At 37.5% G+C, this 125815-nt stretch overlaps 1 protein-coding gene across 1 annotated transcript; it reads right to left on the reverse strand.

The window, feature by feature from the left end:
- Positions 1-3588: 3588 nt before the first annotated feature.
- On the reverse strand, positions 3589-52816 carry MINDY3 (MINDY lysine 48 deubiquitinase 3). Its single transcript, XM_021551759.2, has 15 exons — positions 52669-52816; positions 46019-46098; positions 44836-44893; positions 44229-44402; positions 40655-40706; positions 38685-38799; positions 38180-38253; positions 37643-37722; positions 33023-33093; positions 30765-30845; positions 13775-13847; positions 12925-12997; positions 7875-7962; positions 4695-4766; positions 3589-3846 (listed from the first exon to the last, which is right to left on the reverse strand). Exons 1-15 carry the CDS (start codon positions 52763-52765, stop codon positions 3697-3699), a joined length of 1338 nt encoding a protein of 445 aa, XP_021407434.1. The 5' UTR covers positions 52766-52816; the 3' UTR covers positions 3589-3696.
- Between the last annotated feature and the right edge of the window lie 72999 nt (positions 52817-125815).

The raw sequence follows: 125815 nt of genomic DNA on the forward strand, positions 1-125815 counted from the left end.
GGAAATCTTATCTTTCCTTTCAATTGTTTCCTAGTTCTGTTTCTGTAGGCCAGAAGCCTTCTCCTGAACTGTAGTTGGAGCAACTACATAGACAGTTTTTCGTATTTATTATTGTGTTGCAAGAGGATAAAATGAGGATGTGACCATGCATTAAAAGATGTTCAGCATTCCTCTTTGAACCTTACCTTTATGAACATTGTCCAAGTTAAAAATCTTAGCAGAACTAATTCCTACATGAAAAGCATTAAGGCTAATTTTAGATTCAGCAGATTAAATCATCTATCAATCAAAGCATATAGTCTACAGAAAAATCAGTTTATTTTCAAGAATCCCATGGAAATACTGATTTTTCATTAGTTATAGGTATTAACCACACCAAATGAATATAAAAGGGAGTCTAATGAGCCAATCTACCATGCTGGTGAAAGCAGAGACTTTGTGAGACCCCAAAGGATGGGATGTTGCAGAGGAAGCTGTGGATGCAGTGTTCCATCCCATGGCACCTCTGGCTATCACCAGCAGCAGAGCTGCAGCACAGGGCTGGCACAGCTGCAGAAAGCTGAAGGTGCTCTCCAGAACATGCTGGATGTCGTGTGCTGAGCAGCCTTGCATGCAAGCAGGAGCATCCAGAGCAGGTGTCCACAGCCTGACTGTAGACACACATCTAGTTGGACAGCAACTAGAGAGAGGTTCTTGTTTCTGCTTGGGAACTGATGTGGGGACAGTGCCATTCTTCCTCACCCACAATGGATTTTGATTCCCACACTTGCCTGCTCCATCAAGGCCCATCTTGACCTTCTTTAACCTAAACTCATCCACACAAGAACTGAAAAGGTAAGAGAAAGCATACAGATGAGCCAGATAAGCATAAACTGTAACTGAAGGAACAGAACTTCAACAAAAGCATCCAAAAAACAAAATGCCCAGCATGTACTTAAGTGATTCACTGTTTTAAAGGGTCCTTTGCATGGATTCTAACAAGGATATTTACATTTGGATTTGTACTGGCTGCTTACCTTTAACAGTTCAGACTTCAACGAAGCAAATATGCATTTGTTAGCCTTCAGCCTTCAAATATAACTCGTCTGGGCTAATACGAAGCACTATAAGTAGTCCTTCCATTATTTACTTAGATAACTTATTTGAAGCAGACTGTAAACCTCAGTGTACTTTGAAGTGGAAATAATTTCTTTTACCATTTACCCAGCAGTTGACCCCTTTTTGATCCACCTCTTTTTTATGAAAGCGAATTTAGAGCAAAAGGACACCAACATGTATCTTTTATCTCAAAGGGTTTTGAGACATGAGAAGGAAAGGCCAGTTTTCCACATCCACTCTTCAACATCCTGGTAAGTGCACCATGTTGTCAGCTAGGATAGTAGTTGTCTCCCAGAAGATACTGACCTTTCCTTGGCAATTAAAATTGAACAACTCTGCAATATGTAAAAACCCCTAGATTATGAATCAAAATGTCATTTAATTGCATATTTAGCTCACATACTTTCTTACAGTTAGCATTATCAATTTGCTCTGGTTACTTACAGAATGCATTTAATCCCATAGAGTGCTCTGATTTTATTGACTAGACCTCAATTTGCAAACTGCAATATATATGTACACACATAGGCAGCACTTAGAGCAGAACAACCTGTAAATAGATTTCTAGACATTTTTCTGTGAAAGCAAATCAAGTGTAGCAAACATTAACGTCCTGCATGTTTTAAGCTTGCTGTCTAAATAACCACATTCTTCTAGGGGACAAAAAGTGAATTTCCATACAGGCAGAATCTCTCCCATTGTGCTCATCACAGAAGGAAGGGGAGAAGGGTTCACTTGGCTGAGGCTCTCGGATGAGCTGCCTAAATGCCACAAAGCACTGCTAGTTAGCCTCTCTAATCCAAAAATAAGTGAAGTAAACCAGAATCCAGGCCTCTAACAACTAGGCAGTATGAAGGATACAGGAATGAGGTTTTTATATCACACCATCATCAGTTAAATGTCTCTAGAGTACAGCAGAAGTTTTAATCCAGACTAATGCTTAAAGACAGATCTCACATCAGCTGGGCTTCTAATTTATTTTTTTCTGTGAGACAGAACATCAATTTTATGAGAGTGGGCTAGAAAAAAAGATGCATATTCTAACAGATCCAAGCTATGATTCAGTGCAAAATCTGGTGTGATACTCTAGTACAAGCCAAAGACAGATACCAGAATTCAAGAGAAAGAGCAAGAAAAATGAATTTTCCCCTTCCAAGGTGTCAGTGGAAATCTAAAGACATTTATCTTAAATGTGTAAAACCAGCTTAAAAAAACACCTATCAAGCCTGAGTATTTTTGAAAAGTAAAGTTCTATACTTGACAAGCAGATTCTCTTAATTTACCTATATTTTTCAGCAGTAATACCACTGTTGCACAAGTTTTTAATGTCAAGCCCACAGTGCAAGACTGAATACTTGTGTTCAAAGTAAAGTGAGTCCTAAGACAAATTAAAGAATCTTTTCAAATCATTGTTATCTGCAAACGATTTTTTTTCAGAAAAAGAAATCTAACCTAAAAATACTAATAATCTAATCTAAAAATACTCTTAATACTAAGACACTCTGCTGTCAGTCTGCAATAAGAAATGATCATGCTAATTCCAGAAGTTAGGAAATTAGCTTTTGGTGTGGGCTTTTTCTCCCCCAGGATGCATGCAACTTGAAAGCCGACATTTCTAAACCTGTGGTTCCTTTTCACCATCTGAGAGAAGCAGCAACCAAGTCCAAGTAAATCAAACTTTAAATAATATATGATTCAAGGAAAAGATTTTATTTTAGGGCTAAGAAGTTGATAATAAATAAAGGAATATAATAATGTAATAACAGATGTTCTCATGCACTTAACACATACAGTAATGCTGGCTTACACTGCTGTTTGGACAAATTAAGAAGAGGTATTTGGCAATATTGTAAGTTTTGAATAGTTTAAAGATTATAGAGCAAGAAATTCTGCTGTTTTTACATTTCTTTTATACAAATTCAAATAAATATTAATATATCTATTTTTCCTCAGATTTTCTGTTCACTTTTAACATGCCCAATAACTAAGCCACAGTAATATACAACTGCCAAGAAAGAGTATTTAAGAATTATACTTATTCCTAAAAATGTATCTTATTTATGTCACATTGTGCAAGCTCTTTAGGTAAAATTCATTTTAGGAAAAACTGCAGAAAATTTAAATTCATTAAAACATATCCAGTGCAAAGGCCAATCTAGTCCACACATTATGGTACTGTAATGTAAGCTAATATAATTTAAATAATAAAACATGCCTATATGATTCTGAGAAAGCTGAATATGTTTCATGTTTTAAAGATCTGACATCTAATATGCAGATTCTGCAATATCAGAATTTTTCAAATCTTCATGAGATGGCAAAATAATGGTAAGACTTTATAAGTAGGCTTTTTTTAGGATAACTCACATTAACAGTACTACAGTGGCCAAAAAAGACAAACTATTATAATAGAAATCAATCTGATTAAAAAATTAAATATTCCAATTAACACTGAAAAAGTGTTTGTAATCATTATTTACAATTCCTCAATGATACCAGTGTATAACTCCACAGAAAGTGTACCACTCCCCAGGCAATCCGCAACCCCGCATCCCCGCCGGAGGACGCGAGGGCCGGACGCTGCTCGTGGCCAGGGCGTCAGTTGAGGGAAGGAGAGCGGTCTGTGCTCCAGAGCAGTTCTATGTACGGCCACTTGGTCTGCAGGCAGCGCTTCACCGGGGTGTCGTCGGTCTGCAGCATCGGCTCTTCAAAGCCCATGACAACTGCTGTGCCTTCCACATACATGACCTGTCAAAGTAAACCCAACTCTGTCAGCCCGCTCAAGAATTGGGAGATGATTATTTTCACCAGGTCAGGAGAGGATTTGTTATGATACACATCAAATCTGTGAAGTTTTACGTACTCCCTTTTTTAATGAAATGAAAGTATGAAATTGAAAAACCCTCATCTTTGAATGCTTCTGCTTACATTTTGGGCTATTGAACTGCTGGAGATTTCACAGGCATAATTTTAAGGACTTAATTACAAGCTATTCCAAAGATTGAATAGGTATATTTTCTGAAAGAAGTCTTACTTAAGTCATTCTTGCTCCTTATGCCTCTTAATGCCTCACAATCTTTTACTCTGAATTCTCTTTCAGGAACTTAGAAACAGTCATATTGTGTCTGGTATACCCCTTTTTTCAAGAATGCTGAAAATGAAACAGGTCATCTTTGTTTCCTCAGTAAACGGCTCAAAAAAATACAGATTTTTTTGATGCAAGCATGAACTACTAAAAAAACTCAAAAAAATTCTAAAGAACATAATTTACACATAGAGTTACTTCTAGAAGTTGCACTTTGTGTGTGTTACATCTCCACTGTGCCTTACAGTTCAAATCCCCTTATGACAGGTATATGTGAGTAGTGCTCTTTTCAAAATGCAGTTTCAGAGAAGTGGTCTGGCAAAGCAATCCAGTACAGTAGCTCAAATACAATTAAGAACAAAGAAGTTTCCAATTCCAAATATATAATTTTGGAAGAAAATTATCAAAATAATAGCTTTATAAAAGATCTGTTTCAAGTCAGACTATTTTGCCTTTAACTTTATTCAGTTTTGCTTCATGACTGTTATTAGGGCTTAATTGTAAATCTTACCTTTTCATTATAATTAGATTGCTTCAGTCCATTGTAATGGTAAACAGTGAATGACTCTGAAACCCTGGAGTCCTAATAGAAAGAAACCAGTTAATTTCATGTGGCATCCAATGTGTCTCTTTACAACTAGACAGATGCATTCAATCAGCAAGACTTGAGAGGACTGTTAAAAAGTGCCATTTCTTTCAGGTGACAAAATCTTCATTTAACCTTTCTTATCAGAAATAAAAAACTAGATGTCAGTAAATTAATGAGGAATGCCCCCAAGAGCAAGTAATGATTTTCTGTGTTCTCCTGGACAATCTAAAGTACAACTTCAGCACTGAGTATGGAGCAGCCATCCTAATATTTACTGTGAGAAACCTTATGCAGTAGTCATATGCATGTTTATTTATGATGGTTTGGATGCCACAAAGTTTTTTACTAAGGACCAGATCCAATCTCTGGCCCTCCATCTGAGAGCTAAAAAGCTCCCATGCCTGTCTAAGTAAACTAATTTTGAAGACACTGGTTCTGCTGAGGTCCAACAGCAAAGCTACTGGCTCTTGGTGATCTTTACCATTCCAGGTGTTTAAATGCTGTAGTCCTAAGAGTACTGAAAGCTTTGGATTCACTGAACCAGGAAATACAAATCAGGTGTAGTATCAGCTCTCTCATGCCTACCGGACCAGGCTCCAAACAAAAGCTTATCCTTTTTTTGAGCACATGGAAGTAAAGGCTGGAATGAGAATAAATCTTCTCAGGTTACAGTACATCAATCAGATTACAAAAACCCTAACTCATTTTTCTACTCTTGAATGTTTCACAAATTCTATGGGTCCTTCACAGCCATCCAGGCTATTCAGTGGAGGGAAGGTAGTGATAAGGAAGTTAAGAGGTAACTCTGCTTACAGAAGTTGCTTCCCAGAGATAAATAAAATTAAGTCTTCCTGGGGAAGGAAAGAGGATACATTAATTATGATCACCCAGAAGGGAAAAAAATGGTGTTTCCCAGTTCCTGTGCCATGGAAGTTAAGGATTTTGTGCAGTTATTGTTTAAAAAACCAAACAAACATAACTGCCCTAAGTAGTAAGGAGTCGGGCTGAATAGCTTTGAATAATTTTTCTAAGCCAATAGCATTCAGAAGGAAAGCTGAGATACCTTTCTGCTTTTGAGGTGGAGTTGAGTACTTTTTAGGAGAATAAGAATAGGGGTTTGAATATTCTCAGCAAAGGAATCTAACCTGGATCTACTGAGCCCTAGCTAGATGTTCAAAGATTAGCATCAGCAATTCCAGCCATCACTGGTATCTGCTATTTCCTCACAGTATTTGAAAGAAAGACTTTCAAAGATACTCATCTTCATTTCTGCAGAATTTCACTTTCAGAAAGAATTCTTAGCACGGTGTCAGAATGGGTAAGGGCTACTGCTACCTGATCCACAGAGTACAGACAGATTGAAAAAAATGGATACTGGCAGGTTCCAGTCCAAAACATGCTGATTGCTCAAATAGCACCCATAAGGCAGTAACAGTTCCAATGTTTTTTACTGGAGCTAGTGAAGGTTTAGCAGGACACGAAAAACTGAGTGGTGGGGAATCACATGTAGCAGGGAATTAGCACTTGAGACAGGCATTGACTCAGGGGCACCAACTTTAACAGGAGGCAGAGTTCCTCCAGCAAGGTGACCAAGGCAGGGTTCTGCCCATGATTGCACTGTGGTTTGTTCTCCAGCTCCCCTTCTTCAGTCAATGACGCCCTTATGACAGACATGAGAGGCAGCAGTCCCACACAATGGCTCTTTTCTCCTCCACCTCCCTATGGCCCATGGTACTGGACAGTTTAGGCACAACCAATTATGGAGGATGTTCTTCGGCATTCTGAACTTAATTCTTCTGGGGCCTAAAATGAAGCAGTGGAGTCTTCCAGATTTACAAATTTAATATAATTGTAAGAAGTAAATTATTATTATTTATATATAATAATAAATATAAATATATATTTATATAAATATATATTTCCACTTCCATATAAACAAATGAAAGGAAGAAGAAACAGTTGGCAAAAATACAATGCAGATGTAATTCTAAAAGGCCAGAGAAAATGAAGACTAACTCCTTCTTCTCTTTCCTCCAGATGATGAAAGTCTCTGAATGATATATTCAGTCCCTACCATCTTTGGCAGTGCAATTCTAGTGTCTTCTGACTGACTAGAATGCTTCATAGTACAGAATGTTATAACCAGTGCCACACAATCCTAACAAAAAGAATCTCGCTGAAGGCATTTAAACTCATCAGTTTCATATTTCCTTGACTGTAGAAATTAACCCACATGGTTTCGGTGACACATTGAGCTAAAAAGCCTTTAAAAAAGTACTCCTCTCAGCCCTTGTCCTTCTCCCACCAGCCTATTCTTCTACCCCAGGTAAACCTACTCTTTTTTGTCAATACAAGCATGTGTATGGCCATGGAACAAGCTCCCACAACCTGCAAATAGAGCTCTTATCCAGACCAGCTCCCTGTTCTAGTTTACCACAAATCTGTTTAAAGAGGCTTCTGGTGTCAGGGAAGCAGTGTGACAGGAGGAAAATGTGATCCAAGGCAAAGGGGAAAGAGGACAGCAGTGCTAGGTTAACAGCTGCCTTGTGTAGTAGTGCAGTCTTAAAGAATATATAGAACAGACTGAGAGTTTGAAAGTAATTTTCCAATGCCCTAACTTCCACATATGTTAAATCTATCATGATTTTTTTGTTAAACTCTCAAAAATTTTACATTATCAAGAAATATATATATATAAATATTTTTAAATATGTTTGCAACCTTTTCCTGTTTGCAAGCAACCTTTTTAATATTGATAAAACCAGTATGGTCATTTATTTTCAGAAAAACCAAACTCAGATGAAGTTTCTGAGTAAGGAAACAATTCAATGTCACACTCAAAATGATTATATATTTCCTGAAGTTAAATTAAGAACAATAGAGTTTCCTTCCAGTGTAAAGTTGACAAAATCACGGACACGTTACAGAAAACAGAAATCTACCATTTGTGGTGAAATACAGAAGTTATGTGCTTATCAGCTGAGTTAAATGAATGCAATACTTATTAGAATTTACTCTTGTGATATTAATGGAAGTTTTTAATGAATCTCAAACCCGAACAGAACAGAGAATGCTCTGCAGCAATGACGCTATATTGATTACCTGCTCAGGGAAAAATTCTTGCAGAAAGGGACCCAGTAGTATGATGCCCAGTCCTTCTGGATCTAATTTGGTCTTCATGAGGTTTACACTAAGATAAAAACGTTGAATATAAAAGTATGAGTAAGACACTTTTATTCTTGCATGACTAAGTTATGCCGTGCTACCACAGTACTGACTGCCAAGTATAGCAATACTATTCTATTTTTAATCATAAGTGACAACTGCACCAGAATGGCATGCAAATTGCCAAAACATGGTTATTTTTGAGTAAAAGTAATCTGTTATTTTAAATTAAAGAAGTGATAATTCTGAAGGACCACCATATTTGGTAAAATAATTTGAAACCCATATAATCTAAATCCAGGTTTACAGCCCAAAAGGCATTTTGCTGTCTTGTAAGCATTCTTTAAAGATACAAAAACCAGTCATCTTTCAAATATAGCTCTATCACTGCCAAACAACCTGTTTTTAAACAGAGATTTGAATACCTTCCAAGATTTTCTAAGTACAATGAAATAAAATGAAATTTAACAGATACATTTCTTATTTACATCACGTACTTGGTATCAAAGAAGCCAAAACTAACAAACAATGGAAATACTAACAATACTAATCTGGAAGCCTCACTGCATGACTAGTCTAATTTCAGGTCACTGCAAACGAAAGTCAATCGTAAGACTATAATTCTATTTAAGCAATATATTTCTACAGGCAGCAGATTGCATCTATTTGCATCTACCTAGCCCTCTGCTTGAGTCACAAGCTGTACCGTGCACAAGAATGTCCTCACTGGGTCAAACCAACAGAGCCTCTTGCCCAGTATCCTGTTCCTGACACTGGCCAGTAGTGGATGCTTACAACAGAGAACAACAGGGCAAACACACATCCTTAGGTTACCCTCCCCATTTCCAGCAGTCTGCTGCTCAAAGATATCTTCAGTGACAGGCAGTATCTAAAACACAAAGATACATATTTTTCTTTCCATGCATGTGCCTAATTTGCTTTGAATCCATCTATATTTCTGTCTCTTAATAAACTCCACTCAAAAAATACAAATTAAACTATGGATTCTAGGAATAAGTGTCTTCTCTGTTTTGAACCTGTCACCTGATTCAGTTTGATGACGCCTCATTTTTGTATTTTGTAAAGCAACTAATAGTCATTCCTTATTTATTGTGTCAATGGTTTTCTATCTTTTCCAGGTCAAACAGTTCTAACCTAGCTTTTTCTTGCACTAATGGCATACTGTATCTTTAATTAGCCTTGTTGCCTTGTTGATAGCTTTCTATAATATACTTTTTCCAAGATGGAGTGAAACATCAGGCATTTATACAGTGACATAACTCCTAAGAGTCCTGCTCCATATGTCTGGCTATTACTATGAGTTTAAATCCTGAGATCTGTTTCCTGACCAGTAGTATCTACTTCACAGACCTACAATGTCTATGTGAAATCAGCATTGCTTTATCTCCTGAGCAACCAATCTACATTTACTTTGATACTTCCCTGTTTCCATATCTTCTACTAACTTCTGCTGCTCTCACACATTCTTTTTTTTAACATCTCAAACACATTTGTATCAGCAACAATCATACAAATCCCTACTTTCAAATCCTTGCTGGTAAAATAATAAAATTCACTGACTTAATACAAATTCTCGTAAAATTCCTCTAATTATCCCCCTCCATTAAGAAACAGTGACATTTTTATTCTTTGATCAATTATTTATCTACAAAAAATGTTCCTTCTTATTTCATGCTTACACATGAAACATTTACATGTGAATTTTCCCTAGACTGGCCTTCAAATCCTTTTCTAAGTCCTACTGTTTATTTGTCACCTTTCTCATTCCTATAGTCTTTGGTACCAGCACATTTCACAATGGCAGGTAACCTATAAGAGTTCAGCAATGTAATTCTGATGTTTCTTCAGGATTTTGCTTTTTCTTTTTACTTATTTTCACACTTCAGAATGTTAGTTACTCTCACAACCCATCAAAAGGCTTAAGTGCAGAACTAATCTGTAATCTTCTCTAGTGATGAGAACTGCTCCCTACCACCTTCCCTGGTGAATACGAAGTGCATATATGAATATGCACTTTTCTAATTGACTTTGAAAACTTTTAAAACATTGTGAATCATCTCTCAGAACTACAAACCTTTTGCAAGCCCCTTGGCATTGATGGGCTCAGAAGAATACTATCAGTTTTTGTTTTATAATTTTACTTATTAGTCTACAGACTTTCACTCTGCTTTATATTGTATTTACATTTACCATTCCATAAATCCAGATTCTTCCCACTTTTTTTAGTGTACACACTAAGTTTTCCTTTCAGAAAACACACTCTTATTTTCTCCTAGATGCCTCTTTTACTACTTAGGCCCTTAACCACCCCCAGGTCTCTTTTGCTGTGGGCTATGAGAATAAAGTGTAGTTTCCAAGGTCTTTTTGATTGTTGTACAGAAGCATTTTTCCTTTTGGCTACCACTTATGTTTCTTTATCTTTAAGTAACTTATTTTCTTGGTCTGAACATAGAACTAGCAGTAAGTTATTTGAAATCTTTTTGTTTCTCCCTCAATGCACAGAGGATGTATTATGCAAATCTAAAGAGAGTGGCTCTGTTAAGGTCCTTGGGAGAAGAATTTTAAAACTCCTAACTCTGAATGTGGTATCCTATAAACTAGGCTAATTTATTATTTTTTAAGAATCACTACTCAAGTGAAACCACGCCTGAGAATTTGCAAGATACTGGACTTCAATCCTTCTATTCCTCATTCTCACTCCTCTCAAAGTACAAAATTTTGGCTGTTTCAGGGGCTGTTTGAAACCTGCCCAAATTCTTGAAGTGCTGCAACAGAGTTGCAAAAACATTGTGTTTACAAACAGAACCATTACAGATAATTTTTACAATGAACTTAAAATTATTTAATAAAGTTAAAGCAAGGTATATACTCAGTAAAGAAATACAAGAGCTGTTTAAAAATACAGCACCACAAGTTTTTAAATATGGTCAGTGTGCAAAATTCAATCAGTTAAGCAGGAGGGTAGATTTAATAAACCTGGATTGTACTATGTTTCAACTCAGTTTTTTTCCTTCAGCAAATCATTGACACCTTTCAATGTTACTGGTACCAGAGCAGAGCTACTGAAAACGTGTGATTGTGCCTCAGTCTCCTCAGTGCAAAGTCTGGCACCTGAACTCAAAAGGTTACAAGTGTTGGGGTGATGGCCTTTGTACTGTTATTGCTGAGAAGTGTGTGGGGACAAAAGCCTCCACTTCTGGTCAAATAGATAGAGAGCATGAAATGTTTTAAGCAAGCTAAACCTACACTGGCAGATGTCCTCAAATCAGTGCCCTAAAGGGCATCAAATGGTTTCCAGGCAAAACAAATGAGACAGGTGTGTTCTCAGAAACATTTATTAATAGACTTGAAAATTTTACTAAAACCACATACAGTGGCATTCAGTACTGGCTAAGTCACCTTGCTAATTCATGCCTGCTCTATAGAGTTTTCCACTCTACAGTTCTAAAATTCTAATCAGGTCTGATATTTATACATTCTGAGATTGTGATAAACTTAAAGCCTTGGATTAGATAACCACAGATTTAAATATTACATTTGGAGGCAAGGCCTTTAATTTTACTTAAGAACAAGCAAACAAAAAGCAACCAAAAAAGCCTGTATGGAGTTTGAAATACATTATTTATACTTGTGTTCCACACTAAAAAGACACAACATCTAGAACCCAAACAGAGTAGGTTCCCAAGATAATAGTAATAGGCAATGTATTTATTTAAGAGGAGACGATTTACGACTGCATATTGCATAGTTTGATCATGGCTTGTCAATACAGCAGGTCTTTTGACTGGCCCTTAACATCAATTTATATTTTATGTGCAATGCACAGTAAAATAGGACAGGTCTATGCCACAAATGCCCTGAAAGAGAAACAGCCAAATGGAAAAAAAAACTGCATTAAGAAAGAGGATTTCTGCAGATTTATCTAGACAGTAGAACAAAAAGGCATAAGTTATCTTCTCAGACTATTAAAAATTGCTTTTTTTGCTTTCCCCCCCTTTTAAAAACAAAGTCTTATGCAAATTACACCATTTATTGTTATAATATGAATGTGAGCCTTTTGTCTTGTACTTTCTTTTTGTCTGGGTATCTCTTTATTTCAATTTTTACTCCTATCCTCCAGAGAACAACTAAGTGATAAACTACACTATAAGCATTTGAAAGGACAGAAAATAGGCTCAATTGCATTTCAGATGGCTCTGGTAAATAAACTCACAGTCTACACAGTCATTCCATTTTGACCCAACTAAACTAAGACCAAATGTTTACAAGAGAGCAGAAGCAACTTTTGGAGCAGTAAAAAAGTACAAGTGCTTGGCTCTCCTTTCTGGGTTAGTCACAAAATGTGGTAAGTTTTGACATCAAGGGTTAACTGCTGTCACTTAACATTAGTCTTATCTGTCCATATTAGAGCTAAAATATTTGAGTTTTAACTCCAACCCTGGGAATCAATGTGTTGTTTTGGAAAATAAATGGCAATTATAAACACTACTAGGTCCCGATTGCTGGTGGAAACAAAACTGTAACTGAAGCAGTTTCAGCTTCCAACTCAGCAGAAAGATCCAGTGGTAACCCAGACTTGCCTCTGAATACCTTAACAGTTTAGCTCTTCTGATGCACCATTTCACCTGCATTAATATAAAGAAATATAATCCTGATTATCCCCTCAGTATATAGTAGTAGTAGTAATGCAGTGGTTTGAGGGGTTTTTTTCCTTCTAATTATTACTAGCAAAGTTAGAGACAACTTAATTTTAATTCCTCCCCTTAAATTTAAAGCTTAACATTTGAAAATAACACTCTGTGCCCAGAATGTAAAGCAGGAAAAAAATCCAAACTAGGAAAAAACCCCAAAACCAACCCGAAATTATAATAGATATGTGGTAAATGAAATCAAGAAAAAAAGCCTTAAATGATAATTAATGTCATTAATTGATACTTCTGCAGTATTTAAATTTTATTATACTTACTATTCAGGATCTGAAACAAGGTCCAGAGCCTTCATGACATCTTCTAGAAGTGTGTCAGGTATAAACCCATTATCTGAAGAAGCAGCAAAGTTTCTTGTGAGAAAAAGAAACAAAATGCTTTCCAGAAAAAATTTCACTTAAAAATGCAAATACAACCTATCTTTAGCTGTAAAATTTGCAAGCAAATGTTTGGGTTCTAGAAGGAAAGGAGTTCTCAAATACTTCTCTGACACTTAAAAAAAGTGCAATACAGAAACTGGATTTATCACTCATATGCTTAGAAGCTTAATACTTGCTACAGAGTTCTCCACAATGTACCTTGGGATAATAACTATTCTGTTTTCCCCTTTTGATTAGTTAAAATAGTACTTGAATGGCAGATATCCCTCTGTTTTCCAAAACATAAGAAAATTTTCTGTGTATGCTGCATACATTCAAGAACAAAATCTCATGAAGAATGAATCATATCAGATCAGTTTTTAATGAAAATTTAATATAGGAGAAATAAATTTTATTTAAGCTTTATGTTAATTACAAAGAACACAACAAGGTTAAAAAACATCTCTTTTAAAAACTACTTCTATTGCACAAATTCCCTTACTGCAGAATTCTCAGATCATTTCTTTATAGAATTATGGAATGGTTTAGGTTAGAAGGGACCTTAAAGATCACGTAATTCCAATCTGCCTGCCGTGGGCAGGGAGACCTTCTAGTAGACCAGGGTGCTCAATGTCACTTGTAGGTTGACTCCTGTAGTGAACATTTCTTAAGGACTAGGCATTTCATTCCTCTCGTCATGAGTATATTTCTATTAAAAAAATCTCATTTCAGCACAAACTACAGCCCTTACCCTCAGGGTCATATGTCTGGAAAACTCTTCTTGCTTGTTCTGAAGGTGCTTCAGGAGCAACAAGGGCCATGTCCTATGGAGGTGAAAAAAAAAAAAAACAAAACACAAAGAAAATTTACAAAACATTCTTACTTCATACACAGATTACTAAGAAAATATTTAGCCATACTACACCCAGTTGGAACCTAAATTAAAGAAAATTTCAATACGACAGAAGAAAAGTTAAAGTAATTTGGCAATTTTGCTGATAGTGACATAAAACAATCAACATGTATGCTAAAGATTATTCCACAAACTTCTACACAAATTTTATGCAAGTCTTATCATGCAGATGTTGTGGCACAAAAGCTAATTGGAAGCTACAATTGCAATCACTTGTACTCAAGATCTCCAAGTGGGAAAGCGCATAGAATAAACTAATTTGGGAGGAGTCCCTTTGTCCTGCTCTTCTCTCCTGATGAGAACAACTTGAAAATTGCTTGTTTTATGTCCTGGAAATGGAAATGCTAGATTTTTATATTAATTCATTATCACAATAATGTAATTTTAAGAATCCATAAATATGACTTAATAGAAACCAATCCACTGTTAAATGAAAAATCTTCCACTGATTTTATAAATGAATGGTAACTAGAACATTTAAAGAAAACCAATATTTTGACAGTGTATCTTCATGTTTACATTTGTTCTAAAATACTTTAAAGTACTTTCAGATAGAAAGACTGTATTAGCTCAACAAAGCTGGTTTCAGGATGCCAAATAAAGTATTAAGTTGTGCAGTTGTTGAGCACATACCCTGTCATAATAACACTTATGTTATTATATAGGGCACATACATACACTATGAAATTTTGCAGTATGTGATGAACATTTAAATAATCTGGAATACAAAACATACTAAGGAGGAATACATTTCATTATCACAGTGTTTATTATAATAAATTGATGTAACTATTTCTCAGTTTAAAGCCAATGATGCCATAGCATATAAAGCTTATTAACAACAAGATGATTAGTGATTTCAGTATTCAGGATTTAACTCTGAAGAAGGGATATTTTAGTGGTAGTTTCTTATTTAAAAAATCAGCAGCTCACAAAGCCTATGTAACAAGGGAGAATGCTTAGAATTTTCAATGGCATGGAAGGATATAACCCAAAGTAACTTCCAATGGCATAAGCATATAATTTCAAATGTAAACCTCATAGTTCTACTTTGGTTTATGAATATGCAGTTCCTTCCATACAATCTTAATGTAATCCAAGAATAAAAACTACCATTTGCATTGTCCTCCCTACCCACAAATTACCTTCTTAATGTAGTACTTTCCACAGTTTCATGTGATGCAAAACAGATTCTTGAAAGAAAGTCTTCTGCAACTGCCAACAATTTTTTTCATAGTACAATTGAAAATAGTGTGTATTTCTGTTAGCATTTTAATTTTCCAGGTCCTTAGTTTTTCAGTTCATGTATGTAGAAATAGGAAGAACTTAGAGATGAAATCACTAAATGCATTAGTCTTACTGAAAATTCTCTCTTTTAAATGAACTTTCAAATATAGTAAAGCTTCCATATTGTTACACATTAACATTTTTTATTCACTAAATGTGACTACTAATGCTCTAAGCAAGTAACTTCAGATGGAAAGCTAGAAAAGCTGCCTTAGAGTAAGACAACCAAAAATATTTGTATGTAAAATAATTCTAACTTTTCACTGAGATTGTTGTAGTATAAAAATTTTAAAATGAAAGATCCTTTATATACAAATCCCACACAACCTCTCAACTTATCATGTCACTGACTTGCAATATGAAGATAACTTTAAAAAACTTTAATTAGTCTATGTATTTGTACTGGGGGGAAAAATACCATAGGTCCTTCATGCAATAAAGCTGAAAATGTGATAAACATCTAACAAAAACATATTTCAGCTGCCCAAGCTGATATTTCACCACATGTGCCAAAATAGATTCCCCACCCCAGCCTTATGAATTGTATTTTGATGTAACACATGCCGTGAAAGTTCCATATAAGGGAATCTCATAAACAGTTAATTACAATAATTATTTCCAATACTAAGTACAACATGTCCCAGAAATCATGTTTCACTCATTGGCTCTTGTGATACACAAACAAGCCATTTTATATTACTTTGAAAAGTTATTCTCATCGGTTGTACCAGTTATTTTAAGATCCCATGCTTAGCCTCAGAGGCAAAAAATATTCTTCGTAAGTTTTAATGAAAACATTCCCAAACTTTTCATTCTACAAATCCAAAGCAGAACATAATGGCTAAGCCACACTGAAATGCTGGCTATGAATTTTTTACAAAAAATCACATCCTGAAAGACCCATTGCACTGAAAAATGAAATATGCTTCCATATGAACTGCTTTATGGTTCTATACTATCACTACGGAGCGATATGTGGAGTAATTATATATTGTAATACTAACTTCTTAAAAATTTACCTAAAAACAATACAGAAACACTGTTTGTTTATCAATCTTTTAACTTGCTGTAACTTAACTGCATCTGGAGAACTGAAGTTTATTCAACCCAGTCTTGTATTACAGAGAAAAGTGTGTATTTCTCAATGCCATAATCAGTGGCTTTCAAGGCATCAACTTTTCCAAAATGGCTTCCTAAGAAAACAAGGTTGATGTGATCTCCGAAAGTGATTCCCATCTCTCTAGCTGACTTCTGAATCCATTTCCCAATTTAAATTTTACAGGACTCTCACAAGTGATTGTTGAAACTGGATGCCAGGCAGAGCATCTCAGCAAGGAATTGGTTCAAAAAGAAACTTGATTTTATGTATCAGCAAGGTTTCTTTGGAAATTGTATTTTTAAAGAGAAAAGACACCTCACACAATCCTACTGATGTACTATGTAACTGCATCATTGTACTTTGGACACACAGGTCTTTCACACATGACTAGAATGCATTTCAAATTGGATAGTGCCCTGAAATAAGAATGTCCAACTTCAGATCCTCCTGTGGTTGTAATCATTCATTTGCAATGAATCTCCACATTCACTCTACGTACCCCGGAGGACACAGATCATGTTCTTCTTCAAAAGATGAAGGAATCCTACTACCAAAGCCAGAACTAAAATGCTCTTTATAGCCTGAGATATAACAACTTGCTTAACTAAGAGAGAATAGAATTAATTGAATGCAGCTTTATTTGGGGGCAAGGAGTAGAAGTGCCATATGTATCACCACACATACAAATGAGTTTGTGTCCTAAAGGTATCAGATAGTTTTACTTGTAGGGACTGAACCAAAGTGTCAGTGAATCAGTAGGAGTCTGATTCTCCTCTAGTGCTTTGTACATCAGTGAAATGTCAATGTTGGTTCTTTTGTTCTTAGGTAGTGATAATGATCTTGTGAGCCATACAGACACATAGAGAACTTGTCTTCTTTTTCCATAATTTTTTCTCACCTCTGAAAAACCCTGCCAGTAGGACTTGGACTTGTAGGAAGTGAATTAAAAATTAAAATTCAACACAGACTGTTATCAGTTGGAGAGCAGAAAATGTATCATCACTATAGTAGCAAAAATAGGTTAAAAGATTTATAATGATATAAAAATCCAGTTGCTGAACTCTCATTAATATGAAGAAGGCTCAACAGAATTTAGGCATTGCTTGAAATTAAATAACAGCTTTTTGTGTAGGTTTTCCTAGGAGCTATTTATCAAACCAAGGAAAAGAGAGTCCTTAAGATCTAAAATGGGAGGCTGTTATTACTGTCATACAAAGAACTGAACAGTTACAGAAAGATCATAGATCTTTTCTCCTCTTAGGCATCAACTGAGGAAGCACTGAGACCACTGAGGTATAAAGTTACTGGTTCTAAAAATACCAACATAGCATCTACTGTCAATCTAGGCACACTATTGTGAAGTGTCTGTCTGGAAAGGGACAGTTAGAGAATTATGCCATAGTAACAAAGCAAGTCAAATCCTAGAGCACTTACCTGTAAGTCAGTCCTAAACCATTTGATGTTACTGGATATAAATTTAGTTTAAAAGACTATGAATCTGGCACTGAACAGAGAGATGGCAAATGAAGAGTAGTTGAAGACTTCAATTGTGTTCAGGGGCATCATCCACACCAGTTGTTTGCAGGGGGCAGTGCCCTGCACAGACTGCTTACCATTATTTTCTTGTGCTGGCCAATAGAATGTGCCATTGCTATGCAGCATCCTATCTTACATGAGAGAAGGCATTAAAAAATGCCAAACTACTGGAACATACCCCAACAATACTTGAAGGAGTATAAGGTTTTTCCCACTTGACAGATGTATATGGAAAAACTGAAGGAAATGTCCTGAACTTTTCTGTTGCTATAGAAGAGTTCTGTGGCCACAGCCATTTCCACTTCAGAATGGCAGGTGTCAAAGATCATATACTGTACCCTCCTAAGCCTTGAAGAGGGGCTGTGAGTCTATATGGGATTCAGAAAATGCCAGAATACTTTCATTGAATAAGAAGAGAAGAAAAAGACACAAAAGGAAGAACGCCACTCCCAAAGTAGCAGAATTCTTATCAGGGGTTAGAAAACAAAATACAGGCCTTGTAGTTTAGACCACGAAAAAACAACAGTTTATCTGAAAGTGTTCATCAAGGGATAGTGGGGGTGCTGGAAGAGGAACATTCATGATAAGCAATTTCCTGCAACAAGGTGGTTAAAAGGAAGCAAATTAGCTCTAGCTGTACATTGCCCTGCAAAAGTGAAATGACTGCATTTCATCTACAGTACCTGGAGTACCTTGCTGAGGACAGAAAAGAGTTTTCAACAGGAAAGAAAGAAAAGCTACATATGGAATACTTCAAACTCTTTTTCCCTTCACCCATAGTACCAGACAGAAAAGAGAGCCTACTTGATCCAAGGGTGGGGTGAGGCTGTGGAAGAAAAGTGAACACAAACCAAAGAAGAATTAGTAACAGAAATCTGAGGACCCTGTTAGCCTATTCAGCTGGAAAGCGGGGCTTTTAACATACACTCAAGCAAGTTATAAAAACCACAATATATCCTCCATTCCTTTGGGAAAGGATGATTTAATAACACAGCCAACAAAAAACGCCACAACATTGCAGTTTTTAAAAATAAGAGAAACTCAAAAGTACAGTGAATACCTATTTACAGTTACATTGCCACAGATGTTGGTAGTTTAGTTTAAAACATCACAAGAAGGCAACAATTCACTTGTTCATTCATTAAAAAATAAGAGCGTCTTCAACATGTTCCTTGCTTTCATGGACAGATCACAAGAGATGAAACCAATAAAGATTAGGTATATAGTATTTTTCTTATTCACTAAGTAACTAACTTGTTTTCCTCATCAACACAAAACAATTTGTTTTGAAAGTAAAAATTACTGGAATTATAGACCAAGAGTCATCAAATTAGAGCTTACTGGAATTCTTATCTAATAACTAAATTACATACTACTCTCCAGCCACAAGCTTAATCTGAAAGGGCAGCTTTTCAAATTATACTCACAGAGCTTTTTTTTTTTTTTGGAAGACAGAACACAATGCTATATAAACATGAAACTTTGTCCTTAAGAGGAATCAAGCTGAAAGTGGACAAATTCCATGTTTTATGACTTTCAAAACATCCACAATATAATTCATTCAGGATGAACTTTAGCTTCTCCTTCATGCTACCCTTTTGCTATGTAAAAAAATTAATACCTAGTATTAAATACTATTTCTACATCTAATACTATTTCAGCCTATAGACATGAGATGATTGCTATACAGCACAGTGGTATTAACATATTCCTAATTCTATTTGGGAATTACAATAAGGAGGCAGGACATAAACATGTTTGTCAGGAACATTTGATAGCAAAGTTTAAAGCCAGTGAAGATGTACTGCAGAAATTTAAATCTTCCTAACTATAGTTCTAACAATCCTGAAAGCTGCACTTAATGTTGGAAACCAGCCTACAGTATTCAGTTTCCCCCTAAACCATATAATTCTCTCTTGGGATGATGAAAACCCTGTCTGACTTGCTTCAATCCAGAATGATGAAATATTTTTTGAAAATAGACCAGATCAATTATTTTTTAACTCAAATATGCTGAGTGTTTCAAAAGGACAATTCTCAGCCTGATTCATAGTAATATTTTATGGCTTTTCCTGTAATGTACAAGCTCTGTGAAGTAATGAAGAAAAAAAGTATATTCATAATGGCATGTGATCCACTGTTATTTAGTATTCATAAGCAGTATTTCAGGAAATCTTTATATGCACATGTTGCTACATATACAGAGACTATACTAAATATTCACACATATCACAGCTTCATATATTATAAAAGCAGTATTGTCATTCATGTTCATCTTTGTAGAATATTATTTCAGGTAGATAATTCTAACAGTAGCAGAATAGAGCCATTAGCTTCTACAAAAAACTATCTTTTATTCTTTTATTAATACAAAACACTTTTTTTTTTCATTAAAGCTGTATTGTAGAGTAAATCCCATCTCACTTCACTCCAAGTGCATGAATTTTCTTAACTACACATAGGCAATGACTGAATATTTTCTCTAAATACACCTGAACTGCTTCAATATTTTCACATCACAGCCTCTGACAACTTTGGCACCCCTCTGTAACAGTTATTTTTAAAATACACATATAAGATATCCTAAACTATCAACTAATAGAAGAAAATGGCATTGGACTCCCCATAACACACAAAGAAAACAGATTTCATAAGCTTCTTATGCAAAACAAACCAAAAAAAGTACTTAAGTATCTAAATGAGGTTGCTACATGAGGTACCTATGAAGCTGAGTTTTAGAAACAAAAGAATATATTATACACATAGCTAATCACATGTAACTTATGTAGAAGGAGAAAGACAGAAAATGAAGGCAATGCTAAAGTATCACTAAATGTGCTTCACCTTTGCTGGGAGTTCAAAGGTCCCTCCTCCACAGACAATCCCTGTCTCTGCCTCTTCTCTGTATTTGCATCCTTCCACATTTAGACTTTCAATTCATTCATTTACACATCCTAACCTAAAAGTAGAGCTGCCTTACCAAAAGGGGTCAGAGATGTTATTTTTATTTGGTATGCAACAAAGCTGTTATCACAATGAAAGGAGTAAATAAAGGGATCGAAAACCTATTTTTTAACACTTAAAAAAAAAAAAAAAAAAGGTTAGAAATTGGTTGCTAAAGATCTTTGTGACTGTACTTGGATTAAATCCGATGCTGTATATGGATTCAACCTATGTTCTTGGGGATTCCACAGCTGTTACACGTATTAAGGTTTTGTGGATCAAACAACAGCTACAACCTAAACAGATTTCAAACAGGTTCCTGTAATTTATAAAATGACCCTAAGTCTCCTGATAGAGATTCTCTACAGAAGTTCAGCCTTGTTGCAGTATGGTTTGAGTTAGTCAGTTGGTTTTATTAATGTTAGTTATCCTTTATGCTCCCCCATTTGCCCCCTCACAGTTGGTTTGATCCAAGCTGTTTACCCCAAAAGTTCCCACCACTCTGCTCCCCAGTTATCTGTCAATCTTCTCACCTCTCCCTGTTTTCTCCTAATTTGGTTCCATTAATCTGAGTTTGTTTATACCCTTTTGGCTGTCAATCCTGTAACTACCCCCATTTTCTTCGAGAAAGTTCTGTATCAATCACTCCAGTTTAGCTTTTCTCTTTGTCCCCTGACCTTGTGCCCACCCCTGCTACATTATCAGAGGTTGTTGTGTCCCTCTCTGGTTTATCCCCATTGGGCAGACAGGTTTGCACCCCTGTCCGCCCACCCCCTATTCAAGCTGCTGTAATCTTTGATTTCTTTGGCATTTGTCACTGCACCACCCAGAGGGCCCCTTTCCTGCCCCACCTGGGGAAATAAAGGACTCTTTGGCCTCTCTCATCCCTTCCCCTCCTCTCAGCGTGTGGAGTTACCCGAGCTGCGCCCACGAGCAGCTCTGGCACCCTTGGGGCAGACGATTCTCCCTGAGGTGCCCACACATGTGGAGGCCACCCGGCCTCACACGGGCAGTGCTGCCCGGCCCATGGCAGCCTCCGCACAGCCGGTCACGTCACAAGTTTGCAAAAAGCGGAACTTGGCACAAAGTTTCAGAGCAGACAACAACAGTTACTATTTTAAAGCCTATTCTTATTACTAAAGCATATGTTGGCATGTTGGCAGTCTCATTTACTGTTTCTAGTTCCTGCATCTATCCCCGTAGGGTTTGGGAACATTGGAATAAAGCAAACTGAATAGAGAATAAAAAAATATGCAAGCCCCCACTTCCAAGGCTACATGGTGCCTTGCTCAGAAAGAACATCTGGTCTTCAGACATTCTGGAGAAAAAACATGCAAAGAGACAAATGGCCACAAAACAATTTTCCTGTTGTTTTGCTCAAGTACACTTCCCTTAAAAATATATTTAATAAGCATTCACTAACCATATTTAAAACTCTCAGTTTCCTAAGTTCTGTAATATATTAATGACTTCAGGACATTTTCTCAGGAAGAAAAATTGTAAGGGGAAGAATGATTCCTCGGATTGTATTTATAACAAGGGAACAAGGATTAACAGCCATTCATAGAGATTAATTTTCTCAAACAGAACACATGACAGGCAGTTAAACAGTTCATAAGCTGGAACTACCACTCTGTCACATGGTGAATATTACATTCGCAATTCTTAGTATTTCCAGTATCATTATCTGATATTAAAAATATGCAGTTAGTAGGCTACAATTAAAAGATAAAGTAAAAGGGAATGTGCTTTGTAAAGCAAAGAGTGGATGGTGTGAGCCTGGCACTATCAAGGTTTATAATTTCTACCTCTTACCTTAAAGGTACATGGGGTATGTGGAGAAGTTGTTAATTTTATTTGCCTTCTCTTCATTGTATTACTATTAACATGTTAAATTCCATATTTAGGAAGATGGTGGTTTAGCTTTTAGGGCTCTTATGAAAAATTTTGTGTGGAAATGACTCAAAATTTCCCTTTCAAAATTCAATTTCAGGAATGATTCCATGAAGATAACCCCTAATTAGGAATATACTATTTGCTGTCTTAAATTGGTTTATTTAATGACCTGCTCTGGTTTATAACCTTTGACAATCACACATATATGCAGTTGTTGAGGGGGAAAATAAAGTCAACTTTTTTCCCCTCTCAATGTGCTGAGGTTGCACCTTAGGACAAACAGCACCTTTTACCTCTGCCTTACCTCCACCATAAGTACAACATTGTGCCAAAGCACAATGTGGACACTGGAGCATAGCACTGCATTTACAGGATTTTAGGAAAGTATGCTCTACTGCTCTTAACTAACACTCTTCTTTTCATTCTTCACTTGATGCCAGATTAACTATTAAGAGAGCTATTGTCATCTTCTTAACTGTGTGTGTATTATGCTTTTCACTTGATTTGGAATTACAAATACCATTTTTAAGCAACCATTTCTTAAATATAGATTTGATTTTTAAATACTTCAACAATATTAAAAACTCAATTATATTTTAGCAATGAGCCAGTATGTCTATTAATCCAAATTTCATACCCAGAATTATTTACCCAGTATGTGATGACTCAGGCTCAATGTCTTTGCTGTTTTATCAAATATAACTAGAACCAACACTGCTTTCATATTTAAAAGGGATACAGAATGATACAAGTTCTCAGCCTTTGTTTCTATCCAGTACCTCTACCTTCAGGATTTGATAGTGACTTACAAACTATAAAACTGCATTTAGAAATGTCTTTGAGGTATTTGCTACTTGCAAACCACTCTGCATATACTACAGAAAGGAATGAAACAACTAAAATGTATTTCTTTAAAAATCAGTCTTTCCATTGGTAGGCTAATGTACATGCAAAACAGATGTTGCTCATAGCCTCCTCCTTCCAGAGATAGGAAGCTGCAATTCCTTCTAGAAGTTTTCCTATGAGGTAGGGCCGAATTTGTTACCTTCCAGCCCCCAATCTCAGTTTACATATGAAAATCATACATGCTAATAGGAGGAAAAGGAAAATGTACTCCTCAGGACAGCGCATCCTACAAAGGGGCAAGAAACAGCCCACCATTTTTATATTGCTCTGTGCATTTTCCACAACAGGTGCTTTACAGGTTTTCCACTAAACACATAGCTAGCTCATCTTCAGAGACAATGATAAAGTTATTGCCTAAATATTGTCTTAAGGAAATGACTGGCCATTAGTCTCAAGTATGTTCCCATGTATTTACTAACAACTTAGTGCTAATTTTAAAAATCGGACAAAAGTTTGTCGCTGTTTTGGCAGGATGGGAACAAAGGAACTCTAGTTCAGAAGGTTAGATGATGTGAACAACTACTACTTTATTTCAAATACATCACTCTTTTATAGAGAGCATTGTGCAGACAAATTTAATTGGTCTTAAAGTAAAAATTGGTGTGCAGTGAATGATGCACGGTGGCAGAACAAATCTATAAACAATGTAAACAACAAGAGATAGAGAATTATTTACAACTCTTTGTAACTCTTTCCCAGGGTCTAGACTGGAAGAAACTCTCCTTTCTCTGACTGAACTGAGAATATCCATAAAAGTTTTTTTCTTAACCAACTGAAATGCAAATGCAGCAAGCAGAGAGTAAAAAGAGCACACACACACACACTTTGAAGGAAACCAGGAAATTGTAAAAGTAAATTGATGGATTACCTCTAGAATCACTTTTCTTCCTAACTGTATTTAAAATAGACTTGAAATTATTAAGGAGACATCTTCCTAAAGATGTTTAATGTGATATTAATGGTTATTACTTAGGCATATTTTCTTTGTAAGTTTTCTGATTCAGAAGTGCTGCTACAATAGACTAAATTGAGAACTTAATTTGTGGGAAATTCCTTCCTCTTTGATTTGTGGATCTTGAGAAGATTGTCTTATTGCACTGATTTTATATCCTTTATTCTCTCATCCTTCCTTCGTTAATTTTAAAGTGTAACTCATGCAACAAGTGGTAGTGTTTTATTTCCAGTTTTTGTATCTAAGTGTTGCTGCATAGAACATTTCTATTGGAACTGCCAGAACTACTCCCCATACCCCATTTTGCAAGATTTTATCTAGGCATGGAAACATCATACCCAGAGTCAGTTCAAAGGCATTCTCTCAATCTACCGGAGCATAGAATAGTATCAAAAAATGTAAAATTTCAGAATAAATTCTCAGTAAGTATAGTAACTCAGAGGGGCTTTGCCTTCTCCAGTATTTCAAATTTTTTTTTTAGTAAAGTGGAGACCATCAAAATTATGAGCAGACAGAGAGATCTGCTATTTCCTAGCAGCTATCAGAACTGGCTGCTCATTCAAACAACGTGGGAAACAGGAAAATAAAATGAAACAAATATTTCTCTTGAGCAAGCTAAAAACTCTATGATGGCTACAGTTTCTCATAAAAGCCACCTCCACTTAAAACCAAAACCATATTTCTAATTAAATAAAAAACCAAACAACATCCCCCCCCCACAGCCCCCGCCAAAAAGAACAACCAACAACCAAGAAAATCCACAAAAAAAAAAAACCCAAACCACAGAGGCTTCATAAACGACAATGCTTCAGATTTTTTATCTTTAGGGAAGATAAAGCCACTGAGACTCTGGGTAAATTGATGTCATGAATTGGTTTCATTAGAAACAAATATGTCACCACACAGTGCTGCATCACATATAGAGTCTCTTTTACTAGAATGAAAAATTTAGACAAAATCTAGAAGTTACTTGATAAACACTGGTGTGAAAATCACTGACATGAGTGTAACAAGTATAAGTTCTCCCACAGAAAACCTTCCAAACAAACAATAAACAAACTGATCAGAAGCACTTGTTCACAAAAAGGACCACAAATTTGTAGTAGGAACTAATTAACCTGTAAATAAAATTGGAGTAGACTCAGAAATAGCAGAACAAGGTTTCATACTTATGCTCTGCGATATCACAAAGCTAGAGAAGGGTAGAACCTTTCAGAAGTATTTTATTTTGATATGTCCCTTGCCAACAATGAGATCTCAAAGCTGGCCTTTCTACTAGAAAACTAATTTCGGAATTGCTTATGAACTTATGAAATGTTGTGTTATTCAGAACAACTTAAATTCATTTAGCAATAGCATTTACACTACATATGTACACTACAAAACCAACCAGTAATTTCAATTCTTTTTGGGAGCCCACAGTTCCCACAGGAAACACCTTCCATCAACATTAATTTTAACAATGGTTCTCTTCCTGCAGAAAGGAGCTCTTAAAATAAAATAGGAATATCTGAAGAGTCAATGCTGTCAAAAACAGAACAGTATCTGCTTCCCTACTCTGAAACAGCACACAGAAAATGGGAATCCTATGTTAGCCTAGAAATTATTTCTGCTGTTGCCTCACACATCTGTATCTTTTCCATTTAGGTGTCCAGACTGTTCCAACAAAACCTCTTACTCCTGAAAACTACAGACCCTATATCCACATGTTCTGTAACCACTTTCTGAAGCAGAATCTTCAAAATGTGATTTTAATTTCTTCTCTGATGAAAGCATACTTTTTCAAAATTTGGTTACCTGTGTTTTCTGGTCATGGAAGTAAAAAACAAAAGGAAGTGCATAGATATTTTTCACTCCCTTCCTTAAGTAGAAGTGTTCTTGAGTTAAAGGATACACATAGGTTATTTTTGTATAAACCAATGCTGTTAACTCATACTAATAATGACTGAATTTTCACACGTGCATTTAGTTTCCTTTCACACCACTAACAATCTCTGTTGGTGTTCAGAGCTTAAATGCTGCACCAACTAACACTCCCCCTCGGCCCTGCTCTGGTAAACACCACTGACTCACATTTAGGCTCTCCTATAGCAGTGTCAGTGTTTCGTGAGGTGCCCCTCAGCTGAACTCTGATGAAAGAGATTGTTTAGGAAGAGAAGTCAATGTTCTTTCTTCTGAGAGACAACGCTATCAAGGATGCAGAAGAAAGGCCCTGAGAATGTGTAGAACAGGTTACAGTGATCAAAGTCAGAGAAATAAAAAAATGTAATCTGAAACCAATGTGGTTCCAGGAGTCCAGGACAGGACATTTTCCTTCAAAAGCAGTAATTCGTAACTTATTCAGATTTCTCAGACAGGCATTTTCTCTGCTTATCTGACTCTTCAAGTCCACAAATGCCACAATGCTGTAACTGAAAATGGATAGCCAATTATGTTGGGGGCTCTATGCACAAAGACATAGAAACAGGAAATTTTTTAAAGACCTACACAGCTGAATTACCCCACAGTTTCAATCACCTCAAGTCAGCAGACATACATTTATTCCATGCTGTCTTTTCACTTTCAGTGAGTCTGAATTCAAACTTCAACACAATGTGGATTTGCATGTCATGACAGAATTTAGAAAGCACCTATTAACCTACTGTTGTTCTTCCTATTGTTTGCATTGGAACATTTTCTTGCTGTATTTTGCATAACATTTCAACTCATTGGTACTCTTTTATACAGTGTCTGACCACATTTTGGCATTCCTAGAAGTTCTGAATTGTCTCAGCTTGCCATAACTTATTATGAGTATAATAAAAATAATTACAAAATGCCTGTATAACATTTCATCCAGAACATCACAGCCTTATTTAGAGCTGCCCCACTTCCTACTGTCTCTTATCTCTACAATGAAAGAAAAAAAAAATACAAAAAGACTGTAGTAATAAAGCTAATTTTTAGAAAACATTTACAATATCACATATTTGCCTTCACACTGTTTGACAGAACATGCAGGGAAACTCATTGTATCAGATAAAAGATTCCTTGTTTGCTTTTGTTGGATTGAAGCCATTTGAAAGGAAGAGTGGGGAGGGAGAGGCATAAATGATGGCTGTTTAGATTTAGTAGCCTATAATCTACATACTCACTTTTTTCAGGCAAAATCTACCTTGTTACAAATGGACAGTCCATGACCACTAAGAGTAATAGCCACACCTATTTTTTCAGAAAACATTAAATTTGGATTGCTGTGCATTAAGCAACTTTCTGACTTTATACACACAACAGTTGTGAAGAAAAATAATATGATGATACTATTTATGGTTCTTTGCTAGCAACATCCTCCCCCCACAATGATTCACAATTTTTTCCAACTCTATTACGACACACATAACTATCAGAGTTTCGAAGAACTATTTAGGTAATATAGATGTTCACATGTGCTTTCTGACTTCAGCATTTACCCATCTGCAGAACAAGCTGTAGTATTTTTGCTCAAGACAATTAGGTTTCATTTCACATATTTCCAGATTCTATTTTCTTTGCAAAAGATCTAAGTACAAAATAATTATTTGGCTGATGACAGGTTGGTTAAGTCCCAGACAACAAAACTACTGATATTGTCTTTAATAACATGTGCTTAAATCAAAACAATAAAGAAATAATTTGTTATTTCTTGGTATCTCCCAATCTCTGTACTAAAATAAGGTTAATAAAGGTTAATAACTCACTGGATATGTACAGAAATGCTATGACAATCAAGATGTGGAGATGAAGACCATGCACATAGAAGAAAACTTACTCTTTTAGTAAAAGAGAAACTGCTGACCCACTGTAGACTTGTCATAAAACTAGGAATTGACTCACCTGTCTCTGTCTACAGCTACTTCATGCAGCAGCAGTTATAAGAGAGCTTAAGCCCAATTACACACTTCAGCTAATTAATTTTCACTTTAAGCTATAAGTGTGACCTTCAGCCAAAGATACTGTGATGCATTTTGCATATTAAAATCCATTGAAAATATATAGAGTTTTAGAATGGCAGCTATGAACAGAATAATTTATTTTACAAAATGAAACATTTCTCATAGTCACAGCTAAAAGAATGGTCCACATTCAGGGCAGTGCAAATGTATTCCGGCAGACAATAGAAGTCTACAATATTTAAATCAAAATGTTCTGAGATAGAAGAGTGTGGTGGTTTATTGTTCATTCCACTGATAGCAGAAAAACATTTATCATTCATCTAATGTAAAAAATATGAGTCAAACATCTAAATACTAAAGAACAGCAGCCAGTTTTATTTCTTTATGTAGAGCAGTATGCAGAATATGAGTAAAACCTTTTGCATGTTAAACCACCATGCTCAAGGAAATGAAGATTCTGTTCTGTTCCCTTATTTTCCCATGCTAGTTGTCTATAGCAACAGTAGCCTAGGAAGATTGCTGTTTCCAGATTTCTAGACCAAATTACTCAGTTAATGACAAAACTGAATACCGTTCTGCTTAATAAAATAATTAATAATTGCCTAATATTATTCTATTTAAAAATAAGGCTTTATGCTCCTGTAAAATATATGCAGCTTGAAAGAATTAAAACTTGGGTTTTTTTAAAATTTAATCTTCACTGGTTTTAGCTCCACAGTTCATTTTTCTCTTTCCATTCTGAACATTTCCTTCTAATGTAATTAAACTCACCAAACTAGAAGCTACATCCTCAGTATCAAACACCATTTACACAACTACACATGCTACTTTAACAACTCGCTGATTAACCATTGACAACAAACTCAAGTTTCTCCCTGTAGTTTTTGACATGTAGCTTCAATTGATGCAATAACTGATTGTCAACACCATTTGTATTTTCACTGCAGCTGACATCTCTGCTCCAACCAACTGGAGACACCAGATATTGATACCCAGTTACTCTAAACCCAGGAAACAGCCTTCAGCATCCTAAAAGAAAGAGCATCAGAAGTGGATTTCTGTCGGGAAATGGCCTCTGTAGACACTGAACATTAGCTGTATTAACATTGTGACAGGAATGCTGGACTGGCATTAACAGAGCAATTATATCTATTTGCATCACACTGCTGTCTATATGGTACTGACTTTGATGATATCATTCAGAAAAACTGAGGATAAAATTTCAAGATTCCTTTACTAGGAAAGATTGGGGAGAGAGTAAAGCAGAAAACAAATACCCAAAGGTGAATAAGGACTTTTCTATTTCATGGAGTAAGGAAGAAAGAATATTTTCTGACATTAGGAATTAATTTGCAAAAAAAAAAAAAAAAAAAAAAAATCAATGTGTAAAACAGGCTTATTCATTTCAAGGATATTTTAAAATTTAAGTTTAAAGTTTAAAAATATACTACTACACAAACTTTCAATATATTGTGGAGGTCTGCTTCTCAGTAAGAAAAATCTAGGCATCTGTTCTGTCTTTCTAAAGATTAGGCAAAAGTTTTACTTAAAGAAATTCCACAGTTTGAGAATTTACACTTTTATCTTTATCATATATTCCAGTATTTATTTTCAAGATTTATAGTTAAAGTTTTAATTAACTTTTTAAGATATTAGGTACTGGGAAGTTAACTTCTAATATATACCAATAATTATACTAGTAGGGTACTATTCAAAGTTTCAGTAAAATTTTTAATCAGAAACAAGTGTTCTATAAAAATAAAATTTAAGGTAAACAACTTGCAATCTTCAACTAAAGAAACAGAAATTGTCTCCTTGGAAAATCTGGTCTAAGATTTTAAACTGAGAGTCCTCCCAAAAGCATTTTATGTTTCACGTGCTACAGTAGATATCTGACAGCATATATATATAAAGAATTATTGTAACAGTCCTGATATCTATTTTAAATCTAGAACAACCAACTACAGATTAAAAGTTGTGAAACTACTGTCAGGGAGATGAAACTACTACATAAATCTCTCTTACACTACAGAAATTTAAGACAGTACTTATCCCAAGCATGGTGCTCCAAAGCATAAACTACTCCCAGCCCAATAAATTAAGCTAAAACTGGAAGACTTCACACTGCAAGTTATAAAATATTGCTGAAGTATGGGAACAACTCTGCCTCCAAGGAAAGGCTTAATTAATAGTTATAGTGATTATGTTTTTACATTGAAGCCACATAAAAGTCACCTTGTAGCAAGAATTTATGTAGTGTTTATCTGCCTGAGGTTACCAAAACCATCTCTAACATACCTTGGCAAAGAAGACTGTGAGGTGTGTTTCACTGCCAAGTATCCAAATGGGAAATTTTGGAGATTTCAAATAGGAGCCAACCTAAAAAGGTACAGCAAAATGAGAAATACAAAGCAAACCCAGAAAGGTCATATAATTAGTCACCAAATTAATAAAAATTTAGTTAGTCAGTTTTCAGAACAGTTAGGACTTCACTGATATAAAATGTTTAATAAAAGCTTGCAGACAAGTACTATGCTTAACAATACTATAATCAGATGCTAATGAAAGGTAGAAGTTTACTTGATTTATTAACTGGTTTTGGATCAATTAATTCAGAATTGACATTTATTTAATAAATATTCAGCCAGTTGCAGTCAGTACACCAACATTCTGCCAACTACATTATTCTTTTTAACTCTGAGATAAACTAAAGGAATTTAATACAGAAAATAAGGACATCAAAGAACAACCTAAAAGGTTCAGGAATTAAAGAGTATTAATGCTGTTTCAATAGTAGAACAGCCAGGACCTGTGACCCCATAGGGGATACTGGATAAGCTCAGGGAGGACTGTTGCCCATGGGTGGGACCCCAGGCTGGAAGAGGTGAAGCACAAATTCCCTTGCAGCCCATAGAGGACCAGCATACAGACTGTACTAATTAATGGTACCAACTCCTCACTGCTGCAGCCAGGCTGGGAACAAGCAAAGGGGTTCATTGCAGCATTAGAATAGATAACCTGGCTTAAAAGGACCAAGAGTGGAGGTTGTAATGGATGTCTTCAATTTGCTGTAAGCCATGATTTGAGTTGCTGTTACAGGAATTACTGTAACAGGAACCACCTGAACCAATGGAGGAACAGTCTTACAAGAAGCAGATGCAGCACAGCAGCGACCTGACCGGACCTGGCTTTGGTGCTCAATGACTCCACACAGCACCACATCTCCTATCCCGAGTGACCACCAGAACAGATGGAGCCCAAAGCCATGGACTAAATAAACTCCAAGGACATTTCATGGACATTGTACAGACATTCAGCAGGGTGGTCAGACTAAGGGAATGACAGATATATTTTAGATCAAAGGGTGGAAAGGGAAGTGGTGGTTAATGAGGTTGTACTGACCAGTGTGGGACCTGAGCATGACATAAATGGTACGGAATAAGGGGTGGAATGTGCTGCTTTGGAATGGAATAGAGTTTATTTTCTTCAGAGTGTCTGGTATGGGGCTGTGTTCTGAATTCATGCTGAACTCAGGGTTGACAATATAGAGATGTTTTTGTTGTTGCTGAGCAGAGCTTACACGGATCCAAGGTTCTGCTTTTTTACAGCCACACTGCCAAGGGAGGCTGGGAGGAGACACAGCTGGGACAGGTGACCCAAAGTGACCAAAGGATATAAAGTGGGAGGGAAGAAGGAGGAATGGGAGGACATTTGGAGTGATGCCAAGTAACTGTTACACTTGATGGGGGTGTGTTATCCTGGACACAGCTGAATGCCTGCCTGTCCATCAAAATCCATAATTAATTTCTCGTTTTGCTTTGCCCGTGTATGTGGCTTTTGTTTTCCCTACTAAACTGCTTTTATCTCGACCCATGAGTTTTTCAGCTTGAACCCTTCTAATTCTCTCCCTGATCCTGCTGCTGGGGGAGCAAGTGAGCAAGTATGTGGGACTTGGAGTTAAACCGTAACAGTAAAGCACACAATTTCTCAAATAAAAACCAGAAATCAAGAAATTCTGTCACAATAGTAAGAAACAATATGGACTAAGGTGAACATCAGCAACTTTCAAATGTTCAGAGATAAATACATAAAATACCTTTTAAATTTTGAATATATTATATTTAGAATACAGTTGCTTAATATTAGTTTTATAATTTTTACTTACGGATATTTATTTTAAATGGAAAACAGTGAAAGCATAAATACAGATCAATAAAATTGCAACATAACAGCAAGCCATTTTGGGACTTCACAGTTTTCAAACCATCTACAAAACTTTAGCTAGAATTATTTCAGTAAAAACTTAAGCTTCTAACTAGCAATAGTCAAGTGATGCAATAAAGTTCTAATTTAAATAACATCAACCAACATATACACAGTAAGATGCATTTAAAAATTTTATATATTTGTCTTAATATATGAATTTGGACATTATTTGAAATAGTTTGAAAAATTTGTATTTGAATAGTACATAGTAAAGCTTTCAGTAATACTGTTAAAAAAGCCCACAACACCTTAATGAAACAAAATTTTAAATCATGTAGAAAACACCTTACCTTACAGTATCTCAGTGATTCCATCAATGTCAAAAAGCCTACTGTTGCCTGTTTGTGTATACCAAGAAGTTCTGTTCAAAAGAAAACAAGCAGTTGTAGTAACAATAGCAAATCATCAAGATAAAGTCAAAAATTGTAACTTCCCTCTCTATAAAACAAGATGTCTGTAAATAAGATCTCAATAAAATAAGAACATATAAGATTATAAAATAAGGTTTTAAGAGGTTCCTGTTGATAGTCTCTTAAAAACCTATTGGACTTTGTAGGAGTTACAAATTGTAAATTGTACTTAAAATTTACATCGCAATTATTCTTAGAAAAATCTAAGAAGAACAGCTATCTTCAAGAAGAGAAAATCCAATATACATGCTTAAATAAATGTTTTTTCCTCTTTTCCTCTTTTTTCTTAGAGTTCCTTGGCCATATTTATCTTAACCATTTCACATTCTGAATATTAAAACACAATTCTTGAAATAGTAATTTTTTAAGCAGAAAAACTAATCTGATTTTCAATACTGACTTCCATTTAAAGCGCTCAAACACACACAGCTGACAGAAATAGCTGAAATATTTATGTACTACTGATTGGAAGAGCACTTACAGAACCTTGAGGTCCTCTAATATAAATAAAGAGAAAGTACTTCAAAATTCAAGCTTTGAACCAAATTATAAAGATCTGGAAGAAGCTCTGGGCTTTTGTATACATCATCTAAGGAGTTCCAAGTACTGTCTGCTTAGAATAGCTCTGCTAGATCCCCAAACACTAACAGGAGCAGTACATACTTGAAGCACACACTGTGATCAATTTAGGAATATCTAGACTTCTTTTATTTTGTTGAGCACTGACTTCCATATTTGAAAGTTCCCTCTAAAACACTAATTCTCAACCATAATTTTTAACAGCAGTCATCTGTGTACAACAGCATAAAAATGACATCTTTATTCATGGGCTAAAGCCTCAGGACCATAGAAACCATTCTGAATTTAAAAGATTCCTGGATTTACAGAAGTGAACTCTGCAGCACCAGGCATGCTATACTCCCGTCACCAACTTCAAGTTTACCTCACTGAACTTTGCAACAGTGCAGAACAGTTATTCTAGTAATGGTTTAATTTTTCCCTTTACTATTAAGAAAAAGTCCCCATATATCCAATTCTGAAAATCAAAACCCAAAAAACTTACAAACATGAGCTTGTTCACTATCTTTGTGTCTGGAAGTACCCCTTCCTTAGAGCATGAGCAATACATATTAAAAGGCTCTCTGCAGTGTAGAATTCTTTGATCTGAAAGCTGGGCTTTCACAGATTACCTTCAAACTCACTTGGAATTAAAATATTCAGAGGTGCACAAATTATCCTCGGCAAAACTCCATTATCTCCCTGGCTAATAGCTGAGTGGCTATAAATTGCCATATGCTGAGACAATTCATCCTTTGAGCTGGGGGAAAGAGAGCTACAGCCCAATTAAAAAAAACTAGTGAAGAATCCTGCAAACTAGGGAGCAGCTAACATACAGAAATAACACATTTATATGTGCAATGAAGGAAACAAGTGGCAGAAGTAAGCAACAGTACATTAGAGAAATAATTTTATGCATCACATATTTCTTAAAACCAGTAACAAAAACCAATGTAAAGTTCTGTCTGCTAAACAAGGGCTTCAGATGTAGGAGCCAATACCTGGGCCCAGAACAACTAAGTCACATGTAAATAATATTTACTATTCAGAAAATTATTCAACATAATGCTATTAAGTATTAATACTTTGATTGAGATTAAGTACTTTGTTTCCCTGAGAGATAACTAGATGAGAACTCTGATAACTAGAGAGTGCTGTGATTCTGGCTACAACAGTAGCCACACAGTGTGATTATTCTGAATAGTTAGTAGTCAAGCTACACAGACTGTGTATTTGTGTAGGAAGCTCCTAGGTTAACTTCAGCTTGTAGTCCCTGATCTACCCATGCCTCCTTCAGAATTAGACAACAGAGAGGAGAGACACAAAAGCAAACACTATTCTCAGATGATTGACTAAGAAACAAAAGGAGACTAGCTGCACTAAATCAAAGTTTATTCTGTGAATAACCTCACCCCACAAAGAGAGAAGATGACTGGAACACATCTGATAACACCAAAGATCAACTAAGAAAATGAATATTTATGCCTCTTGTCACAAAGTTAGTTTCTCTTGCAAAGGACTCAAAGGACTTTTGCAAAGGACTCAAATTTCTGAACCCATTTCTGTTTCCATCCGCATCAGCACAGCGCCACCCAGCGGCCACAGCAGCCCCACAAATGCCTGGCACCGCCCGGGAAAAGCGGTTCCAGCCCTGGCTGCGTTCACAGGAACTGCTACAGCGCATGGAGGAACAGCCCTAAAAAAGCAGTAAAAATACCAACTACCTCCCCATATCTTCACAACGCGGATAGCTGTGGCAAGAGAAGAGATCAGAATAAGAAGAAAGGTTTAAAGGAGAACATGTAGATGGTCAAAGAAGAGATAACATTTCACTGGCATTTTTACCACCAGTAGCCAAGAACAATTCCACTTAGTAACTCGTACCCTATTTGGAAAAGATGCAATATTGTGAGAGCCAGTGCTCTGAGTACAATCTGCAAAGATATGGTAATTCCTCAAGTTTGGAATTCAGTCTGTTCTTTCATCACTGCTGAAATTACTGGCAGTGCCTTTAAAATGGCTTATAAATAATTTTAATTATTCAATAATTAAAAACTGCTTATCTAAATAGTTGAAAAAGAGGTAAAGTGACTTCAGATAACTTCTGAATAAAACAGTATTCAGTCCTTGTTATTTTGATACCTTCAAACCTTCTACATGAAAAGCTCATAAGCATTGTGGTTTTCATGTAGAAGCTGAAGATTTTACACACGAAGAAAAACAAAATCCAAGAGAAACACTCAAAGAAGATGACAAAAATAATTTCTATATAAAGGAAATGTGGTAATGTATCCAAAATTCAGCCTACCCTAAGAAGTTGTGAACAGTACCAACTGCTCTTTAGCTTTCTTTTTGATAGACTGTAACAAATATGGTTATAGACTTAAAACTGTGTATAAGCATGTTCTGGCTGCAATTATCCAATGGCTTCAAGAAAATGGAGGGCTCCCAATATAAAATCCAATTACTTGACTGGTCAGAAAAACTAACAGGACACATAATATCAGATCCTTAAGAACTACTAAAGATCATTTTCTGTTCCTCTGCTCTCCACAAAACGACAGACTCTATGGGAGTTCTTGTTCTAGGTTTTTAGGGCAGAACAGACTGAGAACCTAAATGTTGTCCAGTACTGTGTCCAAAGCAAGTTCAGCATTCTCAGAAAAGAAAAAAAATCCAACTTGGATAACTAAGAAATAAAGATAATCTGTAAGGCAAATGAGGGAATGAACTCACAGTTTTCAAAACCAATATACTGAATTGCGGAACAGCAACTTAGCCTAATGCAAAGGAAAGCTCCTCAAAAATTCAGATTGATTGATTAATCATAATCTAAAAATTGAGACTGATATATCATAATCAAAAAGAGAAAATTAAAAATACTGAAGAAAACATACAGATAAAACCCAGAAGGCTAATTGAAACACATTTCTATTAGAAACAGGGGGGATAAATGACAACAATGTCAAATAGAGGGAAGTTAAATAGAATATTCAAATGACATTCTGTAAGTCTGAAAGCACAGGCTACATGAAATCATAACCAAGTGCAGGTCTAAGATCTCTCAAGGGAGATTATATTACTTGTTCATCATCAAACCAGAGCATTTTGATTCAGGTCTTGCATGAACCTCATTTCAAGTAAATATTTTATGTGCTGACTTAGATGATGGAAAATCATTGTAAGAAACATGCTGATGAACCCGAGATTGATTTTGTAGCAGTTAAAGAGGAGATGTGAACAATTCAAACTGTTCCTGTTTTCATATAATCTCTATTTGTAAAATGAAACCCCAAAACCACAAAAGTCCTCTAATCATGAGCCTCCACTGAATCACTCCACTATGTTAATGTCTTCCTTGTATTGGGGAGCCCAAAACTGGACACACCACTCCATAGGTGGTCCCACAAGTGCCAGAGAGAGGGAAAGAACCACCATTTCTCTTCAGCTGCCGACCACCCTCCTACACAGCCCTTCTTTGCCAGAAGGACACTGAGCACAACTCACTGCCCACAGGGGCCTTGGGTCCTTTTCTACAAGGCTGCTTCCCAGCCAGCCAGTGCTGTTCCATGGGTATATTCCATCCTGGGTGTAGGACTCGGGTGCATCTCGGGACATTACTGTCAGTCCACTTCTCTAGTTTGATGTGGCTGTTTTGAATGGTGGCCTTGTCTTCAAACTTCCCAAATTATAGAGCTTGCACTCCCTTCCATCATCCAGGTCATCAGGTAATGTCTACGTTCAACTTGTAGCTGACAATCCTGTATTCACTGATACTAACATCAATTTTGTGCAGTATGCTTTATTTCCATTTGAAGTCTACTTAATTCAAAGGACAGTAAACAAGGAGACTAACAAAACAGAAATGGAATATATTCTAAATCTATAGGTCAGCATCTCAGAATATGTAAAAATAACAAGCATAAACTAGCACCAACTTACTCATTCCTGAGCATTCTCTGTCTCCATCCCACACATTAGAAACAGCATGTCCAGTCAACAGCAGATTAATCAAACTTTGGCTACACAACAGAAAGAAAATATGTGAGAAATAAGAAATGAAAAAGGATGTGAAATTTATTTCAAAAAAATGTGGTTTTCTGTAACAAAATAAAAAAAATTATTGGATTACCCAAGCAGACATTTTGTAACTATTTTCCATTAACTAGTGTGTATTTTAATTCAGGAATGCTAATTATCATCTCTTCTCTTTCAAACACGAACTTGATATAGAATGTAGGCCTGAATTTGACAATTATGCATCTGAAAATTCAACGAGAATAGAAGCATTTCCTCAGAACTGATGTACTAATAGGAGTTAGCAGTGAAATAGACACACCTTTCAGTGTTGCTTTTAGTTATTTTTAAGTTACAATTGAGTATCTCTTTCAATGTCAGTAACTTCCTAAAAGAATGATCAGTTACAGAAGACCAGAATTAGCCCAAAAATCTATTTTAAGTGGTACCAAACTTTTTTACCTTCCATGACCATAAACAGGATCTATCAATGGCTCAGTTGCATCTTCAATTTCATTTTTTATGTTTTCTATACCCTGTAGAAAAATTAGAAACAATTTTTCTGTCTTAAGGAATGAGCTGCAACATTTATACAACAGAATGCAACAGTGAAACATTGGGAGGCTGATGTTTTTACATGAACTGATAACAGGCTGCTTTCTCTTCAAAGGAAGATGTTTTCAAACATCCTGCAAAGAAGGATGTTTTCAAAATGTGTAAGTCTCCCAGATCAAAAGAGAAAACGACAAAACAGAACCCAGAAAAACCAAAGGACTAAGCCTTTCAAATTTTTAACCTGGAACTGTATGTAACATAGATGAAGATACCATTTCATCCATTTATCTGGACTTGACTTAGTTCATCAGTTTATTTATTCACCTTTTGCAGAAAAAGGGTTACATGATCAAACTTTCTCATAACAAAGAAATAAAACCCACCCAAAAAATACATCAAGCAACCCACAAACCTTTGTCAGTATTACAGAATACAGAAAGAGCAATACTCCAAATCTGTTTGTCCATGCTGAATATTGATCCCAAACTGCAGCCTTCAGTTCAGGGAAGCTTTTGAATGCTCGTTTGCTACAGACAAAAAACAATAACAAACAAACAACAGAAGAGAAGTATGTATTTAGATGAAGCAATAGAATAGTGTCACAAAGCACTACCAAGAATTACTAACACCTAACATGAAAATATCAAAGTAGAACAGCTCTGGTGTTATATACAGAACGATACAGCAGATCCTCTAGAGTTATGGTAACTGCCATCTGCAGATGATAAATAATTCTGGAGCAAAATGCAAAAATGAACTATTTTTATATGCAAACACTAACCATAAAGTTACATATACAAGGGAAAGAGCTGAGTGGCTTGCACCACTACTATAATTCCATAAAACACTGTTACTGAAATTGCAAATAGACTATGTCACCAAAATAACATTTACATTATACAGTGTTCTGAATGACATTCAGCTCATAAACAATGGAGAAATAAACCTTCTGCTTAACCAGGTAAGACAACCTTTCAGGCTTTTGAAGCAATTATTTTATTTCCCATAGGAATTTGACTTTGTTAAGACACTAGCTCTGGAAAAAGCAAATAGTTCAAAACATTGAACAGCGGTACATTGACATTGGGGATACTATCTTATTGCATAATATGGTGACTGCCTGAATGATAAGGTAACACCATGTGATCATATGTTTAAAAAGGAAAAAAACTGAAATAAAAACTGAGGAAGGGAAGAAATTCATCAATATCCCAGTGAAACAACACACTTGCAAATCCTTGGGTAGTTAGAGTTAAATATTACATTTCAGAACACAAACATTAGTTTGAGTAATTCAAACTAGACAATAATCTTAGCTTATCTTACACAAACAGTACATTATTTTCTTTCTGATTTATTGCACACTTTTAGTAAGCTTTGTTTAAAAAAGAAACAAAGATCTACAAATATGTATCCATAGATGGGTTTACTCTGGCTAATACTCTATGTCTAAACATCCTTTCGTCATCAGTAGAGTACCTACAGCATACAAGGTATGCAAGGAAAAGCCAGTTCTGAAATACATCTCATGACTAAAGGCAAATGCCAAAGTATTGATTCCCAGTGAGAATGACAGAAAAAAATTTATTCAGTACCACAAGTCCAAAGACTGAAGGGAAGAGCAGGAGAGGAGGAGAAAGGGTGGGAAATTAGTGTTTTGATCAGCTAAGTTTATAAAAATTTTATATTCTCCTCTTTCTTATTTCCTTATATGACAATAGGTTTAAAAATTAAACTATAATTACCACTGATAAAATGAACTGTGGTTATTTCAGTTGTAATTAGCAACATTTTCCATCTTAGATGTTTTTTGGAATTCTGCTGCTCTTTATTTACTGTTTGGGGATTGATTTGTATAATATTTACCCAACTGTTCACTGTGAAGATAAAAGGCTAACTAGAACTGTGAGCTCTGGATTTAGACCCCCAAAAAAGAACAGTGTTTAAAGTAAGAAACAAAAATCAGTCTTGTATATGAAACATTTTAAAAAAATATTTATTATGATATCTCAAATCAGGAAAAAGTACTGATGACATTATATAATTATTGAAGATTATCATCTTTAACTTAAATGGTAATCTTGATTGGACTCCCAGAACTCTGTTTTCATAAACTTGAAATGCATAAACCATCTAGCCAATTTATCACATTCCATTGCTCCAGTTTTATTTTAAATTCTAATACTTATGCTCAAAATTAAATTCCATTTAAAATGGCAAAAATGCAAAGAAAAAACACAAAATCCTCAAACCAGAAATTGAAATCTAGGTTTAACCTGATGAGTAATACATAAGAAGTTCCTCACCATACCCTTTCCAGGCCTGTGAATATAAATACAACTTCAAAATATTGTATTTTAAATGTTCCAACATATTACTTACTGAATTAATGCATGAAATCGCTCAAAGCCAAGCTCTTCGACAGCCAAGGCAGCTATACACAAGAGACACTTTTCAGCACTACACATGGCAAAAAAATGACACAAGATACACACAGCAAGCTAGAATACTTTCAAGCTCTAATTATATTTTTAATCCTCTCCTGACATTTAAATTTAAATGATTAGTATAAACTAATTTACTGCAACATTAAGATTCCACCACACAAATTAGTAAGAACATTTCTATTTGGACTAATCAATTTATTAAAAGCACAAAGCCACTGGCGTGTTGGAAATATTTGTCATATACTGAGCTGTTGATTTTGTACAAAATGTGGCTGTCACAAAGTCACCAAGCATATGCATACTATAGATATAATTTTGGAGGTCAACAAGAAGTACCATTTCCTAGAAAAGCAAGCATGATTATTTGGATCATTTTATCAGTGTAGGTAAGCTGTATTTTTTCTTTGAATATATACCTCGGTTACCGAAATTTAGTTTGGTTTTTTCCCCTTTAATGGTTATTTATTACAAATGAAAAAAGAATTATTCTAAACAGCATTACACATTCTGTTTTTAAATAAGTTCCCGTTGTTTTCTTTCAATAATGGATAAACAGCCTTTCAAATCAGTGTGTGTCCAGGACATAAAAAAAATACAGCATTAGTGTCTTCCCAAGTTCAACACAGGCTTTATACCTTTCCTTTACCTTTCTGCTAGTAAAGCAGTACACAAAACAGACAGATCTGCTTTCTGATTGATACTACCTGATGCTGAATATTTAAACAATGTTTGATCACCAAGCTACAGAATGTGGCTGCATACAATCCAGTTAAGATCTGAAGCCATTAGGGCTAGTACCACTGATCAATTCTTCCCACCAGAATTCTCCAAAAGGCATTTTATGTCTATTCTGATCGCATTTCGAAAGATGTACTTAATTTGCCCTATATGCAAATAGAACTGATTCTTAAGCAACAGAATACTTTCATTTTCTACTTAAGAAATACAGCAGCAGCCTTAAAAATTTTAGTTTTTGTCATTTGAATAACTATAAGGAATTGCTTAAATTACCAAGAGTAAAATAGGACTTAAAATAATGTATTTTTAAGACATTTTAATAAAATATGAAACAACGAATCTAAATTGCAGAAAATGCTGCAAAAACTAACCTTGCTTGAAGAACACATGTTTTTGTAAGCAGAAGGTTAGAGGGACTAACTCATATAAAGCAATCTTTGAACCTGGGAACTTGCACTACTAATGCCAACACATGGCCAACAATTGACTTCTATACACCACAAAAGCAGATGAAAAATACTATTGCATTCAGTAAGTGTGCTCGAATCCACCTTTTGTTCACAGAGCAGGATGATAGGCAGTTTCATTCTGTTACTAAAGAACAGAGTGAAATGCTAAGATAATTACTATTTGAAATAAAGGGAAATAAGTAGAAATTCTAAAGAGAAGTAGAGCCATACATATCCCAAACAATGCTAAATAAAGACAGTGCTTAGTGGAACGAAAAAGAACAAACAGCAAGAGAATGTGAGATGCATGAGAAATACAATTGTTTAGAAATTCTTTAAAATGATACTGTATCATGCTGTGTCTAAGCATATTTCATTACTTTGTTATAAACATACCCCATATTCAATTCTCAAACACCTGCCATATGGAACTGTATCTGCAATACTCCTTGCTCACCCAACTCATCTCTTAAGTCCTATCAACTATGACAATGCCAGTTTCTATTTTTATTGAGTGCAGCAGCCAAGCAAGAAATAAATGCGATAGCAGCTACACAACTTTACATTACTCACAGTATCTTCTCCTCAACATCTCTGTCCCATCCCTAACCAGGTTAAGATGTTTTACAGGTAAATAGCAGGACAGAGGAAGGGAAAAAAAGCCCAAACCTAAAACAGATCTTAAATCAGTAAGTGTACAGTATTGCACACAGAAGCCAAAATGCCGTACATAGGAGAGGTGCACTCAGTGTCTAGCAGGGAATATGGACTAGAAACAATGAAAGAAATGAACATTGCCCATGACACAAGCAGGCTGTGGAAATATATCCTGGCCTTCCTTGAGCACATTCCATGTTATTAAGGACAAGTCAGGCAGAACTTGAAGACTTGCACAGAAATGTGAAAAAATGAAAAATGTAGTTATGTAATAGAATGGATTAGTTCATAAGTGTCAGGGTTGAGAGTAATTATTAACTTGAGTGTATGTTTAAAAAACATTGTTGAACAGTTTCTACAGTTAAAAGTCCTTTGGAATCAAGCAATACATTAATTAATAAGATCCTGTAGATAACTAGTCTCTGCTTCACTTCATCTAGAAAACAAACTTCCTATCACTGGCAAGACAACTAAAAAAAGGAAAAAAAGAAATTTCAGAGTTACAGCTGCCTTATCTTGCAAAGGATAAAACAAAAAAGTTGCAGATAAAACTTCCTGTTATAATACTTTTTCTTACTTTATAATACTTATTCTTTAAAAAATGCTCACCTTGGAGCTCTTATGGACAGACTGTCTGTTTTTTCAATTAAATATAATTTTAATTATTATTGTTTGAGCCATCTCAAGCACAGGGAGTACTTGCTAGATAGAAGCAGATGAAGATGACTTTGAAAGAGCTCCAGGCACAACAAATTGCTATAACTAGCTGCACACATATAAATTCTATTTGTCCAATTCTTATTTTGTAGTTATGCCACAAACTGATGAATAACATATTCCTTCCACCAAAGGATAGCACCTCTATATGTTCTCATGTGAAGAGATTTTCATACTTCTTAAGGCACAAATTGTGAACAAAAACTAAAAGAAAAAGCAGCTTATCTTTCAACACATTAGATCTTTCCTGTTCAAAGATTAATAAATACATCTCTCTGATCACATGTGAACAGACAAAATTCCCATGTCACTGACTCTGTAGTAGTTAGATATGACTGGATGCCTCATCTTAGTGCAACAGATGCTGTCTCCTGGATCCTTAATGTCAGTAACTCATGAAGAAGTGAAGACATTTGCAAAAAGTAGGTAACTGAAGAACTCCAAACTTCCAAACTACAAAAAAAATATGGTAATTTACCAGAAGGTGATTTAAATTGTTTGGTACTGCACAGACAAATGGAAAAAGGCTACTTCTCCATAACAGAGGATCCAGAATAATTTAGAATAAATAAAGCATTGGAGAATTTTATACAAAATTCTTCTGAAGTCATAAATGACAAGAATTCTTCCAGTGTTAAGAAGCATGTAGATGTTTCAAAATTAAAGATGCATCAGGTCCCAGTAAATTACAAAATAAAATTGAAGATTATGGAAATTGCTGAAATTCTAAAGAAACATATGTGTTAGAACTCCAGTGACAAGGCATCACATTGCTTTCAGCAAAAAGGATGAATGCCTCTAATTACAACAGACAAAAATCTGTCTTTTGCTAATGGAATCACAAAGGCAAACCCCCCACCTGTGAATTAATAAAACAGCAGTGGTCCTTCAAAAACCATGTAATACTTCATTAAGTAATGGGTAATTTAGCACAGAAATGCATCTTACAAGGTTGCTCCTCTTGATGACTAGATTCTGCAGGACTTTCAGAAATACTAGCAGTTTCTTCCGTTGTTTTTCCTCTTATCCATGTTGCCAGACAGTATGACTCAGAATTATCAGAGCAAGCCATTTCCAAAATATCACATAATGTATGACAGAGAAGGTTCTTCTGCTCCTCTTCTGAAAGATCAGAAACCTACATGAGTCTGATTGCTGAGAACCATTGTCATTCATATATAAGCTACTAGTATCTGTTTTATACATGAATGCGATCTAAATAATTATTACTTTTATCTCATTAATTACTAATGTTAATTGCTCTTCAACTATACTGGACCAAAGATTATAAGGCTATCTTTAGAAAAATGTGATTTTACAGGATTTGTAATCCATTCCCTTTCTTAATAAAGGATTTCAATTAAATACTTCTAGAACACAGAAGTATTAAGGACCAGCACAGACCTCAAAAATAGGAGTTCTGAAGCACATAGAATACATATAATATGGACAAACACAAAGTGTGACATATTTTAAGTTTTTTCAACTAATGCATGTTTTACAAATAAAGAAAATGGAAAAAAAAACGAGGGGGGGAAAAAAAGTGTCTGAGTACCTGGACAGTCTCTCCAAGAAGACTTTTCACTGGTAAAAAGCCTCTTCAAAAGGAATGCCTTTGTTACCAAAGAATAAAATATTATTAAAATACAACAAATACAATAAAATAAAAACACTACCTTTTGCATTATGTCACAAGCACCAAAGCATTTTTGCATGTTTTTAAAAGACTTTCAAGCTGCTTACCATTCAGAACAAGACTCTGTGCCTGCCCTGTTTACTGACTTTTCCCTGTCAAACCAGCTACAAAGGTGGCCTCGTAACTACCACTGAGTTTTAACCTTAAGTACACCTCAAATGCACATAGTGCATATTGGCATATGCACCTCCAAACTCACAGGACTGCAGGAATGGAGGCACAAATGTTTTTCAGTATAACTGACCAGTGTTACAAGACATCTCTAGTCACTAACTTTAGTAGATAACAAGCCCACCTCCTTTAACTATTTCAAATAATAACCAGCAGATCAGGTTAAAGAAATCCTACGCATCTCCACATCTCCTATGCTTTGTTTTATCATCAATGCTAACATAATGCTGCAATTAAAAAAAAGCAAAACAAAAAACTCCAAGACACAGAGAAGGAACAATGAAAAAAGAAACTTAATGAAGCAGAGTCTTGCTATATCAGGTATTTTTAGCACCTCAGAAACAGCTGGTTCAGATTTCACCGCTTTCCTGACACATTCACCCTGTTCTCCCATTACAGATATTTTTTTAAAACAGATTTTTTTTAGCAAACATTGTTAGATGTGAAAATAAACTACTTCAAATATTTCTAATACAAAATTACAAAAAAAAAAAAAAAAAATCAGACACTGTGACACATACATTACCCTTAAAGGCAGGGAATTCAAGAGATATGAAAGGATTAGGATTAAATTTGTATCTGATCTTTTCCTTCTCCCTTTTACAATGCATTCCTGATTTTGAAGTTACTTCTGCTTGGATCAGCCTGCTGCATTTCCTCAAACAAATGTCCTTCTGCAAATTTATAGTTTAAAATCAGCCCATGCTCATCCCTGCCTTTTTACAGATGTTTTGTCTCCTCCACACTTTAATTAGGAAATCAAAATACAACTGACCTGCAATTTTTTCATTTTTATTTCAGCTACAAATATATAAAGAACAAATTTTGGGCTCACTGATTTTAAACGATTCCCACAATAAAGGCATCTTACCTGCACAGGTGCTATCACTGCACAAGGGCCACCTTCAAATTGCTCTAATGCAGTTGATTCAGAGTCACTAAAAACAAATCCTGTCAAATGAAAAGATTTTATTTAATTAAATATGTAAACAACTATGTATATTCCTTTCCTAACAGACATGACACCTGATTTATTTACCTTTAAAAATCAGGTTTTTGTTTCCTTGATAATGTAACTGCATATGGTTAAACTATCTGAAGCAAAAAAGTCATGAATACAGATGAAAGGGCAGACATTAATTATTTATATCTTCAATTAAATCATGACCACAAAGGTCCAAGAGTTAGAGTTTTAAACAAAAGAAGTTTTTAACTTAAACCATGGTTTTTATTTTATGATAGTTTATTTCTTATCAATAAATATAAATTGGTCTATTATTTTGTCTACATCTGTAATAAAAATACATCTTGGAACCTTCACTGAACATACAAAATACACTTCTATTCCTGATGAATGGCACAGTCTGCCTCCCACTGATCTCATTTTTGACCTATCAGCACATCCTATTAAGATTGAAATATGCTGAGTGGCTTAAATATTCACTTGCAATCCCTGCATCAAACCTCTTAATGGTGTTCTTTCACAGAATATACACTACATTCACTGAGATGCAACATCACCTATTTCCCCCCTTCAGCTTTAATGCTTTGTATTAATTATTTGCATTTAGAATTATATTACAGTCACATAATAAAGCAAATACTGGAGCAATTGCAGCAAAATTGTTTCATTACCACCTTGCCCTTAAACTTGTCTTTAAGATAGGTGATTGTTATCTTTCATTTCTCATTGATAAATGCACATGCAATTACCTTGATGAAGCTGACACACAGCAACTTAGAGTGAGTGGTGTTTTGCATTATCCTTTTAAGTAATGATAAGATTGTGCCAAAGTCATTCTAGTTCACAGTAATCTAGAAACCATGCAACTGTAGTCAGCAAGTAACCAGCAAACACAAGCAAGTGGGGGCAGGCAGAAAGGGGATACACATGCATCTTATCATGGACTGACAGCATCAGTCTCAGCAGAAAGTTCCATGCTACTCTCCCACAAATTCTCCTCTGCCCAATTCTGCAGGATTACATTCTGCCACAACAAAAGCACTCTAAGCCCTGGATGTGAATTTGAACTGAGGAAATGCATCCCCCCACACTACAGCATGGCAAGTACATCATCCCAAGCAGCAAGAGATAGGACAAGTGCACATTTTGTACATACTTCATCACAGAATAGTAGTTGTTCCACAGCAATGTGAATTTTTATTTTTTTAAAGGATCAGGGTAGACATGGGGTTTCTGCTGTATCTGACCAAAGGCCCCAGGTTATTTTTAACCACATGTGCAAACATACATTACAAAGATGTATTTTATATCCAAAACCTAGGTGCCTATGTCAAGCCGACATACTTAGATCTGGCATCACCTGATGTGGCAATGAAGCTCCATTAATTCCTACTTGAAGCAAAGTTTGCATTAATGCCATTTCACTGCCCTGTTAACATGCCCTACTAAGAAATATTCAATCCCTTTAACTTTCTGAATTGGTTTGTGCAGGCTTGGAATATTAAAAGGTAAGTCCTCCTCTGCTTTGAAGCGTTACTGCATGCCATCTAAGCACACGTCAACAAAAGAGCTTTTTTAGTTTTTTTAATGATTTGTTTCTGCAGGAAAACAACATACTTGGTTGTGGTACCACTAAACCACACTTAAGAAATCTTGAATTTGCTTCACATTCTTCAGGCTTCTTATAGAAGGCATGAACTGTCTCAGTTTAACCCTGCCCTGTTTTTCAAAATTGCTTCCTAAAAACAAAAAACATCAAGTGATCCACCAGAATGAATACAAATATGAAACAGACAATGTAAAGTCGGTATCACACAGAATTTCACAGAATACAACCACAGGCAAAACACATATAAAATACCCAAGGAAAGACTTCTTATTACTTAAATGCTGCTTAATGCTTAATAAATATTAAGATTCTAAAAGCTGTTAAGCAAGACAATGGGCTTCAGGCAGTATGGTCTTGCTCTTTTAAAAAAGTTTTACCTGAGCTGACTTCCAATTCTGTAGAATTTCAGAAATCAGCAGTCCAAACTCCAGCTGAGTTCAAGTCTACCTCAGCCTTAAACCACACCTGCTTACCTTTTTAACCCTCTAAAACAGTCACATTTTGGGCAATCTCTGTAAACACTCATCAAACCCACATCCTTCCTTCCGATCCTTAAGAATGACCTGGCCACCCTTTAAGCTACTAAGATGAGCATCTTTGATCCAGAGTAACTTCTGCTTACTCTCTCTCAGCTTTTCATATCTATCATACAGCTCTTTTCACTCAAAGAAAAAAAAAAAAAAGGTGTAACACAGCCAAAATATTGTTTTAAAATTAATTTCCTTGTCTTTTATCCATGAGTATAATTAGAAACATTTCCCTACAAGAAACATAAAATAATGTCATTACCATATATCTTCCGTGTCATCTCTAACCCTATTAAACACTGCATTGACCCAATTTTTTCAACATCGCTACTGCTCTGCTGCTTTAACCTTTTGGGGCAGCGTGGCAGGGAGATGAAGTGGATCTAAGTTCCTGTTGGTGGCCAGTGCATTGCCCAATATTTTGAGCAATGACACTGAGAAATTAGTTTGTCCACTATAATCACACAACACAAAGTTTTATTCTCCTTATTTCCCCATTTTGCATTTATGAATGTCCATATTTCTTTCTTGCATCTACTTCTTAGCTCTTCTATGTACAGTTTACCAAAATTAGTGTATGACTTACTTAACCACTGTTGTCCTTCATCTAATATACCACATCACAGCCCAAAGTACTACAAAACCCATTCAATCTTCTATTATGACTACTACACTGCCTTCTTGCATCTTTTTATTACTAGCCTATTTCTAAAAAATATTTTTTTTTCCATGAAAGGCACCATAGATGTAACTGTCATTTCACAAAGGATGCTGTGTCTCTTCAGTATTTTCACTCTGTACAAAACTCAGTTCTACCTGACTGAAGAGACAAGGGAATTAGCAAAGAGCACGCAACACTAACAGGCGATCCTTGCTGATCCAGTCTAGCTATAAAGACGCTGCACTATCCACCTTTTGTCCTAGAATCACAGAATATGTTGAGTTGGAAGGGAACCACATGGATCATCAAGTCCAACCCCTGTTCCTGTACATGACACCCTAAGAGTCGTACCATGTGCCTGAGAGTCCTCCTGTCCAAACGCACCTGAACTCTGCCAGGCTTGGTGCTAAAACCACTTACGTGGGAAGCCCGTTCCAGTGCTCAACCACCTTCTGGTTTTTCAAACCTTTTCCTGATACCAACCTAAACCTCCTCTGACTCAGTTTCATGCTGTTTTCTCAAGTCCTGTCAGTGGTCACAAGAGTGAAGAGATCAGTACCTGCCCCTTCACTTCCCCTTGTGTGGATGTTGAAGACCATGAGGAGGTCTCCCCTCAGTCTCCTCCAAGCTGAACGAACCAAGTGACTTCAGCCACCTCTCACCATGGAAGTGCATTTCTTTTTCTCTTTTGGGATACAAAAACTGCCTGACAGAAACACTAGAACAACACATTATTACCCAGGCATGAGGTTTACAATGTACCTTAATGTTTCATTATTTCTCTAGCACTGGGAATAGAATGATACCCATTTTGCTGGTGGCTTTGGGTTTTCCACGCGTATCATTACAGTAAAATGAAACTTCTGAAATTTTCTGTGGGGAGAAAAAACCTCAACAAACAAAAACCATTTTCCTGCCCACATAAAGAAAGGAGGATTTACTATAGCAATACCACAACAAAACTCCACTGAGCAGATTGTGGCTAAAGAGACAAAAGTCCTGTAAGGGATTGAGGAATGTATACAAACTACCTGGTAGGCTACCAGGAAGCCACAAGAGAATCCAAACAAAATGGACCTTTTTACACTGTATCTATATACACAAACTGTACTTCCCACTATGCTTTTGCGGTTAAATGCTTCTTGGAGAAGACCAATCCATATCTTTCTTTCCAAGAACCAGGGAGAACACAGCTTACGTAATTCTGAAAGGATGCTGTGCCCAAGCCTGCCAGACACTTATATTGGACAGACATAATGTCTCATGTCTTGGGGATGATCTGAAGAGCAGTTCTATACATGAAATTTGTGCCTTGGATCAATGGAGAAATTTACTCCTAACATAGGTATGTTCCTTTAGGGTTCAGTCATCTTCTCAGCTCCCTCCCAAGTCTTCACATCTATGCCAGGAAACACCAAAGAGCAGACTGAGGCTTTGGACTACATTCCTGTGTCTGCTTTCAGGATTCTAGTAAATGGAATCCACAAGGTTCAAACTCACACAAAAACCCTCACAACAACTTTACAGCCATACCTTTGTTAGGTCTGGAATAAAACAAATATATTTAAAGTTGCCAATGCAGAAACCTGAGGGAATTACTGCTACTAACTTCCAACAAACACCCACGTGAGCTGGAGTCAGTTCTGTATCTGCTTGCAAATCAGCCTGTCTTCAAACGAGTATGATGGTCAATGAGCCTGGTGCATAACAGAATGCACCGTCTTCACTGAGAAACTAACAGCTATCAGTCTTACCTTCCCCAACACCCTCCCTACTGCCTACTTTTCTTCCCAAATGAAAATCATACCTCTCAGCTTCCAAAGGGTTTGAGAAAGGATCAGATGATGTTCAGCAAGTATCCAAAATAAATGCCAGTGCTGGCACTACAATCGAAAGAAATAAAAACAAACAAAAAAATCCAACCCCGAATTAGTTGTTTGATGCCTTCAGCACTTTTTATGTGGAACAGAGTCTATCTTTTAGACTTTCAAGTTTTCGGAAATAATAAAGCTTTATATATTCGTTTGTGTGTTTTTTCTTTTAAATCCTGATGAGTCAGTGTTGATGGGCCTCCTTTGCAGCAAGTAAATGCTGCAGAACTTTTTCAACAAGATAGAAACTGAAAGCTGGGTGAAAGTATTATGCAGCGACACAAGGTAAGTGATTGGAACTGACTGTTTTGATTCTCAGTACAAGACCTCCAATCAGTCTAACTTAATGCCACAGGGGTTTGCTACACAAAATTGATTATACTGAGAGGGATACAGAGAAGGTAACAGATACACTACATATTCTAGTCACAGGACTTTCCCTAAAGACAGATTGGAAATAGCTCCATTGCAGAAGCCACCAAGAACTCCAGAGACCTTTTCCATTAAGTCTTCACTCAATCACAAGTACAGCGCATTATAACACACATTTTAACAAATTTTGAAATTGCTGAAATTTCTCATAAAACTATCTTTAAACCTTCAAATGTGGTAATCCAACATTACCAGTTAAATAATTAAGCCTTTAAACACCAATTCCTCTTTTCTGACTTTGCCGACACCTTATACTGAAACCGCAACATTACCAAAACTTAAAGAGATATTACAGAAAGTAATTACATATCAATAAACAATTTTATTAGGAAAAGCAATGGCTTTGCTGTGCCTGCTTAAATTCTAGATCTTCGGAGGAATTTGGCTTTTTTTTCCTAAATATTTATCACTGAGTTATCTGAAGACAGATAAACCTAGGGAAAAAAATATGAGTCTGGTAATATACTATGTCCAGTAGTGAGGAGCAGCTATGTAGCTCCCAAATCTACTGAAACGATACAGATGACAACAACCTTGTTAAAAAAATAAAAAGGAACAGAGGGCACTAAGAAACTTCTGTTTCAAACAACTTTAACCAAAGACCTGGATATATTTCTTTTTTATCTATAAATTCCACTATACACTATTTCACCTACAAATTTTCTCCAGGAATCAATAATTTTATCATGAACATGAATCATTACTGCAATTCCTCCAAACCCACAGTCAGTTATAGAAAAGGCTATTATTCCCTTCTTTCAGCCAGGACAGGCACACAGACTGATTCCTTGCATGTAATTCTTATAGGCAAGCATTGCAACTGCACTTTTAAGGATCACCAACAAGTTTCCATCAAGAAGAAATGATGCATTGGATACACAACTCAGATGCAGAAAAAACCACCTTACAAATACGACACGTTCCCGCGTTACTAGTGCTTTACCTCTCGACATGTCCTAATACTGGCATGCACCTGCTTCCACATGGTCAAATAAGCAGTTCAAAAATCAAATTTGTCTCTGTCCCAAGTTCGGCCCCGCTTTACTGTGACTCATATGTTCATCACGAAAAAACCAAAACCAAAGCACAACTTATGTTCGTTTCCACAAGCTACGTAAAATCACGGCATTAGACGTTGTTGTTATATTTAAGAAATTCAGACCCTTCTCTAGGCAATTTTAAGCTCCTGTGGAGATGTGTGAGTAAAGACGATTATGCTGCAAAAAACCACAATAATTATTTAGCAAGGGAAGCTGCTGCATCATTTTCCCGCGTGGGCCAGCGCCGAGGTGCCGCTGGCACAGGCGCAGGAGCAGCGCCCGTGGCACGGCGCCCCTCAGCGCTCGGACCCGCGGCGCGGGGGCGGCGCGGGGCGCTGCGGGCGGGCGCTGCGGGCGTGCCGCGGCGGGCGGGCAGCGGGGCGGGAAGGGCCGGCGGGGCACGGCGCACGCAGGTACCTTGCGCCCAGCGGCAGAAGATGGTGTCGGCCAGCCCGCGGGGCCCGGCCTTCTTGCCCCACACCAGGTGGACGAGCTCCTGGCCCGCCTCGGACATGGCGGGGCGGCGGCGGCCCCGGCGCCGGGCGGGCGCGGCGGCTCCGGCGGTTCCGGCGGCCCCTGCGCAGAGAGGCGGGGCGGGGCCGCGCGGGCGGGGCGGGGCCGCGCGGGCGGGGCGGGGCCGCGCAGAGAGGCGGGGCGGGGCCGCGCGGGCGGGGCGGGGCCGCGCGGGCGGGGCGGGGCCGAGCTGAGCCGGGCCGGGCCGGGGCGGGGCGGGCCGGGCCGGGGCGGGGCGGGGCGGGCCGGGGCGGGCCGGGGCGGGCCGGGCCGGGGCGGCTCTTCCGCTCCCCCAGCAGGCCCTGGTGCTTCCGCGGGCCGGGGTCGTGTGGGGCTGGTCGGTGCTGTGACAGGTCCGGGACGGAGCTGTTCCCTTAGGGAGCAGCCTTTCGACCTGAACGTTCCCGAGATGAAGCTGTTTTGTAGTCGCACTTGGAATTTTTCCTGCCGTGCGCAGCCTAAATGGAGCTGCGGTGTTTTGCCTACTTTCTTAATTGCTGTATCGATAAGGTTGGAAGGGAGCTCTGGAGATGGAGAATCATAGAACCATCGATGTTGGAAGAGACCTTTACGAGCATCATGTGCAACCATCACCCAGCAGTGCCACCGTAACCCCTAAACCACATCGCTGAGCGCCAGATCCTGTTAAACACTTCGGGCATGCTGGCTGCACCACCTCCCTGGGCAGCCTATTCCAATGCCTGACCATCGTAATGCTGAAAAAGGTTTTTCTAATAATCTAATCTGAATCTCCCTTTTGACAGTCAAATCTCCACATCAGCTTGTCCAAGCCTTTTCTAAGGCGAATCACCTGTGACAGGAAAGTTTCCAGGTGGGATTTGAATGTCTTTGGAGAAAGGCTTCATGACCTCCCTGGGTAGTCTGTGCCAGTGCACTGCCGCCCCCAATGTAAAAAAAAATTGTACTTTATGTTGAGGTGGAACTTTGTGTATTTTAGTTTATGGCTGCTGCTCATCTTGTTGCTGGGCACCGGTGAAAAGAGCCTGGCACCACCCTCTTGGCATTCACCTTTGAGGTATTTATCTGCATTGATAAAATTCCCTTTCAGTCTTCTCTAGACTGAATATGCCCAGTTCCAGCAATCCCTGCTTGTACAAGAGATGGTGCAGTCCATTAATCATTTGCTTGGCCCACCACTGGACCCTCTCCAGTAGTTGCTTGTTTTTCATCATACACTTAAGTGCTTTTATAAAGATTGAGCACATATTGAGGCTATTACATGTACAATCATTCTCAATTAAATATGAAAATAACCAATATCAAGCATGCTTCTGAGTTTTCTGACATGTCATACCACAAATTGATCAGAAGATGGGGTGGTTGTACTTCTGATTTTTAAATGTTTTCAAGTATATGCACAGTTAAGCATTTTCTGAATAATTACTGACAAGTCATCAGTTTCCTTCAATACCAATAATCAGAATGGATTCTGGGAATAAATAATGCAATTATAATGGATACTTTTTGATTTTTAGCATGAAGAAAGAACTTCAAACAATGACAAGGAATTTAATTAGAATTAAAGGCATAATGACAACAAAATTAAGTTCTGTATGTACTATAGCAAAGGTCATCATGTTGCTAGGTTTTGTGTCTTTCAAATCAATAGTGCAGTAAAAAAGCAAATTTTGATATACCAGATAGATACGCCAGACTTGAAATTGTAAACATCTCATGAGCAGGAGGAAAATACCAAAGTGCATTTATTTTAAAGTGTGTTGTTTCATATACATGTGAAGTATTTCAGAAAAGTAATTGTCAAAATGGTGCCATGGTGCAAGTCTAAGTCAGCTCAACAAATTTCAGACTATATCCATTAACAGGAAGGTTTTACAAGGCAGAGGAAAGAAGTGCAAGTTTTAGGCCAGCTTTTCAAGTTCCTGGGCTTGTTGTAGGGAAGAAAATTTATATTGTCATGGATGCTCAGGGTGCAATCCAAAAAACAATTCAGTAGAGAGAGGGAAGAAGGCACTGTAAAACAAGGATACTGAACCTGCAATGGGTTGATGGCGACTGCTGTATGCAAGAGAAATTGTATAGCATCACCCAGAAGCACCAAAAGGCTGGAAAAGCTCCTCCTCCACTTCCATCTCTGGTGTCATGGATCATTGACGCTGTTGAGGCAGATCAGGAATGAACAGACTCTGCTCAGAAGGCTGCTGAGAATAGAATTCCAATTTATTTCAAAATGCATTGCTCTATATACAGAGCCTCGTCCAGGCTAATTCCATTGGTCCTGAAGTGAAAACAACCAACACCATTGGTGCAGAGTGCATGACACACAGTGATAGAACTTAACTATAAACAATGTGAACAACAAGGAGATAAAAGGTTATTTACATTCTTCTCCAACTCTTTCCCAGGCTTCTGCCTGGCTAGAAATTCTCAGTTTCTCTCTTTGAATCTGAGACCGACAGATCATCACTTCAAGAAAAAACATTTTGTGTGTCTACAGAAGAGCAATGAAGCTGGTGAAGGGTTCAGAGAGTGAGTCATGAAGAGTGGCTGAGGGAGCTGAGATTGTTTAGCCTGGAGAAGGGGAGGCTCCGGATGGGCCTTGTCACTCTCTGTAGCTACCTGAAAGCAGGTTGTAGCCAGGTGAGGGGTGGGCTCTTCTCCCAGGCAACCAGCAACAGGATGAGAGGACATAGTCTCAAGCTGCACCAGGATTGGTTCAGGTTTGACACCAGGAAGAATTTTTTATGGAGAAGATCATCAAGCATTGGAGTGGACTGCTCAGGGAGGTGGTGGAGTCACCATCCCTAAAGCTGTTCAAGGAACGGCTGGCTGCACGTGTCACTCAGTGCCATGGTCTAGTTGACAAGGTGGCGATCTTGAAGGACTTGATGGGCTTGATCTGGAAGGTCTTTTCCAGCTTAAATGACTCTGACTCTGTGGTGATTGTGGAAATGAAGCTAATGAGCATGCCCTTTGATTTCATAGGAACACACAGGTATTCACAGTGAAACTTTCCCACATGTAAGGAAAAGCTGAGTCGCAATCTGGAGAGTTGTGAGCCAGAAGAGATTCCACAGTTTACTGTGATCTAAATTAAAGTGCAACAAATTTACTTTGTCACCATGGAGTGGAAGAATGCTGATAAGCATTCTTCAAATCTGTATTACAGACCTGCAGGTGACCTAGCAGCTCATATCTCCTGTAACATTACAACATAAAATTAAATATATATTTCCAACCTGAGTTAGAATGACAAATTGCCACATTTTGGTGCAGCAGCAGTATTTTGTGACTGGTTTGCAGCTAATGCCTTGTGTTGTGTAAAAATGCTCTTACCAGCAACTGATGTGAAATGTGATGTTGCTAATTTGATCTGTATAATTTGGTATGAGAAAACACATTTTCAGAGTTACTCACAATACTGGCAAAAGCAAAGACAATAATGAGAGACACAAGATGTTAAGTGATTTCACCCATCTTGATTTGGTTGGCATACAGAACATGGAATTCAAAATAGACAAATAAAAATTAATTCTTCTAGGAACAAGGGTGCAATTCTGGGGATATGTGCCAACTGGAACAATCTGTCATGCTGGTTAGGAAAAGCATTGGGAAATTATTTCAGAAATACTATGAAGCATCACTGAAATCATTAGCCTCACTAATAAAAATGGTAAAAAAACTATATATCAACTGTGGCAAACAACACTATGAGCAAATGAGACTCTGGATGTCATCAGTTTTTTATAAGTGTTGGGTATTCATAAGATAATGATGTGTTGCATATGTCTATCAAAGATTTGGACAAGAAGCTTTAATGTGAATTTGTGTAGATAGCTGAGTTTCAGTTAATGAGCAGGAAACTAAAAAGGATGATTAGAAGAAAATACAAGATCAGTCGTACAATAGCACATTGACAGCTATGCTAGATTTCAGAAATAAATGTAGGTGAATTGAAGTCAGAACTCTTAACAAAGAGAGTGCAAATCTGCATACTACCACTTCAAAATAGTATTTTAGAAAATTATGAAACTGGTACTTAAATCCTTTTTCTGTGGACTCTGGGATTTAAAAACTCGTCTATGAAGTCAGGGCTTAGTGGAAGATAAACAGCATCTTTATCTGCATTTTGGGTCTTTTAAGTCCTTCAAGTATTTAGAGGTGTGAAAACAGAGAAAGACTGAAAATTACTGCTCTGCAGCATTGTTTAGTTATATTATGAATAATATGTATCGATTTTACACTGCTTTTTCAAATAGTTTCTCTTAATGCAGTGGGTTTTTTTTCCTTTTTTTAATGTTGGACTGCCATCTTGTGGTTGGTTTGGTGACTTAAGGGGCACCTTTTTTTCTTTGCGCAGTGCAGCTGATTATCTTTGCAGGCTAGTGTGGTGGGTTTAGGGTTTTAGGAAAACATAGCAGATACTGTTCTCTCCCTTCTAATCTCTAATCCAAACTCAGATTAGTTTGATTCTATTGGTTGCAGTATGTTACATTTTAGAACAGCTCTCCACTAGACAGAAGGAGTAGGTAAAGAACATAAACGTATAGTCTCCAAGTAGGCAGTCCCATTTGGTTTACTTAATATATTTTTAAGAATTATATCTCGTCATGAAACTTTTTATTGAGAATTTATGGGTTTACTGCTATGAACTGTTGACAGACAGCAGTACAAGTGACAGACATTGTAGATTTTTTGCCAGACATAACTCAGTAAAGTTCATCTACACTGAGATAGTTTTGCCTTACTTGTCTTTAAAAAAGCTGGCTTGGGTGATAGGAAAAACAAATCTATTAATTAATAGCAGGCTACTTAGTCCATACAGATCCATAGGGAATTGCAATGGTCTTGTATTACTAAATTGTTCTGAGGAGGTAAAAATGCATATTAAATATTTCTACAGTTCCCTCTTCTGTTTACTCCCTTCTTTTAATTACCTCACCCTGTGCTTCTGGCCTCTCAACCCAACAAAACAAAAATCAGTCTATCAATCAGAGCTGTATAGAAAAAATGTTACTAAGAAGTTGAAACTTTTGGTAGGCTAGAAAATGTTGTTGAACCAAATCACAGAAAAGTTTAGCTGTCTACCTGTTGGGGTTGGATGCCTGCTTCCTACTGGTGTGAATCTATCTGGACTTTGTTATAGTACAATATGAAGTGCTATATGACTATTTGCTTTCAGGGTGATCACTGAGGAGAAATTTTAATATCAGAAGTCATGCTCAAAACTCCATTTGTGCACATTTGTGATTGAGGAATGATGAATGTCACCAGCTTACAAAATGCTGATTACTCCATCCCTTGTTGGAGAGGCAAGTTTTGGAGTGTAGCTGACATTGATTTTTCCAACTGTTTCTTCTTACTGAAGGGGTTAAGGTAATTGTATTAGCAGTAATGGCAAAGTGGTGATGGGAAGAGAGGCTGATCCCTGTTTTGTGCTGAGGTCAGAAAATGGGACAATATATGGAAGAGACAAGAACATGGTCATGCTTATCTGCCCAGTGTACCCATCCTAAATTGGGGTAGCTTAATAGGGCGTTTTGTCTGGCAAAGGAAAAGGTCCTACAATCTAGAGCAGATTAAGGTGCTTTTTGCCAGGAGAAAGACTGGGAGGAAAATTGGGACCCAAAATTTAAGTTCTTCAAGTGTCAGGAGACATCTTATGGCCCTGACACTTTCATGGTCCCCTTTGTCTCTCCTTAGACCTCTTTGTTTTGAGAAGAGGGTAAAACTTTCATTTTGACCTATGTATTAGAACCAAATTCTCTGAGAAGATAAGAGTCCAAGTCTAAGAACAGAAGGCTCTCATGTCTCTTATTTCCTCTTTTGAAATGATTAATTAGTGTTAGGTGGAAAAATTTCCTAGTTTACTGGCTCCTGCTGAAATTACAGAAGAGAGCAAAAGGGCAATTTCATAGTAGGCATCTGCCCTCAGAATCTGTTGATGAGACTAAACAAGCCAGTGATTGTCCTGTGCATGTGAATGCTTGGGATTGTCATCTTTGTGGAATGGGAAGGCATTTCAGAAGAATCACAACTTTCTTTGATAGCAAGGTAAAAAAGAATTATTTCTTGTGTATATATAATATATTATTTCTTATATATATAACATATATATAAATAGTGTCTTAATGCTATAGACAATAGATTACTTTTGGGTGAGCTGTTTAAAACTGATGGAGCTAAAACTCCATCATTTTCAGTAACACCAATGAGTGAATATCCTTGTACTCCTAGGATAACCTACATCAGATCATAACCATTCTACTCACTGTTGCATTTAATTTAGGATTCATAAGTGTATGGAAGAAGAAAATGGATTATTTCAAAAACAGTCATTCATTTTTTGCAAGTTACAATGGCAATTTTCATGTTGTTTAAAGACAAGAGTCATCTTTTCCCTCCCAAAGCATCCTGAGGTTCTCTATTATTTTCAGATAAAATGATCTTATGGAGACTGGTAAAGTTAAACATCCATTATCTTTACATGGTCAACTTAGTGTGTAGCTCTCAGCACATGCTTTGGATTATGGGCTTCCAATTTTTGTGAAAAAAAGAGAAAAAAATGACATTGTAATTGGCAAGGAAAAAAGTAGGTAATTATTAAGACTATTAGTAGTATAATTAAATTAAGGATGTCAAGTTCCAGCACAATGATACTAATACTATATCTCTGGCATTATTAGTTAGAAGTGGCTCAGGTAAGCTTAAAGCCCAATTATGCAGTAGGCTAATAACTTGCTGTGCAGTCAGTATCCTCTGGTTAATTGCAGAGTTTGCCTGGCAGTGACAATGCACAAAAGGGAAGATAAAAGGCATTTAGATTCATCAAATTTAGTAATGTGAACTGCATTTCAAACAAAAAAGTTATTTGGTACAAAGCACTGGATTTTTGATTTCAGAAAAAGTTGAATTGAAACAAATTAATTGCACTGGAATGTTAAAATAATTAAATATACATTATTTAGTCAAAATCAAAACAGGAAAGTTCCAGTCCTCTAAAAGGAATGGTTTCCAGCAGAAGATGCCATCAACGTGTTTAGACTAGCTTTACTTTTTAACTTGGAAAGTTGGTTTGACTGGGGAAGTTTTGTTTTCAAGCAGTTGATGTGTTGGGAGAATGCAGAATGAAGAAGTGGTTCAGAGGTAGGAGGTTTACAGGTTTTCTGTTTCAAAGTCCTCTTTTTTAAAACTCTGACACACTGGTCCTCACCTCCCCTTCATCTACAATACTTCTGTTTAATAATGCTTGCTTTTTTCATTAATTTTCCATCCTAAACCATTGTTTTGTCTCTTAAGTATTAATCTAAATGTTACTGCTTTTTTTATTCTTGCAGCAATCTATTCCTTCCTATATGATATTATGTCCTTATTTGTGATGAAAAATCATGATTTCATCTCTTTTCACAGAGGCAGCTGAAAATCCCATCTGCTTTCATACTGATACTCTTTGTGCAAGAATCTGTAAGTTCTTTGGGCCTGTGACAGTGCAACCTTAAAAAGTATCACATACTTAAGACATTTTAAGAATACATAAGGAGGAATGCAAGGATCAAATTAAAAAGGAGCACCCATATTAGGAACACTGATATATGTCTAGAGGAGATGTTGGGCAGTACTGAGAAAAGCACCCATCAAATGAGAAAATTCAGGGAAAGGGGTTTTAAGAGTAACTTCATTATTGAGTTGAGATGGTCTTTTCTTTCATCAAAAGATGAATTCCTACTTTCTCTTCATAAAATGTTATCATCACACTAAATAAAAATAAAACATAGGATTTTATACATAATTATATTTATATATAGCTTATTTTATAGATTGTACTTGTGTGCATCATGCACTCAAGCTCGACCTTTGGAAGAATGCAACCAGTGTTTGCTTTGGATCATTGAAATTAACTGGCTTTCCACACTTGAATGAAAATTCTTTGCCCGGTAGAGGGTGTAGTAGTTCTTAGAATAGCTAGAGTACTGCTACTTAGCTTAACTAAATTCGGTGAAAAAAAAAATTCTCAGCACATTCGTGTGGGTAAGAAATTAAGGGTCAGGGACTTTTGCTGATTTATAGCAGCTGAACATCTGCTTTGGAATACACAAAGTGAAGGATTCAAATTTACAGTTTCCCACAACAACCATGACTTGTCTCTGTTTTACATACTGTTGGCATTTTTACTGACAATTTTTGTTCTTGAGCATATAAACCGTGTTAGTATTTGGGTTGTTGGGGTTTTTTTTCTTTTAAATTTCTCCCCAAACAAAATTATGCTTATATTTTTGTTTTCTTCCCATTCTTTTATTTTTAAAAAAACCAGAAGAATAAATACTAGTAAAATCTAATAACCTTTCTCCTGTCATTCTAAGCAGCAATTGATAGACATCAAAGCTTCAAGAGAAGATTGTGATCTCGAACTTTCTAGATCAATTAGGAACATATTCTCAATACCACATTTCTCTTTCACTTAAAACTGTGTAGATGAATCGGAGCATTTCCTCAACACTACATTTGATAATACACTACAAGTTAACACCATATATTCCTCAAATAAAATACTTGGAATGATTCATATGCCCTACAGAGTATAACTGCAAGTATTATAACTGTTACATTTTATTTTAATTTTGCCAATAGATGGAAATAAACAAGTTTTCTTGTTTTGTACAAATTCAGTTTTCTTTGGGTTTTGTGAAACTAACAATTCCAGAAAGTCCTGAGCTTATTAAGAGATGCTTTTTTCTTCTTTTTTTGCTTCCCTCCTGCCTCTTCAAAATATACTAAGTAGCTTTGGGTATTACATATTCTTAGAAACCTGAAAATTAATGCTAAAAAGAAATCAGCTCATTCAGCACAACAGTGGGACTGCTGCTGCTAACACTGCTTTAAGAAAAATAATCAGCACATAAATTTAAAGTATTATGGCAACTCTCATCTTAAGATGCCTGGCTGTGGAAAACAGAGGAGACAGTCTGATATTCAAGCATCTTGTCACAGTCACTAGAAATGGTTGAAGTTTAAATACTTGTTATTAAATGTATGAAACTGGTAGTGTCAGAGCCTGTTCTGCAATTTGACATATGGTACATCCTTGCATAGTGTTTTACAAAACTTAACATTACATGAAGTGCATATGGATGGGTTTCAAAAGCCATTTGCCTCTCCTGTTGCCTCACTAATTTATTTTTGCTTTAAAAAACTTCATAAGCAGTCAGCATTAGTATATTTTCAGCATCATCACCTATGTACAGTGAAATCCTAGTGCAGCTCTCCTCTTTTTATGATAGCTTCATTTTGTAGCAGTGCAACTAAAAGCAAAACTGAGGAGCTCATCAAGAGATGTGAATGTAAGTCAGTGCTATGATGACTCACACAACGACAGAGAAACGTTTTTGGCTTGGAAAATTTTTCATATGACATTGAAAAGAAAAAACCATGTGTGGCTTAGCATGGCAAAATTTTTAACAAGCTTTGTGTATTTTAGTGACGAAATCTGTTAATTTCAGGCAATGAGTGAGAAGGACATATACTCTATAAATATTGCACTTACGAGCTTCCAGTGTTGATGCGTTTGCATGAGAACTTGCTACAACTGACAGAGAAAATGAAAATCCCAACTCCTTTTTGAATTTTAGAGGGCATCATGCTTACAATGAGCACAAACCTTGGGGAAAGAGAAGTTTCCCAACAAAATTTCAGAAGAAAATGCAAGGCCAGCAGACAACAAACTGGTTTTGGCTTCCCAGATTTCTGAATTTTTATTCTCAAGTTTGCACCAGTCAGAAACAGTTGCCGTGGAGCTGCTTCTTATGTACTCTGGCCAGCTCTCATCTCTGATAAGCTTTCTTTACCTATATATCCTCTGCACCATGTGCTCTGGGAGGATCATCTGCCTTCTATTCTGTGATGACATTACCAGCTAAGCCGTTAAGAGTGATGGATGTTGTATTGCAAGTCTTTTAAGAATGTACATAGTGCTCCTACAGCCAAACCGGTGAGCTGAATAAATAGATGGTATGATGGGTAGAAAACTAGCTCAGCCATTGAACTCTAATGTAGTGATTACCAGTACAAAGCTCACCTGGCAGCAAAGTATGAGTTGCTTGCCTCAGGGATTGATTCCACCCATACTTGTTCTCAGTAACAGCTTGGATGACTGATCAAGTGCATCCTGCACTGGTTTGCAGATATATGAATTAGGAAGGACGTTCAATACATTGGGGTGCAGCACTGCTGTTTAAAGGAACTTTGTCAGGCTCCAGAAATGGGCTATCAAGGACCTCAGGAAAATTACCAAAGGAGAATACAGAGTGCCAGGATAGAATAAACCCATGGAACAGCTCAGGCCAGTGCTGGCTGGTTGATAAGCAGCTTGACAGAAAAGGACCTAAGGCCCCTGTGGGCAGTGAGTTGCACTCAGTCACCAGTGAGCTGGCTAAGATGGGCATCTGCATCATGGGCTGTGCTAGGAAGAAAGTAGCCAGCAGCTGAAGAGAAATAGTGGTTCTTTCCCCTCATCGAGCACTTGTGGGACCACATCTCTAGTGCCGTGTCCAGTTTTGGGCTCCCCAACACAGAAAAGAGATATTGACATAATGGAGCAAGTGCATCAGAGAGCCATTTTCACATCTGGGGACTCCAGCATATGATGTACAAGGAGAGATGTGTTTTTTCTGTCCTAAGTAGAGAAGGCTAATCCTCTATATGCCTCCCTCGACAGGAGAGTGTTGAAAAGACAGAGCTAGACTCTTCTCAGAGCAGGACAGTGGGAGGACAAGAGCCTGTGACCAGAAGTTAGAACACTGGAACATTTGAAACCCATCCCAGTGCAAGGGGAAAACCTTTGCCTTGAGTGGTCAAATGCTGCAACAGATTGCTTGTATAGGTTGTGGAATCTCCACTCAAGCAGACTAGCCACTTTAACTAGCCACTGCCTTCAGCATTAGGATCTGAATAGACTTACACTGAGTAGGGTGTTGTGTTTTCCTGTGGTTCCTTCCAACTACTTCTATCTAAGGTAGTCATTGTAGGAGGGTGGATTGTAAGATAATAGAGATAGTGCTGAAGGCAATCTCACCCCTGAGGAGCTGCAGCTGAACTAATTACCAAAGAGTAGAAACAGCCTTGCCCTTAACTGGTCACAGTGTCCAATAAGGATGGGTGGTATAAAAGAGTGGATTAGCTGGTTAGGAGGAGAGTTGGAGTCAGCTGGCTGTGCTGTGAGGAGTAAGGGTCAGGTGGTTGTGCAAGGGACAGTAAGGGCTGGTATCTGCTAGGGACAGGCAGGAGTCAGTCGGCCATGTGGAAGAAAGAGGAAAGGAGTCAGTGGAGCTGTCCATGAGAACTCGCAGAGAGAAGGTGTGAAAGTTTTACAGCAGGGTGATGAACTGATGGTGACAGTCAGTTCCCATCCACTGTCAACTGGTGCCAAGCACTGATGCTGACAAGTCATTGAATGCACATGGACTGATGCCAGTAAGAGAGGTTTTTCTCTCTTCAATCATAGTTTTGAAGTGACAGGTACAGGTCAGTAGTGTTTTGTTTTGCAGGGGAATATATAAAAATGAAGCAACTAAAATGAAAGAAAAAGAAATCAGTTGTGAATTTTCATTTGTATAGTGTGTTGCTTGAATCTTAGAAGTGCATGAATAGTATTGTATGTATTGCACTTTCTCTATCATTTGATAACTTGTCTCACAAGAACATCATAGTAATTGCGGTCACCAGCTATTTGCCTACACCAATGAATCCAGCTAAAACCTAGACTTTTTGCTTTTCCTGGTCTGTTTTCTTTTTTCCTGTAGTTTCTGATTTCCAGGCTAATTGTGATGATGATGTGTATTCCTTCTGCTGAGAGAAGTTTATTAGTAATTTTGAAGCCTTGTCTTCAATGGAGAGGTGAAGTAATTTTATTGTAGCAACCGCATACAGAGTTAGTATAAATTGTATACTGAGTGCTTTGATTAACAGCTTAGCAGTTTCCTACTTGAAGTGTCTTGGTGCTTTTCCACTATGTTACTAGCTAGAAAATTAACAGGCTTTGACATTTTCTCCACTGACAGTCCAATATTTGAAAGCCTAAAAGAGAAATGCTTGCATGTAGGCTAGTAACTAGTTACAGGATCATCTTTGTTCTCTCAGGCTAATACTCCAGAGAGGAAAAGCACCAAGACAAAACCATTGTGCAATGTATGCTCAGTTCTAAAGTCAGTTCAGATAGCTTGGCTGTTGTACATTGATAATGAATCTGTTTCTGGCCTTTCTTGGTTTTCTCTCTTGTAATACTTCTCCCCCCCCCAAGTCATGTATTTTGAGTATAAAATAATATCCAGAAATAAATGGTAGCTATACAGACATTATAGTCTCACTATGGGATTAAATACACAGGCAGTTCTGGGTGAAGTTGTATAAATCATAGCAGTGTGCTCCATCAACTTCCATTTTTATACCCATAAGATGAGGCATTAAGAACAGTTTTTACCTTGTAAAATGAAGAAAGAGAAACAATAAGAATTTATTGCAGCCCATAAACAAAAGAAAAAAAAGGGAATAGAATTTAAGCAATAATGTGCTAACTCAAAACAATCCAGAGAATAATATTATGTGTATATATAAATGAATTCAGTGTAATAAATAACATGGAAAGAACATTGTAAATCATAAGACCTAGTTTAGTTTGCAGTTTGTTTTATGTACTATCAATCAGGCCTTATAGGAAACTATAGAGCATAATTTTACAGTGCACTCCTTTAAACTGGGTTTGTGTATGTGAAGATGGTGAAATAATAATGTACCAAATGTTTTCCATGTTACCAAGTGTTATAGCAACCTTGCCGTTTGCCTAGAGATCCTGCTAGAGATGAATCTTTTGCTCTCTTTGAACTTCTTAATAGGCATAGTCTGCAGTATTTGATTTCTCTTCTTGACTCTTAAGTTTTAGTATGTCAAAATTAATATTTTAGATTACTGAATAGAATTAGGAGTCAATGCAAAAATTTGTTATTGATTTGTTGGAAATTAGGTCAGGTGTCTCCTGCAGTATGCTTTTGAAGTATTTTAAAAATAAAACTGAAAATAAATTTCAAAAGTATTTTCAATAAACACTAACACTTTTGCCAGTGAGGCTTTTGGAAGCATGAAAAATATATAATCCTTTTATATATAACTGTACATGGTAAAGAAATACAGTAATGCTGAATTATGTGGTCAGAATCTTGAGTCCAAGGAAGTCCAAACTTGGATGGGTTTTCAAGAAATTGTTTGGAAGTGTTGCCATTTTTCTGTGCTTACCTATGACTTTTCAACAAAGCTGTGTTATAAAGCATCTTTCCAGAACCAAGCAGAACAGAACAGGGGAAGCTATTTAAAATTAGGTCTCAGATATCCATGTTTTGTAACAATCCCACCAATACTGGTAGTAGTTCCCTAGATTATAGTGTAAATGATATAAAATGATATAAATTATATAAAATTATATAGAAATTGTGGTTAGGGTCATGTTGGAAATATTTTGATGTTGATTGCCAAGTGCATCATAAAAGTCAGATTTAATACCTGGCCATTGTTCTGTTAGTATGAAACCTGGCACAAATGCTGGTGCCAGACCTTCAACCTTGTGTCAGCTTAAGAGTCTGGCAGAGATTTGCCAGATGGTCTTCCAGCCATTCACCTGGAACACTGAAGGTAATAGTCTATTTGGTCTTCTGAAATATAAATCCCATTCTCTGTATCTCAGTATGGATTCCCAGTATTGAATGTGGTCTTCATCTATAGAGATTTTCAGTACAAATATTTGCTCAGAATCATGAACAGTTGAAAAATGGGAGAGAGATCTGTTTCATTTTACTTCTAAAGCTAACTGAGAAGCTTTACCAAAATAAGTAATATTTAGCTCCAGTTAGCATGTTTATAAACTTCTCTAAGCCATATTGTTATGGTGGGCCTAAAAGGAAAAGCTTAAAGATCAGTGACCCAAAAAAAGACAATCACCCCGGAAGTGGTTAATAAATGCCAATATCTGTTTTCAAGCTGGAGAAAACAATAAGCTACACTACATTAGATTCTTACATATTTGTATCATGTATGTTTCTAATGCAAAAATGGATAAAGAGTATAAGGTTCACTGTGAAATACAATACTCATTAAATCTCATTTTTCCAAGTTCCTTACTAGGTGTTAGAGAAGCAGTTATGTAACTGTGAAATGGAGACATCTATATTAAAAGGTGAATTGTTCCCAGAAGAACTGCTCCAGTGTGGGTCCCTTCCACAAGGTGTAGTCCTTCAGGAACAGGCTGCTGCTATGTTGGTCCTCCATGGGGTCAAAAGTCCTGCCAGCACACCTGCTCCAGTGTGGGCTCCTGCCTTCACAGGGCCACCGGTCCTGTTAGGAGCCTGCTCCAGTGTGGTCTTCCCAAAGGGTGACAGACTCCTTTGGGCATCCACCTGCTCTGCTGGGAGGTCCAGCGTGGGCTGCAGGTGGATCTCTGCTTCACCAAAGGGTTGAGCACAGACTGCAGGGGCACAGCTGCCTCACCATGGTCTGCACCATGGGCTGCAGGGGGATCTCTGCTCCAGCACCTGGAGCACCTCCTCCTGCCGCTCACTGACCTTGGTGTCTGCAGAGTTGTTCTTCATACATAGTTTTCATTCATCTCTTCTGGCTGCTGTTGTTTTGCAGCAGTTTTTTCCCCCCTTTTAAGTCTGTTATCTCAGAGGTGTTGCTGCTGTTACTGTAATCCCCTTCATACCCAAAGCCTTGTCACACAAACCCAATACAAATAGTTATGTCAATGTATTCTGTAAGTGCTTTAAAATGTATTATTTGTTCCAGAGGTTTTTTTTTTTGGACAGGGTGGATCTGAGATCTTAAAAGTAATGGATTTTGAAGAGTATTGTGAAAATTTGTATTTGGATAGCTAATATTCATGTCATTGAGGACAAAACTACTTGTATGAGTCAGTACATGTGGAGCCAATATATGTGCTGAAACAGCTGGTTAATCACCATATGTGTGATACCAGACAGCTATTTCACATTTTGCCCAGACAAAAAGCTGGGATAAAAGCAGGAGCTGTGGCAGCAACCTCTGTTGTAGTGTGTAATATACAGAATTAGAAAATTTTAGGAGAAAAGGGTTCATTAGCTCTGTTGTTAATGAAAAAATATTTATTTTGTATAATCCTTGCTATATTTCAAAGTAAAATATTTATTATGACAGTTGAAAATATTGATAGAAACAGAATAATAAATTAATTCCTTGCTTTTTAACTAATTTTGACTAATAGATTTTATTGATACATATGTTTTTGTTGTGAAAAACTTTCTAAAAATACAATGCTTTTGAGGGGATTGTCTGTTTCAGAAAGACTTTTAATAAAATAGAAAGACAGTTTATTTACATATCATATGGTATCTTCCTTATGTAAGTCACATATGCTTTCTAAAAGGGGACAGTACTGCTCTAGAAAAACTAGATTTTCTTTCTAATCACTGCAAACAATGAAACTTCAAACATTACTATAATTCTTTCTGTTTTGTGGAAGGATTATTTTAACAGAAACTTTTAAAATCAATGTGTACATGATTTAGTTCTGTCACTTGCAGTGCTATAAACCATGTTATGCTATATTCTAGATCTTTGGCAAATGTACAGTTTGCAGAATGTATTTGTCTAGAATGAAGTTAAAAGATGGAAAATTAGTGCAATTTGTTGATAAAATTTCCTAGTATTAAAAAATGATCAAAAAAGATTAAGATGTTCTGATGTTATTCAAGTGATTAAGTAATTTACACTGCAGAGATCCACTTCCAAACTTAAGCCCTCAAACAAACCCATTGTTTTGCAACACTGGGAGAGTACATACAGATCCTGGCTTTGTTCTATTTTGATGAAATGTGTCATTGATAAAAGAGAGTTCAAGCTTCCCTAAAGCAATTAAAATGTTCTTGCCTCAGGTGGTAAATAAAAGCACATGATAGAACTAAAGCATACTGGGAGAGTGGTAATCAGTACAGTAGTTCAGTATTGAACAATATTGAACACTGTAACAATAACACATAATAAATCATTTTGAAAGGTACATTGGATATATTTTTTTCAAGGACAAATAAAGTATATTCACAAGGATCAAAAGGACACTTTAGTTATTTTTATACTTTATTTTAGAAATTATTGACAGTTTTTTTTAAGTAGCTTTAGCTTGCTTGACTGCAAAATGTTTCTGAGGATACTTTTGGGTATTGGTCCGATAGATGTAAATAAGTTTATTGAAAGCTTTTTTTCTTGATAAGATCATGTGGCTGTAATGTTTCATTTTTAAGAGCTCTGTCCTGATTTTTGTACATTAAATACCTTGATCTCATATGTGTGAATTGTGTTCAACCCAGTTATATCATTCAAGCCAATGTGTTGTTGCTGTTCCATCTTTACCTTTATAGAACTGAATCACTGAAAGAAACACTTATCTATTACAATTTTTTTTTGTCCATTCATAAGAATGTCACTGTGCAAGTAAAAGCAGTGCTATACAGTGTTTCTATTAAGAAAGAAGATAGAATAGGTAAGACTCCTCTTTCCTATTGGAAAATTTCCCTTTGGTCTGAAGGAATTTGACTGTTTTTTACTATCAAGAGTTTACTGTAAAATGCCAGGCTGTCCAGATCAAAATACAACTGGGATGCTGAGGGTAAATTCTGCAGGATGCCAGATTAGCTAAAAATGAAGTTGACAGAGTTACTTTATTGTGTCAGGATAGCCAGAGATCCTGAGGGAAGTGTCTTTGGTTTGGGTTAAGCTCTCAGTGAGCAGCTTCCTCATCAAAAGGCAACACAGATGCCACAAGTGGAAGTGCAAGTGAGTTTGATTAGTTTTTCCTACTGCATATCAAAGCTAAGAGCAAATTTTCTCTCCTCAAAGAACAGTCAAGGACAGTAAATAACCTGGAGGAGGTGAGTTTGAAGACATTCTTGTTGTAGCACTTTAGTGTTTGGGATACCTGCTGCTAGTATGCATTAGTTAACCTCTCAAGATAAATATTTGCCTTCATAGAAAGAAAAGAGCAGCAACAAATGTATAATACATATAGTCTGTAACTTTAAAATGTGCAGGAAAATACCCTTATTTTTTTACTTTTCTTTTTTTTTTTTTTTTTTTTTTTAAGTGTCACTTCTCAGAAACCTAAAAAGGGAAAAAAGTTTTGGTAGTCTTTGAATTTTATTAATAACTGTAGGAGACAAGCCTTGTCCCAGAGATTTTACCAGAAAATTGCTACATCATGCAAAATATGGCAAAAGACAACAAATATGATAGACCCAAAAACCAGTAAAGGGAGAAAAATTTTGCTTGAAGCTAAAAGACTTAAATCTATCATATCTGTATTTTTAGCATAAGCCATGCTGCCTTCTGTATTTTTTTTTCTTTTTACATCTGTTTTGTCTATAGAAAATATAAAAGGTGATAAAGTGGTAAAAGAGAATGCCCAAATGACATAAATTAGAGGTCTTTTTTCATCATAGTTATTCTTCAGTGCTCCAATTTCATTCTAAAGAAACTGCATGCCATCAAAGTCATTACTACCTTTCTGTGTCTATTTCAGACATTTAAGATTACTAAGGGATTTCTTGTATGGGTTCCATATTTTTTTCAGACTTCAAGCAGGTTTTTTTCTAGATCATCCTGGAAGACTGTCCTTTATATCCTTTAGCTATTTATGCCCATTCTTTGTAACTTCATGCAATGTTTGATTTCTTAGACCACAACTGGTGGCCACATGTACAGTGTATTCCTGTGGGTCCTCTCCAATTAAGTGTAAAGAAAAGATGGTGCTGTGTTCAGAGCAGTTACACAAATGTGCAGTCCTGAAAAGACATAAAGCCTACACAAATTTATTTTACTGTACTTAGTGTACTGTATTTAATGTACCTTTCTTTCAGTAGCACTCTCAGCTTCTCTGTTGCCACTGTTCACTTTAAGCCATTTTATCTGTCATGTGCCTCCCCCACTGTTATGCCAATGGGTCCAGTAATGGGTTCCCACTGGCAAGCCAGATCAGGAAACTAATAAGGGCTGCAGGTTTAATTTTTTTTTAGGTTATTTTTGGGGTATCACCTATCTCTATAGCACCAGCAGGTAATTTGCTATTTTAAATGCAGTTCAGGTCTTCCATGAACTATTTTACACAAAGTGGTTCTTTTCAGCTCATTCCAGCTCTATTTTGTTTACTAAAAACTGAAACGGTAAACAACACAAACCTTAAAATACAAATACCAAATACAGGTACATATTAAAAATATTTAATTATTGTGATTTCTTTCTGTGCTTTGCAGTATAGCTATTCTTCTTTAGGGTGGTGATCTTAATTGTGCTGTGTTTTCCATTTTTAGTTGTTCCTAGTAATGCTCTCAGAAAACTGAAGAAATATTGCTGCTTCTTACTCTAATATATACACTTGAGAAAACACCAAAAGGGCATGTTTTTAAGCACTCCAGGCTAACTGAGCATTGACGCAGCTAGTTTAGCCATCCCACATTCTCACTGATTTTGCATCAAAAGGTAGGAAACAGAAAGTCAGTTGCAAAGTGGTATTAAAATCACACCCTAGTGAGTATACTCTGAGCAGATATGAAACACCTAACCAGAGTTCACTCTCTCCAGAGCTCGTTGTTTCTCAGAGGGCCATCCTATGTAGCTAAGCTGCAGATTCTTCCTCTTTAATCATGTTCTGCAATTGCTTCATTATTTTGTTGTACATAGAATCATAGAAAAGTTTTGGTTGGGAGTGATTGTTAAGAGGCATCTAGTCCACATCCCCTTCAATGTGAAGTGACATCTTTGGCTAAATCATTTTGCTCAGAGCTCTGTCCAACCTGACTTTTGATTTCCAGGAATATGGCATCTACCACCTCTCTGGTCATCAGGTACTGGCATTTTTCCACCTTCATTGTGAAAAACTTACTCTTTGTATGTAGTCTGTATCTACCCCCTTCTAGTTTAAAACCATTACCTCATGTCCAATTGGAAGGGCCTCTAAAATGTTTTTCTCCGTCTTTTTTTATAAGTTCCCCTTTAGAAGACTGCTCTAAGATCTCCCTAGAGTCTTCTTTTCTCCAGCATGAATAATCCCAATTTTCTTAGTCTGTCTTCATAGCTGACTTGCTCCAGCCCTCGGATCATTTCTGTGGCCTTACTCTGGACCTGCTTCAGCACATCCATGTCCTTTCTGTGCTGAGTGCCCCAGAGCTGGATGTTGCACTCTGGGTGAGGTCTCACCAGATTGGGGTAGAGAGGCTGAATCACCTTCCTCAACCTTCTATCTGCAGTGCTTGTGATGCAACCCAAGATACAATTGGTTTTCTGGACTGCAAGGGCACATTGCCAGGTTATGTCCAGCCTCTCATCCACCAGCACCCCCAAATCCTTCTTGTCAAGGCTGCTCTTAATTCTTTCATCTCCCACTGTGCATTGAGATTGGAGGTTGTCCTGACCCAGGTGCAGCACCTTGTACTTCATTATGGTGAGGTTTGCACAGACCTGCTTCCTGAGCTTGTCTAGGTCCCTCTGGATGGCCTCCTGTTCTTCAGGTGTGTCAGCTGCACACAGCCTGATGTCACCTGCAAATTTTTTGAGGGTGCACTTGATCCCACTGTCTGCGCCATTGACAAAGATATAAAACACTATTTGTTTACTTGATTCATATGTTTTACAGAGCAGGATGCTGTTCTGTTTTGCAGGATTTGGTATGCCAAAGTTCTGAGATGGGAACACTTCTATCTTCCTGTTTCCAGTCTCTTTTAGTATTTGTCAAATCTGTAGCAGCTTTAGAGCTGCTGAGTCCCTTTGTGGATTTGACTTCTGAAGAAATATATTTCTTCATAAATATAAATAATTATATAATTATAATATTATCTATTTATATATTATAATTTATATATAATTATATTTTATTTATGTATTTTACATTTTTATGCTTAATGGAGAATGTAAAATTACCATGACGTTTCACATAGGAATCCCTTTGCAATCATCTTTACCATATTTTTACTGATATCTATATATAAGTCTAGATGTCTCTTTGTATGTTCTTCATTGCATTATGTGACTTTTATGCTGCTGACATCTTCACTCCCCCTTTTGCTCTCCATTCTGCTGCTGCTTTTTGTTTTGCTCTGACCAGGCCCACTTATCTCCTGCCTGGATTGCTTATGTGGCGTGTAAGTGAAGATGATGTGTGAAACTACTGGAAACAACACTCCTATATATTTTTTGTCGACTTGAGTAATTGGTCAATGAGATATTTCTTCTAGGAAAAGCTGTTGAAGGAGTTAGGTGTCTTGGTATCATCCTCTTTATTTACAAAGAATGCTCAAAATGACAGGAATTATTAGCCTCTTTCAGGTAGCACTTGGCATAACACTTGCAGGGCTTTTTTTAGGGCTACAATCTCAGTGCTGTTCTGTGCATATTGTTGATTTATTGAGTCTTTCTCTTCATGACTTTGAATTGTACAAAATGGTATTCTGTGAAAATCCCCCTGCCTGCACAATTGGTGTGCCTTTGTTTGGCTGTCATACCTGCTTGCTCCTACATTGATTCATCTATTGCTTCCCATTATGTTGTTCCATGGAGAAGTTCAATGGCATGTTACAACTCACTTTGTCTGCCTGCTAAGGAAGCACCCAAGTGACCAAAGAATGGACAATGATCTAAGTACATAGCACACAGTGAGGTTCCTGGTTGGTGTCATGGGTTTGAATGTTTTAGAGTAAGCTAATTTTAACTGATATATCTGGTAAAAAAAAAAAAAAAATATAGAGTGCTATGGTTGGAGAAAAGAGGAAATAATGGACAAATTATGCAAAATTAGTAGAATAATGTCATTTTTAAGTAAAAGGTAAGGAGAATAAATTAAAGGAAGTCCTATGCCCCTTGGGGATCATAGTGGATATTAGTCCAGGCCTACTAAATGGAGGGACTGAGACACTTAAGGGGTTAAGTGACCTGAAAAACTCTCACAGATGTAAGTTTGTAAGTAGAACATCAAGTTCCTTGTTCCTTCTTCATTCAGCTGAAAGGGAAATGGGTGTAAAATGAAGTTTATACAATTACTCAGCTAATAAATTAATTATTATATCATGCTAGTTTCAGACTTCATAATATGAGCTTTTTTTTTGAGCATTTTGATGCAACTTGCCTCTGCCATCTCCTCTTTTAATTTTGCCATTGCTGTTTAGTTATGAATTATGTTTTCCAACAATTTGCCATGAAAGTGTCCTTAAAAGCCTGAGCTTGCTGCATTGCAAAGTGGAAGGGACTTTATCTTCTTAAGCAATGTTAGTGTCATACCAAAATAAGTATGTCATCTGGGAAAACCTAGCTCCTCAAATGTTATTTCATGGAGTCTTTGTCTCTCAAGTCATACTTAGCTGAGAGCAATATTTTGAAAAGCCTGCTTGCATAGAGCCTGAAGTCCCTGCATTTTATTCCAGAGCTTTTATTCTGAGATTTTTCTACCTCCTTTTAATTTTTTTTCCCCATAGAGCAGTGTTACTTATGAGGTGGAGGGGAATGAAAAGAAAAGTATTAAATATTATTAGAATGTTTTCTTCATCCACTTTTAATTTTTTAGTTCCATGTTCACTAAACCCAAGTAACAATAGGAGTATCCCCCTGGCTTTAGTCAGTGATTTTGGATCTAAAACAACAGATGCTGACATAAGCACAGCTCTTTTTGTCCTCTATAGGAAGCTATGATAATGATCTTAGTTCTGGACTCAACTATTGTATACAAGCACAAGATGTGCAATAGCTTGAACAAAAACAGAGACAGCAAAAAAACAAGTAGAAGAAATGGGGAAAACATGGCTATGCCTTTGCCCAAATTAACAGAAATAGACACTTATTTTTTTCTATTTACCAGGAATTTCAGGAGTATTGAATACCATGAGGTTTTAAGAACAAAGAAAATTAATGTGATCATTTGATATGTTTGGTAATAGCAGTAATACAGAACTATGCTGTTTCCAATTAACAGTGGAGCAGTATAGAAATATATTTCATTAATACACAGGTAAAAGGAGTTTACCACTAATCAGAATGAATTGCTGCATTCAACAAAGAGCTGCTACAGGTCTTTAAATTGCTTTTGCCTTGCTGCATGGATACAGCTGAACATAGTTTAATACATTTTTTACATGATGTAATTTTGTCTAGCTCATACAATGTCAGGGCAATAATAATGATATTCCAATATTAATGCAAGCACAAGATATACATATTGATGAATAATGGTCATATGTTTTTGGATCTCCTTGCCAAGTCATATTAAAATGACAAATAATTGCCATTGCTTCAGAGAAATGGTACAGGCTCTGTAGTCAAAAAGCACATTAGGGACCCACAGCGTCCATTTGTTATCCTTTGTCAGGAAAACATGGTTCTTTAATGAAAGTGAATGAAAGGACACTGATTGAGGACAGTGACACTAAACCTCTTTCTCAATAGGAGCCATGACATGAGTATTAATAAGCAGATTTAAAGGTTAAGACTCAGCTTTGAAACTCTGAAAGCACAGTAGAATCTGAAATAACTCACCTCTTGTAATATAGGGAAAATCACAGTGTAAAATGCATTGTATAAGCCTTCTAGCCACAGGAGGATAGGGCAAGTGAAAATTGGTTCCCAGACAATTCAGGCAAATGCCATTTAAAATCTCAACCCAAATATATTTTTGTTAAAGTTTTGCTTTTAATTCTGTCTTGATAAATGATTCTTTTCCTTTTCATTATCCCATCCCTCTTTGCTCCCAGTACTATAAAAATGCTAACAAAATCAACCTGGGCATTTTCTGAGCACTGGTGAGAGCAGCTGAGAAAGCAAGGGCATAGAGACACAGCCCAAGTATGAAACACCTAGAGCAATGCATTTAGTAAGAAACCAACATGTATGTTACTTGGAAGAATGAAGAAATAGCTGTATAAAAAATAGATTTTTGAATGCATAATACATTATGGTGATCACTTATGAATTACTGAGAACCCAGAGGAGCCAGTCAGGGTCATAGAAGTCTAAAACAGTTACTCCTTGATCTTGCTGAGCTCTGTAGATGTGTGTGGTGTCACTCTGGAGTTGGTGGTGCATGCAAGTGAGCAATACAGATGTGTGTGTCTCTCGTGGATAATGGGTGGAGCTGCTGTATCTGCATTGATAAGATTTTTCCTCTGAACCTCTGTACGATCTGCACAAACTCTGTATGAACACAACCTCTGACCACCGACCGATCTATGTTCTTTGCCGATCTATGTTCTTTTTTTAGTCCCACCTTTCTGTGGACAGAAAATATCTTCTGTATATAACACAGGAATTGAATGGGTTTAGTGTTAGAGGAAAAATACTATAATACTAAAATACAAGGTTTGCCATGAACAAAGTTGGGCAAAAAGTGCCAAGGTTAGACGTATTTGAATGCAGAGACTGGTTCTGTTCATCACAGAGATGAAGTGAGCTGGAATATTTACAGTTAGATTTCAGACTATTCAAAAAATGTTAGGTGTTACAGTGAGCTCATGGGCACTCTATTTCCCCTTCCCCGGGACCCTGTGACTCTGATCAAGATATCCCTGGATCCCTCCTTCCTGCCCCAATGGGGTTGGCAGAGAGCCACGGAAGCCCACCTGTCCAAAGTCTATACAGACCCCTGACATTTCCTGTTCGTTCTCTTTTGCCCCACTCTCCACATGGACACCACAGAATAAAGAGAGCTGAACCAAGTAGTTCGGGGTAAGAGCCTCTTTTGGAAATCTTTGCCATCTCCTGATATTCCTTCCCCCACAGCCTGCTTACTTCTGAGCTAGCCTAGGATATTTTGGGGGGCTGTACAGGGGGGGAACATCAGTTAGGTGACTCTGAATGACTAACTTTTAAAAATCTGACAAAATGGCAAGCCATGGCACAAACTGAAGACACGTATTCAAATTCAGATTTATATGTGTATAAGAGCACGCAGTAAAACCAGATAAGTATTTTTAGGTGAAGCTAATAATGTTGTTGACCAAATCTACACCAGAAAATTAAGAGGGCCTGAGACTATTTTCTGATGAAGATGAAAGGCAATTAATAATATAGACATGGGTTATGCCAGGCTGTTGGCCTCTTCAGAGGTTGCCTCTATGCACGCTGCTGATTGAGACTCTTTGCCAGCTTGCAGAAGTCCTAAGTGGTGCTTAGGAGTTGGCTGAGGCAGCTAGCTGAAAAAGGGGGAAATTATACCAACTTTTCTAATAATTGCATGGTGGAGGAGTTTTATTGTTCACTGGTGCTTTTTTGTTTAATGGTATGTGTGTAGGAAACAATCTTATTTCTTCAGTAAGCAATCATTGAATCAATACAAATTGATGTTTGATATTCAATGTAGGGGAACAACAGAGATTTTAAGGATGAAATGGCTGCAGAAAATAATCAAAAGGATATTGTAATTTTTATAACTAACTATAAAGAAAACTTAAAAGTAATGTGCATTGGCCTGGTTAATGGAGAGCAGTAGAAACATTTTCTGTTAAAAGAGGGGTCACAATCTTTTGCAAATAACAGGAAAAAAGGAGTACACATGAGCATGCTGGTGAAATGATGGAAATTCTCAGCTCATTTCTTGGTATTCCCCTGCTTTGCATGTATCTTGGACCTCACCATTAATTCCTTCCTGTATGTAGCCATCCAAACCTGTTTAAGCAAACCCAGTACTTCTCATATATCATCCATATCCAAAGAGTGTCCTTGGTCTGGCATTTCTCTGGCATACTCAATTTCCATTTTATTTTGGGCACCCTAATTTGAAAGCCAAAAGAGAACACAGACAACACAGGGACAACACAGACAACACAGGGGCCCCAGATCATGTGCTGTGCAATTTAGACACAGATGATGCTCACTAGAAAAGGACTGCATGTCCCAAGCAGTGTGGCAGGAGGCATTTGGCATCGATTGTGGCTATCACCTCTGCTGTTGCCTGTAGAAGGTGCTTTAAACAATGTGGACACAGTCTTACTTGGCCAAAGGATGACTGATGCTGGTTGGATGCAGGACTGTAAAAAACAAACAGGATATATCAGGTGAAATGTTTCTAAGAGAGAATGAAACACAAATGCCATTTTATAAGTCCTTAGTGAGATTTCATCAGGAGTACTGATCAAATTCTGCTCACTTATATGAAATAAAGCTGAGATCAAATTGAAACAATCACAAATAAAAGTTTCCTGGGTGATCAAAGAGACAGAGATTACAGCAGAGTTTTATTAGTCTTGCAAAAAATTAAGATGGAAGAGGATATGATTCTTCTAATCACATCAGGAAGGGGGATGAAAGGAATTGAGAATTGCTTAAACTCAAGGACATTGTTGACTCAAATGAGCACAGGTGTGTAAACGTGAATAAATAAATTTAGGCTAAAATATAAAGAAATGCAACCTTTAAGAGAGAGAATTTGTGAAAATACTGTGTGTGTGTGTGTTGTGGTTTAACCCTAGCCAGCAGCCAAGCCCCATGTAGACACTGTCTCTTGCCCACTAATGAGTCTGGGGAGAAAATCAAAAGAGTAAAAGCAGGTAAACTTGTGGGTTGAGGTAAAGACAGTTTAATAGGGAAAGTAAAAGCTTTGCATGCAAACAAAACAAAACAAGGATTTAATTTGGTGCTTCTCATGGGCAGGCAAATGTTCAGCCATCCCCAGTAAAGCAGGGCCCCATCACGTGGGGAAGACAAACACCATCACTCCAAATATCCTCCCATTCCTCCTTCTTCCCTGTGTTCTGTATACTGAGCATGACACCATATGGTCTGGAATATCCCTTGGGTCACTTTGGGTCACCTGTCCCATCTGTGTCTCCTCCCATGCACTCCCAGCTCCATTGCCTTTGTGGTAGTACCAAAAGCAGGAAAGGCCTTGGCCCTGTGTAAGCTCTGCTCAGCAACAATAAAAACATCTCTATATTATCAACCCCGTGCTCAGCACAAATCCAAAACACAACCCTGTACAAGTCACTGTGGAGAAAATTAACTCTACCCCAGCTGAAACCATCACAGTGAGCTGTGGACACAAGACACCTGGATTTTCAGATGGAGGCTGATGAATGTAGGAAAGGAATTATGTGACTGATGGTCCAGAGATTACGCATGACTATTTATTTTATGTATCTCAAATACTGTAGAAATATTGTTCATAGAAAGCATTCTAGTATTATAGTTTCTTAGTTGCTCTTTTAACATGTAAGAATTGAAGTAATTTTCATTCTTGAAATTCTTTATTATACTTACATTGAACAAAATATCTATTTGATTTCCATCTCTAGCTGTATCAAGTAGATGATAAACTACAGATACTGGTGCCTTAACTGAGAAATTAGATGCATACACTCAGAAATGCTTCAGTAATGTATGTGTGCATTGTATGATTTCATAGAAATACTGTATCACACAATTTGAGTTTTGCAATTTGAACTTTGAAAATTTATATGTGATATGTGGGTTGTTTGAATGTAGTATCTGCTGCTTGAAGTTTTTTAAGGTTATTCTTTTGTTTTGCTTCATTTCTGATCTGCAGTGAGGCTTGCTCCTGCAATGACAGGAGGGACAAATTGTTCATAGATCTTGTGTGCCATTCCTAATACAGTATATTTTCGGTACTGTAGTTCTCATGTGTGGTGTTAGAAGTAGTTGAATGAAGAGACAGAACGTCAATATCTTGGTAAATAATAGACTTATTTTTCTTGCTGATAGTCTGATCTTTCTGGAGCTCCCTCCCAGAGTCCCAGGTCCTAACCAGACTGGTCTCCACAATCTAGTAATAGACTTTTGTTGTGACGAGCTATGTTTTTAATTTTGAAGAAATTTAAAAAAATCAAAGTGGAGGATCTGGTGCTGATTATATTGCATTGAAATTCATGGCAAAACACTTCTAATATTTTCTTATGCTATGATAGTGTATGCTTTTTCAAATTTCCTTTAAGAAACAAAGGTTTTCTTTAGAGCTGCGAGATAAACTCATTCAATAGTGAATTCAATTCAGTTTTCAAATAGACAATAGCAGACTCCACAGACATTCGCAATACTGGTTTTATATCAGTTATATGTACAGAAATAATACACATGCAAAATTTCTATTTAAATGTGTTCCTAAATCCAATGTTGTAAGAAAAAGTCTCAAAAGTTACCGTCATTGAAAAGAATTAGATAGAAATGCATTCATGATTCACTTTTCATACTGGAGGTATAAAGAACATTCTTTTCCATAGTTAGGCAGGTAGTGTTTAACAAGACCAATAGTTTCCCTTTGTCCTTATGGCGCTCCATGTAGCCAGTGCCTGCTATTATATTTATCCTAAATAGCAGCCCCACTTGTCGTAGTTCTGTTCAGACATTTATTATTCACAGCTTATCAGAGTGGGAGTTGAAGACAGATTGCTGTCTTTACATTTTCCTGGACGTTAAGCAAAAAATACTTCCTAGTGTAACACAGAGTCCCACTGTAGGAGATGCCATCACCTTGTATGGCATGGGTCCTGTAACCAGACAGCCCTTGGTGCTTCACTGCAGCTTGGGGAGTTCTCTGGCAGCTGGAGGTAGGTAACAGCATATGAATACCCATATACTATCACTTTGGATAGCATGTCCTGTGGTGACTGTACCATTTTGTTGCCCTAGAAATGCATTAATAAATAAAGCTATGGGCAGAGGCTGTCCTTGAAAACACTGCTAGCTTCCATTGAATTTTGTGGGTGGGCAGTGCTTTGGCCCCAGGAAACCATCTTCATGAGCTTTATAACAAATTACTAATGTGTCTTCAGCAGAGCTGTGCTACTCCTGCAGCAGAGAGCTAATGAACCTTTCTGTGTGATTAGAGGTGGAAAGTTTGTAAATAACAAATAATATTTCCAAAAATTATTTGCCCAATGTTATTTTACTGTCTTAACTTTTGCACTAACTGGACAGTCTGGTTTAAAATTCATATAAAGGTATTTTTTAATGAAAAAACCTACAAATCATAACCAAGACTCAATAAATTTAAATATAAAATATGAATAATTTTCTTATCAGATTAATCATCTATATTTTTTAAATACAATTTTGTTACAGCTTTGTTTACTGGAGAAACATGGTTTAACAGCTCTCAAGCACTGCTCAGTTTCTCAGAGATATTAAAGTATCCAAATGGGCCTTGAAATGTTGGGAATATGTGCCTTTGTTTAAACATGGAAAGAACTGAACAGACAATTTTGCCTATGTTTGCCTCCATCCTATGTTTGCCTCCATCTTGCTGTGTGCTGAGTCTACTTACATGGGTAAGGTAAAGCCTGTACCTAGATTATATTCTTGCCTGCATCAGGATCAGAATCTAGAAGTTTTACATGAAGTCAAATGCTTTCTGTCTCTGATCTTGTTCCTACCTAAGATATGTTTTTACCTTTGATTTCCGGAGGAGTAGAATCGAATGCAAATATTTGACTCTGCTTTGAACTAATTTTCAAGGCAGTGTAGTAATGTAGAAAGCGTAAAAACTTTTTACAAAAAGCATTAATTCAATTTCATAACTGCAACAAACACAGTGGGTTTTTGTGTAGATTTTAAGTGGATGGAGAAGTCAACAACTATCTCAGCTTGGCAATGAAAAGAGAATCCCTTGAAACTGTCTATAGAACTTGCTCCCTTGCATAGCCTTTACTCCAAGTTGGAGGATGCTCTCAACGGGAAGATAATGAAGGTGCTGGCTAGGCTAGATGGAGATGAATAATTAAAGAAGCTTGTAAATTATGTTGCCATCAATTGCTGGAGGATATGATCTTGCTGCAAAGGAACTGGCTCTCATATGTCTGAGGCATTTTTCAGAAGATATTAAGAATTAATATTAGATGCATAATTACTTTTCTTGAAGGTGTATTAGTACATTAGAGGTAGAATATTCAATAATATCTATTATCCCACATTACCTATACTTTGAGCAGTTGTATCACTGCTTATATTTCTGCATCTCTAGTGAATATTTTTCTAGAATAAATGTATTTTAGAAAATGGTAGATTGTCGTTCTCAACATGCAGCATGTTTTTTGTTTCTTTTTTCTCTTTTATATTTTATTCTCTTTACGTATTTTCTTTCCTCCTTTAATTTAATGGGAACGATACACAGAAGGCAGGCAGATAAATGTACTGAAACCTTGTTAGCATTTAATCTCTTTATAGATAAATGCAAATATTTCTGTCAGTTATACTGGAGCTCTGTCCAACAGTCATCTGAGGAACTTATTCATCCATTTTTCACAATGTGTCCAGTATTATCAGTTGCTGAAGATTGTGATCCAGAATATTCATTCCTGATGAAAATAATAGAATTAGGCCACAGGGCTTCAGAAAATTGCTTTCATATTCAAGCAGTGCTACACATATACAGACACCTTGTTGATGATTTTCCTGCCCTGAAGAAAATATATTGCTGCTGCCACAAGCCTGCCTTTTGGCACTTTGTCACTTACAAGTGATGAAAAAATTGCAACAAAGAGACTTCTTTTTAATCTCGTAGGTCATCGTTTGTTCTCTGGACAGTCCTCCCTTTGTCCTCTCATTTATTCTAGATATGGTGGAAAAATTCTTTTAGTTGCCTCTAAACGTATCTTAAAAATACAAAACCCAAAAAGTCAGCCTCAATGTACCCTGAAATTTGTAATATGACGACTTCTTTCTTCATGTTTCTCATTTAGATCAAAAGTTCTGTGTGCATCCTATCTATATTTTTCTTGGACAGCTGAATTGCAGGCAGGCTTTTTGAGTTATAAATTGACATCAAACTATAAACCTTTTGAGAGGCATTTAATTCCTTTAATTCTGTGATATCCCAGAATCATGTGGTAATTGTATTATTGAAATTATATCCATTTGTTACTGCTAAACATTTAAACTTTCCTTTTTTTAAATTCAGTTATTTGGCCCAGCAATTCAAAGTTGCAGGAATGTGGTGATGGGTAGAAAGAAAGAAAAAAGTGAACAAATCCATGTATACATTGAATATTTTGAAGATAAGCTTTCATACCATTAGCACAAACAATTAATCTGGCTATATTTTTTCCTACATTTTCTATACTTTCTAGGATATTTTTTCTTATCTTTGTCAGCTTCTTCTTCAGCTTCATACCAGAATGAAACCCCAAACCTCTCTGTGACATATGCAGCATTTTGTCTCCTGTCTACATTCTCTTTCAGTTTGAATCTCCTCCTGTTGGAGATATGGAGATTTCCATATTTCCTGTTGGAGATATGGAAAGAGTAAAAAGAAGCTTAAAATCTCCTGAGAACAGCAGCAGAAGAAGGTACCCCTGGAGTGTGCCAAGAAGAGGCTGTGGAGGTATCACAGCTTGAAGAATGTGTCCAAAGGAAATACAGAAATGCAAAGCTTGCTGATATGAGTAAAACCTCCAGAAGCCTAAGACTTTCACAGTTCCTTTCAAAGCCAAGCATTAAGAAATACAGAAATGGCCACTTAGGTGCCTAAATAACCATTAAAGGCCAAACCCCCTGTAAGTGTTCAGGCAAAACAAGACTCATCACTCCAGATGAAGGGATTCCTGTGTTTGAACTAATCACTACTGCAGATAATGAACAGATTACCCATTTACATGGATTTAAGACTATGAGTAGAAATATCCTGGGACTCTGGCCTGTGTCACTTTCCCTTATCTCAAAAAAATCATTGCATGTTCACCAGTATAAAGGGGCAAAAGCAGAAATAGCCACAATGAGCATTCTTGATTCTTTGTGGAATTCTTCACAGTGTGGACTTAAGGATAATGAACCACCATTTTCTAATTAAATTATACTGCTTGACAACCTGCACAACAAGTAAAGATAAAAGGCTAAATATCCAAGGTCAGAAAATTATTTTTCACTGAGTAAAGTGCCCTTTTGGATTTACTAATTATTAGCTTTCATTTTTATATTTGCCTTCTTAATTTTATTTTTTAGTAGATATTTGAACTTCAAATACAAAATGCAGTTCCTCAAAAAAAGGTGTAAATGTTGTTCTAAGTATTTTCTCAGTATGATATTGTATTGTAAATAATTGTGCAAGTGATGGGACATCACTCTTAAAGTTTCTCTCAAACTCTTCTATTACATGTCACCTCTTCCTGATTTTATCCTGACAACATAAGATTTTGCATGGTTACCATGAAAATGTATGTGTTTCCATGTTAAGAATGAATTGCATTAAATAAGGCAAGGAAGGCAATTTCCTCAATGCAGAGTATAATATGGAAAAAAACAAGCCAAAACAAAATGATGAAAAGCATGAGTGGTTTTAAGTCTCTGTTGGAATTTTCTAAAAATTTTAGGAGGCCTTTGAAGTATTATTTCATTTCACAGCAACCACTGGTAGTTTCTGAACTGATATTCTAAAGCTGTGTTTATACCAGGAACTGAATTCTGTAGTCAGATGCAAGCTGAGTAATTTTGTAATAATGAGGGGGTTTTGTAATAAAATTAGCCAGACTCTTGCTGTGCTTATCCAGGGCTGCCCATTTGCCCCTGGCACACTCAGCAGCATGGCTTCATGCCTGTGCTCTGGTCTTCAGCCCTGGCTACCCTGTCTCACACAAACTTGCTGTGCCAAAAAGGGACAATGCACAGCAGCTGATCCTGAGTCAATTGCTGCCTTACAATTGAACACTGAATTAATGTGTAGCTCAGTTTAAAAATTCCTGGTTGAGACTCATTGCAGCCAAATGCAGGAGGAGTTGTGCTGAACCAGCATAGGTGGCTGGAGCTGAGGCTTCATCTTACCCTGCACCAGGTACAAGACATATCTGTCTCCTGGTGATATAGCTAGGTTAAATGTGAGCATACTGTGTGAATGGTAAAGGGTGTAGCACAGACAGGAATGTTAATGTAATCGTGCAAAAAATTTCCCCAGGTTTATCAAACACTTTTTTAAATCACCACATAGTTCAGGATTTAACAATCATTCTGCCAGCTCTGGCATTTTGCCTGTATATAGCTGTTAATGTTTTCTTCAGTTTTATTTATTTCTTCAACAATCCTCTAGTATTTAATCAGCTCTATTTTTTTTTCCTTTAGTGAAGCAGAGCTTCTCTATTACAATCCTGAATCTCCACACTCAGATCCTTGTGGTAACCCTGGCAACCCTGCTGGCACGGTGGGCTACAGCTCCAGCACCTCTGACTGGGCAAAGTGGAATCCTTTCCCCCAGCCCTGCAGGCTAAGCTGGAGTGTCACCACTGCTGACATGTCACCCTCTCTTATGGTGGTGACTGCAAAAAGGTGACATGGCTTACTTCTTCATCATAAAAGGTGGTAGGGCTGAGCCTAAATATGCTTTTCAGATTTTGTAATTATTGCTCACACTGGAAACTATAGGACAAGATTTCTAAATTCTTTTTAAATTCTTTAATTGAGCAAACAGTTCTGTGTTTGCTACAGACAATTTTTTTTAAAAGGAAGGAATTTTCTCTCCTGTTCTATAGATTCCACAAGCACTCACTCTGTTAGCATAATCCATAACCTATTAACATAATCTATATTACATTCTCTGGTATCATCTATTAAATTATACATCCATAGGACATGTGAAATTAGTATGCATTCAGATCATCCAAATCCTTACTGTTTTTCTTTAGATATTTCCCAAGAATACTTGTTCCCATTTCCTACATGTATACTTGAAAAACTTTAGGAAGGAAATTTTGAACTGATAGGCTTAAAATATGGGCTGTTGCTCACTTGAGAGATATTGAGAGTTGCTGTGGCTTCCTTTCAATGGGAGCAGGTTAAAACTTGCATGGTTAAAGCATGGTTAAAACTTGTTCAAACTGAGCTATTGTAAATTTTTAAATCATAAATTCTGTCTGCAGTCCTCTGGTTCAGGCAATCTTGCTAAGTGTTCCATATGTTCTCTCCAATAGCTTTCTGTTTTATAGGTTCCTTCAGTTTTGTTGCTTTTCAGGGTCCTAACTTTAGTGTGTTCATGTTTTAGAGAGGTGATATAATAGCCTTTCTTATTTAGATCTGGTATTTCTTGGAAAATTTTCTTCTATAAGTTTACAAAACAACTGAACATTCAGAAGAATAAATGTAGCTTATAGAATATTGTAAACTTTTGAAACATTTCACTTTATGTATGTTAGTGTCTTGGTTTGCTCTTCATTAAAATCCCAAGAGTTGAAAGTTTGCTTTTAGTTTTAGTCTTCAAAATTCACAATATTAGATACATTGATTTATTGATACTAGTTTAACCAAATCAGGTATTGAGGCTTTCTGCAACAATTGAATTGAAATTGATTTATGACAAAAGATTAATGGGTAATTTCTTCTTGATCCATTGTTGTGTGTGGGAAAAGGCTGAAGACATAGACTAACTGTTCAAATTTTTTCCTTGTATAAGCCTAGGACAAAACTGGAATGAGCAAGGGGCAAGAAAGATTAGACTCAAGGTTATAGTTTGAATTAGGGTTGAGAGTGGGACTGAGGCTTGGGTTGATAGTGTTACACCTTAATCCTCTGACACCTTGTCCATGTGGGTTTAAGATCTTTGTGAATGCTGCTGGTTTAGCAGTATCTGTAGCGTTGTGGATAGGGTTCTAAGTTTGTTAAAATTTGCTTAATGTTTGGATTCTACTTATCTTCTACAGTGAGAATGAGGGCTGGGGCACACAAGGTCCTACAATTTATGTGCCTGTTGAGGGTGGGGTTTTGCCATAATGCTAAAGGTGGGGTTGGTTATGGGTTAGTTATGGAAAATCATTGGAGCTAGAGTTAGTTTGGGCATGTGGAATATGCAAATAATAGAATCATAGAGTCACAGAATCATAGAATGGTTTGGGAGAGGAGGGACCTTAAAGATCATCTAGTTCCAGCACCCCTGCCATGAGTAAGAATGCCCATGACCAGAGCTCCATCCAGCCTGTCCTTGAACACTTCCAGGGATGGGGCACCCACAGCTTCTCAGGGCAACCTCTTCCAGTGTTTCACCACCCTCTGAATAAGGGATTTCTTCCTAATACGTAAATCTATCTTAAAATGGTTCCCTTTTGTTCTGTTATTACCTCTTCATGTAAGTCTGGCAATCTTCCTTATTCTTGTAGATTTTTTACAATTTATCATTAATTCATTCTGTACCAAGTGTCAGCAGGCTGCATTTCAAGCTGCCTGTACTCCAGGCCCACTAGGGACTATGCCACCAATGTCTTTGAAGGGTCCCTCCAGGAAGGTCTGCAGAGGAGACCCAGGCACGAATCCCTTCTCAAATTTAGGGTTAGGCACAATGCTGAAAAGACAGTGGATGGCTCATGGCTCTATTGGACCACATGAAGGCTAGTCTGACTGAGGCGTGGTATGGATTCTGTCTTTCCACAAAAGAGCACTTGAGTTTAGTGTTAAGTGTTAGATAAGTGGCTTGATGCTCTTAATGATATTCATACTGCACACAGACCTAGTTGAGGACATACAAGAAAATTGCAAAATGGTTTTTAGTCCATTATATTCTGTGATATGTAGCAGAGGCCAAGTGGAGTTAGATCACAGGCAGGCAGAGGACCACCACATGTTGATTTTATTGCGCAGTACCTGAAGGTCCTCATTTTAATAAATAAATAAATAAATAAATAAATAAACACTCTTTTCCAACTATGAAAATGACCGATGGAAAATTGATTGCTAGCTCAGACAGTTTCACTGACTAGGCCGGGGATTTGGCAAGGTACAGAAATAAACCAAGCACTTCAGGCACTGCTCTTTCTAATATGTTTTTGCCGGCCTTTGTCATATTGTTAACAATAATCCTTAACAGTTGTTTGACACCGTTCCCCTGGCCAAAATCAAACATAACTGGTTTCCCATTTCACATCAATTGCTAGCCTGTTTTTCAGGTGTTAAATTTCATACAGTAATAATAAGAAAAAAGTTCCTGGTGTCTATGGCACTAATCAGACTTCATCTTTAAAGCTAATAGAAGCAAAGAATAAAAAAAAAATACTTCTTGCTCTGGCCCAGTCTCCTGTTTCTGTGTCCTCTTTCTTCCAAGATCATGTAGCAAAAGTAATAATTTATCTACATTTTGTAAATCTAATCAGAACCCTTACTAGCGCTAACCATTATTGAGACATAGTTAATGTGAACAGAAATTGTTCCCAAACTGTAATTGATTTGAGCATCAAGCTGTATAAATTAGCATGTTTCTGTGACCATGACCTAAAATCAGTCCTAACCCTGAACTTAAAAACAGTCTGGGACACCTCATGTACAAACTGTTTGTTTTCCTCCAAGTGTCAGTGTTTCTCCTAGTTCTGTGAATCTTGAAGGAGCAATTCAGCTTCTTCTTTTGTAATCACACCTCCAAACTCAAGATTAATTGTAGCAATTTTACCTTTGCTGTTAAAGTACAATGCAGATCAAAGCAGTCTCTGCAACTTTAATAAACTCTCAGGCACTAACTGTCATGCTTTAGTCATAGTTCTTTTAAAATTCATGTTGTTTTTTTCTATGTTTTATTCACTTCTAGTGCATAATAAGAAACTATAATAGGGCTTTGCTTCACATTATTAAGGAGCACACATTTGATCTTAGGTGATGTAACATATAGTAGGACAATAGCTTACCTAGCAACAACAGTAAGATTGCAGATAAATGTAGTTAGGGAATGTCTAAACTGTAAAATGTCTCACAGTTAGAAACCCTTAGAAAAAAAACTTTGACAGGGTAAAACATAAATAAATAAAAACAAAATGTTATTAACATTCTACTATTATGAAATTCATGATGATGGCACCCAGTAATATTTGTATTGCACTATCATGTTTATAATGAAGAGACCTGTCTTTGTGAACCATTGAGCTAACAATTAGTGGATATGTGACTGCAGTGGGATGTGTGTGGCTGTAGTCAGCTCTGCACTCCTTAGTAGTTTAGCCAAAAAGACAAATACAGCACAAGGCAGAACAGTCAATCTTTCATTAGATATCTTAAGAAAAGAATCACATAATTGAGAGTAATATAGAAAAAATTGGTCTAGACCAGTTTGTGCTTCATTGCTCCAGTGTGTTTGATTTCCTTGCCAGGCTTTATAGCATGAGCTTTGTTCCAGGGTAAGCAATTTAAGCCTGACTCAATGTGCATTTTTCCTACTGTTTCTTTTGCCTTGGATGTTTAGCTGTTTGGAAACATTCAACTCTCACTGTTTCAGTAGGAGCATAGGAAAGTTCAGCTGACAGTACTACCTGTGTAAAATTGTAGCATTACTGATTCTTACCACAGATCCAGTTTCTCTGACAAAGATGACAATCACTCCATCTTCAATCATTGGAGTATCAGGACACTTTAGTATTAAGAGAGAAATTCCCTGCAGTATTCTATTTACAGATAATTTGTCTTCTTAATAGTCTCTTGAAAAATTGATGACAAAATTTGGTAACAGATTGTCATGCAGGGCATAATATACAATTTGTAGCTTGCAAGTTTTCACACACATCAAAATAGGGAGATCCATTATACTGGTACACCACTAGGTCTTTCAAAACAGCAGTGCAAAACACACTGTACCAGATATATCTCTTTTTTGGTTGTAAAAACCCTCAGCACAGTCAGCCATGGAAAAAAATGGCAGAACTCTTAGATCTTGTGTGTATCAATGCGTAGGGAGTTCGTCATGAGGTGATACTTTTAGAACACAAACTGTGATATACAGTCATTGCTTTGAAATGTTAGAGAATAAGTTGGGAAGAAAAGTATAAATATCCACTGTCTTGAGGTGCCAGAAGGCATGAAAAATTACCACCCGATAAATCTTGTTGGGTTAAAAAATGAGTTCCTGGCACCTCTAGGACTGAGTACACAGGATTACCTGATTTATGGGAGTTATGAAGTTACATGGTGCCACTTCAGAAGCCCAAGGCAGGGAGCTGTTCAGGTGGAAGTATAAATAGTGATTATACTTGATTTTCAATACTGAGGTAGAAAGGAAGAAAAAGTTCCAGCAAGCCTCAATTACTCTTTGAGATCTTGTTGTGGAGATTATCTTCCTACCAGATACAACAGCATTAGGGCAGCTTCCAGCATCACATCAGAGTGGTCCTTCGCTGAAAAAGGAGAACTAGCCAAAAGCCAAATGTTTAATGGGGATGTGGATTTTCATGCAGACAACTAGGGGAAGTTTCTTCTTCTGCAAGAATGGGATGTTTGGATCCTCACATAAGAGCAAGCAAATTCTCCAAATGCACAGTTGGGCAGCTGAACAAGGGAATAATTAGCTTTTAGATTTTGGGTGTGGGTACATGGGACTGTTAGAGAACTATTTCAGATTTGACCAAATCCTGCTTGTATTACACTTGAAAGTAGTTATGGTATCTGATTAATGGAATAGTATGAAAATGATAGTCAGTGCAAGTAACTTGATTATCAAAATGACAGTGTCCAAAAGGTGAGCACTTTTCTTATTTCTTTTTTGGGATTTTTGGGACTGTTTTCCCACTTTCTTCATATTATTAAAACACCAGTAGCATGAAGTAGCAAGTAGATTATCTTGGAGATTATCTAGGTGTAGGTGCTCATGCCTTGAGGCAGGGAATGGAGTGGAGGGTCTCTGAAATTATTGTTTTCAGTGCTTAGAAGAGTACTGGAAGTACAGCTTGATTCTGCTGAATCTGTCAGTCTCTTTTCAAAACAGACTTGCCTGGTATATCACTGATTGAGAGGAAAACTAAGTAAGGATTCAGGCTTATTTACCAGGAAGAAACAACATGATAGCCTGCTTGAACTTAGGAACTCGGGTTGTAGGAGATGTTGTGTGCCTTAACTCTAATGGGAATGCTGGAAACTATTCAGTAAGAAGAACACAATCAGTTCTGTTTAGATTCCTAACTTTAGAAAATAAAACTTGTTCTTTTCCTTTTTACAGAACTGAAATACTTTGAGAGCCTTTGAGAGACTGGAAATGTGAATAATTTATGCAAAGCTATTGATAATAGCTCTATTTCAAGTTCTTTCTCATCAGTAAGAACTTACAGGTTCAATTCCTCTAAAACTCCAGTTCTTTCTCAGACATAAATTGCAGGTGCCATAATTTCCCTCAAAACATTTTATCTTTCCTTCTATATTTTTCTTCCTCCTATCAGCAGATTTGCTTTCTTTCCCGCTTTCTTTCCTTTTCAATAAAAATATTTCTCTTACTTCAGAGAACAATAATAGAAATAAAGAAATTGTTACTCCAAATAGAAAAAGCTAGGTATGAAGCTTTTTCATGATAATCTTTCTGTAAAAACTTGAAATTGAGAAGTCTACCATGTGTTAGCATGGGCCAGTTATTTCTAAACTTCCCAGATAACAGAAATTTTAACTTTGCAAGATAATTTTTTTAGGCCATCAACAGCATTTTCTATCAATTTCTGCCTTACTGGAATATGCTGAGTGGGTGCACAAGTCCTGCATGCTGGGCAAGAACACACCCACACCACCCCCTCTCCTAGCTGGGTGCATGGCCTCACACTGGCTGGTGCTGCTGCCACCACCAAGGACTTCCCTACAATAGTCCTCTCCGTGGTGGGGCATCAGCTTGCCAAGAAATATAAGAATAAATAGTTCTTGAGAAATGAGGGCGCTTCCACTGCTGTTAACTGTGCTAAACGTAGATTAATGAAGTGAGCTCTGGTTTGTAAAGAGCTGGACAGGCTGAGACTGATCAGAAGCCATAGGTCAGATGCAGAAATGTTTTCACTTTTCTTTCTAAACCCCTAAACTGAGTCCACATTTAGAAGGAAACCTTGTTTCAACTCTCCATTGGCAGAATAACTTGTGATTTTTTTAATCTGTTAGATGTCCACATAAGAGATCACAACCAGGAAAAATCTGGGCTATGAATATAAAATTCTACTTTTTGCTGAAGAACTATTTGGGGCCAGAATGATTCTCTGGCAGAACTCCCATTCATGCAGGCTGCATTTAAAGAATGTGAATATGAAGACATCACAGAAAAAAAAAGAAAATTGAAGTGAATATTGTAGTTACAAAATGAAAAGTGTATTTTATTTATGATTTTTTTCACTGTGTTTTCACATACAATTTTGTTCTAAAAAATTCTGGCTTATCCTGTCTTAGTATACACTTAGGTGCATTTACTGGTTAGCTGTAACGTGTTTTTTTAAACCAAGCTAAAGAATTAATTTTTCCTACTAAATAGGATTAAATTTTCCTTTCAAAAGGACTTAATTTACTTTACTTCTTGAAAACACACTGTGGGAACCATGCCTCAGTCAAAACACAGCTTCATGAAAAATGAAAAACTCCTTTTAGTCCTGTAATTTTATGATAAAATTTAGTACTAAACTTTATTAAGCAATGTTCTACTTTTATAATGTAATACAGTAACATTTTAGAAGTGTGCTCTACTTCTAGAAGTGGTTAAGAAATCTACTTATGCATCTGATAAGTAATTCTGGCAGGTAAGAGCCAAAGTGCTGCTCTTTCTATGTGCACCTATGTATAATTGTGCAGTGGACTTTCACAGGAACAACACAGCGTTATTGAAGATTTGTCTTGAAAGATTTATTTTATTTTGTTAAAACAAGTCATTAGATTTATCTCTTTCAGTATCGTAGGTCTTCATTGAGTCAAATAAACCATATTTTGTTTACCGCCTTGGAAAGATATAAATGCTAAATACTCTTTAACTTTATTTTATGGGAGTGAATATTATATTCCTCTTTCCAGTGACCTTTTATTGCCTGGTGAATAAAAAAATAATTTATCAGACAGAAATAACAGCCAGAGGAAGGTGGGATTTATGAGTATGCCAACTCCACTAAAACCAAAGTATAAACATAGTAGTCTTATAATAAAAATGGTGAATTATCTAGTGCTCTGGTCTCAGAACTTTAAAATAACTTTTCTCAGAAAATTAGAGTTTTACTTATGTCATCATGGCAGAAGCAAAGAAGTGCAGGCTCTGGGGTTTTTTCTCCTTTTTTAAAAATTACTTTAATCCTTTTGAATCTAAGAAAAAAATAGATATTCTATTTGTAAGGAATTTGAATATGAAAGAATTTTCTTTCCAGTCTATAATACATCATTATATATATGAGCTGCAGACCATTTCTAAATTCTGGACACAGCAGATTTTTAAATTATTCCAACAGTGTTAAATATCCTGTTACTGCAAATATAAAGTCTATAAAAAGTAAAAAAAGTCTAGAACTTCTCAAAATGAGGCAAAAATCAAATTTCCATGCTGGAATCTGTTTACAGGGTATCTGTTTTTGAAACACGGTCTGCTTTATGAACAAAAATGGAAACTTTTTATTCCAGAGATCCACTCTCCGAACTTAGTTTCATACTACCCAGAAATATTATTGAGGTGAAATCATGCTGAATTCCTTGCTGAAATCCAGACAGGCTAGTTCTTCTACACTTTAAAAATCACTTAATCTTCTCAAAATATATGGTTACTCTAGCTCAGTAATCTCACTTTGCATTTTAACTCCATACCCATTTATAGTTTAAATCTGTTTTTTCTTTGATTTGAAGTTCTCACTGAAGTTTTGCACACAGACAGGTCAGACACACAGGTATAAAGCTCATTTTGTAATGTCAAGTCTTCACTCTTTTCTTAAATGAAAGACTCTCACAAATATTAGTTTCATTATTTTTAAAGTCATATGATGCTGCATCTGCATTAACAAATTAGCAAAACCACTTGGCATTAACGTCAGGGATTGGAAACAATTTGTTTTCCCAGTTTAGTTACATTTTGCACTTTGATTCTCTTTCCTGCTGGTATTTAGTAGCTTCCAATTCTCTATTCCCCTACCATCCTTTGGAGAGGAAGAAGAGAGGGAGAAGGAAGAAAGGTGGGGGGCAGCAAGGAATCCCTTTGCAAGATGCAGCACATCCCCCTGTCACAGGTTACGGATGGAATGTGAGGGGAGAAAGGAACCCATGCAAATTTGAGGAAAAGGAAGGGTTTCTGTGGACTCAGGAGAGTAACAGAGAGTAGAGTAGGGTCTGGCTACACTAGATCAGGGCAGGAAGCAGTGGTCAAGTCCTCTGTTAGATGGGGTTCAGGATGAACTGCTCTATAAAGATGAGATGGCTGCTTCCTCCCAGGAAGTGAAAGGTTGAAAGGGAAGCTCATAGCAAAGCACTCTGCACCTTGCACATTCCCTGTCACATTTCACTCTCCAGGTTCCCGTCTGTCTCCTGTGCAAGCTTTTGGGATGGAACAAAAGGATATTGCATGCCAGTATGATGAGTCAGGTGAGGGCTTTTACTTTTTTTTCCTAAGGTTTTTAGTTTATATTGATTTCATTCTTTAAATGTTGTTTCTTAATTCATGTTTCAGATAGTTTTCCATATTACCATCAAAGTAATCCTTACTGATAAAATTTCACACTTGCATGCATTTCCTAAGCAACATGTTCCTCTGTAAAAAAAAAAAAAAAAAAAAAAATTAACTCATTCTTAGTTGTCTGCAGTCTGGAGAGAGTCTTCATCCATAACTGATTGAGGAAATCAGCCAGCAGGGTTGCTGGAGTGGGTGATCCTCATTCCCTCATAATTTCAAGGGAGCTTGGAGGTGCTCCTACTGCTGTCTCCTCGGTGGAAGACTGAAGGGAAAGAGCAGCTTTGCATATTACATCTCCCCAAACCAGGCACATGCACCTCTGAGCACTACGCAGAATTTGCTAGCTTTTCAGCTGCACAAAATAACCTGAAGTGAATAATGATTTGTCTTTTTGTTCATAAAATGAAAGTGCATTCTACTGCCCTAAGATTTCATAGATTTTTATGCTAAATTAGTAAAAAAATAAATTGTGGAGAAAATGTCCATTTTGCACCTGTAATAGAATTTTCCTGCAACCACAGCAGCTTTGTCTGTTCCATGTAGGTGACAGGCTGACAAATGGAAAGATTATTTCTGTTCCTTCTTTCATTTGAGAGTCATAAATCTGAAAAATTTGGAATAGATTTTTTTCATGCATCTTAGAAGATTTTGTAGGGAGATCCAAGATGGCAGTGAGGGCACCGTTCCAGAATATAAATTAAGATTTGTACTGGTACCACAAGCAGTCACTCAACATGATTTGACAGTATCTTTGTCAAATCAATATACAATGCTTTGTTGAACTAGTGGAGTAAGTGGATATGTCTGATAAAATAAACGTTGTGCTGTCCATGCCATTGACATGAATGCTTATTTAATAAGATAATTTTGATTCAAAGTCAATTTTCATATTTATACCATTGCAAATCCTGCAGAAGCAGTTGTGTCAGTCATGTGTATGATCTCGTATTCCTTAGAGATGCAGATCTGCTCAGCTTTGTCTTGATGTTTGTGCTACTGTATCGATAGCAAATACTGTGATAATTTATATTCACCCTGCATAGGCAGACATGAAGCTTTATTCTTTCTCAGTGGTGATACAAAGATCAAGCAAAGTGGATGTTGAGTTATTGGTCAGCTCAGGACCTCTTTGTCACAAGACATTTCACTCTGTACTGGTCTAGAGCCAGCTGATTTGGGGGCAGTAATTACACTGTGAACCTACTCTTCCACAGGAGAGAGTAGGTTTTTTGTTTTTGATACTGCAGTTCCAACAGAAAATTTTCATCAAACACAGAGCTACTATATTTTAAGAAAAATATAGATCCTTCAGATCTTACAGATTCACATATCTGTGTCAATTCAACTGCAGTGGATTAAGTTGCATTTCTGCTTGTGAACAGCTAGAGCCAGGGGAAATGTCACCCTTGGCCACAACCATACAGTCATCAGGGGACATTGGTGTCAGTAGAAATAGATCTCTTACATCAATGACATGATTAGATTGCAAAATCCTTACTCAACCTGAAATGACATACCACATATTTAATTTTATTTATCTGTTCTGTTTGCATCCTAAACCAATTTTTAATGACAAACCTTTGCATTCATTCTATTTTTTTCTTCTTTTTATTCCTATACATATATACAAGCACAGGTACTCTTTTGTCAATTGATATATGCAGATTATATAATCCGAGGGCACTTTACTATAACCTTTCATTGCATGAAAGGATATATTACAATGAGAATTCATTATTTTCTGATTACTCCAAGAAAGTACTTTTATTCATGGTGTAAAAATGAAAGCCTAGTGGTAGCAAGTTCTGTTTTTTAACTGTGTGCTGACTTATTCATCACTATAAACCTTTCTTATTTCTGGTAGTGTAAGAGATACTAGTTGCTGCCTGAGTATGAGTGACTCAAATATTTTTTGTACGGAATTTTTTTAATGAACAGTTAAAATTTTTTTAGTAGATGCAACAGGAGTGATATATCTTTCTCACAGTTACTGCTTCTACAGAGCCAGGCATGTCCTTTTCTGCCTCAAATATTCTGAAACCTTTACCTTTCCTTCTTTTCATCTTCACAGGCAACAAAAATTGCCTTTTATGAGGGATCTGTATAAAGACTGACCCCTCATGTCTGAAGCTTTGAGCAGGATTCAGGATTTGTGCTTAAGTTTTGCACAGAGAGCAAGCCACAATGTGTTTGAAAATATAAAACTATAAAATAACGGTTTTAACTTGAATGTAGAATGTCTGTTTCAGTATGGCTCCCTGGTCTTCTTTAATATATGAAAGACCAGCCTAAAGCAGAGAGGGCAAGCCTGGGTGAGTGGGCTGGTGTCTTCAAATGTGATGAGTGGGAGGTACAAAACTCCCTGTGTGCCTCCCCTCTACCTCCTACTCCCCACGTTCAACATCCATCTGCAGATGGAGTGAAACAGGGAAGAAGCAAAGAGGTCGCTCTGTTCCTCCTCCATAGTGTGGACGCCTTCGTAGGATGATTCAGGAAATTATCCTTTTTCATGCATTCCACCCTCTGGCAGGCATCTTTCCTATGGAGGATGTCAGCAGCATTTTTACCTCCAGGAGGAAGAAGATAAAAATTGTAAATAACATTTTAGATTTAACTATTTTTGGCTATGTTGCATAGGCTGAAAGTCCTTTCTCCTTCAGAAACTTGTTTTGTGTGATCTGACTCAGGCAAGTCAGGGAAAGAACACAAAAGACACAAAATCACAGACCAGTGATTTTGGGCCAGAGCTGTTCATGGTTCTTATCTTTGCACACTTCCAATTCTGGATACTTAATTGTTTGTGGGGTTCTTAAGTAACTGTATTTCCTCTGGCTGGCACCTCTGGCTTCAAAATAAGCTTCCCACTCATAGGTTCCAGTTGCTCCTGCATGTTCTCTCCAGTTAAGCCTAACTTGCTGGGTAGCACTGCTGCACTGATGTCTCAGCTTCTACTATGCCACCCTCTGTTCCTGGTAAAAAACCTAGGCACACAAACAGTAAAAACAGATTTGTTTGAGCCTGATGTGAACTGTAGACTGTGCTTAATTTTATAGTCTACTTATAGCCTCTGAATTGTTTCTTGGGCTCTCAGGGTCTTAGCTGAGAAGGAAGAATATGGTAAACAGTAATGGTCAATAGTATCTTAGAAAGCTTTCACTCATTCACAACAATTTTTATCAGAGCACTTCACTATACTTCTGTTTACAAAACTGTAAACAGCACTAAGGAGTTCTCCTCCACCAAAATGAAGAGAGCAGCTCCTGTCACTTGGTGCTTCCTTTTGAGGCTGCAGCTTTGGTAGATAATGCTAAACAACTTAGTACAGGCACAAATGTCAGGGACAAAGACTTTTTAAAAAACACACCTCCAGAAACAGAAATTCTTAGGGTTTGAAGCAGATGATCTGATGCTCAGTGCTGAAGCACAGAACCACTAATAAAGATAAACAGGATGATCTCAAGTAAGGATGGGAAAAGAGAATGACAAATACAAAACCAAATAAAAAACAAAACAAAACAACAGAAGTATTATTTTTTTAATGCTCTGTATATAAACTGCTAAACTCAGTAGCCTATAATATTATGTTTTACAGGGGTAAGTAGTGGTAGGACAAGGGACAGTGACTTTAAGGAGGAGATATTAGGAAGATATACTTTACTTGTGAGGGTGGTGAGGCACTGTAATAAGCTGACTAGAGAAGCAGTGGATGGATACAAGTGGTTAAGGCTGAACTGGATGGGGGTCTGAGCAACCTGGTGTTGGGGAAGGTGTCCTTGCCCAGGACAGGAGTGTTGGAATTAGGTGATCTTTAAGGTCCCTTCCAACCCAAATTTTCTATGATTCCTTGATTATGGAGACCAAAAGCTTCTGCTAATGAGACAAATTCTCGTAAGTACCTTTCATGGGGCACTCTTGAGGACAGAGATGTCTGTATTTGTCATAAAGCTGGAGCTGATAGAGGAGTTCAGAAGATATCACTCACTTCTTTTCTTTTTTAAACTTTCCCTGAATCATCCACTGCACACCTCTGTCAAAGACAGGACATTTATCTAGATGGACCTTGGGACTGACCTAGTGTTGTTGTTCCTATTACTGATATATTTACCATCCTGATATATGATCAGATCTCTAGTTCTGATGTTCACAGTCCAAGACTGAAACTGAAAATTTGAAGACTGTAAGAATATTTTTACTATTATTATTATTATTATTATTATTATTATTATTATTATTATTATTATTATGAAACAAGTAAAATACTAAGGGACCCTCTTTATTCCTCTCAACAAGGGCAGGGCTAAGGGACAGTTTGCTTATAGTCCAAAAGTGTCTAGCTGAGAAAGGCCAAACTCTTGAACAGAAAGAAGTCATGCATGATGGTAGGATTCATCTGGCTAAATACAGATGACTGTGTCTGAGCTGGTCCATCTAGAATCTCTGTGTGTCAATATAGATCTAAGCAATACTCTAAGTAGATTGTAAAGCACAATTCATCTCAGTCTAAAGGAGATGTCTAAAACATATTAGATGAATCACTCCCTTAAAGTTTCTATTTGTTCTACTGCCTGTGAAAGGCACCTAGTGTGACTGCCACAGCTGCAGACCACTACTGAAGTTGCTCAAAGTTAGTTAAGTTTTACTACTAATGTCTGTGAATTGATTGGTGGAGATTAGGAAGAGTAGTATAGTATTACTCAGAGTGATTAGCAGTTGGAATACATTATGAAGGACTGAGATGGTTCTTCTCTCACAGACTTTTTAAAAAATAAGGCTATAATTTGCTTCCTAGAAAATATACCCTGGTTTTTGGCCTTGTGCCAGAGGACTCCTCTGACCTGTGTTGTACAGAAGATCAGACTATCAAATCATAATGATCCCTCCCAGTCTTAAAAATCTGTGCTTTCAATCACTGCTAATAAAGAGTGACATGTTTTCAATTCCTTTCTAAGTGGGTCTGGATCAATACAGATGTGCCATTTACCTGCAGGGTTTTCCCCACAATTGTTTGCTGCTGCTGCTGTGTTGGTGTCAGAGGATGTAATGTTACAAATCAGCTGATGAATCTCAGGCATTCTGACATTTTCCTATCAACACCAAGGGGCAGATTTAGCAGTGGTTCAGAGAGACATCCCCCTAAGCTCCATGCTGTGCAGCTAGAAGTGAAGCTGAAGTTAACACAGACTTGTCTACCAATATCATGGCAATATCCAGTCCCATGTGGCCAGGTTTATTCTTGTATCATTTAGTTTGCAGTGAAATGGCTGACTTTGAAGCTGGAAGTTTAAGGAGGGTCTTTTCCTTAGCCAGTCTTTCCTGTCACTGACAGGTTTATCTGTAGTGCAGGATGCCTTTATATCCATCAATGTCAGACAGAAAGAAAAGATAATGGTGTGAGCATGGCTATGGCATGAGTGTGTTCTATGCTGACCTTGTTTTCATTAATTACAAAGTCAAGCAAGCACGTTAATTAATTTTAGTCTTCACAAATACAGTTTTATTTTGTATTGCTGACATTTATGATGACTAACTAGAACTTGCACACAGTAGCTGTGTTCTTGGGGTAGTTGGTGCGAAATCACTTTGTGAGTCAATACAACATCAAAAACACTTTTGACTTCCCCAAATACTTTACCAACTAAAAGGTTCTCTGCTAATTTTGTCAAATCTGTGCTATGCACAGTTCCTGATACTGTCTCTTCATTATTATTACTTTTATGAGAAATTCTGCATGTGTAGTGTTTAATAAATGACTGATCAAGGATGGCATAGCAGAAGGGGATGTTGAATAATATTATAACATCAGAATGATCTGTTTTTCATGGGCTGTACAGTGTTCAGTATCACTGGTAATAATCACTATTGTCTCATCTGATTTGTTTTCATCTCACAAATGAGCACAGCTGGAAAAGCTATACCTGAAAGGCTTCAATTCGTGCTTCCTAAAGCTGGATCTCCAGTTGCAGGTGCTCAGACATCTCTAAGGTACTATCAGCAAGCCCAGTCATAAATCACAGAGACTTGCTGTTTACCACTATGACTGATCTCCAAAAACAGGATCAATGCAGCTCATTCCTGAAACCTGAAAACAAGTGTGTATATATATAAGAGAAAGTGTTGAGAAAGACAATTTTATAAAGAAGGTCAAACTTTAATTCACCTTGGTTCCCAGAAACATTCCTTTAAGCCTCCTGATGAGAATAACTTCACAGCCTGTGTGGATTGCATTACGCCTACTCTTAAACTGAGTCCTTTAAAGATAGTTACTGACTCATTTTTATTCTAAAAATCTTTACTGTGGTGACATTCCTTCTTATCCAGTAAGGTAAATGCAGATGAATTAAATGTAGTTTTCAATGTTTTTTTTTGCTGCTGGGAGGCTCACACCAGGTTTTGCTCCAGTTTGGGGCAATGGAAGGGAATTTTTTACACTTTTCCAGGAGAGGCTTGGAGAAAATGGAGCACTTTGAGGCAGTGATGCATGGAGCAGTCTATATCTGCTAGCACAGGGAGCTGCCTTGTTGTGGGGAGAAGGCAAAATCAAAGCTTCTGCCAATGTAATTCCTTTCTCCTTGCACAAAGTAAAGTCATTACTCTGCAAGGAAAGATCATTCTCCCTCTCACAATCTGGTCTGCAACTCCAGCATCCAGTACTGAGGCACAGGAGGAATTTTCACAGCCTTTGGCTTCTCTTTGCTATGTGCCAGCTGAACCACAATTTGTTCCTTCCTGAATACATCCTGCAACTGAAGAAGCAGACTGTGCAATCATCATACTCATATAAGGTGAGTTAAAAGATCCATCCAGCCCACTATCCCGTTTCTGAGAGTGGACAGCAGCAGATGTTCTGGGAACGAGGAAGATAAAGGCAAGCTACAGTGACACTTTCATGTCTGCCTTGATTCCAGGGTTTTGTGCTTCACACATTTTCTCAGCTAGAGCCAAATTCTGCCCAATGTTTTCTTCAGAAAACTTTTGAAAACAATTCTACCTGCAGCTGATCCTCAAGACAGTGATCTACCATAAATCCAAGCAAATTCATCTGTTGCATTACATTCTCCACCAGTTGCAACAGAATAAGGATTGCTCCTGGCAGGTTTCCTCTTTTTCACTGGCAACACTTGAAGCAGAAATCTCAAAAAATGGATAGTCAAACCCTTTTGTCTGAGACGACTCGCCAACAGCATATTTTAATAACTCTGCTGGCTTTCCTTGAGCTGGACTACATTTTCAGTGGACTCTGTGTTTTGTGTAAAAGCTGAGATAGAACAAAACCTTTTGCACCTGTGACAGTTTTAGAGTAGAGCTGTGCAGGCATGGCAGGATAGATGGGCAAAGGAAACATTCACACCATATTCTGGTGCCAGTTTGAACATTCAGCTGTCTTCTGTAGCCAAGAGAAAGAGAAGGCATATACCTCACTGCTACAACTATCCCAGAGAGACCATCAACCTTGTCTAGATACTATATTTGGAATGCATGAAGAACCTTCCCATTACACCAACATTTTCCAGTTACAAATTAAGTCTTAAAAATAAAATTAAGTGACTAGGTCTCTGACAATCTGTAGTAGCCCAGCATCTTGCCCTGCAGCAGTTTCAAGTCTGACAACAGCAGAACTTTTAGGAATGAAAGCTGTGACTGATTTTCTAGTTAATTTATTGTAATTAGCTTTACTTAATTATACATACAGCTGTTCCACACCCTCAACATAGCCCAGGGGACTGTTTAAAGTGCTTAAGTCTAAATGTCATGTTTTAGCACAGTATAGAGCACAGTATTGTTCTTCTCAGGATCTGGTGGGAAGGAAGGGCATTCAGCAGCCCATCTTCCTTTCCTTTCCCTTTCTCCATACACTCTTAGCACATTCTCCTCCCTTACTCCTTTTTTTTTCTTGCAAGGAAGAGATGCCTGCTCCTCTGCTATACCTGACCTTGAAGGCTTGTGGAGCTCACCACCTTTGCCCCTCTGCAGGGCACACACTCGCTGTCCTGGTTAAGTCTCACCTGTTCTTGCCAGGGAAGGAATATGCCTCAATGACAATCTTAACCTTGAATTTTCTGCTGCCTTTACACCTCTGGGACATAGAGATGTTCCTTTTTCCTTATCACAGAAAACAGTGGAAATATTTATGATATTGATTCACGTGTTACAAGTCTCGTGAGAAGACCTTCCTTAAAGTAAAGCTTCATAAGGACTTTTTCCACACTGTTCACAAAGCATTCCTATGCTCCTAAAAGTGTTCAGTAAATTCTTTTTCTAAATCACCTCAGCAAAAAAAGGCCGCTCAAATTCAGCAAATCCAGCATTTACTCACGTAAACAATCAGCTGGATTCTTCCACTAGGTTTGGATTGTTTATTGAAAGTAGTAATGACAATAGCTGAGACAAATAGGAATTTTAATCTGCTTTTCTGTGAGATGAGGCTATGCAAGGTCACCTTCGCTGTGGTTGAGATACTCGCATGTGCACAATTGCAACACAGATAACTAAAGCTGTCCATTTTTTTTCTGTATTTTCATTCCACTTGAAATAATTTATTTTCATTCTTTTCCCCTTATTAATCCAACAGAGTTTAACATCCTTATCTTTATCAGCTCCTTCCTGTTTTGTCAAACTTTTGAAAACAAGATGTAGAAGGTGTTGGAGCATCTTGGGGATAATTACTCTTCAACTAATTTGAAGCAGTAATGATGATATTCTAGATTTTTATGGAGCAAATGTTTTATGTTTTATTAATTGCACTTGTTCTTTCCTTTGGTATTTTTCCTGCTGTCTAATAGCCTTCCAGGTTTACTGTCTAAACTACTCCTATGCTGTACATCTTGTACTCCAAAAGATAGGCTTTATGATAGCACTCTAAAGTCCAGATGCTGCCCTTTGGTGAAGGAAAGTATTTATGAAGAAAAGTTTAGTCAGAAGCATGTTCAGTTTTTGTGATGGGGAATGTCTGGCAGATTGTGCCCTTTCCCAGACTCAGTGTATAGAATCCGTTTGCCTAACACAATCACAGCTTGTACAACAATTCTATCCAGGTACCTCAGAAAGACTAACAGGTATAATCAACAAAAATCCCTATTCCTTTTCTCCACACCCATCTGCCTCTTTCTCTCCCCTTTCATTAACCTCCTCCTCACTGCCAAGAGTGTGGGAGTTTTGACCAAACAATTGGGTAATATTTTTTTGTGTTGGAAACATCACATCGAAGGTTTGAGGCAGAGAGGGTGAGCTGATGGTGAGCTGAGTGGTGTCCTGGTGGCTCTCTTAGTGCAGTGTAAGGGTGGGACTGGGGCAGAGGTGGTATCTCCCTGGGAGGGAAGCTGTCCTAAAATTCTGCAAATCCTTAGAGGATTTTACAGATAAAGACTGGGCAGTGTATAAGGGGAGAACACCTAAATTTGATTATAAATTATTAGAGACTTCTGTAAAAGTCATTGAACATCTGAACATGTTCTGAATATAAAAGCACTTGAATCTGCCTTTCCAAGCCTTCAAATCAATATTCAAAGTGGAACTTGATGCTGTATCCTATTTTTTATATTAATAATCCCTGTTCTTCATGCATTGCAAAACTCAGAATATGTCAGCAACTTTGGCTATGACATCACTCCTATAGCTTAGAGAAACACCATGGAGGAGATGTGAATAAATCTCAGGGCCTGAAGGTTCCATGTGATCTTTCAAGATGTTTCTGGTGGTGCACAAATTAGGGGATTTTTCTGACTATCTTGTATTATCACTACTACTGGTTGGTGAGGTTGGAAATCTCAAGCTGTAGCTTTTTAGGCAAATTAAGGCATATTTAAAGTGAAGGTCAAATTGTGCTCTCCTAATGAAGTGTTGGTTGTTTCTTGTATACCTTGCAGAAAAAACCCATAGCTCTGCACAACAGATGGAGGGCTGGTTGCCCTGCTGTGCCCCCATGAGTCCCTGTTTTGCAAACAAACAAAACAGAGGCAAATACATTCCTGACCTCTAATCACAACACTTTTCTACTATTTAGAGAGGTTGAGGATGCAGATGATGCTGTTGTCCATGAGTTTGGTTGGTGTTTTGTCAAAGGCAAGAGTCCTAGAGTCAAACAGGACCACCCTTGGCTTCCAGGGGGTTTCTGGCACAGAAATTTGTGATGGGACTGTGTGAGTGTTGCGATGATGCATGAACATTTATAGACTTCTTACTTTAGGAATATCTTTGTGCAATTCCTTCTTTAAAAAGCTGTTGAAGATTGCTTTTATTTCTGACAATTAAATGGGATTTTTTTCTGTCTTCCTTTGCTACCCATAGAAAACCAGAGGTTTGTGAAGCTTAAGTCCTAGCCTGTGTCTCAAAAGGTAGTGTTAAATACTGTGCTCCTCTTCTTGGCTCTCAAAGCCCCCACTAGACCTCTCAGTGTTCTTGTAATCATTTTTGTATGTGAAACACAGTGAGGTCTTTAATTGCAGGTATTGCCAAGAGATTAACTGGCAATTTGATGATGGCTCTCAGAAAGGCCTTGACCACCTCCTGAAAAGGACAAAATGAAAACTTTGAAAGAAGAACAGTTAACATTTCCCAGAAGTTAGAATCCTTTTCCTCCAAGTGAAATAATTCAAACACTGTGACACAAGTCCTGTCCCTGTTGCTTTACCCAAAGTTGTTCTAGAACCTCACATGAACTGTGTCCTTAGTGTCTGCACCAAATCTTAGGGGAGGATCTCCTCTTTTTCAATGTTCTTAAGCATTCAGATGTCCAGGATTGTGGCAAGAGAAGCCCAGAGTCACAAAAAAAGAGAAGTAGGAGAGAAATTTTTCACTGAAAGTAGGAGCAGCTCATTAGCAATGTATTAACTCATACTTGTAAATTTGCATCTGACATTTGACTGTCACCTTGTTCTCCTGGACACCAATTCTGTATTTATTCACCATATGACACCTTCTGGCACTTAAAGAGCAAGTTCAAAGGGGCTGAGGGATGAGTGCTGATACAAGAGATGGTTGTTACTGCCCAAGATATCAGGATCCAACAGTGCAATTCCCAGAGCAAACTGGAGGTTAGGATTAAATTCATGATGCCCCACATATCCAGCTGGTTGGTAGGGAGCTATGCAGAAATGCTGAGAGAACTGCTTTGGGATTTACAGTCCAGGAGCCCTCCTGGACTGAACTAAGTTACTCATTGGATAGATGCAGCTTTCTCAGTATTTTCTTGGGAAAGACGATGGTAGGGGACAAAGAGGTGTGACAGGTGGCCCAGACTTATTACCCATAATGACTCAGTGCATCTAAGCAGGGTGTGCTACACTAGAGCTAATTTTGGCTTTTTAATTTAATTTTTGAAATAATGTGTTCCATATATTTACTGAAGATACATGCTTCCAAATTAGGGGAAATAAGCATAAACAACACAATCCTCAGCCCCCCCATAACCTCAACCCAAACAGTAAGGTATACAGCAATGTTCCTTGGTATATTTTCAAACTGGCTGTTATTCCAGACAAAAGTGTGTTACCCTGAAGTTGGAGAAAAAAATAGTTACATAATTTTGCTACACTCTTTCAAGCTTAAATGCCTAAGTCTGTGTTGGCTTCCTGGAATAATAAAAATCACAGATTGTTTTTAAATCACAAAATAGGCAGATACTGAAGGAACACTCTAGACCCAATGCACAAGTATTGAGCGACTGTTTTCTTTTAGTGGACTTTGCAAAACCTGTTGGGCAAACACAATCCTAACTAAATAATGCTGATTCTACTTCTTCCCAAGAAGAAATAATTGAAAAGAATCAAATGATAAATGAAATGAATGGTGCCCCATCAAAGCAAATGGTGATAAATAGAAACACCTTAGTGTTGCCAGCACTCACACTAATGTGAACTGGTCAGTAGAATTTATAATTATTTTTTTTTACCTTTCGCAAAGGCTGGTTCTTTGTGCTGAATCTGATGTTAAAGTGATAAATTAGAAAGAGAGAGGTTGTCTAATGAGTAAGTAGGCAGCAATATATCAAAAAAACCCAAACAATTCTAGGCTCCTACCAATGTCTGGGGTTTTTTTGGTATTCCTTTTAGGAGAGAAAAGCATGCTTATTCTGAAGCTGCAGCCAAAAACATACAAATATTTTATATTATTTTCTGTATAGATACATGAAAGGTTCACAAATACGCATGTCATCTTCCAGTGTGTGTAAAAGTCTGCAAGTCTGGGAGGACAATCTCTACTCATGATCAGTGGAAGAATTTGAATACATCTGCATTTCTGAAAGTGAAGCCCTTCATGTTGTACTAGAACTATAAGTCACTTAGATCAATGGGGAAATGCTCTTTTAATTCTGTGAATATTCCATCAAAGGCATAATTTTCTTACTTTTAAGGTTAGATGTAGTTCCTTTAAGGAATATATTTAACCACATGCAAAGTATCCATTTAAGTGTCTTCATTATTTCATTCAAAAGACTTAATGAATAAAGAGGAGAAAATATATTTTTGTACTAAAAAGGTTCAGAAATGTTGAAAATTTAAACCATACAAATATAAGAAATCAAAATTTGGAGAATTTTTATGAAGCAATAACGTAAGTGAAATTTTAATTTCTATAGTTTCAAATATTTAATTTTGCTTCCAACTTCTATGTTTTAAGTAACTTAAATGACAGTATAGAAGTAATTTTGAACTAAAAATCCAACATGTTCTTTTCCTAGAATAGTAACATTGGAAGTTTTGTGCTGTTTTTGTAAATATTATTTTCATTTAGTAGGGTAAAATATAGACCTTTTCCCATATTTTGCTTTAAACATTTTTCAGCAAGAAATCTCTTTTTCATTAAATTAACTATTTATTCTGTAGCAAATTCCACACAGACAGGAAGAATAGCAGCATTTTCCCCTTTCTCTTCCTATTCATGGATGAATTTACTCAAAGTGTCTCTAATGTTGAATGATGTATCACATACAAGTCGGGGCATAATTTACTCAGCTAGCTGTCTGCTGAAGACAACTTGATGAAGATGATGGTTTACCTCGGTGCTTTCAGCTCAGCATTTTGCTCACTATCAGAAAGAGATAAACCAGAGGTTTTGATATTTAGGGGTTTTCTTAAGGTCTGTGAATATCTACATGAAAATCATTAAAAGCAGAAAAAAAAGCCTTATTTATTAAATTCTTACTGCCTGTACTAGTGATGCTGCTCTTAGGTAAAGCCTCATTCCTCTTTCAATTTTGTGTTTGGTTTTGTTGTTTTTCTTGATGGAGTTCCAATATTTTCCTGTTTTTTTCCTCTGTTTGGCTATCGTGGGAGAACCCAGCCCTTAATTTTCAGTCTCATCCTAGAGGGTCGTGCATGCTAAAGAGCCTTCCTCAAGCTCACTGCAAGGTCTCTCTTTGCCATCCCCTCAGCCTAGTGCAAGGGCACTTGGGAGTATCCCAGAGCATTTCTGGCTAGTAGCATGCAGCAGACAGCTGTGGAGGCAAACTTATGATGAAAACTTCGAGAAATGGAAGACAGCCTCCTGTGGCTGCGGTGTACCTTCTTCGCACATCTCACAGACTAAAAATAGGCTTTTGTGTTTGTCTAAAATTTGTATTTTTATTTTCTGTGGGTTTTCTATTAATAATGGAAAACAAACTAATTTTTTTAAAAAGCACCTCTCTGTGTGCTTTGGCTCCCTTCTAGCTGAGTTAGCAACTCTGGCTACATGCTGAGATGACGGGTAGAACTGCAGGCCCTTACTGCCAAGCTCTGCATTATATTTTTTCCACCAGTAGAATGAGCAGCTTTTCCTTAATCTTTTAAAGCTTCTAGGTTATAGTCTTGTTATTCCAAACTCATGGAAAGGGAAAAACATTCAAATAGACACCAGATGATAGCTCAGTGAATCCTACATTTTAAAAAATTCTGTCTTTTTTCCTTTCAATTAAAAAAAAATCTCTTAAAATTCATTTGAATCTTTATTTACTGCATCCAAATTTTGCTTTTACCTCCACATTTGCTTTCACATTTTTTGCTTCTCCTCAGTTACCACAGGTACTGCTAGCCTTGCAGGACCCTTGGGAGTTTGAGAAATATGGCCATTTTATCCACAAAAGCCTGAGTCTCCTACATTAAAAATACCATGCTTTACCTACCTTCAAAACTGGTTTAAATGCCTCTGATTTATTAGTGGTTATACAGGAAATCTTTGGAGAAGCAGAGACATAAACCTGGAGAATTTGGTGTAACATGGTCTTGTGAGCAGCTGAGTGCAGCTTATTGTCTGGCTAGATGACTTCAGATCTTAAAGATTAGCATTTCCTGCAAGGCTTTTTCTGGTTTTAGGAGGAAATTGACCAAAAATATGGACTTATTAATATCTGGAAGGGGAATATCCTACCCTTTGGATAGCATGAGGGAGCAGCCTATCCCAAAGCAAGGACTGGGGAACACCCATAGAGTGCAATCAGTTAGAAAGAAAGGAGGTTTTTTATTTCTTAGGTATCATAAATTGGCTTTTGCCATTGGGATACTGCAGCATTAGATATAGAGGGTCTGAAAACTAAATACTAAATGTTTTTCAGTTTCTGGGGGAAATAAAACAACATATAAATGGTGCAGGATTGTATATTTATCACTCTCCCCTATTCTAAATGCCTTCCTCATACTTGCAGTTTGCCCTATGTAAATCTAGCTTATTCACATGGTTCTCATTAGCATTTCATGTCTTCAGGAATCTGCACATGATATTATTTCCTTTTCTCCAGCTGTAATAGAGCAAAAGCTTGCATTCAATTAGTGCTAGTGTATTTGCCACTTAAAACTAAAGTGCTCTGTTTTGCTGAGTTGAGTCATCACTAAGGGTATGCAACATCCATCTTGTAACCAACTGTAGGCAGACCCTTTAATTAATGACTTGGGATTCTGCTTTGTCTTTTAAAAGGATAAAATCTAATTGCAGTTCAGATTACACTGTCTAATGAACATGACCACAAAGCAATTGATCAAAACTAATAGGGGGAAGAGTTATGCCAACATTAAGTAAATCTCTTGTTTGTTTTGCATATGTAACCTAAGGAAGTATTGCAAACATTATTGATGCATTATTTGCTTCACTGGAATTTCAGCCTAACATTTTGCTGTGGTTCAAAGACAGAAGCTCTAAGCCCTATTTTGCTAGTACTAGGCATATTGCTTTTTCATCTTCCATTTAGTATAGTATAACAAAAATGCTGTTCTGAGAGCCTTTTGACATAGCAAATCTAATTTTAATTTACCACACATCAGTGTGTAAGGCAGCCCAATCTGCTTCCTGTATAAGAACCAGAGCAACTCAAAAGAGGTTCAATGTGGTAGTTGGAGGTGACCCTCTTCTGAGGGTTATGGAGCACCAATTTTCTGACCTGATGCATGCTCCAGAGAGGTGTGAAGCTTACCAGGTGTTTGTATCAGGGATGCCACCAAGAGACTAGCAAAGCTCATCCACTTACTGTTATCTGCTACTATTAACTGTTGCTTCATATGGGCACCAGTGGTACAGCCAGGAGCAGCCTGAAGTGTCAAGGATTGCAAAGCACTGGGAGTGGTAAGGGACTCAGAGAACAGGTAATTTTTCATCAGTCCTCCTGTTCAAAAGGAAGGGGTCTGAAAGAGCCAGTTGAATATGCCAAATCAACAACTGGTTACAGGACTGGAACTACAGCCAAGAGTTTGACTACTTCAGACCATGGGACTGTCATTGAGAAATCTGGTCAGCTGGGGGCTGCTGGAGTCCATCTGTCAGAGAAGGGCAAAAGCATCTTCAGCCATGGGTTTTAAACTAGGGAACCTCCATCCATCCCACTCCCATGACTGTGATGCCAGTGCCCTCAAGAGATGCCCAGGGCCTGCAGAGGGATCACACATCAGCAAGAGAGCACCTGAAAAGCAGCACAAGGAATTCCAGCCACTCCAGTCAGCTTCATTGGAGGAAGCAGGGATGGGGGAAAGGGCAGGGGGGCATGGGCAGGGGCAACTTAAATGGCTCTATGCAAATGCACACACCATAACCAAGGGGAGTTAGAGCCATGCACATGCCTGCAGGGCCACAGCCTTACTGCCATTGTGCAGATGTGGTGTGATGGCTCCTATGACCACAGTGCTGGAATAGATGGATACAGGCTCTCTAGGAAGGACAGGCAGGGAGAAAGGAGGGGGTGTCCCTCTCTCTGTCAATGACCAGCTGGAGTGCATGGAGCTCTGCCTGGGTATGGAGGGAAGTGGGCCAGGATTAAGGGGAGGGCAGGGACTGGTGACATTGTAGTGGGAATCTCCTACAGGCCACCTGACCAGGAAGACTAAGCAGATGAGACTGAGCTGATAAGACAGATAGGAGCAGTCTTGCATTCAGAAGGTCCTCATGAGGGTCTTCAAACACCCCATTATTAGGAAGAAAGCCTTTACTGTGAAGGTGGTGAGACGCCCCTGGAAGTGTTGTAGGCCAGGCTGGATGGGGATTTGCGTAATGTGGTCTAGTGAAAGTTGTCACTGCCCACAACAGTGTTCTGGAACTAGATGTTCCCTCCCAACCCAAATCATTCTATGCTTCTATGATTTTAACTTTCACGCAGGAGTATTCTAGAGGTTTAATTTTGCATATGAAAATAAAACAAACCTCAGTTTTCTCCTGTGGAATGTTTTGTTTTTATTATTGAAAGCAAGTTTTTTGTCCTAATTAGACAGAGTTGGAGATCAAAAGATAATCTTTACCATTTTTTCAGTATGTTCATGGAATAATTGAAGGCAAGAATTAGGTCACAGGATGAAATTCATGCTCCAAATGCATAGTAAATTTTTCAAATTTACATAATGTAGTAATATATCTTCAAAATACTTTCCTCTTGATCTTTAGTTAGAGACAATTTCTGTTACCTAAGCAAGGGTTTCAAGATAAAGCCCTGTACAAAGATCATAAAAGATTAACTTCTATATTCAGATACAAGACGCTCATATTTAGACACATATTTGCAAACAAAAGTTCAAGCTTGTTTTACATATCTTTTTTTCATGACATGTGGTAAATTTCCTAAATAGTAGGCAATTTTCTCAGATTCATTATTTATGAGTATTTTTATGGGAAGGTCATTTTAAGAATATCATAAAATCTTTGAAATTTGAAAATTTTCTTGAAATGTTATGCTAGAGATGTGGCCCATTTCTTAAGATTAAGGAAAAACTTTAAAAAGAAACAAAATACTATATAAGAAAGTTTACTAGACTAAACATAGATGGAATGAATTGGAACAATTTCCACAGAATCACAGAATTATGGGAAGGCACCTCTGGAGATGGATTACTCCAGCCTCCTGCTCAGAGCAGGGTCAATTACAGCAGGTAGCTCAGGGCCACATTCAGGCAGATTTTGAGTATATCTAATGATGAAGATGACATATCAATCTGAGCAGTCTGTTCCACTGTTTGACCACCTGCAGAATAAAAATTAACTTTTTCTGATGTTTAAGCAGAATTTCTTGTATTTCTGTTTCTGCATATTGTCTTGTCCTGTCACTGAGGGCTGCTGGGAGGACCGTAGCTCCATCTTAACTTCTTTTCTCCTTCTCTTCAGCTGTTTATACCTTTGGATAATATCCCCCCAGACCCTTGTCTTCTCCAGGCTGCATGGCCCCAGCTCTCTCACTCTCCTCACGTGTCAGATGCTTCAACCTCTCCAACATCTCTGTGGCCCTTCTCTGGACTCTCTGTAGTGTGTCCCTGTCTTTTTTGCCCTGGAGAGCCCAGGACTAGACACAGACCTGCAGAGCTGTCTCACCAAGGCTGAGTAGAAAGGGAGGAGCATCTTCCTTCACTTGCTTGCATTGCTTTTCCTGAACCAACCTTGGACCCTGTGAGTAAATTTTGCTTAACTTTCAATATATGCAAAGCAATGCAAAGCATCTGACCTAGCTACCTGAAGATGTCTTTTTAATCAATGGAAAGAAATAGGATCATTTATTGGAAGTAATATCCTTGAATTTTGTCTTTTTATTTATAGTGAAAGGAATTTAAATTACTCCGATTAGAAGTATAACCACAAATAAAAGATGCTCAACTAATAAATTATAACTTAGAATTTATGATGCTTAATCCAACAAGGGGGTTTGCTCTGCTTAAGCACTTGGCACCTATTTCCATCTAATCATATTTGGGAGTTAAAATAAATTTTCTGAGGTCACAACTTACAAAGGATTACTTTTGCTTGGAAACACAGTCAGAGAAAAAAAAGTACTCAGCTTATAGAAGAGCCTATCCACCAGAGCATTCACCCAGAGAGAGGAAGAAAGGTTCAAAGCTCTAGTCCCTACTCGCCATAAAAGTATTTGAATGACTACCATACAATCTAGCAGAGCAGAGTATTTTGCAGTTTGTTGAAGTCAAATAACAGTAAAGAAAAAAGAAGGGAAATTCACAAGGTCAGTCAGAGATCCTGACTTTCTAGCTTTTGCATAAGCATGAACAGGAAGTTTGTTGGCATATAAGACACTTGCATGGGGAAGCAGATCCCTGAAACATGACTGCCAGTGGCTGTCTGGTGGTGACAGGAATATCTGCTGGAGAAATCTTTGCAGCAGTGTCTTTGGCTGGCTTGAGATTCCCAGAGATGCTGCTCTGCTCAGTTCTAACCTGGTTGGCTCATGGTCCTACATGACCACCTCCAGCATGTAATTAACAGCATATAAAACAATTCTTAAATATCTTAATAACATACAAAAAATTGGTTATCTGAACATTTCTGTAGCTGCAGTAACAGTTTCAACTATTAACAAGTGTCTTATCTATGCACACATATGAGTTCTATAGCAGAAGCAGCCTGTGCATCTCCAGGACATTCCAATCAGGACACTAATCAACACATTTGAGCATACAAATTGTTGCCTGGGGAGAATCTCCATCATTGCCTGAAATTCCCATCTGGAGAGCTCCTTTCACAATCAGTCAAACACTTACTTTGCTGTGAAGGGATAATGTTGAACACCCATTTCAAACCAGTCTCAAAGCAGCCCATCGTCTCACTGAGGGGTTCAGAATTTCCAGTTTCCTCCCTGGGCCATGCATTTCTGCAGCACAGTGACTCACCCCAGCAGGAGCAACTGGGCAGCTCCCATTGTGCCTGATTCCAGCTTGCTTTCAGGAAAGTCCTCTGCAAAGTAGTGCATCTAGATTTGAGCTTTACTGGACACTACAGAATTGAAATGTAAGACAAATCCATGGGAAATTACTTTATTAGTCATTTCACTTTTAAAGGATTTTCTTTTCATTCTACAGCATTTTACAACCAGCTTTCTAGCTTAATGTCTCCTTCAGCCATATATGTAGAAACATGTTGCTCTAAAATGCAGAAATTTCCACAGAAATGCCAAAAATAGATACATGACATGAAAACCTCCACAAAGCTTACATCTATAGTTCCAACAATGAGAGAAATCAATACATTTCTCAAAAATATTCCCATGGGAGAAAAAGGAATGACTTCCTCTTGTTTTGTGTACAAACCAATGCAGAAATACTATTTTTTAAAATTATGTAAAAGCTGCAATGGAATTGAAAAGAAAGTCAGAAAACTAAATGTAGAAATCAATGTTTTAGTAGGAATTTCAAGGGTATTTGCTTTCATAAATAACTGTGTCAAAATATGAAGCCAGACTGATTCACTGATGAGAAGGAAAAAATAATGTTAAAAACATAAGACTCTCTGCTGTATTGAGGAGGAGATGAGGGATGACGAGGTGCGATACAGCTTTTTTTCATATATATATATATATGAACTACATACTTCATTAAAATCTGCAGAAAGCCAACCTATGCAAAGGGAGTCAGAAAATATCTTCCTTTTATGCACAAAAATGCTAGTCTCCAAAATATAAGATCCCAAAATACAAGCAATGAATCAGCATAATATGAATAGAATCAGAAAATTGTTTAGGTTGGAAGAGACCTTTAAAATCATTGACTCCACCTGTTAACCCAGCAGTGCCAGGCCCTCCACGACACCATGTCCCTCAGTGCCACACCTACATGTCCATTAAATACCTCCAGGGTGGTGACTCAAATGTGCCTCTGAAAGCCTGTTCCAGTGCTTGACAATCCCTTCTGTGGAAACATTTTTCATAATATTTAATCTGAATCTTCCCTGGTGCACCTTAAGGCCATCTCCTCTGGTCCTGTCTCTTGTCACCCATGAGAAGAGACTGACCCCGCCTGGCTACGAGGTCCTCTCAGGGCTGTAGTAGGTTGTAGTTGTAGAAAGCCATAAGGTTCCCCCTGAGACTCATTTTGCCCAGACTAAACGCCCTCAACTCCTTCAGCTGCTCCTCACAAGACTTGTGCTCCAGACCCTTCCCCAGCTCCATCGCCCTTCTCTGGACTTGCTCCAGACCCTCAATGTCTCTCTTGCAGTGAGGGGCCCAGGACTGAACACGACACTCGAGGTGTGGCCTCACCAGTGCCCAGTACAGGGGGACCGTCTCTTCTCTGGTCCTGCTGGCCACACTATTCTCATAAATGCCAGGATTGGCATTCCTGGCCAAGTGGGCAGAGCTGGCTCGTGTTCAGCTGCTGTTGACCAGCACCTCCAGGTCCTTTTCTGCTGGGCATCTTTCCAGACATTTCCCCCAGCCTGTAGTGCTGCCTGGGTTAGTTGTGACCCAAGGGCAGGACCCAGCACTTGGTTGTGTTGAATTTCATACAGCTGGCCTTGGCCCATCGATCCAGCCTGTCCAGATGCCTCTGCAGAGCCTTCTACCCTCCAGCAAATCAACACTCCTGCCTGGCAATTAGATGTAGAGTTGATTAGGCTATCTTTCCGTCAGATAAAATAACTTCACACTTTTGTGAAGACCTTCAAAAACATCAGCTGGGTCCATTCTGACACAAATACACTGTGCATTGAGTTTAAAACTTTTCCACTAGAAGAACATTTCTTAGTCATTTCAGATGAAAATCAGGAGTATTACCTTTAATATTACCACATTTGAAAGTAAACTTGCTTTCAGATTCCTTTGAAGGAATTAGATCTTCTAGCATTCACAAATGGCCCAAAAGACCGGGAGCATATTAAATGAATAATTTTGAACTCAGTAGGTGGTATTATTTCAAACGTGTCATAAGCCTAAAATACTAAGCTTTCAACAATTAAAAAATATTCCCATATTCCAAATAACATTCTAAACTTTACTTTCAGGAAAAATCTAGTTTTAAAACATTTCACTTTTCAATATAATGCATGGGATGATAGAGTTGCAGGAGTTTTTAGAACTGGGGGACTGGAGAAGTTAAAATCAGGATAGAATGCATCATTTAGAGGCCAGAATTTCCCAAGCCAGACGACTGTTCAAGTTGAGGTGGAGTCTGCCTGACAGATAATATATAGCTTTTCCTTCCCAGTCCTAGCATCATAAGAGTCATAATAAAATAACTTTTATAACTTTGTAACAGAGATGGGTCTGGCACTCTGCTAGCTAGTGAGATGTCCCCAGGACACTAGAAAAACATCAGTCTCTGACTAAAAATTTGCTGCTGTGACATCTGTGCACCTGGGAATGCATTGCTAAGTTTCTGTAATTGTGAAATTCTTGTTTTGTTATATGGATCAATGTGCACAACACAGCAACAATTCAGACTTTCAATGCTCCACGATTCACTATTACCTGCTATTTATTCCAACCCCATTTCATACTAATAATTGTTGTAGGTATTAAAAAAATACATTGTTGTAACTTCCAGCAAATGATCAAACAAATCATTTTGCTGAGAAAAAGTGATATTGCTTATATGAGGCTCTCAGATACTTGAAGGTGGAGTAAGAAGAACAAGATTAGGTTCTAACAGAGATTTGATCGCTGTCATCTCAACAACAAGACGTTGACAGCTAGAATAAATAACTTCTCAGGAGCAACTTGTTAAACTGGGTTAAAAGAGGATCTGTAATGATGTGGCCTTCTTTAATACCTCCTGCCAATCAGATTATATTTTATTACTCAGCTGAACTGTACAGTATGATTCAGTTTGTGTGAAACTAGAGGGTGTCACAAGATACAGACACTCATATTTCCTGGATGCAATTTGGCAGAAAATGTGGATAAAAACAACAGCATGCTGGTGTCAGAAGAAAAGACAAAAGGCTTCTTGAGAGTTATTTAGGGCTAGAAGAGTGCTGGTCTAAGATCTATAAAATGTTCTCTGTGCTTCTGTGGCACACATCAAGAAAATTTTTGGAAGTAGTACATATACATCAGTCCATATTACCATTAAATGTCCTTGAGAGTAAGTTGCAGGGCACCATCAGCCTCTTCAACAAGTGCTTCCTGAATTAGGAGTTGAAAGACTTCAACTACCAAATTCAAACCCACCCAAATTGTGAACAAGAAATTAATAGTGTTGCTCAGAAAAGGGTTGTAGAACAGAACAGGCATGAAAATTTCACATCAGGCCTAGTACTATTGGTGGTGCTCTGAAGCTGTGCCCCTGGCTTGCAGAAAACAGAGACTGGAAGATGCAGAAGGGTGCATCCAAATGAGACATCCTGGGCAGCATGGCAAGTTACAGCCTTACCGGGAAGTCTCGTGTTCCTTCTCCTTCAACAGCTGCCTTTGTTTCATGCACAAGGCTCTGTATATTTTTTCATTAATTTAAATATCTGTCTGTTCTGCTTCATTCCTATTTACCATTCCACAGGCATTTTTGTCAATGCCAGTGTTTTTAGCAATGCTTTTGTGTATAATCATGGATGAAATCATTAAGTAGTAACTAAGCAATGATCCATGAGGAAGTTCTTGTAGAAGCACAGCCCAGTCACTATGGCTAAAGACCCATGCCCCAGCATTTTAGATAAATCCTAAAAACTATTTAAAATGTGCTCTATTACTAGAATGATATTTTAACCTTTTAGAAATTAATATTTTTGGAGTTTATTGCATTTTTGGCTTTGTGGGCCCATCTGCCTCCTGAAACAGTGCAAGAAAAGTTAAATTCTCAGAATAAGTCAGTACAGATTGATAAGGACACTACCAGTACTGTATGGAGTGACTGGGTCACTGAGGCAAATTAAAGAACACAGAACCTGACCTGCTTTTGCAACTACCAGAAAGACAAATCTTTACCAAATCTGGTGGTTAACAAGTAACATGCTTTTGTCAGGTATGGGTTCCTTTCAGTTACACTTCATGTCTCTCTTTCCCTCATGCTAACTCAGCATTCAATTTCTTTCTTTCCCTCATCTTAACCCATTCATGTCAGAGATATCTTGTGCTCTCAGGAAAATGTGTCATGTTTAAAGCAAAATTACCAAATGAATGACAAATACTTTTTTTACACTATATTTGTTTTTTTGTTTTTTTTTGCTGTGAGTTGAAGAAAAGGGAGGTGAAATGAGAGATAAGGAAAGAGCCTTTTGTTTCAGATAATAAAGTAAGAAGATGGGTTAGGGAATGGTTGAAGGATTTAAACACTTGATAGGCAAGTACAGAAAGGATTTTCTCCTATAAACCTGCATGAAATGCTTTTGAAATCTTTTGGTGTGTTTTAGCTTGGAAAAAACCACTTGATTTGTAGCTGAGCTTATCCTATATTAACAGGCATGCTGAAATTAACTTGGGGAAGAAAGACTGAGAATCTTTCTCTGTCTCAAGCAAGTTATTAAGATTCACAGGAAACCTTTGCAGGAAGGGAAAACAACTGTGAACAGCAGAGCTGAGTTTGCCGAAGGACTCTGGGCTGTGCCAGTGCCCCGGGGGCTGCACGTTCAGGGTGGACGTGCCTGTCTGTCACCAGTGAGCATCCTGAGGGACTCCTGGGGAGCAAATTGAGGACCAGGAGATGGAAAGAAAAAAGCCTGTTTGTTTAGGGAGGCTATGCCAGTAAAGCAATCAGCCCTCACTCTCCAGCTCCAGGGTTCTCTACAGAGCTGCCTAAACCTATTTTCAGTGATGCCCCGCAGCTTTCCAATGCTCCCAGTCCACCAAGGCTCACACTGCAGCAGCTGCTCATAAACATGTGAAACCAACAGGAAAGGACAAGGAACTTCCAAGGACTTAACACCGAATTTCTAAAGTTTTGGAACCTGCTTTGATTTTCTCCACAAAAAGTTGGAGGGATACTCCATTTCTGAGAACATCCAGTCAAATGCTCCTGGCAGAACTGAAGGATAACACTGAGTTGTTGTCAGCCTGGGCAGAATCAGAGTAATTTAAACTTCAGTGATCTTTCATAGGTAGTATTCATGACAGTCTGGGTTTTGTAAAAAGTTTTCTTTAAATTTAGAGCTAAATTCTGTTGTGTGGAAAAACAAATTGTCAGGGGAAGCCACAGTTATTCTGATGGTATCTTCTTCTAGAATATCAGAAAAAACATTGGAATCTTATGATGAATTTTATCCTATCTTCTTCCTACAGGGTTGGAAATAGCGGTGCTCTGACTAGTGCCTTTTCACAGCTGCATGAAAGCCCTTCCATCACTGCCCACCAACCTTCCAGCAACTGCACCGCCTATGTAACACCAACCAGGGCTGCAGGGAGGGGAGACCCAGAACCTCTTAATTTATCTTTCCTGGCCTTATGAGTCCTCATCTCTTTACCTCTTAGTCTTTGACAACATTGTTTTCACACTTACTCTCAAATACCCCAGACATCATGTCCTGAGATGACCACAAACTATAGCATAGTTGCTGGGATTACATTTCTTCTGTCCTCCTTTTAAAAAGAGATACCATATTTGCTGGTTTGTGGTCTTCTAATATAACCTTTGATTTTATGAACTTCCAAACAGCCTTTTTCTATTATTTATTCTTTTGAAATGTTAGAAAGGCTTCAAGTACATCATTATAGAAAATGGAGGACTTGTATTCATCAATCTTTAGGCCATACTCAGTCTGTCTTTACTAATTTTCTCCACTCTGAATGCATAGCAGCTAATTCCTTCTAATTTTTTGTTTTGTTTTCCCCCTATTTTCTTTGAGAGGTCTGACTCACTGTGGGAGATGGTCAGAACTGAACAGTTCTGCTTTAAGTCATTGAAGAATTGATTATACTAGTTGGGGAAAGCATGATCTGGGCTCAAGCAAGGCTTAACAACAGAATACCTGGAACGAGTTGGGAGATCTTACAGCTGAGAAGAGGCACAGAAGAGCACCCACAGATCTGTACTCCCCCTTCACCCTGAAAAAACGAGCCTTGATGCAAAATTTGTCCATTAAGGGATAAGTCTTTGTGTAAAGACTCTCTGGCCAAGGTCAGACAGTCTTCACTGCTGCCCATAGTACACGATTGTTCCATACCTTTGGGAAGGGACAAAAATGTGTAGTATAAAAGGGTGGCTTCAGAGCAGAAAGGGTCACAGGGGAAAGCACCTCTGCCTGTTCAGGATCAGTTGGTGGACTGTGTCTCTCCTCCTCTCCTGCAAGGATGCCTTTAGGTGAACTTTGCACCTCCAACTTTGGGAACATTAATTTCATAAAGTGTGTGTGTGTGTATACACACGTATGCAGCACTGATAGGTGTCTGTTGTGCCTGTTGCCGTATTTCCTGTAGTGACATGGATTAACTGTCATTGCTTCATTTGTCACCAGCAATCCTGAACCTCCTTGCCTGTTGCTTCAATGAACTGTGCTGTTCATGAGCCCAGGTTGTGCAAGTCCTTATTGAATACAACCAGACCTGAATTGGTAAACTGCATTTTTTGTGAACCTGTACTTGTGAAAGCTCTTACTGAATTTAACTAGACATACCATGCTGACTTAACTATAATCAGAAGTTAAACCCAGTCACACTCAGCTCCTCTGATCTTTGAGGACCAGCTGCAACTGAAGGTGGTTTATTTTCTGCTAAATTTCTATACCTTTAGCACAAGACTCATTTTTGGAGGGTCTTGTCCTATTTCAATACTTTGCAACACTTTAGTTCTCTGTATTGATCACTTCTTTCTTCCTTTGCCTATAGCCCTATTTCTTAGCCTTACTATTTCCCTTCAGGTCTGCAGCTGATCTTTCCAAGGTTTTTACCTCTAGGCTGGTATATATGTCTGTCCTAGGTTATAATATTGGGGTGTATACACCCCAGTATTATAACCTAGGACAATGTCTTAAACATTTCTGCCTCTGAGATATAGAGTCTGTCATCTTTAGCTAGTTCCTTCAGTTAAAATAATCTCTTTTGAAATTGCAAATCTTAAATACAGAAGGTTTTCAATATCCATACCTCTAAACTGCGGTGCTGAACTTGAGATATCACACTAAATGATGTTGGTTTGGGAGGTGATACTAATTAGCTACAAACCCCATGGAAGAGAGGGAAAGCAAGGCTAATGCAGTACCCTGACTCAGGTCTGCCACTGTCCATCTCTAAATTCCCCTTTCCCTCAAACAAGAAGAAGCACCCAAGTGGTAAAGTAACAGATATTTTGTGTTTATTAATGGCTTTCTTCTTAGCTTACCCTGTAGGAACAAAGGCAAATAATGTTCTGAATTTTTAAGAAAATGAGGCATTTAGAGGACAAGCAATTTTCTGCAGAGAAGGGATTTGGTTTACCCTGATGTTAGACATACCGCAAGTTTTCAGAGACAAAAGCCATGGCTGAACCAGCATCACCACAATACCTTGCACTTCAGATAAATGCATCCCTGAGAACAACAGGCTCAAGCTAATGTTAGACATGGATCACAAGCTGAGTGTCAAGCATGATCAAGTTCCAGTTAAAGTGATGTATGGGGCAAGAACAAATGAACAAAAATTGTCTAAACCAGAAAATGAGAGAATTAATGATAACAGTCCATAGCACAACTGTAGTGAAGGTAGGAGAAAGCTATGCAGGAATAAACAGGAAAAGAACTAATGGATTTGAATTGCTTCAAGAAAGTTTTAAAACATGTTAAAAATATATCTTTCATATATATACACTGAAAAATGGGTAAGAATTGATTGGCAAGGAAATCTGCAACACCTCCACTATTGGAATTCTCTAAAAACAGATTAAATAGATTTAAATAGCTTTTCTCAGGAGAGTTCTGATTATCAATGATTTTGCCTTGAGAATGATAAACAGACTATATGGGTCCCAGGGAACCTTCCAGACCTATGATCCCATGGCAAAACTAGGAAATCTAGGAAGGTCTGGTCTCTCTTGTGCTTGCCCATTCATTCTTTCTCTAGATACAGACTCTTCACCATGGAACTATGCAAGTAAAATAAATTCAACTTTAGCAAATGTAACAGTTGAGGTCTTGCTATCTTCTGCTTTGATGAGAAAATACAGCTTAGTGAAGGCCAAAATAAAGTTGCAGGAGCAACTCCTTGTTGTACATAGTGGCATAAATAGTTCTTTTTCACTATGTGTGGTACCAGCTGGAGATCATTTTGTTTCCTAAAATCTACAGGACTTATTATCTTTATCTTGGCAGGTTACCATTTTGATATTGCTCCTTGCTTCCCGTCCTCAGTATTATTCAGATAAAAAACAAGACTTTTTTTTCCTGATAAATTCCCCATCAATGCCTCTATTCTTCCTCGTCAATTCATTTTCTTGGTAATTTTAGATGGCCTTTCTAAAATGGCCTTCATTACTATTCATCACTATTCATCTGGATCTTCTACAATATATAATTACATATGACTATCATACACAGGTGTTTGTATGAAAGCCTTTTATATTTAAACTCTATAACCGAGCTCTATAATCAGAGCCATCTGATTTTTAATCTCTGCCATTAATTTTACCATTACCAGATCACCAACCTGCAGCAGCCACTGTGGCTGTTCCCTTTCTGGGCTGCAGGCTACAGTGGGATGAGGCTGAAGAGGTCCTGCCCATGTCATCCTGCTCATGTCATCCTGCTCATCCCACCCAAAAAGGACAAGGAAATTGCAGCTTGGCCTCCCCACAGCAAAAAAAAAGTGGTTCAGAACAGATGCATTTTCTTCACAGGTCTCCCCACACTGAGGTATATTTGTGCCCTGTTCCCATTCAGAGCCTTTACATTTTTATGTTTTACAAAAACATTACAATTTCTACATTTATGCTTAGGGAGTTGATGAGATAGTGTTTTTGGGATAGTAAAATGTTTTAATTTAAGGCCATTTCATATATAAAAGTGGAAAATTACTTTTTGTGGAAAAGGTTCGTAATTTTCTATTTTTTATTTGAAGACAAAGGTTTCAGTATACTTTAAATTAGTTTTGCTTTTCAGCTGTGAACAAGATGAAAAAATCAGTCATGGATACCCTGGTCATCTGGGGAGAGCACAAACCATCACTGAGGACAAACAGAGGAACAAGAATGGAAAGAAATTTAGAAATTTAAGCTTGTTATAAGACACCAATTTAATACACTGAAAATTATGTTTATGGTAAGGAAACATTAAAAATCTGACAGAATATGGATGCTAAAAGAGTAAGTAATCAATTGTTCAGGATGGGGAAATATAAGATGACATTGGCTTAATTTGCAGCAAAGGACACTTATGTTTGACTTTAGGATAACCTTGCTAATTCTAACAATAGAAAAATACTGTTAAAGGCTACTCAGAGAGATGGCAGAATTCCCAATGGAAAGTTTCAAGAACATATTTCCAGAATGGCTTTGGTATGTTTGGTCCTGCTTCATTATGGAAAGATAACCTGACCCAGCCTTTTATTGCTCTGAGCTCCCTTTTCTGTATTATTTCAAGGAGACAAAAGGGAAGCCAAGAAAAACTTTCTCAAACTTTATTTTCAGGACAAATTTAAATTTCTGTCTCGGAGAGTTTTTATGAAAAACAGATCAGACTATTTTCCCCCAAGTGTTAATGGTGATTATCTTTCAAAATGTTTAATTTTCAATGCACTTCCAAGAGTAGGAAAAACCCATCTCTTTATAATTCAATGTGAGAGACTTTTTTACCTGGGCTCTAAGTGGGGTGAACTTCTCTTTCTGGGTTTGGCTGCCATGTGAGCCTGGGAATGCACCACACATTTTGGCTGATCAGAAGACAAAGTGCTTTTCTCATAGTCCTAAGACTTGTACTGCAGGAAGGAAGTCCTTAGTAAATTGGATGTAGATAGCAGCATCTCTTCCAACTTGGCATCACCTCAGCCAGTTCAGAAGAGACCATAAAGCCCATCACCATAAGGAAAAGGGGCAATTAACTGGCTACCTAAAATGAACAGAGAGCTACCTCCTTCACACCTGGAGGTACACTCCACCGCTGTGTTTGAGGTGGTGTTGGGTACCATAGAGGGAAAGGTGAGAAAAATAATACCTGATTAGATCATTTAATGATTTCTTCTGCACCCTGCAGAATAATTCCCAGGAACTGAGAGCAGCTGCCCCTGGGTGCAGGTTTCCAGATGCTGTGTGTGTTGCATCTTGCCACTTGGCAAGTATACTCATCCTCCCAGTGCCTGCTGACAGGCCTGGCCCTGCAACCATCTGGCTTGCAAACTAATGAGACCAAATGAAACAGAGCTTGAAGAATTAACATTCTTTCCTTAATCCATTAATAACTGAACAGTGTTGATTTTGGTGACAGCTAGATACTTCATTGTGAAGCAGACTGGTTAATTAGAAGCATCATAAGGAAGGTTTTATTTGATAAGGAGAGGTTGGTTTTACTCACAGTCTTAAATAGTCACAGAAAATGCTAGGTGTAAAAAAAACAATAACATTTTTTAAAAATTACTATTTTCTACAGCTATTGGTTACTGCTTTTTTCCTATTCAAAAGATCTCTCTATTTTTAATGTGGCTACCAAGCTCTCAGTATACAAAAGGAGGCATCAGACACATGCAGATCTCTGCACCAGTACCAAGCCTCCTCATTTTTAGAGTCCTGAGGGCCATCTTCCCAGCTTATTCTTCTGAATAAGCATGCAGACAGGCATCTTTCTTAATAAGGAAAAGCATTCCCATTTACCTAACTTAACTCTTGTCATGAGCATCTCATAGTTACTTTTATGTGCTCCTGCCACTGGCAGACACAAAACCCAACCAACCCACAGGCATTTCTTAATTGTATTTAAAGAAGTTTGATATGGTTTCAAAACAGTTCCTATTAAGTCTCTAGGACCTCTGGATAAATTGGAAGAAATAGAGGTTTTGCTTGAATTAATTAAATTTATTTTAAGCTGATCTAAAGCCACAGTAGTACAATTTTGAATTTAGGCATCACCTTCTGGTAACTTGTTCTGGGAGAAGCTTGTTCACATATCAAGGCTTTCAGATTGAGGAGCTGGCTGTTAAAAATACCTCTATTTTTCTAGCACAATTATTAATTGGTAAAAGTCAATGCTTGTAAAACTGTTGGTTGTTACTGTAAATATCAGCCTTTAAGTAAATGTCTTCTCGTTACCACTTTCCAAGTGAGTAAGGTACTGAGCGTGAGGGCACAACGGAGTATTTCCAGTGTTCCCTGTGGACCCTTGGCATTGCCACCTCAGATATTTTCATGCCCTCTCCAGCCTTGAAAGCTGCACAACAGTGTCAGTTGCCCAGGTTAACTTATCACCTGCATAAAATGACAGGTGTTTTGCTCTTGATTCTTACACTTATGCTACTGTAATGACTGAAAGGCCTTGTTAATAATTGCTGTTGTTAACCATGAGAGACACACAGGCACTCAGACTGCTCCTTTCCTTTTCATCTCCATCTCTCCACTGTAATGCTTCATCCCCTCTAGCTGTACAGGCTTTGCTCTGATTTTCTGCTCCTGTTGATGCTCCTCATCATCTGCAATCGCTGCTTTTTCTCCACCTCTCACTTCTTCCCTCTCTTCCCAGCAGCTATTTTTTTACCTTTCAACTCTGGCACAGAATGGGTCCAGCAGTACTAATGAGAAATATATCTGCATAGTCCCCACTGGCTGCTCAGATCAGGTTCAAGCATCTCTGGTGGCTCTGCACCAGGTGGGCCAAAGAGACAGCTGGGGCCAAGCCTGTCAAAGGCTGCTTCTTCCCGGGGGTCCCTTCACCCTTGTACTGCATCACCCTGGGAGGGCTGGCTGGCCCCTGGCCACCTGCCCAGCATTGCTGCTGGCCCTGGCATGCTGCAATTGTGCCCTCTTGCTCAGCAAGAACTCAGCCCTGGCCCTGTTAAATGGCAGCCTGCATTTAGGTAGGGGAAGCTTAGATTTTAATTACTAAACTCCATCAGAGAACAATTTTGGGATTTTTGTGACATTTACCAAATGAGCACCTGTTTCTTCTCAAATGGCCCTTTGCATCGGTGAGTTCAGGTTTAGTAATCCTAACTACTGTTTGGTCTAGGAAGGTAAATAAGTGCTCTTCAGATTTGTATCTGTAGATCTGCTGACTTATGCAAAAAGGCTGTAGTTTTCCTTGGGCTTCTTCTTCTGCTCCCACAAGGCCAGTGGCAGCTGAGCCTATGACCTCGTGGCCCCAGGGCTCCCTGCTGATATTAGGAGTTCCTTTTACTGGGGAACAGACAACAAAATGTATTTGTGATATAGTCATGATACCAACAGGTAGGGAATGACATCACCAGAATGACAGAAAAATGTGCATTTCTCTTTCCCATCCTCTGAGTATCCCTATTTCAGTCTCTACAAGAACTTAACTTCAGGAGAAAACTGTGGCACCAGCGCTTCCAACTGGATGCATCTGAAGTTAGGATACTTTTAAAGTTTTTAGATATCTTAATAAAGTACTGGCTTGATATCCAGGAAGGACCAAACCTGCTTCATTTTACCTCTGCTGTCCTGGAAATTACATATCCTACATAGGTGTCCAAAAGTTAATTTAGTGGTTTAA

The sequence above is a fragment of the Lonchura striata genome, chromosome 1 (assembly GCF_046129695.1).
Source record: "Lonchura striata isolate bLonStr1 chromosome 1, bLonStr1.mat, whole genome shotgun sequence".
Lineage (NCBI taxonomy): Eukaryota > Metazoa > Chordata > Aves > Passeriformes > Estrildidae > Lonchura > Lonchura striata.

Excerpts from the sequence above, each read along its gene's own strand:
- MINDY3 (XM_021551759.2), bottom strand. The coding sequence starts at position 52,765 with ATGTCCGAGGCGGGCCAGGAGCTCGTCCACCTGGTGTGGGGCAAGAAG. Across the intron at positions 13,848-30,764 it reads TCACAGTCTTCTTTGCCAAG|GACATGGCCCTTGTTGCTCC; the intron begins GTATGTTAGAGA and ends TCACCTCCATAG. Across the intron at positions 4,767-7,874 it reads AAGAATTTTTCCCTGAGCAG|GACTCCAGGGTTTCAGAGTC; the intron begins GTAATCAATATA and ends TCTTTCTATTAG.